Source organism: Dendrobates tinctorius, unplaced genomic scaffold, assembly GCF_039654945.1.
Source record: "Dendrobates tinctorius isolate UK_male_01 unplaced genomic scaffold, ASM3965494v1 ptg000228l, whole genome shotgun sequence".
Lineage (NCBI taxonomy): Eukaryota > Metazoa > Chordata > Amphibia > Anura > Dendrobatidae > Dendrobates > Dendrobates tinctorius.
Genome location: NW_027361895.1, coordinates 1,400,897 through 1,545,075, shown reverse-complemented (window position 1 = coordinate 1,545,075; position 144,179 = coordinate 1,400,897). Strand labels below are relative to the sequence as shown.

The 144,179-nt window shown below is 46.5% G+C and overlaps 1 protein-coding gene and 2 non-coding genes across 5 annotated transcripts; all 3 read right to left on the bottom strand.

The window, feature by feature from the left end:
* Positions 1 to 7,829: 7,829 nt before the first annotated feature.
* On the bottom strand, positions 7,830 to 7,901 carry TRNAE-CUC (transfer RNA glutamic acid (anticodon CUC)). Its single transcript has one exon. It is a non-coding gene; the product is annotated as a tRNA-Glu (tRNA).
* A 347-nt stretch (positions 7,902 to 8,248) lies between these two features.
* TRNAV-CAC (transfer RNA valine (anticodon CAC)) lies at positions 8,249 to 8,321 on the bottom strand. The gene has a single exon. It is a non-coding gene; the product is annotated as a tRNA-Val (tRNA).
* Positions 8,322 to 77,829: 69,508 nt separating this feature from the next.
* Positions 77,830 to 142,257, bottom strand: LOC141059514 (hepatic lectin-like). 3 transcript variants are annotated; one of them, XM_073555683.1, is made up of 7 exons: positions 142,174 to 142,257; positions 136,173 to 136,280; positions 120,731 to 120,793; positions 119,743 to 119,790; positions 103,514 to 103,659; positions 81,382 to 81,494; positions 77,830 to 78,286 (listed from the first exon to the last, which is right to left on the bottom strand). In XM_073555683.1, exons 1-7 carry the CDS (start codon positions 142,193 to 142,195, stop codon positions 78,154 to 78,156), a joined length of 633 nt encoding a protein of 210 aa, XP_073411784.1. In that variant the 5' UTR covers positions 142,196 to 142,257; the 3' UTR covers positions 77,830 to 78,153. The 3 variants fall into 3 exon arrangements, with proteins under 3 accessions (XP_073411784.1, XP_073411783.1, XP_073411785.1); XM_073555682.1 differs by lacking the exons at positions 77,830 to 78,286; positions 81,382 to 81,494 and adding exons at positions 88,491 to 88,949; positions 91,606 to 91,718; XM_073555684.1 differs by lacking the exons at positions 77,830 to 78,286; positions 81,382 to 81,494; positions 120,731 to 120,793 and adding exons at positions 88,491 to 88,949; positions 91,606 to 91,718.
* Between the last annotated feature and the right edge of the window lie 1,922 nt (positions 142,258 to 144,179).

Below are 144,179 nucleotides of genomic sequence, written 5' to 3'. Positions count from 1 at the left end.
CTCTGTCCTCACTATAGTTCATAATGCGTAAAAATAAGGTAGTACGAGGCATCTATCTGCTTTGAAACATCAGAGGTGAGGGGCCAGATGTTATACACTGGACTGATGGGCGCGGGGTTGGGTGTCATACACCAGGATGACGGGTGAGAGGCCGCATGTCTTACATCAGTCAGACGGGCGAGGGGCCAGATGTTATACACCGAGTGGACAGGCAATGGGCTAGATGTTATACATCGGGCGGACAGGCGATGGGCCAGATGTTATACACCGAGTGGACGGGCGAGGGGCCGGATGTTATACACCAGGCTGATGGGTGAGGGGCCATATTTTATACACCAAGCGGACGGGTGAGGGGCTGAATGTTAAACACCGAGTGGACGGGCGTGGTGCCCGATATTAATCACGGAGCGGACAGGCGAGGTGCCGGATGTTATACACCAGGCTGACAGGTGAGGGGCCGGATGTTATACACCAGGCTGACGAGCGAGGGGCCGGATGTTATACACCGAGGGAACGGGTGAGGTGCCAGATGTTATACACCAGGCTGACGAGCGAGGGGTCGGATGTTATACAGCGGGCTGACGGGCGAGGGGCCGGATGTTATACGCAGCATTTGGGCCAGCAAAGTTTTCACCTCTTGATAGAGTTGTGGCGGAATCTGTCGATATCATTCCCGGATAGGGGCCGCTCCTGCTGTGGGGATTTCATGAGTGATGGCGGTGGTACACCCAAAATCGTCCTCATGACTAGCAAATACTTCATGGTACTGTCCCAGCAATGTTTTTATCTGTGAGAGTTGGGCTGCAGTTAATCCAGAAAGCTCAGCCTGCATCTGCTCCAAAATCTTTCGGCCCTTCTCTTGTGCCGAGACTTCGTGGGCCTGTAAGGTTCGTATTGTTATTTCCCAAGGATGCTCGGGGTGTACTTGTAATTGAACTGCAGGAGCTGGCAGCACTTCTTCTAAAGGCCTTACTAGTTTGGCCAGCACAGTCCATGCTTTCAGAACGGTGTCTTGGTCTTCAAGGTTAACGCAGCGCACCAGGACGGCTCCATTTTGCACGGTAGCCAGAGAACGGGCCACCAGTATGCCAGGAGGTAAGCGCTCCGAGTGACACGGCTCCACCTGCACCTCCACGCCCTCCAAGGGTATCGGGGCTCGAATGGGCAGGGCCACCACAGTCTGTCCAGGAGGTAAGGGGAGTTGCTGGCGTGATGACCTTACCCAGAGCCTTACCTTCCTGGCGGTCCTGATGTACCCGTGCTCCCTGCACCAGCTGCTGGAATACCTGTCCCTGGGCTGTGCGAGAACCCCACTGCTTCAGAATCCTCTGTGTAAGGTCATTTAGAAGTAGGTTGCTGAACTCTCATAGAGCATTCATGCCTAGGGTGATGGGGTGTTGCTTATCAGCTTCTCCTTGAGTCAGTACTACCCCTCTGTGACCAAGGGATTTACCGCACAGCGTCACTTGCACCCACACCACCCCGGCAACTGGGACCGGCAGTTGGTTGGCAGCTACTAGTCTGATCACGGGCCACCACTGAGGCCTTGCTGCTTCCAGGAAGTTCTGTTGAAAATACGTTGCGGGCATAGTGGTTACTTGTGACCACGTGTCCACCAGGCACCGGACGGCCCGGCCCTCCACTTCTGCCCAAACCACCAGGCATTTTGTTACCAAATCTTCGGGACTACCACCACCCCAGTTGTGGTTTTCGGCTCCGAGCGGCGTCCCCCCAGCCCGGAGCCCTTTAGTTTAATGGCGGCTGGGGTGGGTATCTCCCACGCCGCGGACACTCTCTGGCAAAGTGGCCTGGTTCTCCACACTCAAAACACCAGGCCTGTGTAGGTTGACCACCCCGCGGGGAGCGTGATCCCCAGAAGCCGGGGTTAAAGCCAGGTCGTCCAGTCCAGGTCTCGGTTCTTCTCTTTACTTCGGCCAACTTGCCCTTAATACTTTTCAGTTCTTGCTTCATCTCTTCCACCCACTGAGGCTCCTTGACTACATTCGCGGAGGCCTCCACACCTCAGACTTTCCCCACGGGGACCGCCATCCCCTGCTCCTGCTCTCGAGCACGTGTCTGACTTCCCACCTCTGAAAAATCTATTCGGGGATTCATCCTGATCTGTTCCAGCAGTGCCTGTATGACTAATGGATCTCGCAAACCAGTCACCAGTAGGTCACGTAGGGTAATGTCAACAGGTCCTGCCCCTTCCCCGTCCTTTCTTTCTATAGCCGTATGCAATTCTTGCAGGACGTTCATATACTCTGTGATCGTCTCCCCCTCTACTTGCATCCGACTAAACAAACGGGTTCTTAACTCTCCCACATCAGTAGGGTCCCCATGGGTCTGTTCTACTATCTGTAACACTTTTTCAAAACTGTTGCGGTGACCTGGAGGTTTCAACATTACTGACCTCCGCGCATCCCTGTCCAGTGCCATGAGTGCCACCTCAGCCTCAAGATCAGGGGTCATTTGGTGCATCCGAAAGAGCCCCCGCATCCGCTCTGTCCAGCTCCATAACATAGTATTGGAGCCGGAAAATCTAGGCAGGTTGTTCAGCATAGCCCTCAATGATATGCTGTTATGGCGACCCTCATCATTTGTAGAGTTTACAGCTCTACCCAGATATAGGGCACCACTGTCTGTGTTCGGAGACTGCATCCTGCCGACTACGCCAAGTCTAGGGTTCTAGCAGGTTCTCAGGATGCAGTGACGAGACACGAGACAGGGTATGACTTGTATAATTAAATTTTAGAAATTGAAGCCACTAGGGCTATACTGAACAGACAAAACGGGGGAACAAGCAATCTGTCCTCGCAGGGACTCAATGAACTAAACAGAACTTTTTGTGTAACTGTGAGTAACCCGGCTAGTCCGGATGGCGGAAATCAGACTATGGCCAAACTATAACACTTATTTTCTAGAGTCCACTTATCCTTCCATGCGTCGCTCGGAATTGCAGATGCGGCCGCTTAGAGGTCATTGATGCGGCTACCTTGATGCCTCGATCTTCCGGGAAGGTTTGGGCTCGTCGGGCCCTGAAGAAACTATACCGGTGGGGCGCAACAGGCCCTTAAGAAACAATGCCGGTGGGGCACAACAGGCCCTGAGGAAACGGTGCCAACGGGGTGCAACAGGCCCTGGAGAAACAAGGCCGGTGGGGCGCAACAGGCCCTGAAGAAACGGTGCTGATGGTTCGTGGTGATGACGCAGTCTCTAAATATAACCATTCACCAACCTCTGCTTAGGGTCCCTTAGCAAACCGGACGGGGGCCTCTAATACCGCCTGTAACGAGGTGGCGCCCCCTGGAGCCGGTGATGACAGGGCCGCAGCTGTGGGAGAAGGCAGGGGGGCAGCATCCTGACCGCTGTAAAGGAATGGTCTGTCATCGCAGCGGTCGCCTGAGGTAGCAGCCTTGTCACAACAGGGTGGGAAGCAGCGGGAGTCGCTGTATGGGACCGTATGCGGGGAGCGGCCACCGGTGCAAGTCTCTCACGTGTCACTAGTCGGTGAGTCCGCAGCTTTCCTTTCACAGGCCCCTGTCGGTCTCTCCACAACACACCGTCTGCTCCCTCGGTCCTCTCTGTCTCACACGGCTTCCTGCCTGTTATCCTGCTCTCTGTCAACTGCCACTTCACCGTGCCAAGGAAAAAGAAAAAAGGTCCAGCTTTGCAAATTCATGTCCAATTTATTGTTAAAAACAAGTCCAAAACAGAGCAAAAAATGGTGTGTTCACATGAGTAACAAGTAGTAGATTACGCATTTCGAACAATAGCTTGTTCTTTCTCAAAAAAGCTCACTTCAGCGCGCCCCCTGCTCCTTTTAAGCTTGCCCCGCCCCCTGTTTCCCTGACAGCTTCAGTCAAGTCTTTCCTTTTACTGTCCTCCCAGTATCGTTCCCTCAGGAATCCTGATGGCGGTCCCCTGGGTACCTGTCCTTTCACTGTCTGGGAGTCCTCCTCCCCACATGTATATGCACCCCATAGCCATCCTCTGTATATACACCCCCATAGCCATCCTCTGTATATACACCCCCATAGCAACCCTCTGTATATACACCCCCATAGCAACCCTCTGTATATGGAGCCCCATAGCAACCCTCTGTATATGCACCCCCATAGCAACCCTCTGTATATGGAGCCCCATAGCCACCCTCTGTATATGCACCCCCATAGCCATCCTCTGTATATGCACCCCCATAGCAACCCTCTGTATATGCACCCCCATAGCAACCCTCTGTATATGCACCCCCATAGCAACCCTCTGTATATGCAGCCCCATAGCCATCCTCTGTATATGCAGCCCCATAGCCATCCTCTGTATATGCAGCCCCAAAGCAACCCTCTGTATATGCACCCCCATAGCAACCCTCTGTATATGCACCCCCATAGCAACCCTCTGTATATGCAGCCCCATAGCAACCCTCTGTATATGCACCCCCATAGCCACCCTCTGTATATGCACCCCCATAGCCACCCTCTGTATATGCACCCCCATAGCAACCCTCTGTATATGCACCCCCATAGCCACCCTCTGTATATGCACCCCCATAGCAACCCTCTGTATATGCAGCCCCATAGCAACCCTCTGTATATGCACCCCCATAGCCATCCTCTGTATATGCAGCCCCATAGCCATCCTCTGTATATGCACCCCATAGCCATCCTCTGTATATGCACCCCATAGCCATCCTCTGTATATGCACCCCATAGCCATCCTCTGTATATGCACCCCCATAGCAACCCTCTGTCTATGCACCCCCATTGCAACCCTCTGTCTATGCACCCCCATAGCCATCCTCTGTATATGGAGCCCCATAGCAACCCTCTGTCTATGCACCCCCATAGCCATCCTCTGTATATGGAGCCCCATAGCAACCCTCTGTCTATGCACCCCCATAGCCATCCTCTGTATATGCAACCCATAGCCATCCTCTGTATATGCACCCCCATAGCAACCCTCTGTCTATGCACCCCCATTGCAACCCTCTGTCTATACACCCCCATAGCAACCCTCTGTATATGGAGCCCCATAGCAACCCTCTGTCTATGCACCCCCATAGCCATCCTCTGTATATGCACCCCATAGCCATCCTCTGTATATGCACCCCCATAGCCATCCTCTGTATATGCACCCCCATAGCAACCCTCTGTATATGCACCCTCATAGCCATCCTCTGTATATGCACCCCCATAGCCACCCTCTTTATATGCACCCCCATAGCCACCCTCTGTATATGCACCCCCATAGCAACCCTCTGTATATGCACCCCCATAGCCATCCTCTGTATATGCACCCCCATAGCAACCCTCTGTATATGCACCCCATAGCCATCCTCTGTATATGCACCCCCATAGCCACCCTCTGTATATGCACCCCCATAGCAACCCTCTGTACTGTATATGCACCCCCATAGCCATCCTCTGTCTATGCACCCCCATAGCCACCCTCTGTATATGCACCCCCATAGCCATCCTCTGTATATGCACCCCATAGCCATCCTATGTATATGTTTAGGTACGTGGGCCGACTGCGGGGTGGTCCCTTTTTCGCCGCAAACAGACTGGAGACAGAAACCGCTATGCGTTCAATAGGTCCTCTTTATTTGCTTTTCTTTCTGTGCATTTTGAAGTCCGCTTGCCCCCTGCTTGGTCCTGCATCCTTCAGATAAGTTATTTGTTTGCTGGAATCTTTTTGCATTTGATCCAGTTTTGCCTTTATCTGCTTTCTGCTTTGCTGTGTGGGTTCAGCATTGTTCCCTGCTGAGACCAGTGCTGGACCCCGTTCCATATGCCACAGCTTATGTCAGTCTGTTCAGTATTTCTAATCCCCAGTTATATCAGTATCTTTTGCTTGCTTTCAGTTCACACCAGAATGCTGATCTAGTGGGGGAGAGGTCGTGTGGCCTCAGTATTTTTGCATATCAGACGTGTTGGAATCTTTGTTAGGGTTTTTTGCGTGTTTACAGACAGTATCTTTCCTGTCCTGTTCTCTCTAGACAGTTTGGGTCCCACCATTTGCTTATTCTACTCTCTGCCTGTGTTTGTGTTTCAGCTTGACTCACCAGCAATATATGTTCGGGGGCTATCTATTCCTTTGCGGTTCTACTCCGGGGCAGTTTAGCTTTCCCCTTTCTTGTTTTAGGCTTAGTTAACTCTTTGTCTGTGCCGAGGCGTCTAGGGCATCGTAGGTACGTTCCACGGCTAATTCTAGTTGTGTTGTTGGGTTTAGGGGTCTGCAATCCGCTTAGTTACCAACCTCTCTGGTTATTTGGTTGCCTAGCTTATTCCCCGGCTTTCCTCCTCGGTTACCTAATTATGACAGTTGACAGCCTCGATAGTTCCGGCTCCAGAGCGCTTTTCTGTTTGATGACGTTATTCCTGTTCACCCCCTTACACCAGGAAAAGGGACATGGGGCCAGCAAAAGGGGCACGGGGCCAGGATATGAGGCCAGGACAAGAGACAAAGGTCCAGCACAAGGGCATGGGGCCAGGACAAGGTACATGGGGCCTGACAAGGTACTTGGGGCCAGTACAAGGGACATGGGGCCTGCACAAGAGACACGGGGCCAGAATAAGGGACATGGGGCCAGCACAAGAGACTTGGGACTAGGATATGGGGCCAGGTCAAGGGGCATGGTGCCAGAACAATGGACATATTGGCCAGGACAATGGACATAGGGGCCCAATATGGGGGAACATGGGGTCTGATCAGTGTCGTTTTGGTCAGACCTAAGCGATCAATAAATTATCACCTATCCTGTGGTGCCCATGGATAGAGTGTGTTTTAACCAAGGAAGCCCATTAATGCAAACTACCGTAATTGTACATCCCAGTTATGGTGGCGCACAGCAGATGTGCAGGAGCCGCCTGTGTTTTACAGTCGACACTCCACTATATCGGGGATAACGGCTAACAAATACTTGCATGTAGCTGTATGGTGGGCCCGTAGGGTCAATTCCTCCTGTGGGCCTCAGACAGTCCAGCCCTGTTCTCAATAGAAATCTATGAGACTCAGAACAAAACTAGAGGGTCTCTTTCAAAGTCTCATAGACGTACATTGAGAACAGTGTAATAAGCGGTCTCCATGCACGCTGCAGTCACTGTGTGATTCGACAGGTCACACAGGTGGTAATGTGACGCTGGAGCGCCGCTGAAAATGGCAGTGTAAGTATTTCACCACACTGTCCGCATACACATTGGATTAGAAAATGAAAAATATCCCCGGAGTGCGCCTTTAACCATTTAGAGTCGTCTCAGAAGGGCGACCCCTGACCATGAGCACCTTTCCATGATAACATCTGGTTGAGATTCTTGCTCCGCACCGCCGTTGATCAGCTGCCGGACGCACACACTGTGTAGTGGCCGTTCCCAGGTACTGCAGCTCCTCTGCTATTCACTTCAATAAGTTCTGACTTTTGAGCTGAGTAGCTGGGAGCGGCCAGTAGTGCTGCTCCAGCTCTTACACTGTTCACATCCAGCCGCTGATGATAATCAGTCGCTTTTATTGGTTTTCCAGGTGTTTGACCCCCTCCCCGCCAATCTTGAGGCTGATGATTGATGCTAACAATTAATAGTACAAGTCACATAGTAAAAGTAGGTCCTCTAAAAAGGAGCAAATGTCTTCTGCACCCATGAGTCACTTACTTGTAGCATCTTCTCTTTTGCAGCCACAAGTAAAAATAAAGTTGCAGAACAAAAAAAATGACCAAACAATCTTATTAAATGTGAGATATGTAAAATTTAACAAACAGGCTATAAGTCTAAGTCTATAAAAGCTCATAAACTAAAGTTCAGGATAAAAAATTATAATACCATTTAAAAAAATCTTTCCCTGACCGGGAATCGAACCCGGGCCGCGGCGGTGAGAGCGCCGAATCCTAACCACTAGACCACCAGGGAAACTGTTACAGCTTGTTGTACTGTCCCAAAAGGTAGTGACATCATCAGAATATGCACTGTAATGTTACTTAGAAAGGAAGGCAAGAGAAGACTCTGCATTCAGGAGATTTTATTATGCTGTCAGATCCTGGCACTTTTATTTTCTTTGTTTCTGCATTGCCCTGTGTCACTCTGGCTTCATAAGATCAAAATAGCTTAAACATTGCTGCTATAACATTTTAAAAACTTCCATACGTCCTAAAAAGTTACACTCACGATTCCTAAGGATGACAGAAAAAGATTACTAATTAGGAGCAATAAAGTCTTTCACTTTAGAAAGTTTTAGAAAAAAAAAAAAATTAAAGAAATGTTTCCGCCCGGTTTCGAACCGGGGACCTTTCGCGTGTGAGGCGAACGTGATAACCACTACACTACGGAAACTCAACTGCTTGTCTGTCATCACTCTGTACTGACAGCATGAGCTCACACTGCTGTCTGTCACACACGGATTGTCATGGAGAATTTTGAACATTATAATCAAAATCCACCATAAAATGCAAAGATGGTCTGTGTTCACAAAGCTGAAGTTTTACCCTTGACACAAGATTCCACTTTTATCAGTCATCCAGTAAGTCAGTCATCAAGTTTGTCATCCACTCAGACATCCAGTCAGTCATTCTGACAGTTATTCAGTCAATTATCTTGTCAGAGATCCTGTCAGTCACTCAGTCATCCTGTCGGGTGTTCTGTCAGACATCCTGTCAGTCATCCTGTCGGGTGTTCTGCTGAACATCCTGCTGGTTATCCAGTCGATCATCCTGTCCGGTGCTCTGTCGGTCATCCAGATGGTCGTCCTGTTAGTCATCCTGTCGGACATCCTTCTGGTCATCCAGTTTATCATCCTATCGGGTGTTCTCTCAGTCATCCTGTTGGACATCCTGACGGTCATCCAGTCGGTGATCCTGTCAGTCAGTAGCACAGGCTCTTCATTTTGCCGTGATATGGGACATGTTGTATTTCCTATATATACATATTGAAATCCTACATACCCAAATTTTCTTTTCATCCGAATATTTTGAGAGCGTTAGACGATCCCCATATACATAACATGGTCGTTCCCATAATGTTTATGGGAACTTTATATTCAAACTTTATGATTCAGATTAATGAGGAGTGATATTTTCTAAGTCAGTTTTAAAGGGAATCTGACAGCTAATACATGTTGACCGATCAATGGGCAGCATGTATCAGACATTGCCTGCACGATTCCAGACAGGCATGTCTAACTCTGAAACACTGTGGCGTTGCCGAAAAAAAAAAAATTTAATAGCGACCGGGGTCCCAGACGCATTGGAGACTTGTTGGACCTGCAGGTGCCTCGTGTCTTCTGCTCGTCTGCTGCTCTGAAGGGCCAGGTCTCGTCATGCCTGCATGTATAGGTAGAGCCGTGTCAGTGACAGACAGCGGGTGGGGAGAAGAGCGGGGGGACCCCACTGTCCTGCTAGTTTCACTTGCAGCTCATTCCCTTGCTGGTGACGAGGAAGAGACAGTGACCCATGAAGATGGCATTCCGGAATTGGGGGTTTCTGTGGTGAATTTTGCAACTCCCAAAATGCAAGATCTTACACAGAAAGGGGCTTTTGATAATGTGACTGTAATAAATGGGGTTGCTCAAGAGCCGGGGGCCAACACCAGGTTTACTTTAAACTAGGAGCTGCTCTATCAGGTCACTGCTCTGCATCCAAAATGCTGCCAGTTCTGGATCATCTGCACATACCCTCCAGAGGTTCTACTTGCCTGGGTGTCACTGGCACATTGTTAATTTCTGCCGATCCCGCTCTATCTGTCAGCTAACAACTCCCATATCCCACTTCCGCAGTCCCCAAGTGCCATTGCAACCTGATACCCGGAGGCAGTACCACTGAGAAACTACTTTAGTAGTATAGCACGAGAGCTAGTACATACTTTCTACCGCACGAGCCTGCCTAAGGAGATCCTGACGGACCAAGACCTCCTTTTTATGTCCAAAGAGATGAGGGAGTTGTGTAAGGCCATCCAGATTACTGTCACGATCCATTTTTGGACTTGTGTCAGCTGTGGTTCCACTCAATTAAAACTTTTTTCCTTTTGGACCATCGGAGGTTAGCTGGGTCAGCTGATATGGGTGGCGACCACTATCCTCATCCTTTAAAAGGTCACCTGATGCATCAGATGTTGGTGATACAGTTCCTTTCTGGAGACAGTTCAAGCAGGAGCAGTTCTCTGGCATCAGCCACGTCTGGCGTTTGGAGTACAGGGCCTTCTCCCTGCCGACCGATTCACCATCTTTGCGGTTGGTGGACGAGTTTTTTGCGCATTGGCGCTTGTGTATGGGGATCCTGATGGCGTCTCCCTTGCTGAGTCTCGTATCCGTAAGATCAAGCAGGGGGGCCAGCTCAGAGTTCAGGAGGTGAGCCACTGATGTGAAGTGGAACTGTAGGGAAGGTGGATTGACGGGCGGACCTGTTTGCAGTGGAGAGGTAGAGGTGTAGTGTATTGTGGGTGGACTGTTAGAGTGAAAGATGGGAAACAGCTGGAGATAAAGAGAAAGAGTGTAGTATTGTAGTTTGACCATTAGAGGGCAGTGGAGAGTGTAGGAATGGGACTGAATAACTGCCATTGGTTGAAGAAACTGTCAAGTCATGGTGGTCGGGGTTACCAGAACGGGACGGATAAAAGGCTGAGGGAAGGTTCTGGAAGGGTCAGTCAGTGAGGGGAGCGCAAGAGATAGGAGGATCTGCTGAGGAGAGAGGACAGAGAAGAGGCTCCGTAGGGGACTGACAGTTGAGACAGTCACGGGGGGTGGCCCAAAGGTCAGAAGCCACAGACGGAGACGGCCTGGGGGTACCAAACGGACTTCGCACTCAGATTGATGAAGTGCTGTGGTAAATAGACCTAGGGCAGCCACGGTAAAAAGAACCACGGGGGACGCCACGACTACAGGAAAAGAGAGTGAAGGTACCCGGGCCTGTGTTCGAAGAAGTGTGAAGCTGCTGTGGGGTATTGCTGTGGTCGTCAGGAGGACGGCCAATAAAAGCGGACCTGTTGAACACAAATTCTGTCTCCGTCTCGTGTCTGTCTGCAGCAAGAAGCGGGTCACCCCCCCCTGTCGGTTACCCTGCCTACAGAACGACCCTGCCCTTAGGAGCCATTTTTGTCAGGGTCTGTCTCCTAGGTTGCAGGATACTCTGGTGCAGTACGCTGCTCCAAGGTCATTGGAGGCCACCTTGTCCCTTGCTATCTGGGTGGATAGATGCCTCAGGGAGAGGCATACACCAAATCTGCCCCCTGCTGTCCTTGCTAGGGAGGAGGACACACCGGTGCTGACTGACAAACCCAAGCAGGTGGGAGGAGTTTCTTCTCAAACAGGGTTGCCTGCAGTTTGCCGTGGTGTGGAGGCATGTTTTTACTCTGGGCAGACCGGTCATTTTATCAATGTCTTCCCAGCTTTCGCCAAAATACCTGCAAGGAAAAGCGTTCAGCTCAACCAATTAGTGAAAACCAAATTTTATTCACTCTTCTTACATAGAGGATAAAATCTTCTGCACAGTCAAAGACAGGTGATGATATCGACCTGTTTCAGGAAACTAAGCTCCCTTAATCATGATATCCAATGCAAAGAATGTGCCTCACTTTTAAACTGTGGTCCAGTGAACACACCAGTAGAATGAACAATTAGCATAATTATCCTAAAGTGTTGGCACAAAATATTCACAAATAGACAGACATAAAAAACATATAAAATAATCACAATGTTAAACACATTGGTTAATACATGAAAAGATGACAGCATAGTTACAATAAAAGACTTTAACTAACAATATCATGCAAAATGCAAAAAAGAGATACGAACAAAAGAGTGATAGCCCATAGAATTGCTGTATTTAATTAACACAGGCACTTATCTGTATATAAATGAAACCTACAGAGAATGCTGAGTTAAATGCCTTAAAGAAAAAATACAGTAATTAATGTATATTCAATAGTTACCATCTCAATAAAAAGAACAGACACTGTCTGTATAGATCAATGTATCCAAAAAGTTTATTAACAACATACACATATGACATAGACATGTAAAAAATGATTGATATAGATGAGAAAATATTGTGACAACAACACAGGACAACTGAGCAGCAGCATATATCAGATGGCATGCACAAAAGACACACTACAGGGCAGTAACATTATATCCCAAAAAAAGTGTAAATGGATCCTATACATGATTGCCCTTCAACAAATGTGGGGGAAACCAAACCCAGGAACATTAATCCTCATAACCCTGTCAAGCTGGGAGAGAAAACGGACCCAAAGAGTCACAAATTCACAAAGTGCCGCAAATAGTGCTGCCAATGGAGTTCTTACCCATGTGGGAAGCTCAGTGTTTTCCTGCTGTAGCCCCGATGCGCGTTTCGCATGGTGGGCTTCCTCGGGAACACAGACGTCTAAGGTCTCTTTCACACATCAGTGATTTTTCTTATAAGAGAAAAAACAGTTTCATCAGTGTTTTTGATCAGTTTTTGATCAGAGTTTCATCAAAGTTGGGTCAGTGTCAATTTTTACCTTCAAAGTTTTTCTCAGATAGAAAAAAAATCCTGATATATGTTTCTGCAATTTCTGAAATCAGAAAATGAATACAGACTAGAAAAAATGAGGAGCTGCTGAGAGGTCCGCTCCAGGATACAAAGGTCCCCTAGTTAGAGACATCAGGTACAAGTGGGGTGAAGAGCTCCGATAACCAAATGTCTAGTAAGAATGCTGCACTGTCACCCACTGTCTAATTTAGTTGCCAACTGCCCTGGATTTCCCTGGGGTCCTGGGCCATAATGGGTCTGGGTTTACGTTTAGGTTGGAGGAATTTTCAAGAGGGTTGGGGACATTTTGGTAAGTGCTGGGGTGGGACTGGAGGAGGTACTCAAACATCCAAAGAATGGTTGGATACTATGGTCCAGTAAGAAGGGTTTTATATCCAATGACATCCAGTGGGAGAGAATCCTATCACTTAATGTCCACCAAGGAGGGAAACTTATCACACAACCAGTAGAAATGGGGCCTTATCACACAACGTCTCTTGAAGGGGGTTATAATACATAGGTTTGACTGTAAGGACACTAGAAACTAGTGTTGAGGTGAGGAGGAAACCACTCACGAAATCTTTACTTTGGGACCATCAGTGTATGTTTAAAAACAATTAGCTCAGGAAGGCAAGGATATCTTACCGGTGATGTTCACGCTGGGAATGTCATCCTTGCCATCAAGCGCCTTCCTTTTTTACATGAAATCTAAAAGTAAAGATAATTTCAATAATAAATTATTGTTGAGTTTCTCTACAATCAAATTAGAGCTTTCATTTTGAACCCGCTGAAGAAAAACTAGACTGTAATGACTGCTGTGTGCATCTCTCCTGCTATTCTTCACGTTTCCTACATAGTTACAAAATGAGTATGGTTAGAAAAATAGATAATGTTTATGTCCACCAAGGTCAAAAAGGTAGAATTGAGGATGTTAAAATAAAAAAAATCCTGACCCCAAGTGATAACCAACATGTTAAAGAATTTCTGACATATTGATGCAAATAAAGCGAGTTACAATTGAAATCCAGGCCTTTCGAGGCCATTATTTGAAAATGTTATGATTCCGCCTAATTTATGGTGTCACTCGGCTTCATTTCAACTTTCTAGTCCATTGCTAATAACCTACAGCTCACAAGAAGTAGATTTGCTTCTGTTTAATTAAAGTTATAGCCACCTAATCTGAGAGCAGATGTAGGAACAGAAACCCTAATTCCATCTGCGTAGCCTGCGCCATGCCGCACATGACATCGTGACGTGAACTCATAATTTTATGTTCAATCTAAATTTTTTGTCAGGCTTATGACCAATTTGATCTTTTTCTTTGCTCTTTCAGTTTCTCCATTATTACATCTTATATTTTATTTTATCTATGACCTTTTGAGGTTAGGTCACCCTTTTGAAAGATGTTGGTCTCGTATGAAGCCCAGCCCATGAAATATCTTGGAAACATCACTGGATGTAAGGCTCACCTAATGAGGTGGATCCACTAAAGCTTATGGTCCTGGTGAGCACACGACCCCTCACATTGATGCAGACACATGGAACCTTGAGGACTTGGACTATCTGGAATCTCAGTGACAGATAAAGTGGAACCAGGCAAGGATGGATGCAAATTAAAACACAACACATACAGTTGGTGGAGCACACCAAACATGGAACTCTAGAGTCTCAATCCTAAGATACGAGTGTGTGTCTTAGATGGCTTTAAGTAGGATTAAGGAGATGACATCACTGAACCATGCTGGGCAACCTACAAAACCCAATGTGGAGCACAACAGAGGGCAGTGGACCGAGGTGAAGGAAACAGAGCTCGGTAAACTCAGGACAGGTGCGTAACATTGTTTTTTGGCATAAAAAAGGACAACCCACACATTTCCAAATGAATAAATGCTGTTGTCACAATTGACAGAGGTATCAAAGAGGGTAACCTTCTAGTCTCAATAACAGCAGTTAGACTATGGTGTAACGCTCGCGCCCAGACTGGATGGCGCGAGCGAGGATTGTGGCCCCACTGTGCCACAAACCAGACTACCCTGAAGGGGCATGACTAAGCAGCTACTTTGGTTTTCACTGGAGCCTCTAGTGGTGAGGTCAGGCTTGTGCAGCAGGTAGCTGCCAGGTACCACTTCAGGGCTGTGTCTGGCAGTAGCAGTTGATTCCACTGGGGAACTAAACACTAGTGACAGATACGGGCAAGTACAGACGAGCAAGTTGGGTACGTGGGTCGCACCCGCTGGCTTCACCCAGGGCTGTGGGGTACTCGGTACCAGGCCGGTGTCAGGTGGAAGATGTGTCACAGCAGCGGTGACCCGGTCCGTGGCCCTGGGCCCCAATATCAATGGCAGTGGTGTTTGTTTGTAATGTAAAGTTCGTGACGCCACCCGTGGTATTTTGGCAAGTAAGATGGTAAGTCAACGCTGCTTGCAGATCCACTGGGACTGATGGTGTAATGCAGCAAAGATGGTATAGCTCCCCACAGGTGAAGCTGTAGTCCCAGGGCAGTGAATAAGTGCGATGGAGGAATGGGAGGCACTGAAGGGTGAAGGTGTTGATACCCCAATGTGGAGGTGCTGATGCTGGAATGAATGGAGGACACCAGGGCTTGCAGTTTCAAAGCTTTACTCACAGTTCGTAGTGCACACAGATGCCCGCTTCGGTACCGTGTCCTCCGGGGCAGAGGCCCAGCCAACCTCCAGGCAAGATAGGACTCTCCCCGCCAACATGTGCCTACCTGAACGACTCCTCTATTGCGCCTATTAGTGTGAAGAGCTCCAGTACCGTGGTTCTCTGAAGTTCCTCCTATCAGATGTTCCTAACAACTCTCTCACTTGTATGACAGACAGCTGTAGCCTGCTTCGGGGACTCCCTTCTCCTGAATCCCGGCTCTCTATCCGTTTCGCTGTTGTGTCCCATGTCTTGGTTGGGAGTAGTGCATGTACAGCCAACTACTCCACCGGTGTCTGCTGCAGAACCATATGTCCAACCTCAGGGACTGGGCCCCAGCCTTGCGCTGAGAACCTATAGGCAGGGTTCCTATCCAACCCACTCCTCCTCTCTGTTCTCTCTCCACTTCGTTCCGTACTTATCTTTCTCTCTCTTATGGAAATGCAGGTTACAGTTCTACATCTCTCTTTCTCTTTCCTTTCCCGTGCCAGCTGGCTCAGGTCACTGAGGCAGCTGCAGCACTCCTTCTTCCATCCCTTCCTCCAGGGACCCTCCACTCCTCACTGAGTGGCATCCTTTCTCTCCTCTCCTCTCAGACTACTCTGAGACTGACCTCTCGGACTGCCCTCCCGGACTGACCTGTCCGGGACTGACCCCCGTCAGACTGACTTGTAATTCTATCTTTCCCCTTTCTTTTATACTAACTCCACCCACCTCCCTGCACATCTCGTGTTGCGAAGCAGGGTTCCACGAAAGGTGCTCCTTCTACACCCCGAGCCTAAAGCTGCAATGTGTCCCTGCTGAACTATCCTGTGTGTGGGATGCATGTGTTGGAGCGTGGCAGGGAGTTCCCACCTTACCTGGATGGTGGGGCACTACACCTTAGGAGAAGGTGCAGTACCTCTGTGGCGACTGAGCCTCAGGGGCGCCACATACGGCTGGCACACTGGCAGGCAGGCGGGCACGGCTGGCACTGTGGCAGGCAGGCGAGCAGGAGTAGGATAAGTGAGCAGTTAGGAACCAGTTCAGACTGGAAGGACAGGAACTGTTAGCAACCAGTTCAGACTAGAAGGACAAGGGCACGGGATGGGAGCAGAGCAGAACTGCAAGGTTCAGAATGGAGAGCAGAGAGAAGCCGCAGGGTGCGGAGCGGAGAGGAGAGCAGAGCCACAGGGTGTGGAGTGGAGAGCAGAGAAGAGTCACAGGGTGTGGAGTGGAGAGCTGTGCAGAGCCACAGGGCGTGGAACGGAGAGCAGAGCCGCAGGGCCGAAGCGGAGAGCAGAACAGAGCCACAGAAAAGGGAGCAGAGAGCAGTGCAGAGCACGAAGCAGAGAGCAGAGCAGAAGGAGTAGACACAAGGCTACCCACAGCTAAGTAGGGAAGGAAACAGGCAAGGATATGAACAGGTACATGAAACGGACTTAGTACATGCAAGGTTGGACACGGGAACAGATTCAGGATGAATAATTCGGGCCTGGGTATGCAGCCCCCAGGAAGGCAGAAACAAGATACTAAAAACACAGAAACGGGCCTGGGTTTGCAACCCCCAGGAAGGCAGAAACAGGACAGGCCCTGGCAACTCAGTAGCAAAGTACAGACTGACAGAGTTTGTTGCTCAGGCATCTCCCTATGGGTGGAGATGCTTTAAGTACCCGATACCTCTTGGCAATAGACTGGGGCCAAATTAGGGGTGTGCACACTGTCTCTATAAGACTCAGGTAGTGCCGGCGCCGCCGCCCTAAGCATACAGCCAGGAAGTATGCAGCAAGCAAGGACATGAGGTTCACAGCATGTAGCAGTCAGAGGACAGAACTCACAGCATGGCCCAGAGTGGTGAGTAAAATGGGAGATGGTAAGCCATGCAGGGATGTTGGCAGGGATGTTACATATGGTAATTCTGTTGCCATCTGTACTATACAGACAGGAGCTTTCCTGTATGCAGTGGGGCTCTGGTGGATATTGCCAAGGGCAAGCTAAAATGGAAAAATGGGTGGTATCCCTCCCAGCTACAGAGGATTACAATGTATGGGCCAGATATCAAAGCTGTAGTAAAATACATGGAAACAATCAACAATACCGTCACAACCGATTTGTCACAAATACCGCTCGCAATACACAAGCCGTGAATACTACTGTAAAGGGGGATTCTGCTTCTCACACTCACCCACTCACCAATCACAATAAACTGACAATGAGCAAAGCCCACCCCACAGCCAGTTCTCATATCCACACCACACTTTTCACTGCTACCACTGACCGTTTTGATAGTCCAGCGATACGCCAGCACTGGATCACACATCATGACACACGCCACGCAACTTTACCGAGCACCTGATAGGTACTCTTCTTGCACTCTGTCATACGCAGAGTTACACAACCAAGCTTAGCTGTTTAGGGTTTGTGGGGACATTTTAGATTTAATAAACAAAAAGTTTACAGAAGATGGAACAATAAAAAGACATACACACTGGCAAAAACAGTACACACTAAATGGAGCAAAATACAGAAAAGTCTTGTAGATTGGAACTGTGAGAGCTTATCGTGGAGGAGAACGCTGCAGGAAATAAGGACAGATCTGCAATACTCCTTTCTTCTCCTGGAGTCTGTCATGAATATTCAGTAGATGAGATGTTATAAAGGGGGTTACCAGACCCATCACTTGTCCCTCAGCTGAGGTCAGAGGAGGACGGTTGATTAGATTTGCTTCAAATCCAGATGTAGATGCCATTTTTACGCGGTTGGACATGTTTTCCCCCAAGGACCTTCTAGAGAAAAATTATAGTTGTCATCTTACCAAACATCCTTCTAAACCTTTTATACATACCATAAATAAATATGATATATCCATAATTCAGGGAGATATTGCATACCTGTGGGTTGCCAACTACCAAAACTACCAATACCTTCTGGATCATAGAACCTCTTTTTACATCAGGCCGTACATAGTCACTGTTTGCCATGTCAACAACTGTTGGTTATTTGCTAATTACTTTGTATACACCCTCCATGTCTGCTGTCTATCAGATAACCTGATTCCATTACCTGTTCATAGCGGGAGGGTGCAGGCACTGATTCAAGCCCCCTAGCCTTGGATCTGTATTTTTATACCTCCATTTACACAGACTGCACATGTAAAACTTATACATTGATATAAAGCGGCTAAGAAAAATTTACAAAACTGAATATGAGGTTCTTAGTTTAACTTCCTGATCATACTGTATGAAACCCCTTGCCATGTCACGGCAAACCTCTTAGTGTGTCGCTGAGCTTAGAGGTGTGATGCCATGCGCCAACCACCTTCTCTGATGTATAGGCAGTGAGCAATATAGTACGAGCCTCCTTTATTGGGACTTGACAACCATTTTGAACTGTAGTATTTCTACTGGCTTGTGACTCGCATGATTGGACATTAATTAAATAAAACATTCAGAACCGCATACTCTAACTCCTCTGTAACTGTTGATTCCCATGGCATCAGTTTTTTTTATTGTACAACCAAATACATCTGTAAGCGGCATCCATATTGAAAAAGAAAATATACACATGTATGCTGTATATGAACCTGTTATATATTTTGCACTGTGGACCATGAGCTTACAGTTACATCTATCATATAATCTAATGTCGAGGGGTACGCGAACAACGAGCTTAGGATATAGGTAAGTACTGTATATTACACCACTATAGATACTTTACTAATCATATATGAAGAAAAGTTACTAACGGTGAGAATGGACCGAGCTGAAGAGGATAATAATGAGGAGAAATGAAAGTGCTAGCAGTCCATATGTGATGATCACTGATTTTTGGACCAAAAAAGTGAAAGGACAAAGTAGACTTTGCCAAATGTAACCGCAGTCTCAGCGTAGTTTGAAAAGCAATCACAAATTGTCCAGTGTGATCAAGTTGTAGAAGCCTTGCAAGGCAAATCTTAGTCCAGCCATATGCTAAGGATTTTTGACAGCAAGAAAAGCCTGATTCGGGCAACTTTCCATCTACCGTGGGTGACTTTTTATTATGCCAACAATGGACAGTTGTAGATACATCAAAGAACTGATCTGCCTTGGTGAGATTTTTCTTTTTGCAGGGTGCGGTAGATGAAAAATAGTTCATACCAAATGACAGATCTGAATCTAACTGATGGAAGCCCAGACCAAGCCACAGATCACAGTGAAGATCGATCTGTAATTTGTTGTTTTAATAATAGTGTTACATTATTCCTGCACAGCCTGCTTGGGAACTCTGCAGCTCCTCCAGGGTTACCTTTGGTTTCTGTGCTGCCTCTCTGATTAATGCCCTCCTTACCCAGGCTGAGAGTTTTGGTGGACGGCCCTCACTTTGCATGTTTGTTGCTGTAAGAGGGTGAGATAGAATTACCTCCTTGCGCCCCTTCCTCTAGGGCTGAGTTCACACGTAACTTTTTTTTGCATTTTAGCGGTGTTTTTAAACGCGCAATTTTGCCATGAAGATGGAAAAAAAAAGCATCCCATGCAATCTTATGGCATTCCGCACATGCTGTGCTAATGCTGCGTATTTTTCCCCAGCGGAATTGCATCGCAGAAAAATACGCAGCATGTTCATTCTTTGTGCGGAATTGTGAGAAAATCTGCAAACATAGGATTGCATTGTTCAGCTTACTTTGCATGTGGCTATGCCCACCATGCGAAAAGTAAGCAGAACATTTTCGGATGGTACCCACGGTCTGGAGGAGAGGAGACTGTCCTCTGGGCTCTGGGTACCATATCCCTGTTAAAAAAAAGAATTAAAATAAAAAAACATGTTATTCTCACCTTCCGGCGTCCCTCGCAGCGTCACCAGGCCTCAGAGATGCTTCCGGCAAGACCCGTTCCCAGGGATGTCTTGCGACAATGACCTTTGATTACGTTGCGGTCTCGCGACACCGTAGCGGTCTTCTGAGACCGCAACGTCATCAAAGGTCATTGTTGGAAGGATTCCTTGGGAACGGGACTTGCCTGGAGCATCGAGATGATCGGGAAGGCTGCGCGGGGACACCGAAAGGTGAGAAAAACACGATTTTTATTTTTTTATTATTTTTATCATTATATCTTTTTATTGTTGATACCGCATAGGCAGCCTCATAGTAAAAAGTTGGTCACACTCGTCAAATACTATGTTTGACGAGTGTGACCAACCTGTCAATCAGTTTTCCAGGTGATGATACAGATCGCTTGGAAAACTCTAGCATTCTGCAAGCTAATTACGCTTGCAAATCGCTAGTTTTTCCACGGGAAATACGTGGGAATTTAAAATGCGGATTTCTCACATATTTCCCACGGAATGGAATTCCAGAATTCCCGCGGAAATTACGTCAAGAATTCCACACGTGTGCACATAGCTTAATTGTTCTCAGTGTGTTGATGTTTACATGTGCTAATATTGGTAATATCTATGTTAATACAGTTGTGGCCAAAAGTATTGACACCCCTGCAATTCTGTCAGATAATATTCGGTTTCTTACTGAAAATGATTGCAAACACAAATTCTTTGGTATTATTAGCTTCATTTAATTTGCCTTAAATGAAAAACACAAAAGAGAATGAAGCAAACAGCAAAACATTGATCATTTCACACAAAACTCCAAAAATGGGCCAGACAAAAGTATTGGCACCCTCAGCCTAATACTTGGTTGCACAACCTTTAGCCAAAATAAGTGCGACCAACCGCTTCCGGTAACCATCAATGAGTTTCTTACAATGCTCTGCTGGAATTTTAGACCATTCTTCTTTGGCAAACTGCTCCAGGTCCCTGATATTTGAAGGGTGCCTTCTCCAAACTGCCATTTTTAGATCTCTCCACAGGTGTTCTATGGGATTCAGGTCTGGACTCATTGCTGGCCACCTTAGAAGTCTCCAGGGCTTTCTTTCAAACCATTTTCTAGTGCTTTTTGAAGTGTGTTTTGGGTCATTGTCCTGCTGGAAGACCCATGACCTCTGAGGGAGACCCAGCTTTCTCACACTGGGCCCTACATTATGCTGCAAAATTTGTTGGTAGTCTTCAGACTTCATAATGCCATGCACACGGTCAAGCAGTCCAGTGCCAGAGGCAGCAAAGCAACCCCAAAACATCAGGGAACCTCCTCCATGTTTGACTGTAGGGACCGTGTTCTTTTCTTTGAATGCCTCTTTTTTTCTCCTGTAAACTATGTTGATGCCTTTGCCCAAAAAGCTCTACTTTTGTCTCATCTGACCAGAGAACATTCTTCCAAAACGTTTTAGGCTTTTTCAGGTAAGTTTTGGCAAACTCCAGCCTGGCTTTTTTATGTCTCGGGGTAAGAAGTGGGGTCTTCCTGGGTCTCCTACCATACAGTCCCTTTTCATTCAGACGCCGACGGATAGTACGTGTTGACACTGTTGTACCCTCGGACTGCAGGGCAGCTTGAACTTGTTTGGATGTTAGTCGAGGATCTTTGTCCAACATCCGCACAATCTTGCGCTGAAATCTCTTGTCAAATTTTCTTTTCCGTCCACATCTAGGGAGGTTAGCCACAGTGCCATGGGCTTTAAACTTCTTGAGGACACTGCGCACGGAAGACACAGGAAGATTCAGGTCTTTGGAGATGGACTTGTAGCCTTGAGATTGCTCATGCTTCCTCACAATTTGGTTTCTTAAGTCCTCAGACAGTTCTTTGGTCTTCTTACTTTTCTCCATGCTCAATGTGGTACACACAAGGACACAGGGCAGAGGTTGAGTCAACTTTAATCCATGTCAACTGGCTGCAAGTGTGATTTGGTTATTGCCAACACCTGTTAGGTGCCACAGGTAAGTTACAGGTGCTGTTAATTACACAAATTAGAGAAGCATCACATGATTTTTTGAACAGTGCCAATACTTTTGTCCACCCTCTTTTTTATTTTTGGTGTGGAATTATATCCAATTTGGCTTTAGGACAATTCTTTTTGTGTTTTTTCATTTAAGACAAATTAAATGAAGATAATAATACCAAAGAATTTGTGTTTGCAATCATTTTCAGGAAGAAACTGAGTATTATCTGACAGAATTGCAGGGGTGTCAATACTTTTGGCCACAACTGTAGTTGTGGTACTGCTACATAGTAATATGTATTACTGCCCACATTTATGGTGCTGCCACATTCATGAATGTGTTACCATTCTTTGTAAAACTATGTATATTATGTTGTGTTCCTTTAGTGAGATATGATGTAATAATGTTTATTAGGGCTCATGCACAGTTTAGGGAAAGTGTAGTGCACCCTTCAGACATTAGAGGGGGGCACCTTAGTATTATAGTTGTCATAGACAGGGGTAAGTGTAGTTTCTTTGTGGGCCACTAGATGGGGGCATACTAGTGTGCATGGTTAGAACAGGTTATAGTTAGTGTATAGAGGGTTAAGTGTAAGAGGGTCTGCCGGGAGTTAAAGAGGGAAGAAAGGAAGTTTAGCCAGATGGAGCCAGGGTGCCCAAAGTATCCACATGGGCTATGGGCCCAGAGAGTTTTGCAGCCACGTAATGTTAAATTGCTGCAGCTGACGTTATCCTTGGCCACTGAGGAGATGAAGGAAGATGGAGCTTCGTCGAGATCGGTACACATGGGCCGGATGCTTTACCAGAGGCAACCGAACCGGGTGACTGATGATTTCAAGTCTGGGGTGAAACAGGCAGAAAGAATTGTCATTGTGGCAAGGTTAGGCCAGGAAGGAACTGGGGAGCAGTCTAAGACGGTGCGGTCCGGGCATGTACTGCACAGAAGCGACAGCCAAGCAGGGAAAGATGAGGAAACAAGTGACTATCATGATGTGCCAACTGTGGATGTAACGTGTGAAGTGTTCAGTAAAGAGAATGTTAAAGTTGTCCTGGACTGTGTCTCCATTGCTGGGGGTCACCTGGAAGAGGGACTGTCGCTGCCTGGGAAGTACCCGGGGGGACCTGAAACTGGAGATGCAGGTACACTGAGAAGAACGCAGTTTTCTGTGGGGGAAGGTCGGGACACAGATGCTTCAGTGTCTCTGGTCACGACTACAGTCCTGGCCTCCCCTTTCATTGCGGTACAATGTTCTTTTCATTTGATGATAATGGATTTGATGGTGCTCCGGGGGATAATCAGAGATTAGGTTTTGCTTTATAACGCAACCCTCACTTATACTTCTCAACAACTTTGTCCCTGACTTGTTTGGAGATCTAATAGGTCTTCATGGTGGTGTTTGGTTAGTGGTGCCTCTTGTAAATGGTGTTGTTTGGTTAGTGGGGCCTCTTAATGGTGTTGTAGCCTCTGTGGCCTTTCAGAAATGGTGTATATTTACTGACAGACATGTGTCACTTAGATTGCACACAGGTGGGCTTGAAAAAGTCTTGAGAAAGACTCTGTGGAGCGAAACGTTTCCCGTTGCACATCTGGCTTATTAAAAGTTTGAGAAAGGTTCGTTTGTTTTGACCGAAACGTCGCCATCATTGGCTAAATAAAATAGCTCCCTTTTTTCACAAGAAATGGTGTGCTGTTCCTATTTTTGGATTCCTAGATAGATAGATAAATAATAGATAGAAAGATAGATAATAGATGATACAATAGATAGATATTAGATAGATAGTTAAAGATAGATAATACATAATAGATAGATAAACGACATCGACATCTTTACCTGGTTGCATCTTGTCCATCAGTCTTTCCTGTTTAGTAAAACGAAAAAAGTGGTTTGGTACCGTGTTAGCCAGTAGAAAAAAATATACAAAGTGCTCTCAGTGAGAGAAACAAAATAGGAGTGTTGTGGGTATGATACCTTTTAATGGCTAACAAATAATAGTGAATGTTGTTACAAAGCAAGCTTTCGGGACTGCTTACATCCCTTCATATCATATCAGCCTGATGAAGGGACGTAAGCAGTTCCGAAAGCTTGCTTTGTAACAACATTCACTATTATTTTTTAGCTATTAAAAGGTATCATACCCACAGCATTCCTATTTTGTTTCTCTCACTGAGAGCACTTTATATATTTCTTTCCTGTTTTGCACTGTGCTCAGTCTGCGCGTTTAGATAAAAATTGAACTGTATTCATTTCCTATTTTTGTACTTTTAATTTGCTGAATCAGTGGGAAATGATGAGCTACACTGTAGTTACTGAAGGAATAAAAAATAATGTGTATAACTTCTTTGAAGGTTACACATTTCCACAAAACCTACCACACTGACCCATTCGTGGCCACCAGTATTTGATTGGGAGTTTAGCTGCATTCTTCATCGCTGCATCACAAAATTTAGCACAATGAGGATTATGAAATACTAGAAGTGTGCCCGATGCTATCGCATCGGGAGGGCAGTAACATCATGATGGGGGCAGCTTTGTGGTGCTGGGGGTGGCAGCCCACTCACTTCCATGTAGTCACAATCGGCAGGAAAGACGGTGTTTTGCGGCCTGTGCTGGTGACGGTGTGCGGTGCCACCCGAGGGTGACAGCACCCAATCTCCAGCACAGGCCTCAAGCCGTGGTCTTTCCTGCCGGCTGTGACTGTGTGGAGGTGGGTGGGCAGGCAGCGGTGGGATCCGGCGCGTGTAGTCAGGTGGTGGGTCCTGGCGGGGGTCCAGTGGCAGCATACCTCTCAATACTACCCCCTCATTACACCCCTCTTGTTATACCCCTTTCACAGCCTTGTGATCACAGCGGCGGCCTGGATCCGAGCGGCAACTGGGATCCGAGCGGTGGCTGGGATCCAAGCAACGGCTGGGATCCCAGTAGCGGTCGAGATCGCAGCGGCGTTCGGGACCGCAGCAGAGGCCTGGATCCGAGCGGCAGCTGGGATCCCTGCGGCGGTTGGGATCGCAGCTCTGCATCCTGCATCCGAGCGGCATCACTTGGGTGTTCCAAAATAGTGGTCGGCGTACTTCCGGTGCAGCACGGTGGATTGTGGGATTCGGAGACATCCAGATGGAAGTGGATGACGGACAATTTAAGGCAATTATATATATAGATTGCTTTTTGTAACTTCAGATACCCTCGAAAAGAAGGTCTAAAGTTAGCCCCAAACTTGATTGTCAGAGACATGTGTAATATCAGCACATAGCAGCGACTACAGTAGAACTATAGCCCATCTTAGGCGAGGTTCAGTGCGTATCGTATGTTTCTGATTACAAATATCTGTATTCAGACATACATGGACACCTACCCAGAGACTAAAATGAGCAAACCATAAAAAAATGAAATTTTGACCATATTTTGTCCATTTTACATACAGTGTACATATTTTTCTCTATTATTTTCAATGAGAGATGTATTACGGCATAAAGCAACACAGAGTGAGTGCCAAAATTTAAAGGAAGTATACTACAACGCAACTATTTTCTTACTGTACCTGTAAAAGCTAGTTGAGACAAGAATAAAGGAATTAAACTAGAAATGAGAGAATCAGGCAAAATTCGAATTTGCCTGTTGTCGATGATTTCCTGCTATTATGGTGTGTTGTCTCTCCAAGGCCCTAGGACCTTTGGGCCTCTTGAGCTCCGGGGCCCAGGTGCAATTGCAACCCCTGCACCCACTGTAGTTACCCCCTGATAATAAATGTAAGATGTACAAAAGAAAAACCATACTTATACTCACCATCCGCTCACCTCTACTGCCCCTCTACTCCTCACTGTCATCCATCCAATCCTCATCACATCTTTTTATCATCACCGTGAGCACTGAATAACTGGGCCTCTGCATACTAGTCCAGGACATCCAGCTCTGATGAGGTAAGGTCACCACGTGCGCCATGACCTTGTGTGTGCATATGTGGTAACATCCTGGGTCTCATCAAAACTGTAACTTCCAGGCTGGTGTGGAGATATTTAAGCGCTTGCATTGGTGTTAAGAATATGGACCGGACAGCTGACGGTGAGGAGCGGAGGATCCGGAGAAGTGAACGGTGAGTTGAGTATAAGGATTTTTTTTTATTTTAAATCTTTTGCTTGCCCTTTATGATTCAGCAAAATGACTTCCAGAGATTGCCATTTGGCTGAATCTTCAAATTATAAAAAATCCATATTTGTAATATGCCAGTAGAATTCATTGTCACTTGAATAGCTTTGCTCATCTCCAGATATGTCACGTGTCTTGTCTCAAGATAATACATTCTTTCTAGACTATTGAGAATTTATTTTAGGGTTGGGATTATTCATCCCTTTAAACTGGTTGTCAAAATATAGGGTGGTCGAAGTGGGATACCCAACAGATATTGATTAACCATGGAGGAGCTGGTGACAGCAATGGAGCATTGATAGGCTTTCACAATGTTCTGCTGGAGCGAGACTTGGTGTGAAGAGGTTACAGTTGGCCAGTGTTGCATCATGACAGCATGGGATGAGGACCAGGTGAAGCACTTATTTTCTGGGGCTACTATTTCTGACTAGAGATGAGTGGAACTTTTGAAATTCAAAGTCCACAACTTTGTAAATTTTGTCCCCTAAAATTTGATTTGCAGTGAATCAATTTTCAACAAATTACAAGCACTGTACAGCCTCCAATTGCCCAGAAAACACGAGTGTGACACTATGAGGTTTCTTACGGCTGTATTCAACTTTTTTCACAATCTTTAAGAGGAACCGGTCACCAGAAAAAATGCTATTAACCTGCAGATATGGGGGTTGTTCTGCAGGTTAATAGTGTTACTAATCTGCCTGGCCCCTGCATGTAGCCAAATATTGCAGGGAGAAAATGGCCTTTATTTTCATGCGGCAGGATTTGGTTTCAGCCGTGGAGGAGGCGCCAGCGCTTGTTCAGACGACGCTCTGAGAATATAGGGAGGTGGCTGCAACCACGCCGCCGACCCTGACTGAGAGCCGGCCCCAAAACAGAGAGAGTGGCAGTCAGGGCGTGGTTACAGCCACCTACCTGCATTTTCAGAGCGATGACTGAACCGGCATCGGTGCTGCCCTCATGACCAGAGGTGTATCTAGGTTTTCTGGCACCCGGGGCATGACCGCATATGGCGACTTCAGTTTTACCTTCTCCTCGATACCTCACCGCCTCCTATCATCCCCCTCTTTCCCTTCTCCTGAGAATAAGTCACGGTACAATTTAAATTCTTTGGATAATTTTGGCCACAGCGGCCAATTTTATTAACAAACATTAACAATAAACATTAAATAATTCAAAATTATGAGGGGAGGCTTCTTGGAGCTAGAAAGATCTGGCTATAAACTTATTTCCACCATGTTACCCCCAGCCGTCCAGCCCAGCTCGAGGGCACCGTAACTCCCCTTCTGGGAGACCAACCACCATAGCTCCCGAGGTAAAACCCCGTCCAGAGCCCATACCCAAAAGCCAGATCCCCCATACCATTTTAAACTGTCGGGAATGTTACTTCCGAATCCTTCCCCGTCCAATCACCGTCAACTCCAAGAACCCCACCCCCCGCCCCACAGCCACTGTGACAAGAGCAACAACAACGCCTCGTATAAACCCTGACAAGAATCTATATCCCGATCACCTTTTTTTTTTTTTTTTTTTAAACGTACATCCCCTAGCAGCCCCCAACATGCTACCCAAAACAGGGAGGGTGGGTGGGACTTCTCTCCTCTGCTCCTGGCTGGTGAGTGCGGTTTTTCCCGCACTTTTTCCCTAATACAGGCTGTCCCCACCTTAAACCCCTCCCCCGGCCCCGTCCCGGCCAACCATTTCAAACTGGCACAACACCAGTTCAAAACTTCCCGCCCATAGCAGTCATGGGGGGCTTCCCCTAGGCTGTGCCCTTCCCCAGCCCCCTTCTTGACCGCATATGGTGACTTCAGTTTTACCTTCTCCTCGATACCTCACCGCCTCCTATCATCCCCCTCTTTCCCTTCTCCTGAGAATAAGACACGGTACAATTTAAATTCTTTGGATAATTTTGGCCACAGCGGCCAATTTTATTAACAAACATTAACAATAAACATTAAATAATTCAAAATTATGAGGGGAGGGTTCTTGGAGCTAGAAAGATCTGGCTATAAACTTATTTCCACCATGTTACCCCCAGCCGTCCAGCCCAGCTCGAGGGCACCGTAACTCCCCTTCTGGGAGACCAACCACCATAGCTCCTGAGGTAAAACCCCGTCCAGAGCCCATACCCAAAAGCCAGATCCCCCATACCATTTTAAACTGTCGGGAATGTTACTTCCGAATCCTTCCCCGACCAATCACCGTCAACTCCAAGAACCCCACCCCCCGCCAACCACGAACAGCCCTGACCACCTCAGGCTCGTGAGTGCCCCAAAACCACCAAGGCCCTCTCGATCCCCTCCTGTATTGACAGTGCCCATAAATCAATACCAATAGAATTTAAATGAACCCCATCGGCCAACCAAAAATTACCGGCACCCGTCTCCAATTCAAAGTGACGAACACTAATGCCCCCATTCCTGGACACAAACGCCGACACCGCGCGATTCAATTTCCCCCCTGCCCTGTTAATCCCTTTCAACGATCTCGCTTGCCTCCACCTCTGTCTGGGTACCACATCTGACCATACCATCACCACGTTCGGGAACGATGTCCACAACCTCAAAAAATCGGAACGTATGTCCCTAATTAGTTCTCTCACCGGCCTGACCCCTAAATCATTGCCCCCCACATGGAAAACAATAATGTCGGGGGTTCTATCCAAGCGAGCGGACTTGGTTAACTCCAGGAGCACCCTGCTCCATACCATTCCTCGGAAACCCAACCAACGGACCAGCACCTGCTCCCTCCCAAAGCCCAATTGCCTACCATCTGGCCTCGCGTCGGCTCGTAGCGCACCCCAATAAACGTAAGAGTGTCCGAATATCCAGGAAAGAAAGGGGGCGCCACCTGAAAAAACAACAGAATATAGAAAAAAACACATCCAGGACATGCAAACCACACAGCTAACGCCGAACATACAGTAAATACCGATCCGACTGCCACCTGCCAATTCTCCTAATCGCATCAGCCCCCAACCCAAGGCTGTCCGCTTCGGTCGCAGCACCAATTCTAAATGAATGAGACCCATACATGTCCTGGGGAAGGCCCAACTCTACCAATCCCTTCTTCAAAACCGCAATGAACTGGAACCAAGACAAATAGGTGCCGTCCGCATGGCACAAGAGAGGACCCGTCCTACCCGCCCATACGCCCCAATACGCTTCCAAACAGCCACGAGGGCACATTAATGCCCCATCAACTCGCCCCAAAACTACCCGTCTGCCCCTACCCTGTTGATCAGTTTTTGAACGCCGAATCCAAAAAACAATGCCCCCTGCCCAAAATTCCACATCTTCTGCCAACACCCCTCCCGCCGAAACCCTGCTGCCTGACACCACCTCGCCAATGCGCATTGCCCCAAAAAAGGCCAAAGAAAAAGCCATCCGAAACAGGGCCAACTCAAAAACTGACGTGCAAATACCCCCAAGGACTCTGCCTAAGCCTTCCAACGTACTAAACGAAATAGGCCTTCGTTTGTCGCCGGCTTTGTTACCCCTACGAAACCCTTTTAACGCCTGACTCACTAAGAAGCTCTTCGTAACGTCCCCCACCCCTTGCAACTTGAAACCGAAAGCTAAACCAGCTACAAACTTGTTTACCTTAGCAGCAGACCAACCGCAGTCAGCTGCCTTCCCAATTAAAAACAATACCGCCAACATCCTATCCTCATCACTTTCGACCCCACCCCACTCTGCCAACCAACTCTGCCATACTCGCCACGAAGAATCGTAGGCCGACCATGTCTGCTGCGATAAGGATTCCCGAATCAGTCTTCCTGCTCTTCCGTAATCACCTTCCACAGAAAGGAAGGGCATTCCACGCCCGTGGCATCCGCTCCTGGCGCCAATTCTCGAAAACGGCCCCACTGAAAACGAGACAAAGAGTCTGCTATTGAATTCGTAACCCTGGGCACATGCACTGCAGAAATCCCTGCGTTCAAATCCAGACAGCGAAGAACCAAAACCCTAACCAATCTAACTACGGGGGGAGAGGAGGCCGACAAACTGTTAATGACCGCTACAACACTCGTGTTGTCGCAATGAAAGCGCACTCTCCTATTTTCGAACATGGGACCCCACACCAAAACAGCTACCACGATAGGAAACAGCTCCAATAGTGCCAAGTTTTTGGTAAGGCCCAACAACTTCCACGCCTGAGGCCACCGCCCCACACTCCACCTTCCCTTACAGTAGGCGCCGTAACCAGAGCCGCCTGCTGCATCCGTAAATATTTCAAAATCAAAATTGCTCAATGTCTCCTCTTGCATCAGCGACCGCCCATTGTAATTCCGCAAAAACTGCTGCCACACCATCAAATCGTCCCTATGCTCCTTCGTCAAGCGAACGTAATGGTGCGGAGCCTTCACTCCCGCCGTCGCGCTAGCCAAACGACGAGAAAAAATTCGACCCATAGGCATGATCCTGCAGGCAAAGTTCAATCTCCCCAATAGGGATTGTAATTCCTTGAGGGTCACTTTGCGCAACTTCGAAATCCTGTCCACCTCCTGTTTCAACAATGCCAACTTGTCCTCTGGTAACCGACACTCCATCCTCTCCGAATCGACAACTATGCCCAAAAAACTTATAACGGCCTTAGGGCCTTCCGTCTTCTCAGATGCCAGCGGCACCCCAAAATGCTCCGCCACCCAAGCCATGCCTGCCAACGCGTTCCTACACAACGGCGAATCCGGGGAGCCAATAAAAAGAAAATCATCCAGATAATGAATGATCGACTGCATTCCCGTAACATCCCTTACCACCCACTCCAGGAAAGTGCTAAACGTCTCAAACAAGGCACAAGAAATTGCGCAACCCATCGGCAAACACCTATCGAGGTAGAAATTCCCCCTCCAAAAACATCCCAGCAGCGGGATACTATCTGCATGAACCGGTAGCAACCGAAAAGCGGACTCAATGTCTGTCTTTGCCAACAAAGCCCCTGACCCATAACGTCGCACCCACTTAACCGCCGTATCAAAAGAGGTATACTCCACAGAACACAACTCCCTATCGATACCATCATTAACTGACAAGCCTTTTGGATAAGACAAATGCTGAATCAAACGAAACTTATTCGGCTCCCTCTTAGGCACAACCCCCAACGGGGAAACAATCACGCCCGCAACAGGAGCCGTGGGGAACGGACCGGCCATCCTGCCCAAATCCACTTCCTTTTTCAACTTCTCATCTACTACCTCCGCATGCAGTATTGCCGACCGCAAATTTTTAACAGAAAAAGGAACCACATGGCCAGGAGGCGGAATCCTGAAACCGTCAACAAAACCATTCAAAAGCACGCTGGCCTCTGCCCGAGCCGGGTACCTACTTAGAAAGGGGGCCATCTCTTGAACCCTCACCGGGCTCTCCCCCTTGACCGGCACCCACATTTGGCTTTCCTTTCCCTTTCTTAAAACATTTGGAAGCGCCGTGTGAGCTACCGTTGCAGTGGGAGCACACGTGCTTGAACTTGCAGCCCGCCCCGTACTTGCACTGCCCGTCATTAAATTGCCAACACGCTCCCGACTTCTCTCTTCCTCCCTGGGTTGCCTGAGCACTGCTCGCCTGACCTGCTTGCTGACTGCTGCTGCCCCCGCTCCCGTGAAAGGACTGCCCATACCTCACTGGGGCCATCACCTTCAGCCACAGCCCGATATCTTTTTGATCCCACTTTATCTCTGGCCGTACCGCCTTCCTCTGCCTAAACTGCTCGTCGTATCGCAGCCACGCCTGGCCCCCATAAATACGATACGCCTCCCCGATAGCATCTAAATAACAAAAAAGGCCAGAACAATTATCCGGAGACTTCTCCCCTATGACACTAGCCAAAATAGCGAATGCCTGCATCCAATTCACAAAAGTCTGCGGGATCAGACGCCACCTCCTCTTTTCTTCCTCCTCCTTTTTACTATCGTCCTTCTTCCCCTTATCCAGGTTAAACTTTTCCAACGGCAGCAATGAAAATATCTCCACATACTCGTCCCGCCAAATCTTCTCCTTCACTTCTTTCTTTAAATGGGCCCCCAGCGGCCCCTCAAAGCACACATAAACCTCTCCCTTAGCCCTATCGTCCAGTTTTATCCTATCCCCCTTATCCGTTTCCGTCTGCACTGAAACAGATACTCCTGCCGCAGCTCCTTCATCGCATACTACCGCGCGTAACACGTCACCACCCGACTCTGTGCCCGAACCGCGACCCACTAACCATGCCCCCGCTGGGGACGGAGCTGCCTCCCCAATTACCCCCCCCTCCAGTCTCCTCAATATTTGCGACATGTTCGCCAAAATGTCCCTTAGCCCCGGTACCTCAGCCCCGCTGGGCCCACTACTCCCCATCCACTCCCTACCATCTCCCTGCCTGCCCCCATCATCCTGCAATACAGCCCCTGCGGGCGACAAACACAACATGGAGCCATACTCACATAGCTGCGCGGTTGCTGTGTCCCCACCAGCTGGAAATCCGGAATCCTGACGTCCTCGATGATCCTGATGCAGGCACCGCTGCTCCAGGCCCGCGCCCCTGGCCTCCTCGTCACCAGGGGGGACCCGAGCATGCGATACCCGCCGCTCCCGAGAACTCCCCCTTAAACGGGACCCATGACAGTCCATGGACCCGTGCCCGACTGGCCGGTCCATAGCACCCTCCGGGCGACTCCCGGATAAATGCCCCCAGGTGCCTGGTGCCCCGTCTGCTGGATAGGGGCCAGGCAGGGTGACCACGCTAAGTCGCCTCCCGCCCGTCGATCGGCCGGGACTCCACGTGCTGCTGGGACCAGGCAGGGCGTCCTCGTGCTGCCCCCTCCCAACCGCCGCCCTCACGCTATGGGCTGCAATGGGGGAAGGCAGGGCGGCAGCATCCGGCACCCTCCCGCCCGCCTCACCTCCGGTCCTTCTGCTGCCTGTGGGGCCAGGCAGGGCGCTGCCGCAACGCCCCCTCCTGCCCGCCGCACCACGTCTGGCGCCCTGGCTGGCAGACGCCCCCGAGCGGTCCTCATCCCCGGGGGCGCCCTCGATCCTGCCTCCGGCCGCTGTGTTGCCCGGCGCCGGCCGCCGCCGGCCTCGCCGCTCTGAGGGCCTGCCGCGGCCTTCACACTCCCCTCTGCTGCTGCGCGACTCTTCGGCTCCTGCCCGCGACGTCACTTCCGGTCCGGCCTGCTGTTCCTGTCCTGCTCCTCCACGCTTGCCGCCCGTGCTGACCGGCCGGCTGGGCGGATTCCTGCCGGGACGGGCGCGGGGAGGGGATGCAGCCCCATCAGTCGCGCCGCCCGCAGGGTCCCTAGAGGGGCTCCGCAGCCGCCGCCTGCTGCGGGCTGACACCTCCGGTGACAGCCTTTCGGGGGGACGGGTCCTCCTTCCACGCCGGCTGGTTCCTTGCTCCGCAGCGCTGAGGAGAGAGGAAAGCTGGGACTGAAGCCATCCTCCCCTCCTGGACCTGGCCACATCCTGCAGCCTGGCGAAAAGTTGCTGCTCGTCGTCCATCGATTCAGGTACTTCTCTCCTCTGCTCCTGGCTGGTGAGTGCGGTTTTTCCCGCACTTTTTCCCTAATACAGGCTGTCCCCACCTTAAACCCCTCCCCCGGCCCCGTCCCGGCCAACCATTTCAAACTGGCACAACACCAGTTCAAAACTTCCCGCCCATAGCAGTCATGGGGGGCTTCCCCTAGGCTGTGCCCTTCCCCAGCCCCCTTCTAGAATCCAGTTCGGCGTCCCCCCCAAGCACATATGTGATTTACACACTTAGTCATGTACCGACAAGATGCTCTCCCTAATGCTCTCAATGTTCAGTGAAAAACTGAGAGAAGCAGGAAGAGAAGCTCGTTGTCACAGGACCATAAGTATGAAAATCGCATATGAAGGGAAGTGTCCATGTGATGACTACTGGAACCTGCAAGGCTAAATTCTGACATTGCAGCTTCTGAATTCTCACAACGAATGCACTGCACACTTTTAGGATTCTCCGTTGCTGGTGGACGGTCATGTCAGTACAAGTATGTGATTTGTACACAGTATTTCTGGCCACATTCCGACTAGACGTGCTTGGCCTCGCTTAGTTCATTTTCATTGAGAGAGGCCACGTATGTCTAGTCAGCATGTGACTGCATGTGTGTAAATCGCCAGCATGAGAGAATCCTGATAGCGTGCAGTGCGCACTGTGAGAATTCAGAAGTCTGCAGTCACACAGAATGACTGTAGACTAGTGTTGAGCATTCCGATACCGCAAGTATCGGGTATCGGCCGATACTTGCTGTATCGGAATTCCGATACCGACTTCCGATATTTTTTCAATATCGGAATTCGGCATCGGAATCGGAAGTTCAGTTGATTGACGGCCTGACGTCATCATGATGCGCGGTGTGTGCGCATCATGATGCGCCGTCATTTCGGGCCTTCCGGGGGTCTCTGCCGGCCTGCCGGGGGGCTGTGCCGGCCTGCCGGGGGCTGTGTGGACTGCCCGGGGTCTGTACCGGCCTGCCGGGGGGCTGTGCCGGCCTGCCGGTGGTCTGTGCACCCTGTGGGGGTCTGTACCGGCCTGCCGGGGGGCTGTGCCGGCCTGCCGGGGGGCTGTGCTGATGTCCGGGGGTCTGTGCAAGCATCGTCCGATGGGACTACAAGTCCCATCGGGCGATGCCTGCTACCATGACAGTGATTGACACATTAGCCAATGATGGGACAGTAGTAGTCCCATCATCCGGCTAATGTGTTAAATGTTAAAAAAAAAAAAAAAAAATACTACATACATACTACATGCATGCTACATACATACTACATGCTACATACATACTACATATATACTACATACATACTACATACATGCTACATACATACTACATGCATGCTACATACATACTACATGCTACATACATACTACATGCATGCTACATACATACTACATATATACTACATACATGCTACATACATACTGCATGCTACATACATACTACATACATACTACATACATACTACATGCATGCTACATACATACTACATATATACTACATGCATGCTACATACATACTACATGCTACATACATACTACATATATACTACATACATACTACATACATGCTACATACATACTGCATGCTACATACATACTACATACATACTACATACATACTACATGCATGCTACATACATACTACATGCATGCTACATACATACTACATGCATGCTACATGCATGCTACATACATACTACATGCTACATACATACCACATACATACTACATACATACTACATACTACATATATACTACATGCATGCTACATACATACTACATGCTACATACATACCACATACATACTACATACATACTACATACATGCTACATGCTACATACATACTACATATATACTACATGCATGCTACATACATACTACATGCTACATACATACCACATACATACTACATACATACTACATACATGCTACATACATACTACATATATACTACATACATGCTACATACATACTACATGCTACATACATACCACATACATACTACATACATGCTACATATATACTACATGCATGCTACATACATACTACATATATACTACATGCATGCTACATACATACTACATGCTACATGCATGCTACATACATACTACATACATACTACATGCTACATACATACCACATATATACTACATACATACAATACATTCATACAATACATACATAGACATACAGTACATATAACATAGAGTAACATACTTACCAATACTTGTCACATTGTTCCCCGAAGCCATTGTCTTTTCCGGAATAAATATTAACATAACAAACCACAAAAATACTCACCCACGATCCGAAGCAGTCCACGAGTGTGTCCCACGACGATCTTGGGTAGAGAACTGCAGCATCAGATGATGCTGCCGTTCTCTACGGGCTGCAGGAATCCAATGACGGAAGGTAGGTATCCTTCCGCACTGTATTCCTCCGCCACTTAAAAAAAAAAAAGTCCCTAGTCTCACTTTATGCCATTGCTGCGTGGGAATTTCCCACACAGCAATGGCATAAAGTGAGACTAGGGACTTTTTTTTTTTTTAAGTGGCGGAGGAATACAGTGCGGAAGGATACCTACCTTCCATCATTGGATTCCTGCAGCCCGTAGAGAACGGCAGCAACAGCTGATGCTGCAGTTCTCTACCCAAGATCGTCGTGGGACACACTCGTGGACTGCTTCGGATCGTGGGTGAGTATTTTTGTGGTTTGTTATGTTAATATTTATTCCGGAAAAGACAATGGCTTCGGGGAACAATGTGACAAGTATTGGTAAGTATGTTACTCTATGTTATATGTACTGTATGTCTATGTATGTATTGTATGAATGTATTGTATGTATGTAGTATATATGTGGTATGTATGTAGCATGTAGTATGTATGTAGTATGTATGTAGCATGCATGTAGCATGTAGTATGTATGTAGCATGCATGTAGTATATATGTAGTATGTATGTAGCATGCATGTAGTATATATGTAGCATGTATGTAGTATGTATGTGGTATGTATGTAGCATGTAGTATGTATGTAGCATGTATGTAGTATATATGTAGTATGTATGTAGCATGTAGTATGTATGTAGTATGTATGTAGTATGTATGTGGTATGTATGTAGCATGTAGTATGTATGTAGCATGCATGTAGTATATATGTAGTATGTATGTAGCATGTAGTATGTATGTAGTATGTATGTAGTATGTATGTGGTATGTATGTAGCATGTAGTATGTATGTAGCATGCATGTAGTATATATGTAGCATGTAGTATGTATGTAGTATGTATGTGGTATGTATGTAGCATGTAGTATGTATGTAGCATGCATGTAGCATGCATGTAGTATGTATGTAGCATGCATGTAGTATGTATGTAGCATGCATGTAGTATGTATGTAGTATGTATGTAGTATGTATGTAGCATGCAGTATGTATGTAGCATGTATGTAGTATGTATGTAGTATATATGTAGCATGTATGTAGCATGTAGTATGTATGTAGCATGCATGTAGTATATATGTAGTATGTATGTAGCATGCATGTAGTATGTATGTAGTATGTATGTAGTATGTATGTAGCATGCAGTATGTATGTAGCATGTATGTAGTATATATGTAGTATGTATGTAGCATGGAGTATGTATGTAGCATGCATGTAGTATGTATGTAGTATTTTTTTTTTTTTTTTTTAACATTTAACACATTAGCCGGATGATGGGACTACTACTGTCCCATCATTGGCTAATGTGTCAATCACTGTCATGGTAGCAGGCATCGCCCGATGGGACTTGTAGTCCCATCGGACGATGCCTGCACAGACCCCCGGAGCCTGCACAGCCCCCCGGCAGGCCGGCACAGCCCCCCGGCAGGCCGGCACAGCCCCCCCGGAGCCTGCACAGCCCCCCGGCAGGCCGGCACAGCCCCCCGGCAGGCCGGCACAGCCCCCCGGAGCCTGCACAGACCACCGGCAGGCCGGCACAGACCACCGGAGCCTGCACAGACCCCCTGGCAGGCCGGCACAGCCCCCCGAAAGGCCCGTACAGACCCCAGAGAGGCTGTACAAGGGCAGGAAAGGGTTTTTCTTATTCCGATACCGGAAGTCCCATAGACTTGAATGGGACTTCCGGTATCGGAATCGGCGATACCGATACTTTTTTTAAAGATCGGCCGATACCATCCGATACGATACTTTGAAGTATCGGACGGTATCGCTCAACTCTACTGTAGACTCATCAAAAACCTTGACAACCCCTTTAATGCTCCTAACATAAATAAAAACATGACAATTAGTCAGTGTCACAATAACATTTACTTCCAGGTACCTTATAGATGACGTCCTCTCTGCAGTCGTTCTGCTTCTTTTCTTCATCTTGTCTAGACCCCATGATGAGATTTCTCATCCACAGCTCGTCTCTGGAGACTTTCATCTTCTCCACTCTTTTGCAGAAAATCTCCACATGATGCCCTTAAAGAGAGCAGTGTTATTATAATGCTCCTGAATACAAAATTGCCCCTCACTATACTGTCTGCACAAAATATGTCCCCCACACTGTCCCTCTTATGGTACATGCTCTTTACAATGACCTCTCCTCTGCATACCGGCCCCCCTCTTCACACTGTCCTCTCACACTGTGTCCCCCTATAGGGCCCAGTCTTTATACTGTACTGTCTCATCACACTCACCCTCCTTGGTATACTGTCCCCTGCTGGCTGTGCCCTTACACTGTCCCCCATGCTACGACCCCAATTCTCAGTCTCTTTTCTGTGCCCACTCACTTTTCTCCCCCCATACTGTCTCCTGACACTATTCCCCTCCCTCCTCATACTGTTACCTCTCACATCCCCTTGTTCACCATACTGTGTCCTCGTATATTTACCCCCTCACTTTCTATACTGCCTGCTCACACATACTCCTCACACATAACCCCACTCTGTCTGCACACATCCCATAACCCTCACTCCCTGTACTCTGTCCACATACATTTTTCCCATTGCTACTCATACTGTGAACACATACGTTCCCCTCTTCGCTCTCTATACTGTCTGCACCCATCCCCCACTCACCATACTGTATCTGCACCCATCCCCACAACAATACTGTGTCTGCACCCATCCCCCATACTATTCCCTCATACATGCCCCTCATTCCCCTGTACAGTTTCCTCATACATGTCGCCCATTCCCCTTATCGTTTCCTCATACATGCCCCCCTTTCCACCATACTGTTTCCTCATACATGCCCCCCATTCCCCTATACTGTTTCCTCATACATGCCCCCCATACTGTTTCCTCATACATGCCTATCGACAGACAAGAGAAAGTAGCAAGAACTGCATCAGCAGGAACTGCAAAACGATATACATTACATGGTTCCTGGGGGGAAGAGATTGGAGGAGACTCAAAATTAGTTGACAGCTGTGGCGCAGTTAATAATTAGAAAAGTCCCATGAGGGCAGTCAAGTGGAGGCGTTGACACCTGAATCTGTAGCAGGACAGACATATGAGGCAATGGAGTTGATTTATACCCGCCATTGTGAGTAACCAGGTCTAAACAAAAGGAAGGAGATGTAAGAGTAAGTGATAGTATTTCTGACAAGTTGCTACTTGATGTGACATTAGTGAGGAAAGACTGCCATCTGCTAGCTGGAGGAAATCAGGCTGAACCAACTGGCACCAGAAAAGTTGAAGGGTGAACCAGTTCATGTGCGGGACCTGGTCTGGTGCCTTGGATGACAAAATTCTTGGATATAAAAGCCCTGTGCACCAAACATCAGCGGTCTTAGTTGCCAAGGAAAGGGGTGGTGCAGTTGTCAAACAGGGATGCTGCGGAAACCAGTGTGACAGGCTGCAGTGGAAAGCATATGCCATCAGTCAATGTCCGATGAAACCCAGGGACCTGACCTACGTGAGTCAAGACCCAAAATCCAGGCTGTGCTGGTCAAGACGAGAACCTCTGTCTAACACTGGTCAAATTTCAAAGACCAGACAACGCCCCTTGAGAAATGAGACCCAGTCATCTCTGCAACAGACCTAGTAGACACCCTCCCACGGTCAAGCACCGATCTGCAAGGAGACGTCGACCAGAGGAGAACGCCTACGGTTACAGGAGGACAACACAAGTGAGCGGGGCCACCACTTCCAGCCATAACGTACGGTACAGGGGTTTTCCTGTGTTAGGACAACAGGTGTGGTGGGGACACATGAGGCTCATCACTCCTTAATAGACTTTATCAGGAGAACTTGCAGTCTTGCGTGAAAACTCGGTGACCCCAGCTAGGGCCAGAATTGCCAGAAGAGCTAACGTGGTAGCTTCCAGGAAAAGTCATAAAACTCTTGTATAAAATATATTTGTCTAACTCCTAAGAGACTCTCCCCATTATCATAGTTGTATTTTTTTTTATAGTTTATTGTTGTTTTGCACTGTTTGTTATCAACAAATGTCCAACATCAACAATAACTATTATAGTAATTACATTCTGCTACATAGGGGTTGTATTATAGTCGTTGTATTCTTGTAGATAGGAGCAATATTATAGTAGATAAATTCTTGTACACAGGAGCAGTATAATAGTAGTTATATTCTTGTACATATGAGCTATATTATAGTAGATAAATTCTTCTACATAGGGGCAGTATTATAGTAGTTATATTCTTGTACCAAGGGGGCAGTATTATAGTAGTTATTTTCTTGTACCTAGGGGGCAGTATTATAGTAGTTATATTGTTGCACATAGGGGCAGTATTATAGTAGTTATATTGTTGCACATAGGGGCAGTATTATAGTAGTTATATTCTTGTACATAGAGGCAGTATTATAGTAGTTATATTCTTGTACATAGGGGCAGTATTATACTAGTTATAGTCTTGCACATAAGAAGCAGTATTATAGTAGTTATATTCTTGAAGATAGGTACAATATTATAGTAGTTATATTCTTGTACATAGGGGCAGTATTATAGTAGTTATATTCTTGTACATAGGGGGCAGTATTATAGTAGTTATATTCTTGTACATAGGAGCAGTATTATAGTGGTTATATTCTTGTACATAGGGGCAGTATTATAGTAGTTATACTCTTGCACATAGGGAGCAGTATTACAGTAGTTATATTCTTGAAGATAGGTGCAGTATTATAGTAGTTATACTCTTGTACATTGGGGTTGTATTATAGTAGTTATATTCTTGTACATAGAAGCAGAATATTAGTAGTTAAATTCTTGCACATAGGGGCAGTATTATAGTAGTTATATTCTTGTACATAGGGGCAGTATTATAGTAGCTATATTCTTGTACATAGGAAGCAGTATTATAGTAGTTATATTCTTGTACATAGGAGCAGAATATTAGTAGTTAAATTCTTGCACATAGGGGCAGTATTATAGTAGTTATATTCTTGTACGTAGGGGCAGTATTATAGTAGTTATATTCTTGTACATAGGAAGCAGTATCTTAGTAGTTATATTCTTGAAGATAGGAGCAGTATTATAGTAGTTATATTCTTGTACATAGGGGCAGTATTATAGTAGTTATACTCTTGCACATAGGGAGCAGTATTATAGTAGTTATATTCTTGTACATAGGAGCAGTTTTATAGTAGCTATACTCTTGTACATAGGAGGCAGTATTAGAGTAGTTATATTCTTGTACATAGGAAGCAGTATTATAGTAGTTATATTCTTGTACATAGGGGCAGTATTATAGTATTTATATTCTTGTACATAGGGGGCAGTATTATCTATATACATAAACGCCTTATCGTGTCTGTCTGTAACTGAAATCGCAGGCCGTTGATTTGTCGCGCTCGCCAGGCCCCCGCCAGGCCACAACCAATCAGCGACAGGCGCAGCTGTTTGTAACGGTAAGCTGCACGGCCGCGACCAATCAGCAGCCAGCGCTGTCGGGGACAGCGCTCAATCAGCCGCAGAGATTATTCCATTAAAAAGATTAAAAAAAAATTAGTATCACCGACGGCCTCCAATGTCCTTTCCACCCGCCCGGCCTCGTGGTCCCAGTAAGGCTTTGCGACTTAGACCCGCGATGACGTCACTCTCGCGAGAGCGCGACGTTATCAGCGGTATAAGCCGCAAAGCCTTACTAGGACCGCGAGGCCGGGCGGGTGAAAAGGACATTGGAGGCCGTCGGAAGGTGGCCATGGGTAACAAAAACAAAAAAACAAACATACTCACCTTCCGGCAACCCTCAGACTATTTTACTTCTCTCTCCAATGCGCCCGGCATCGCGGTCCCAGTAATGCTTTGCGGCTTATACCGCTGATGACGTCCCCTCTCGAGAGTTACGTCATCTGCGGTCTTTAGCGCTAAACATTACTGACACCGCGATGCCGGCCGCGTGGAGAGGAGGGCGGGGGGGCGCACCCGCATTGCTGATTGGTCGCAGACAGAGGGCCACACGGAAAGGGGGGTGAGGGGACCATGCATACCAGGAAAGGAGGGTGAAGGGACCATGCATACAGGAAAGGGGGGTGAGGGGACCATGCATACCAGGATTGGGGGGTGAGGGGACCATGCATACCAGGATTGGGGGGGTGAGGGGACCATGCATACCAGGATTGGGGGGTGAGGGGACCATGCATACCAGGATGGGGGGTTGAGGGGACCATGCATACCAGGATTGGGGGGTGAGGGGACCATGCATACCAGGATTGGGGGGGTGAGGGGACCATGCATACCAGGATTGGGGGGTGAGGGGACCAGGCTTCGGCAAAGAAGTCTCAAAACAACATACTCTGAAGGGAGGTAAAAAAATTTTGAAAACAACCCAGGGAGGAGATTGGAACAAAACAAAATCCTCTAAACTGCATGCTCGCAAATGCCAGAAGCCTGAAAAACAAGATGGAAGAACTAGAAGCAGAAATATCTACAGGTAACTATGACATAGTGGGAATAACCGAGACATGGCTAGAGGAAAGCTATGACTGGGCAGTTAACTTACAGAGATACAGTTTGTTTAGAAAGGATCATAAAAGTCAAAGAGGAGAAGGGGCTTGTTTTTATATAAAGTCTTGTCTAAAGTCCACTTTGAGGGAATGTGGTACTAGCAGGTACGCAGGATACAGTGACGAGGTGCAAGACGGTTTGAGCTTTAAGGTGTAACTTTTATATCTATAGATGCCTTTCGGGCTGTTTTGAGCAACCGCACAAGCTAACAATAACTGCCCACGCAGGGGATCAATACAAGAAACACACGGTAATGCGAACACGACTAAGGCTACTTTCACACATCAGTTTTTGTGCATCAGGCGCGATGCGGCGAAAAGTGTAAAAACCGGATCCGGCGCCTGTTGCCACCGGATCCGTTTTTTTCCCCATAGAGTTTCATTATCGCCGCATCGCGCCTGATGCCTATGCGGCGTATCCGGTTTTTGCCAGATCCGGCAAAAACAACCGGTCCGGCGTCTGGAAAAAACGTTCTCTGCAACGTTTTTTCTCAGCGCCGGACCGGCTTTTTCCACAGCGCATGCCCGGACTCTGTGAATGTTAACCCCACAAGTGCCCGGTGAGAGAGAGAGAGATCTCTCTCTGTCACCCAGACACTTGTGAGAGATATCTCTCGCCGGGCACTTGTGGGGTTAACACTCACAGTGTCTGGGTGAGAGAGAGAGATCTCTCTGTGGGGTTAACCCCACAAGTGCCCGGCAAGAGAGAGATTCTCTCGCCCGGACACTGAGTGTTAACCCCATATGTCTCTCTCTCTCTCCAACCCCCTCTCCTCTCCACTCCCCTCTCCTATCCCCTCCCCTCTCCTCTCCTACCCTCCCCTCACCTCCCTTTCAGCAGCTGTCTCTCTCAGCGGCTGTCTCTGTCCACCTCCTGCTGCGGCTCCTTTAAATCACGTCCGAGCCGTATCAGACGCCGCACACACATCCGGTGTCACGGCTGCAGGCCGGATCCGGCGGCCCGGCTTTTCGCCGCACGCCGCCGGACCCCACACACCGGATGTGTGAAAGTAGCCTAACCCGGCAAAGGCCGGTCACTATTGGGCCGCGGTATGGCTGACTACGGGTCCTTAGTTATAAAAGTGTCACTTATCCTCTCTGACATCCGGCAGGGTCCTGAACGATGATGCTTCGGCGTTGCAGCCGCTGGGCCCAGCCAACGAGAATCTGATGAAGGCTTCGGGCGTTCCTGTGCCCAGGCAAGGTGGGGGCACAACAGGCCCCAGAAGGGTTCCCCAAGGCAGCGCCCCCTGGTGGAGGCAGTGCAGTGCCGCTTGGGGGCTGGAGAATGGAGGCCTCAGCCCCGAACGGTGCTGCAGGGACCGCGACTGGTAGTGGACAGGCCGCAGCCGCGAACTGGAGTGAGGCGGCGTCGGCCATGGGTGGCAGCAGGTAGGCCGCAGCCGTGAACTGGAGCTGGGCGTCGTCTGCTGCGGGTGGGAGTGGACGGACCGCACCCGTGGGGCGGAGTCAGGCGGCGGCTGCCGCGGTCGGGACCGGACGGGCCTCACCCGTGGGGTGGAGTCGGCCGGCGGCTGGCGCGGGTGGGAGCGAACAGACCACACCCGCGGGGTGGAGTTGGGCAGCTATGTGCCGTCTCCCTTCTGCCTGTGGTGAGTCTCCCTGCGGTCCCTCTGGTCGCTGCTCTCCCTGCTCTGCTCTGGGCTTTTGCTCTGGCTCTCTGGCGCTTCCTGGCTTCCTTCCTCCACCTCTCCTGTTCTGCTGACTCACTGTGACTAGCGTTTTTCTTCCCTCTTATATTGGCTCCTCCCCCAGCCCACCTGTCAGTCTCCATGGTCAGTCCCTGAACTCTGTCCCCCGGAAACAGTTTCCCCCGGAACCCAGGTGACGGTCCCCTTGGTTCCGACCAGGACACTCGGCGGAGGAGACCCTCTCTCCCACACTCCCCCACCCTGTATGCTCGCCAGTCCCCGGGTGAGGGCTTTAGTAGACTCGAGTTAGTCTTTGGAGACGACAGTTCTTGTCGCCATACGAACTGGTCCTGTTCGTAGCGTTCAGGGGGTTTGCCAGCTGTTGACCGCTCGGAGCGTCTAAGTTCGACTGTGGTGGAGCATTCTGGGGTGGTGGATGGTGGTAGGTTTGTCGATTCTGGCGGGCTAACTGGATCTGCTGCAATGTCACTACTTGGAGGTCCTGCAGATGCGGCTGGGAAGTCCTCTTCATCATATAGGTCCCAGACCGATGACAGGGGGTCGGGGACCTGAGGGATCGGCTCGGTTTGCATGGGATCTTTGAACGCACAGGGGTGTAACATATTTCGGTGCACAGTACGAGTGAGAGGTGCATCGTTTCCTTCGGATTGTATTTCATACACAGGCCCGTCGGGGCTTATCCGGCGCAACACTCAGTACGGGTTCTCCTCCCACCGTGGTTCTAACTTGTTTTGGGGGTGTTGATCTAGTACGAGTACCTGATCCCCAGTCTGGAAGTCAATTGGTGGGGGCAGTGCTCCCCCCGGGTCTTCTAGATCCTGGAGCTTTGTATGGATGATTCGGTGGAGGGTCTGCAGCCGGTGCCGGAGGTTTAGGACCCACAAGGATACTCCAGTCCATGGTTGGGGTTCCTCCGGGTTTAACTCCACTTCCGTGATTCCTTTGCCTTCCCGTCCAAACAGCAATGAGTAGGGGGTATAACCAGTCACCCGGTGCACCCGGTTATTATATACCCACACCAGCTTAGGGATGTATTCAGGCCAGCGGGCCTTTCGGTCACTCTCCAGGGTACGCAGCATTTAGATTAGTGTCTGATTGAATCATTCGCAGGCTCCGTTTCCCTGCGGGTGGTATGGTGTATTCCGAGACTTATCGATACCGTACAGATGATGTAGTTCTTCCATGACTTTTCCTAGGAAGCACGCTCCTTGGTCCGAATGTATTCTTTGCGGGCAGCTGTACACTTGGATAAAGTTTTTACAAATCGCATAGGCGGCCGACTCCGCTGTCTGGTCTCGGGTGGGGGTGACCACTGTGAACTTGGTGAAATGATCCACCATAACGAGACAATATTCATACCCCTGGTAGGCAGGATCTATGGTCAGATAGTCCACCATGAGGAGCTCGAGGGGAGCTGATGTTACAATTGTCTACACCGGGGCTCGCTGCGCGGGAGGTTTAGCGAGTTCGCACGGCCGGCAGGTTTGGCAAACTTCTTCCACAGCAGCGTGCAAGCGTGGATGGTACACTATCTGCTGCAACCATTGCAAAGTCTTTTGAGCACCAAAGTGAGCCCCCTTTTCGTGGGCTTCCCAAGCCAGTTGGCTGAGATGGGTTCCGGGCACGATCACCTGCCATATTGTAGCAGACGTTGTTCGTGACATGGCTCTCCGATATAAAAGTCTATTTTTGATGACTACTTTCTCCCACTGGCGCAACATCAGCAACATATCGTGAGTCAAAGTCTGTCTCTGTGAGCCAGTGGACAATTTGCTGGTGGCCACCCATCGGCGCAGGAGTCCAATTTCTCCATCTTCCTGCTGCTGCTGGATCAACTTGTCGTGTGGCTGTTACAGCATTCCCCCTAAGGGTCCCAGATGAGGCGCTTCTTGCGCGGTGGCTGTATGCACGGCGGTGGTAGGAGCAAACGGCGTCTCTTCTCCTTCTAATTCGTCGTCTTGATTCCTCCCTGGGGTGGTGTGTTGGATTCTGGAGAGTGCGTCAGCGTGCACGTTTTCAGCCCCTCTTTTGTAGATGATCTTGTAGTTGAACTTGGCCATCCGAGCCACCCACTGTTGCTCCAGGGCCCCCAGTTTGGCATTCTCCAAATGGGCTAGTGAGTTGTTGCCAGTGCGAACCACCACCTCGGAGCCCGCCAGGTACTCTGCGAACCGCTCCGTCATTGCCCACACTACCGCGAGGAGCTCGAGCTTAAAGGAGCTGTAATTATCCGGGTTGCGTTCGGCGTCATGCAGCGACCGGCTACCATAGGTGATCACTTTCTCTCGGCCGTTCTGCACCTGTGACAAGACAGCTCCTAGTCCCTGGAGGCTCCCGTCGGTATGCAGGATGAACGGTTGTGAGAAATCCGCATACGCCAATACCGGGGCTTCCGAGAGTGCAGCTTTGAGATCTTGAAATGCATCCTTTAGCGGTACCTGCCACTGGACCTTCCGTCCATTCGCCCCGGCTGGAGTCCCCTTCAGCAGGTCCTGCAGGGTTCGGGCTTGGCGTGCAAAATTCTTCACGAACCGACGGTAGTAGTCGACCAACCCCTTGAAGGCACGCACGTCTTACACCGTCTCGGGGGTAGGCCACCCCTGGATGGCAGCAACCTTTTCCAGGGATGGTCTGACACCCTCCGCCGAGACGGTATGCCCCAGATATTCGATCTGGGTGCGGAACAGGTGGCATTTCTGGGGCTTTACCTTCAACCCGTACTTCTGCAGCTGGCCGAGCACCTGGCCCAACCGCCGCAGGTGGTCCTTGAACGTGGCGGAATAGATGATGATATCGTCCAGGTATATCAACGTGGCTTCAAAGTTGAGGTCTCACAGACACTGCTCCATCAACCGCTGGAAGGTTCCTGGGGCGTTGGCCAGCCTGAACGGCATCCGATTAAACTTGAACAGTCCCATGGGAAGGATAAATGCCGTCTTGGCTCTGTCTTCCTCTGACATCGGCACCTGCCAGTACCCACTGGCCAGGTCTAGAGTTGAGAAGTACGTTGCGTACCCCAAGGCGGACAGAGACTCGTCTATGCGGGGCAGTGGATATGAGTCATTAATGGTGCAGGCATTCAACTTTCGGTAATCCACATAAAAATACAGAGCACCATCTTTTTTGCGAACTAGTACAATGGGGGCCGCCCAGGGGCTCTGGCTTTCTCGTATGACCCCCTTCCGAAGCATTTAAGCTAATAGGGCTTTCACTTCCTGGTATAGCTGCGGTGGAATTTGCTGATATCGCTCCCGGATGGGAGTCACTCCTGCCATGGGGATCCCATGCGTGATGGCCGTGGTACATCCAAAGTCATCCTCATGACTGGCAAAGACACTGTAATATTGTCCGAGAAGTGTCTCTACCTGGAGAAGTTCGGCCCGCATTCTCTCCAGTATGGCTCGACCTTTCTCCTGGGTCGAGGATATGGCAGTCTGTAGGGTCCATATCATTACTGCCCACGGATCCTCGGACTGCTCCTTCAACTGGACCATAGGGTCCGGCAGCATCTCCTCCAAAGGCCTTACTAGTTTAGCCATTTCGGCCCAGGGCTTCAAGGCGATATCTTGGTCTTCCAGGTTGACACAATGCACCAGGACGGTCCCTTCCCGCACCGTGGCCAGGGAGCGGGCTACCAGTATGCCAGGGTGCAGACGCTCTGAGTAGCATGGTTCCACCTGCACCTCCACGCCCTCCAGTGGCATCAGGGCGTGGATCGGCAGTGCCACCACCATCTGCCCTGGAGGAAGCACGAGTGGGGGAGCTGCCGGCGCGATGATTTTGCCCAGCGCCTCACCCTCCTGGCACTCCTGGAGCACTCGCGCCTCCCGCACCAACCGCTGGAAGACCTGCCCTTGGGCCGTGTGAGAACCCCAGTGGCTCAGAGTCTCTTGTGTGGGCTCATTGAGGAGGAGGTTGCCGATCTCTCGTAGTATGTTCATACCCAGAGTAACCGGATGTTTGCTGTTTGTGTCTCCCTGGATCAGGACCACTCCCCGGCGGCCAAGTGATTTGCCGCTTATCGAAATCTGCATCCAGGCTACTCCGATGACAGGAACTGGTAGCTGGTTGGCGGCTACCAACTTTATCACGGTCCCCCACTGAGGTCTCACTGCTTCGGGAAAATGCTGCCGAAAATAAGTCTCTGGCATGGTCGTTACTTGCGATCCCGTATCTACTAGGCATCGTACGGCATGGCCTTCGACCTCTGCCCATACCACTGGGCACCGTGCGACCAGGCCTTTGTGATTTCCACCACCCCATGTGGTGGGCTCCAGCTCCGGCTCCGGGCCACGTCTCCACAGCTCAGGGTCCTCTGCTCTTCTTGGCCAGCGGGGCGAGTGTCCCCTGGAACGTGGACACTCTCGGGCGGAGTGTCCCAATTCTCCACAATCGCAACAGGCAAATGATCATGGGGACCGACTTGGGTGATGGCCGCGATGGTTCACGCCTACTTTACCCGGCACTGGCCGACTCCTTGTGGCCGCTTTCTTGGCTTTGGCCAATTCGCCTTTAATACTCTGTATCTCTTGCTTCACCTCTTGTACCCAGTGGGGTTCGCCCAGGGCGCTTACGGATACTTCGATACTCCAAGCCATCCCCACGGGGACTGTCACCTCTTGCTCCTGTTCCCGAACACTTGCCTCCTTCCCTATCTCTGAAAAGGTCAGATGTGGGTCCACTCACACCCGCTCTCGCAAAGCCTGTCTCGTCAGGGTGTCTCGTAACCTGGTCACTAACAGGTCACGTAATGTTACGTCCACGGTCCCCACGCCGACTCAATCCTTCCTTTCAATGGCTAAAAACAGTTCCTGCAAAACATTCATATACTGGGTCACTGTTTCCCCCTCTTTCTGCATGCGACTAAACATCCGGGTTCTCAGTTCCCCCACATCAGTCGGGTCCCCATAGGTCTCTTCTAAGATCTGTAACACCCTGACGAAGGTGTTTCGCTGCCTCCGGGGCCTCAACATTTCAGAATCCCGGGCTTCCCCATCCAACGCCATCAGGGCCACTCCTGCCTCTAGGTCAGGGATAAGCGGATGCATCTTAAATAACCCACGCATTCGCTCCGTCCAGTTCCAGAGCATAGTATTGCTGCCGGAGAACCTGGGTAGGTTGCTTAGCATAGCCCCCAAAGAAATGCAGGGCCGGGGGCCCTTGTTGTCCGATTCGGAGACTGCATCCTGCCGATTATGCCAAATGTGGTACTAGCAGGTACGCAGGATGCAGTGACGAGGCGCAAGACGGTTTGAGCTTTAAGGTGTAACTTTTATATCTATACATGCCAAAGGCCGGTCACTATAGGGCCGCGGTATGGCTGACTACGGGTCATTAGTTATAAAAGTGTCACTTATCCTCTCTGACGTCCGGCAGGGTCCTGAACGATGATGCTTCGGCGTTGCAGCCGCTGGGCCCAGCCGACGAGGATCTGACGAAGGCTTTGGGCATTCCTGTGCCCAGGCGAGATGGGGGCACAACAGGCCCTGGAAGAGTTCTGCAAGGCGGCGCCCCCCGGCGGAGGCAGTGCAGTGCCGCTTGGGGGCTGGAGAATGGAGGCCTTAGCCCCGATCGGTGCTGCGGGGACCGTGGCTGGCAGCAGACAGGCCGCAGCCACGAACTGGAGTGATGCGGCGTCGGCCACGGGTGGCAGCAGTTAGGCCGCAGCCGTGAACTGGAACAGGGCATCGTCTGCTTCGGGAGGGAGCAGACAGACTGCACCCGTGGGGAGGAGTCGGGCAGCAGCTGCTGCGTGCGGACAGAACGCACCCGCGGGGCGGAGTCGGGTGGCGGCTGCCGCAGGCGGGAGCAGACGGGCTGCACCCGCGGGGCGGAGTCGGGCGGCTGCTGCTCCGGTGGGAGCGGACGGCCAAACACCCGCGGGGTGGAGTCGGGTGGTGGCGGCCACTAGGAGCATGGCTGAACGGTCGGCGTCTCCCTCCTGGACGGCTAGGTGCCGTCTCCCTTCTGCCTGTGCTGAGTCTCCCTGCGGTCTCTCTGGTTGCTGCTCTCCCCGCTCTGCTCTGGCTTTTGCTCTGGCTCTCTGGTGCTTCCTGGCTTCCTTACTCCACCTCTCCTGTTCTGCTGACTCACTGTGACTAGCACTCTCCTCCCCTCTTATATTGGCTCCTCTCCCAGCCCACCTGTCAGTCTCCACGATCCATCCCTGAACTCTGTCCCCCGAAAACAGTTTCCCCCGGAACCCAGGTGATGGTCCCCTTGGTTCCGACCCAGACACTCGGCAGGGACCCTCTCTCCCACAGGAGGATATTAGCGAAGGGAATGAGGATATCGAGTCAATATGGGTTAATATGGGTCGAAATACATGGAGGGGAAAATAGTAACAAAATTCTCATTGGGGTCTGTTACAAACCCCCAAATATAACAGAAATCATGGAAAGTCTACTACTTCATCTATCTACTACTCAGGGGCGGACACTGACAGCTTGGGGCCCCTGTGCAAGAAATTTGTCTGGGCCCCCCTCCTTTTATGGTGACAAAGCTATATATATATATATATATACTGTATATACATATAGCCACACACACATACATGTATATATTACATAGTCTCCTTTATTATGTATTTTGCTGTCCCTTATACAGTGCCCTCTCTTGCTATGTACAGCACTGTCCCTTATATATTGTATTATATGGAGCCCTCATTTTTATTACATACCGTCCTCTCTTGTTAGTTATATAATGCAATGATGGCTGATGGAGCATGGGAAATCTTCATTTCTAATGGAGGAGATGATGGACTGGTAGTCTGTTCACCGGCTCCTCCATCAGCAGTCATTTTATATCTAACAAGAGAGAAGACTATGGAGGGCACTGTGAATAACAAAAATAACAAGAAAACACTATGTACTGTAAGAGACAGCATTGTATATAACAGCAGAGGAAGCTACATAATAAGGGACGGCACCATATAACTAGCGAGGATGGTATGCAATAAGGAACGGTGTTATACATAACAAAAGAGGAAACTATGTAACTAAGGATGGTGTTATACATAATAAGTGAGTACTCTATATACTAAGGGACTGTGCTATACATAAAAAGTGACTACACTATATACTGAGGGATGGCGCTACACATAATCAGCTAGTACACTATATACTAAGGGCCTGTGCTATGTTTAATAAGTGAGTACACTATATACTAAGGGACTGTATTAAAGGGAACCTGTCACCTGTTTTGGCCACTATAAGATGTGGCCACTGCCTTTCAGGGCTAATCTACAGCATTCTATAATGCTGTAGATAAGCCCCCTATCCATCCTGAAAGATAAGAAAAATAAGTTTTATTATGCTCACCTGGGGAGCGGTCTGGTCCGGTGGGTGTCGCAGGTCTGGGTCCGGCGCCTACCATCTTCTTGCGATGTCGCCCTCCTGGTGGCTTCATGGCTCCCTGGCATCGCGCTTCTGCGCAGGCACACTTATCTGCACTGTTGAGGGCAGAGTCAAGTAATGCAGTGAGCAGACGCTGGGAAAGGTCAGAGAGGCCCAGCGCCTGTGCATTGCAGTACTCATCCAGCCGCACCGCTGACTGCTGTGACAGAGACAGGAAGCGCGGGCTGTGAGCAGGAAGAATCGCTGCAGCTCCGTTGCCATTTTCTCTTGTAGGCAGCAGAGCTGCAGGGATCTTGGGTCGCCCTCCCAGGGCTGTGGGGTACTTGGTACCGGGCCGGTCTCTCAGAGGGAGGTGTCACAGCAGCGGTGACCCAGTCCGTGGCCCTGGGCACCCATGTAAAAGGGAGTTGAGAGATGGAAATAAAGTTTGTGACTGGATGATTCATGACGCCACCTGTGGTGTTCGGCAATGAAGATGTTAAGCCGACGCTGCAGACAGATCCTCTCGGACAGATGGTGTGGTGCAGCAATGATGGTGTAGCCCTCCACAGGCAGGGCTGGAGTCCCAGGGCAGTGAGGATAAGTGAGATGTAGCAGTGCTGAAGATGTTGCAGGAAGGAGGCAAGGACACAACAGAGTGCAGTTTCTTTACCTTTACTTTGTAAGTGCAGTCCAGGGTCCAGATTACAGATGGTGCAGGAGCTGGTTAGCCTGGAAGCAACTCAGGGATCTCTCTATCAGATGGGTTGTGTAGTCTCCTTCCTAGCGCTTACTTGAGGGACATGCAGTACTGTGTTACACTGAAGTTCCTCCTTGTTTCCTTTTAGATCTACCTGATATGGCAGACAGCTGTAGCCCTCTATCTCTTCTTTTGGCTCACCCGTCGCTGTTGTGCCTCCGAGTCTTATGTGGGAATAGAGCATTTACAGCTTCCTATTCATCTGGTTTCTGTTGCAGGAACATCAGTATCCATACAACCTTGGAGACCAGGTTCCAGATCATGCGATTTAGCTGGGAATGAGCCCTCTATTCTCCGCTCAACCTCCAGCTTCTCTCTCCACGTCTACACACGTTGCCCTCCTCACACAACTGAGCAATTTTCCCTCCTGGCCTTCAGAGAGAACTCCTCCCCCAATTCTGGTTCAGAGCTCCCTCTGCTGGCCTGGAGTGGGAACTGTGTTGCATGTTATGGTTAACTGCTAGAGAGACCCTTCATTGCTTCCAAGCCTGACATCACCCTCCCTGGAGGAAGACAATGCCAGTATGGCGACCATACTCATGGGGTGCCACAATCTCTCCCTGCCCGTCGCACATGAGGGCAATCGGCCCTCATTATTAGCCGCCCTACAGGGGCCCCCTAGAGCCTCTAGAACCCTGTGCAGCCACATCAACTGCACATGTGGTGTGTCCGCCCAAGCTACTACTACAGATAGATGAAGCTGCAACCCATAATGAGGTCCTTGTTATGGGGGACTTCAGCTACCCGGATATTAACTGGGAAACAGAGACCTGCCAAACCCATAAAGGCAACAGGTTTTTGCTAATAGCCAAGAAAATTTATCTTTCAAAATTGGTGCAGAATCCAACCAGAGGAGCAGCACTTTTAGACCTAATACTATCTAACAGACCTGACAGAATAACAAATCTGCAGGTCATCGGGCATCTAGGAAATAACGACCACCATATTGTACAGTTTCACTTGTCTTTCGCTAGGGGGACATGTCAGGGAGTCACAAAAACACTGACCTTTCGGAAGGTAAAGTTTGACCAGCTGAGGCTGGTTTCACATTAGCGCTTTTTAAGCACACGCACGGCCGGGGGTAGCTCCGCCCCTGAGCCGGCTCTCTGCCCGGCGTGCCCGCCCCTTGCTTGTAGCGCCGCCTCCTAGCGCACAGCGGCGCCTGCGATCGGCGCACCCTATCTTTAGCATAGGGTGCGCAGATCGTGCGCAGGCCGTGCGCTAGTTGACCGAAAAGTTGGATTTTGGCTCGCACGGCGCACCGTCAAAAGTGGGCAGCGCAGGTCAAAGCGCAACTAGCTTAAAAAGCGCTAATTTGAAACCAGCCTTAGAGATGCCCTTAATCTGGGTGACTGGGACAATGTCCTCAGAAATAAGAATACAGAAAATAAATGGGAAATGTTTAAGAACATCCTTAATAGGCACTGTTTATACCTTGTGGGAATAAAAGGACAAGAAATAGGAAAAACCCAAAGTGGCTTAACAAAGAAGTAAGAGGGGCAATTAACAGTAAAAAGAAAGCATTTAGTCTGTGTTCACACACAGTGTTTTTTTTCTCGTTTTGCCAGCAGATTTACCAAAAAATCTGCTCAAAAACCGCTTAAAAAAAGCTTCCCATTCATTTTAATGCATTTTGCACTTTTTGTGCATATTGATGCGCTTTTTCCCGTGAAAAAAACGCTTTGCGGTAAAAAGCGCAGCATGCTCATTAATTTCACGGAAAATTCCGCATTTCTGGCTATTTTCTATGTGCCTGGGGATGCACGGAAAAAATTGCGGCAAAAACGCGCAAAAATCGCTGCAAAAACCCGCGTTTTCTGGGAAGGAGTCCGGTTTTTATGCAGAAATTTTCTGCATACGTGTGCACATAGCCTTAAACTACTAAAGCAGGATGGCACCATTGAAGCTCTAAAAAATTTTAGGGAGAAAAATACTTTATCTAAAATACTAATTAAATAAAATAGTTTTTCAATCACCACATTTTGAGTGCTGTAATTTTTCCATATTTTGGCCCAGCGAGTCATGTGAGGTCTTATTTTTTGCGAGACGAGTTAACGTTTTTATTGGCACCATTTTCGGGCACGTGACTTTTTTTTATCGCTTTTTATTACGATTTTTGAGAGGCAGAATGAACAAAAACCAGCAGTTCATGAATTTCTTTTGGGGGGGTGCGTTTACACCGTTCTGTGTGTGGTAAAATTGATAAAGCAGTTTTATTTTTCAGGTCAGTACAATTACAGCGATACCTCATTTATATCTTTTTTTTATGTTTTGGCACTTTTATACAATAAAAACAATTTTATATAAATAATAACTATTGTGCATTGCTTTATTCTGCGAGCTATATCTTTTTTATTTGTTCGCTGATGACACTGTATGGCGGCTTGTTTTTTCTGGGACAAGATGATGTTTCAGCGGTACCATGTTTATTTATGTGCGAGTGGCGCCCCTGAGTGTTCGGTCGCCACAGAGGTACTGCACCTCCTCCTGAGGTGAAGTATCCCACTCTCCAGGTAAGAGAGTAACACCTGACCAGCCTCTAACACCTGCATCCCACACAACATAGTAGTGTAGCAAAGCACCTTTGGTGGCTCCCTGCTTGGAACACAAAGAGTGCTGGGAGGTGGGTGGAGCTTAGACTGCACAAGAGAGCCGGAGAATATTAGGAAAAGGTCAGTCTGTGAGAGAAGATCCCCTGAGAGGGGTGGAGTGAAGGAGGTGCTGCAGCAGACTTCTGTGACCTGAAGCTGATGGCACGGGAAAGAGAAATAGAAAGCCTGATTCTCCAGAAGGAAGATTAGTGCGGAATGTAAGGAGAAGAGAACTAAGGATTAGGGTCGGAGTGGAGCCCTTCCTCAAGTTCTAAGCGCATGGCCGGGGTCCGGTCCCCAAGGTTGTATGGATACTGATGGTCCTGCAGCAGACACCGGAGGAAAATAAGTTGTCACCACTTTATTCCCACCTAAGGCTTGGGGGCACAACAGCAACGAGAGTGAGCCGGGACTTGATAGCAAGGAGTCCCCAAAGCAGGCTACAGCTGTCTGCCGTACAAGTAGAGTTCTAAGTAACATTAAGAAGGAGGAACTTGGGTTTAACACACAACCACAAGTACTTCAGTACAACCGCTAGAAAGGAGACGGTCAGAACAGGCACACGAAAGGGAGAACTGGAAAGGTTATTTCCATCTGCCTGGGAGTTGGCTGAGCCCCTGATCTGGACACCGCAGCATTGAAGCGGGCACCTGTCTGTGCCAAGAACGTGAGTAAAAGAACGGGAACTGCTTTCATCTGTCCTTGCCTTATTCCTGCGCCAACCCACTCAGCACTGCTACATCTCTGTGCCTAACACTGCACCATCTACTTCTCCCCACTATCTCCTCATTTGCCAACCTCATCTACTCTGCCCTGGCACTACAGCCCTACCTGTGGAGGGCTACAACATCATTACTGCACCACACCATCTGTCCCAGAGAAGCAACCCTGCAGCGCTGGTCAAACTGACCAGAAACCACAGGTGGTGTTTTGAATCATCTCAATGACTTTATCCCCATCACTAGAGTTGAGCGAAACGGGTCGAACAATTTCAAAAGTCGCCGACTTTTGGCAAAGTCGGGTTTCATGAAACGAAACCCGACCCTAGGATGAGGTCGGCCACGAGGTCGGCGACTTACGCGCCAAAGTCGCGTTTCAAAAGTTTGTTTAGCGCTCTTTTTCAGCCAATCAGGATCCACGGACACTGTGGGCAACGTGATGACATAGGCAGGGGTCGCCACCATCTTTCAGAAGGGCATGCAAGTGATTGGCTTGCTTTGGTGGGCGTCACAGGGGTTATAAAAGGGCGTGCACGCCGACCGCCATCTTACTTCTGCCGATCTTAGCATAGGGAGAGGTTGCTGATTCTGTAGGGAGAGCGTTAGGCAGGGAAGAAGACAAAAAAACTGCTTCTGCTGCTAGCGATTTTGCGTGTACAACACACCAGTCACTGTGCAGTGCAAGGGGAGGCTATATTGTGGTGGATCAGCGGTGTTGGTTGTTAGGCTGCCTTCTAAGGCTTCCTGACAGCTGCATTGCTGTTTCCCCACTGCTCTGCAAACTGCTTTTTTAAAAGCAATCCCAATTTTTTTTCGTCCTGCTAAGGTACTGAGCGTGCATTTATTCACACCATACAGCGGTGTACGCTCCTCACACAGTACCGTGTAACGGCTGTTATCACAGCCACAGTGAAGCTATCTGTGTGTCACTGTGGAAGGATAAGTGGAGGACTTGTTCCGTTCTTACAGACCTACACTCTAGGGAGATTCCTATTCTGCCCAATTCTACAATTCACTTTTTTCACACCTGTGACATAGCGCTCTGATATTCAGTGGGCCTCACACAATCCAAAAGTGTCCAGTGTCCACAAGTGTCTGCAGAAATTCAAAATCTTCCTTATCCTGTAGTCACTTTTTTCACACCTGCTGCATCGAGCCTGTGACATAGCGCTCTGATATTCATTGGGCCTCACACAATCCAAAAGTGTCCAGTGTCTGCAGAAATTCAAAATCTCCCTTATCCTGTAGTCACTTTTTTCACACCTGCTGCATCGAGCCTGTGACATAGCGCTCTGATATTCATTGGGCCTCACACAATCCAAAAGTGTCCAGTGTCCACAAATGTCTGCAGAAATTTAAAATCTCCCTTATCCTGTAGTCACTTTTTTCACACCTGTGCCATCGAGCCTGTGACATAGCGCTGTGATATTCATTGGGCCTCACACAATCCAAGTGTCCAGTGTCCACAAGTGTCTGCAGAAATTCAAAATCTCCCAGAAATTCAAAATCTCCCTTATCCTGTAGTCACTTTTTTCACACCTGTGCCATCGAGCCTGTGACATAGCACTGTGATATTCAGTGGGCCTCACACAATCCAAGTGTCCAGTGTCCACAAGTGTCTGCAGAAATTCAAAATCTCCCTTATCCTGTAGTCACTTTTTTCACACCTGTGCCATCGAGCCTGTGACATAGCGCTGTGATATTCAGTGGGCCTCACACAATCCAAGTGTCCAGTGTCCACAAGTGAAATTTAAAATCTCCCTTATCCTGTAGTCACTTTTTTCACACCTGTGCCATCGAGCCTGTGACATAGCGCTGTGATATTCAGTGGGCCTCACACAATCCAAGTGTCCAGTGTCCACAAGTGTCTGCAGAAATTCAAAATCTCCCTTATCCTGTAGTCACTTTTTTCACACCTGTGCCATCGAGCCTGTGACATAGCGTTGTGATATTCAGTGGGCCTCACACAATCCAAGTGTCCAGTGTCCACAAGTGTCTGCAGAAAATCTAAATCTCCCCTGTCCTATAGACACCTTGTACCTTGTTTTACATTACTATATAGTTTGCAGGATTTTGTCTACATTTCTACCAAAAAGGAGGAAGGCTGGTGGAAGAGGCCGTGGAATTGGGCGGGGGTTGGCAGCTGGTAATGATGGTGTTGGTGGTGGATCTGATGGTAGTGGCAAAATAGGACCGAATGCAGGAGGTGTTGAGCCTGCGTCATCATCTGGCTCCATAAGGCTTCGAAGGCTTAGTTTTCTAGGAGTTGGCAAACCGCTTTTAACGCCAGAGCATCAGGAAAAAGTTTTGTCTTACATTGCTGACTCAGCCTCCAGCTCTATCACCTCCTCTTCTGAAGTTGTAAAAAGTAAAAGCACTGAGTCGTCATTGGAGGCTCATGTTCATGAACCACACCTTTCCTTGTGTCCTTCACCCCAACCAAGATTGAAGGATGACGCAGGCCATACTACTGATTACTCCATGGAGCTGTTTTCACATACCATGCCTGGATTATCAAGTGAAATGGTGAATTACCCAGGCCAAGATGAATCTGACATGGAGTGCACTGATGCACAGCCGCTGATAAATGATTCTGCTGGTACATTCACTCAGAGCACTACATTGTCCTCGCAGTGTACAGAGCCAGATTCTGACCCTGATGAGACTCAGGTGCCCCTTCCCGCACACTATACCACCATACACGGTGACACAGAGGAAGGTGCACATGACATTGAAGAGGAGGTGATGGATGACTCAGTTGTTGACCCAGATTGGCATCCATTGGGGGAAGAGGGTGCTGCTTCCAATAGCTCAGATGAGGAGCATCCACAGCAGACATCAACATCGCAACAGCTGTTATCTGGCAGGCCCGGAGCGCTCCAAAGACAGGTTCCAAAAATCAAAAGAGTTGCTGGACAGCTTGTCCAGAGGGTCAAAACATCACAGCGTGCTAGGCCGCAAAATGTCTGCCAAAGTAGGAAGAGTGCAGTGTGGCACTTTTTTGAACAAAATCCTCATGATCAGGCCAAGTTTATCTGTAAGAAGTGCGCAAAGACCTTTAGCCGAGGGAAAAATCTGAAAAATTTGAATACCAGTTGCATGCTTAGACATTTAAACACCATGCACTTGCAAGCGTGGACACAACACCAAACCTCAAGTGCCACATGTGCAACTGATCACAAAGAAGGTAGTCAGCAACGCTACATTGTTTCCCCCACTGTAAGCCCACCGGTTAGCACAGCAGCAAATGTTGAGGTGTCGTTGCAAGGCCACAGCAGTCAGGGAATCCCACTGTTATATCAACGAAATACTGAATCTAGGCCATCAGAAAGAACACCAACTCCATCACCATCATCAACCCTCTCTCAGTCCGCCCTGTCCACCGCTACTTCCACCATATGCAGCTCTCAAGTCCAGCTCACCCTCCCAGACACTATGAGTAGGTCAAGAAAGTACTCAGTCTCTCATCCGCGTACACTGGGTTTGAACGCCCACATTGCCAAACTAATCTCGTTTGAGATGATGCCCTATCGGTTGGTGGAAAGCGCAGCTTTCCGCGAACTCATGGCCTATGCAGTACCACGCTATGACCTACCCAGTCGCCACTTCTTCTCTCGCAAAGCCATCCCAGCCCTCCACCATCATGTGAAAGACCGCATTGTCCATGCACTCAAGCAGTCAGTGAGTGGAAAGGTGCACCTCACAACTGATGCATGGTCCAGTCGGCATGGCCAGGGCCGTTACGTGTCCATCACTGCGCACTGGGTTAATGTGGTGGATGCAGGGTCCACAGGGGACAGAGGTGGTGGGACAGTGCTGCCTAGTCCACGGTATAGGAAACAGTTGGCTGTAGGCGTTCCACCCTCCTCCTCCTCCTCCTCCTCCTGAAGCGAAAGCTCGCCCACAGAGCGCAGTCGTACGAGCACTCCATCTGCAGCTGCCACTGTTGCACACGAGGTGTCCCCCTATCGAGCAGCTATTGGAAAGCGTCAGCAGGCTGTGTTGCAGATGATGTGTTTGGGCGACAGACACACCGCCGAGGTGCTGGCCGAGTACTTGAAGCGACAAACTGAGTCATGGCTGGGCAGTGTACATCTTGAGGCAGGCAAGGTAGTTAGTGATAACGGCCGTAATTTTGTGGCAGCCATAGCCCTTTCAAAACTCAGCCACATACCTTGCTTGGCTCACACCTTGAACCTGGCGGTGCAGTGCTTCCTCAAAAATTATCCGGAGTTAACAGCCCTGCTCCATAAGGTGCGAAGACAGTGCGCGCACATCCGCCGGTCGCCTGTACACTCCGTTCGTATGCAGAAGCTGCAGCGATTGCTCCACCTTCCCAACCACCGCCTCATTATCGACATTGCAACAAGGTGGAACTCCACCCTGCACATGGTGGAGCGGCTGTGCAAGCAGAGGCAGGCCATAATGCATTTGTGGGAGGATACACGGCCAGGCACTTTGAGAGCAGACATGGAGTTGACAGGTGTGCAGTGGTCAAAGCTGAAAGACCTCTGTAAAGTCCTTCAGTGTTTTGAGGAATGCACACGGCTGGTAAGCGCAGACGACGCCATCCTAAGCATGAGCATCCCACTTATGCGTCTGCTCATGCAAACTTTGACGCACCTTAAGGAGCAGGCGTCTGCAGCCAATGTTGATGAGGAGGAAGAGGTGGAGGGAATCCTTGATGACATTCAGCCATTGTCTGCTCAGGGACCTCTCCTGGACCTCTCCTTCATTTCTAATGGAGGAGATGATGGACTGGTAGTCTGTTCACCGGCTCCTCCATCAGCAGTCATTTTATATCTAACAAGAGAGAAGACTATGGAGGGCACTGTGAATAACAAAAATAACAAGAAAACACTATGTACTGTAAGAGACAGCATTGTATATAACAGCAGAGGAAGCTACATAATAAGGGACGGCACCATATAACTAGCGAGGATGGTATGCAATAAGGAACGGTGTTATACATAACAAAAGAGGAAACTATGTAACTAAGGATGGTGTTATACATAATAAGTGAGTACTCTATATACTAAGGGACTGTGCTATACATAAAAAGTGACTACACTATATACTGAGGGATGGCGCTACACATAATCAGCTAGTACACTATATACTAAGGGCCTGTGCTATGTTTAATAAGTGAGTACACTATATACTAAGGGACTGTATTAAAGGGAACCTGTCACCTGTTTTGGCCACTATAAGATGTGGCCACTGCCTTTCAGGGCTAATCTACAGCATTCTATAATGCTGTAGATAAGCCCCCTATCCATCCTGAAAGATAAGAAAAATAAGTTTTATTATGCTCACCTGGGGAGCGGTCTGGTCCGGTGGGTGTCGCAGGTCTGGGTCCGGCGCCTACCATCTTCTTGCGATGTCGCCCTCCTGGTGGCTTCATGGCTCCCTGGCATCGCGCTTCTGCGCAGGCACACTTATCTGCACTGTTGAGGGCAGAGTCAAGTAATGCAGTGAGCAGACGCTGGGAAAGGTCAGAGAGGCCCAGCGCCTGTGCATTGCAGTACTCATCCAGCCGCACCGCTGACTGCTGTGACAGAGACAGGAAGCGCGGGCTGTGAGCAGGAAGAATCGCTGCAGCTCCGTTGCCATTTTCTCTTGTAGGCAGCAGAGCTGCAGGGATCTTGGGTCGCCCTCCCAGGGCTGTGGGGTACTTGGTACCGGGCCGGTCTCTCAGAGGGAGGTGTCACAGCAGCGGTGACCCAGTCCGTGACCCTGGGCACCCATGTAAAAGGGAGTTGAGAGATGGAAATAAAGTTTGTGACTGGATGATTCATGACGCCACCTGTGGTGTTCGGCAATGAAGATGTTAAGCCGACGCTGCAGACAGATCCTCTCGGACAGATGGTGTGGTGCAGCAATGATGGTGTAGCCCTCCACAGGCAGGGCTGGAGTCCCAGGGCAGTGAGGATAAGTGAGATGTAGCAGTGCTGAAGATGTTGCAGGAAGGAGGCAAGGACACAACAGAGTGCAGTTTCTTTACCTTTACTTTGTAAGTGCAGTCCAGGGTCCAGATTACAGATGGTGCAGGAGCTGGTTAGCCTGGAAGCAACTCAGGGATCTCTCTATCAGATGGGTTGTGTAGTCTCCTTCCTAGCGCTTACTTGAGGGACATGCAGTACTGTGTTACACTGAAGTTCCTCCTTGTTTCCTTTTAGATCTACCTGATATGGCAGACAGCTGTAGCCCTCTATCTCTTCTTTTGGCTCACCCGTCGCTGTTGTGCCTCCGAGTCTTATGTGGGAATAGAGCATTTACAGCTTCCTATTCATCTGGTTTCTGTTGCAGGAACATCAGTATCCATACAACCTTGGAGACCAGGTTCCAGATCATGCGATTTAGCTGGGAATGAGCCCTCTATTCTCCGCTCAACCTCCAGCTTCTCTCTCCACGTCTACACACGTTGCCCTCCTCACACAACTGAGCAATTTTCCCTCCTGGCCTTCAGAGAGAACTCCTCCCCCAATTCTGGTTCAGAGCTCCCTCTGCTGGCCTGGAGTGGGAACTGTGTTGCATGTTATGGTTAACTGCTAGAGAGACCCTTCATTGCTTCCAAGCCTGACATCACCCTCCCTGGAGGAAGACAATGCCAGTATGGCGACCATACTCATGGGGTGCCACAATCTCTCCCTGCCCGTCGCACATGAGGGCAATCGGCCCTCATTATTAGCCGCCCTACAGGGGCCCCCTAGAGCCTCTAGAACCCTGTGCAGCCACATGAACTGCACATGTGGTGTGTCCGCCCAAGCTACTACTACAGATAGATGAAGCTGCAACCCATAATGAGGTCCTTGTTATGGGGGACTTCAGCTACCCGGATATTAACTGGGAAACAGAGACCTGCCAAACCCATAAAGGCAACAGGTTTTTGCTAATAGCCAAGAAAATTTATCTTACAAAATTGGTGCAGAATCCAACCAGAGGAGCAGCACTTTTAGACCTAATACTATCTAACAGACCTGACAGAATAACAAATCTGCAGGTCATCGGGCATCTAGGAAATAACGACCACCATATTGTACAGTTTCACTTGTCTTTCGCTAGGGGGACATGTCAGGGAGTCACAAAAACACTGACCTTTCGGAAGGTAAAGTTTGACCAGCTGAGGCTGGTTTCACATTAGCGCTTGTTAAGCGCACGCACGGCCGGGGGTAGCTCCGCCCCCGAGCTGGCTCTCTGCCCGGCGTGCCCGCCCCTTGCTTGTAGCGCCGCCTCCTAGCGCACAGCGGCGCCTGCGATCGGCGCACCCTATCTTTAGCATAGGGTGCGCAGATCGTGCGCAGGCCGTGCGCTAGTTGCGCTTTGACCTGTGCTGCGCACTTTTGACGGTGCGCCGTGCGCGCCAAAATCCGAAAAGTTGGATTTTGGCGCGCACGGCGCACCGTCAAAAGTGGGCAGCGCAGGTCAAAGCGCAACTAGCGCACGGCCTGCGCACGATCTGCGCACCCTATGCTAAAGATAGGGTGCGCCGATCGCAGGCGCCGCTGTGCGCTAGGAGGCGGCGCTACAAGCAAGGGGCGGGCACGCCGGGCAGAGAGCCGGCTCGGGGGCGGAGCTACCCCCGGCCGTGCGTGAGCTTAAAAAGCGCTAATTTGAAACCAGCCTTAGAGATGCCCTTAATCTGGGTGACTGGGACAATGTCCTCAGAAATAAGAATACAGAAAATAAATGGGAAATGTTTAAGAACATCCTTAATAGGCACTGTTTATACCTTGTGGGAATAAAAGGACAAGAAATAGGAAAAACCCAAAGTGGCTTAACAAAGAAGTAAGAGGGGCAATTAACAGTAAAAAGAAAGCATTTAGTCTGTGTTCACACACAGTGTTTTTTTTCTCGTTTTGCCAGCAGATTTACCAAAAAATCCGCTCAAAAACCGCTTAAAAAAAGCTTCCCATTCATTTTAATGCATTTTGCACTTTTTGTGCATATTGATGCGCTTTTTCCCGTGAAAAAAACGCTTTGCGGTAAAAAGCGCAGCATGCTCATTAATTTCACGGAAAATTCCGCATTTCTTGCTATTTTCTATGTGCCTGGGGATGCACGGAAAAAATTGCGGCAAAAACGCGCAAAAATCGCTGCAAAAACCCGCGTTTTCTGGGAAGGAGTCCGGTTTTTATGCAGAAATTTTCTGCATACGTGTGCACATAGCCTTAAACTACTAAAGCAGGATGGCACCATTGAAGCTCTAAAAAATTTTAGGGAGAAAAATACTTTATCTAAAATACTAATTAAATAAAATAGTTTTTCAATCACCACATTTTGAGTGCTGTAATTTTTCCATATTTTGGCCCAGCGAGTCATGTGAGGTCTTATTTTTTGCGAGACGAGTTAACGTTTTTATTGGCACCATTTTCGGGCACGTGACTTTTTTTATCGCTTTTTATTACGATTTTTGAGAGGCAGAATGAACAAAAACCAGCAGTTCATGAATTTCTTTTGGGGGGGTGCGTTTACACCGTTCTGTGTGTGGTAAAATTGATAAAGCAGTTTTATTTTTCAGGTCAGTACAATTACAGCGATACCTCATTTATATCTTTTTTTTATGTTTTGGCACTTTTATACAATAAAAACAATTTTATATAAATAATAACTATTGTGCATTGCTTTATTCTGCGAGCTATAACTTTTTTATTTGTTCGCTGATGACACTGTATGGCGGCTTGTTTTTTCTGGGACAAGATGATGTTTCAGCGGTACCATGTTTATTTATGTGCGAGTGGCGCCCCTGAGTGTTCGGTCGCCACAGAGGTACTGCACCTCCTCCTGAGGTGAAGTATCCCACTCTCCAGGTAAGAGAGTAACACCTGACCAGCCTCTAACACCTGCATCCCACACAACATAGTAGTGTAGCAAAGCACCTTTGGTGGCTCCCTGCTTGGAACACAAAGAGTGCTGGGAGGTGGGTGGAGCTTAGACTGCACAAGAGAGCCGGAGAATATTAGGAAAAGGTCAGTCTGTGAGAGAAGATCCCCTGAGAGGGGTGGAGTGAAGGAGGTGCTGCAGCAGACTTCTGTGACCTGAAGCTGATGGCACGGGAAAGAGAAATAGAAAGCCTGATTCTCCAGAAGGAAGATTAGTGCGGAATGTAAGGAGAAGAGAACTAAGGATTAGGGTCGGAGTGGAGCCCTTCCTCAAGTTCTAAGCGCATGGCCGGGGTCCGGTCCCCAAGGTTGTATGGATACTGATGGTCCTGCAGCAGACACTGGAGGAAAATAAGTTGTCACCACTTTATTCCCACCTAAGGCTTGGGGGCACAACAGCAACGAGAGTGAGCCGGGACTTGATAGCAAGGAGTCCCCAAAGCAGGCTACAGCTGTCTGCCATACAAGTAGAGTTCTAAGTAACATTAAGAAGGAGGAACTTGGGTTTAACACACAACCACAAGTACTTCAGTACAACCGCTAGAAAGGAGACGGTCAGAACAGGCACACGAAAGGGAGAACTGGAAAGGTTATTTCCATCTGCCTGGGAGTTGGCTGAGCCCCTGATCTGGACACCGCAGCATTGAAGCGGGCACCTGTCTGTGCCAAGAACGTGAGTAAAAGAACGGGAACTGCTTTCATCTGTCCTTGCCTTATTCCTGCGCCAACCCACTCAGCACTGCTACATCTCTGTGCCTAACACTGCACCATCTACTTCTCCCCACTATCTCCTCATTTGCCAACCTCATCTACTCTGCCCTGGCACTACAGCCCTACCTGTGGAGGGCTACAACATCATTACTGCACCACACCATCTGTCCCAGAGAAGCAACCCTGCAGCGCTGGTCAAACTGACCAGAAACCACAGGTGGTGTTTTGAATCATCTCAATGACTTTATCCCCATCACTAGAGTTGAGCGAAACGGGTCGAACAATTTCAAAAGTCGCCGACTTTTGGCAAAGTCGGGTTTCATGAAACGAAACCCGACCCTAGGATGAGGTCGGCCACGAGGTCGGCGACTTACGCGCCAAAGTCGCGTTTCAAAAGTTTGTTTAGCGCTCTTTTTCAGCCAATCAGGATCCACGGACACTGTGGGCAACGTGATGACATAGGCAGGGGTCGCCACCATCTTTCAGAAGGGCATGCAAGTGATTGGCTTGCTTTGGTGGGCGTCACAGGGGTTATAAAAGGGCGTGCACGCCGACCGCCATCTTACTTCTGCCGATCTTAGCATAGGGAGAGGTTGCTGATTCTGTAGGGAGAGCGTTAGGCAGGGAAGAAGACAAAAAAACTGCTTCTGCTGCTAGCGATTTTGCGTGTACAACACACCAGTCACTGTGCAGTGCAAGGGGAGGCTATATTGTGGTGGATCAGCGGTGTTGGTTGTTAGGCTGCCTTCTAAGGCTTCCTGACAGCTGCATTGCTGTTTCCCCACTGCTCTGCAAACTGCTTTTTTAAAAGCAATCCCAATTTTTTTTCGTCCTGCTAAGGTACTGAGCGTGCATTTATTCACACCATACAGCGGTGTACGCTCCTCACACAGTACCGTGTAACGGCTGTTATCACAGCCACAGTGAAGCTATCTGTGTGTCACTGTGGAAGGATAAGTGGAGGACTTGTTCCGTTCTTACAGACCTACACTCTAGGGAGATTCCTATTCTGCCCAATTCTACAATTCACTTTTTTCACACCTGTGACATAGCGCTCTGATATTCAGTGGGCCTCACACAATCCAAAAGTGTCCAGTGTCCACAAGTGTCTGCAGAAATTCAAAATCTCCCTTATCCTGTAGTCACTTTTTTCACACCTGCTGCATCGAGCCTGTGACATAGCGCTCTGATATTCATTGGGCCTCACACAATCCAAAAGTGTCCAGTGTCTGCAGAAATTCAAAATCTCCCTTATCCTGTAGTCACTTTTTTCATACCTGCTGCATCGAGCCTGTGACATAGCGCTCTGATATTCATTGGGCCTCACACAATCCAAAAGTGTCCAGTGTCCACAAATGTCTGCAGAAATTTAAAATCTCCCTTATCCTGTAGTCACTTTTTTCACACCTGTGCCATCGAGCCTGTGACATAGCGCTGTGATATTCATTGGGCCTCACACAATCCAAGTGTCCAGTGTCCACAAGTGTCTGCAGAAATTCAAAATCTCCCAGAAATTCAAAATCTCCCTTATCCTGTAGTCACTTTTTTCACACCTGTGCCATCGAGCCTGTGACATAGCACTGTGATATTCAGTGGGCCTCACACAATCCAAGTGTCCAGTGTCCACAAGTGTCTGCAGAAATTCAAAATCTCCCTTATCCTGTAGTCACTTTTTTCACACCTGTGCCATCGAGCCTGTGACATAGCGCTGTGATATTCAGTGGGCCTCACACAATCCAAGTGTCCAGTGTCCACAAGTGAAATTTAAAATCTCCCTTATCCTGTAGTCACTTTTTTCACACCTGTGCCATCGAGCCTGTGACATAGCACTGTGATATTCAGTGGGCCTCACACAATCCAAGTGTCCAGTGTCCACAAGTGTCTGCAGAAATTCAAAATCTCCCTTATCCTGTAGTCACTTTTTTCACACCTGTGCCATCGAGCCTGTGACATAGCGTTGTGATATTCAGTGGGCCTCACACAATCCAAGTGTCCAGTGTCCACAAGTGTCTGCAGAAAATCTAAATCTCCCCTGTCCTATAGACACCTTGTACCTTGTTTTACATTACTATATAGTTTGCAGGATTTTGTCTACATTTCTACCAAAAAGGAGGAATGCTGGTGGAAGAGGCCGTGGAATTGGGCGGGGGTTGGCAGCTGGTAATGATGGTGTTGGTGGTGGATCTGATGGTAGTGGCAAAAGCAAAATAGGACCGAATGCAGGAGGTGTTGAGCCTGCGTCATCGTCTGGCTCCATAAGGCTTCGAAGGCTTAGTTTTCTAGGAGTTGGCAAACCACTTTTAACGCCAGAGCATCAGGAAAAAGTTTTGTCTTACATTGCTGACTCAGCCTCCAGCTCTATCACCTCCTCTTCTGAAGTTGTAAAAAGTAAAAGCACTGAGTCGTCATTGGAGGCTCATGTTCATGAACCACACCTTTCCTTGTGTCCTTCACCCCAACCAAGATTGAAGGATGACGCAGGCCATACTACTGATTACTCCATGGAGCTGTTTTCACATACCATGCCTGGATTATCAAGTGAAATGGTGAATTACCCAGGCCAAGATGAATCTGACATGGAGTGCACTGATGCACAGCCGCTGATAAATGATTCTGCTGGTACATTCACTCAGAGCACTACATTGTCCTCGCAGTGTACAGAGCCAGATTCTGACCCTGATGAGACTCAGGTGCCCCTTCCCGCACACTATACCACCATACACGGTGACACAGAGGAAGGTGCACATGACATTGAAGAGGAGGTGATGGATGACCCAGTTGTTGACCCAGATTGGCATCCATTGGGGGAAGAGGGTGCTGCTTCCAATAGCTCAGATGAGGAGCATCCACAGCAGACATCAACATCGCAACAGCTGTTATCTGGCAGGCCCGGAGCACTCCAAAGACAGGTTCCAAAAATCAAAAGAGTTGCTGGACAGCTTGTCCAGAGGGTCAAAACATCACAGCGTGCTAGGCCGCAAAATGTCTGCCAAAGTAGGAAGAGTGCAGTGTGGCACTTTTTTGAACAAAATCCTCATGATCAGGCCAAGGTTATCTGTAAGAAGTGCGCAAAGACCTTTAGCCGAGGGAAAAATCTGAAAAATTTGAATACCAGTTGCATGCTTAGACATTTAAACACCATGCACTTGCAAGCGTGGACACAACACCAAACCTCAAGTGCCACATGTGCAACTGATCACAAAGAAGGTAGTCAGCAACGCTACATTGTTTCCCCCACTGTAAGCCCACCAGTTAGCACAGCAGCAAATGTTGAGGTGTCGTTGCAAGGCCACAGCAGTCAGGGAATCCCACTGTTATATCAACGAAATACTGAATCTAGGCCATCAGAAAGAACACCAACTCCATCACCATCATCAACCCTCTCTCAGTCCGCCCTGTCCACCGCTACTTCCACCATATGCAGCTCTCAAGTCCAGCTCACCCTCCCAGACACTATGAGTAGGTCAAGAAAGTACTCAGTCTCTCATCCGCGTACACTGGGTTTGAACGCCCACATTGCCAAACTAATCTCGTTTGAGATGATGCCCTATCGGTTGGTGGAAAGCGCAGCTTTCCGCGAACTCATGGCCTATGCAGTACCACGCTATGACCTACCCAGTCGCCACTTCATCTCTCGCAAAGCCATCCCAGCCCTCCACCATCATGTGAAAGACCGCATTGTCCATGCACTCAAGCAGTCAGTGAGTGGAAAGGTGCACCTCACAACTGATGCATGGTCCAGTCGGCATGGCCAGGGCCGTTACGTGTCCATCACTGCGCACTGGGTTAATGTGGTGGATGCAGGGTCCACAGGGGACAGAGGTGGTGGGACAGTGCTGCCTAGTCCACGGTATAGGAAACAGTTGGCTGTAGGCGTTCCACCCTCCTCCTCCTCCTCCTGAAGCGAAAGCTCGCCCACAGAGCGCAGTCGTACGAGCACTCCATCTGCAGCTGCCACTGTTGCACACGAGGTGTCCCCCTATCGAGCAGCTATTGGAAAGCATCAGCAGGCTGTGTTGCAGATGATGTGTTTGGGCGACAGACACACCGCCGAGGTGCTGGCCGAGTACTTGAAGCGACAAACTGAGTCATGGCTGGGCAGTGTACATCTTGAGGCAGGCAAGGTAGTTAGTGATAACGGCCGTAATTTTGTGGCAGCCATAGCCCTTTCAAAACTCAGCCACATACCTTGCTTGGCTCACACCTTGAACCTGGCGGTGCAGTGCTTCCTCAAAAATTATCCGGAGTTAACAGCCCTGCTCCATAAGGTGCGAAGACTGTGCGCGCACATCCGCCGGTCACCTGTACACTCCGTTCGTATGCAGAAGCTGCAGCGATTGCTCCACCTTCCCAACCACCGCCTCATTATCGACATTGCAACAAGGTGGAACTCCACCCTGCACATGGTGGAGCGGCTGTGCAAGCAGAGGCAGGCCATAATGCATTTGTGGGAGGATACACGGCCAGGCACTTTGAGAGCAGACATGGAGTTGACAGGTGTGCAGTGGTCAAAGCTGAAAGACATCTGTAAAGTCCTTCAGTGTTTTGAGGAATGCACACGGCTGGTAAGCGCAGACGACGCCATCCTAAGCATGAGCATCCCATTTATGCGTCTGCTCATGCAAACTTTGACGCACCTTAAGGAGCAGGCGTCTGCAGCCAATGTTGATGAGGAGGAAGAGGTGGAGGGAATCCTTGATGACATTCAGCCATTGTCTGCTCAGGGACCTCTCCTGGACGAGTTGGAGGAAGAAGAGGAGGAGGATGATGATGGGGATGATTACTTAGGGGAGGAGGATGCATCTCGTGGGGCAAGTGAAAATGTTGGCGTGGCAAGGTCTGGTACAGGGTTTGTGCGTGACTGGAGGGATGTGGATTTGCCAGAAAGTGCTCCTCCAACCAGCACTCGCAGTGCATCATTGACACCGGGAACATTGGCCCACATGTCAGATTATGCCTTGCGGATCCTAAAAAGGGACCCCCGCATTGCCAAAATGATGAACGATGACGACTACTGGTTGGCCAGCATCCTGGATCCATGCTATAAAGGCAAATTACAAAACATCATGCCACAGGAGAACCTTGACCTAATATTGGCTAATAAACAAGCAACTCTGGTAAATCGGTTGCTTGAGGCATTCCCAGCACACAGCAGCGGTGATGGTTCTCACACGAGCCGTACGGACCGGGGGCAGCTTGGCAGAGGTGTTCATGGTGCACACAGCAGAAGTGGCGTTGGAGACAGGGGTTTCATGACAATGTTGTGGACTGATTTTTCAAGTACCGCTCACACAACTGGTAATACTGCATCGATGGAAAGTGACAGGAGACAGCAGTTGTCAACTATGGTTACAAACTACTTTTCCTCCCATATCGATGTTCTCCCACACAGGTCATTCCCCTTTGACTATTGGGCTGCTAAACTGGACACCTGGCCTGAATTGGCACAATATGCCTTACAGGAGCTCGCTTGCCCAGCTGCAAGCGTGCTATCGGAAAGAGTCTTTAGTGCAGCTGGATCAATCCTGACAGAAAAAAGGACCCGTCTGTCAACCCAAAATGTGGATGATCTAACCTTCATTAAAATTAACCATGCATGGGTTTCCAAGGATTTTGTCCCACCTTCCCCTGATGACACATAGGGTGACAGAAAAATGGCTTGCTTTGGTCCACCTCTTCCTTTTGCATCATCTGAATGTCCAACATCAACATATGCCACTTTCTAAAACTCCCTAACTGTGCTGCCTCTCCCCCCATGGCCGGGGTCACCACCTAGCGCACGACACCGTGCGAGTGCCGTTGCCCTGGACAGGTGGGTAGGCCGACTCTTGGGCGCGGGCACTGGCACAGGGTCCCTCATAGTGCAATCAAGTGTCTCTGACGGTGGTGGTGCACACCCGCCGTCAGACACACCGCCGTACTACGAGGGGCCCAGTGCCAGTACCGACGCCCACGAGTGGGCCCCCCTTGCTTGGGCAGGGCCCCAGCATTTGCAATCTTTACCTCTCCCTGCTCCTCCGCTGTGTAGTCTGGGCCGTCAAATCCATACTGTGCCTGACACCGTCTGAGCCTGCCTCCTGATGTATAGACATATCTTTTGAATGTGTACGCTATCCATACATGTTATCCGGGGATACGGTACCCTTTCTCACCTTTGTGCAATCACTTGCACGCCATACTGGGCCTAACACCATCTGAGCCTGCCTCCTGATGTATAGACATATCTTTTGAATGTGTACGCTATCCATACATGTTATCCGGGGATACGGTACCCTTTCTCACCTTTGTGCAATCACGTGCAAGCCATACTGGGCCTAACACCGTCTGAGCCTGCCTCCTGATGTATAGACATATCTTTTGAATGTGTACGCTATCCATACATGTTATCCGGGGATACGGTACCCTTTCTCACCTTTGTGCAATCACGTGTAACCCATACTGGGCGTGAGAACGGCTGGCGAGCTGTTAAGCAAGCTACAGCACCTGTGGTTTGCACACGTAAGTTTTTCATTTTTTTCAGGAATGACGGTTAGGCCTAATTCCGGAACTGCGGTTGACCTGCACTTACTGGGAAATCATCGTTCGCGAGTAATAATTGTAATCAGTGATCCCCGTCACTAACGTTGTTCAGCGGGTTATCTGCACCTGTAAGCGACAAACGCTGGCCTTTTCAGTGTAGCGCACATGCAGCCACGAACATGTAAGGGCATGACACACCAGTTATTGGCCAATCTCATGTGCCAGAGCCTCACGTGTCCCTCTAGTAAGCCGGACTCGGACCGCGGGGCATGGCGGAGTCTCGTTCGTTAACGGAATTAAGCTTGCAATGTGTGCATCTGTTCTGTAGCTGGCATGGTTGAGGTTGCCCGTGTTGAGTCAAATTACGCCGTAGGCTCCACTCCTGGTGGTGCCCTTCTGGACATTCCTTTAAGGTTCAGCTTTGCAACCATACTGCCCACGTAAAACAAACACTTTGCCTTCATGAACGCTGTTTGGAGGGTCATGACTCATGGGAATAACGCCGCCCAATCAGTTAACCTGCTAGAGAGATCCTTCGTTGCTCCCAAGCATGACATCACACTCCCTAGGAGGAAGGTAATGCCACTGTGGCGACCGTACTCCTGGGGGCGACACAAGTGTACTGATGCCCAGCCACTGCTCGATGAATCTGCTGGTACATTGACCCAGACCACTACATTCCCCTCGCACACTACCCGGCCTGAATCTAACCCTGATGAAACTCAGGTTACCCTTCCCATATACAGTTCCATCTTACCCCATTTTTCAGTGCGTAACTTGTATTATGAAGTTAATTAAGGTTGACCAGCTTAAGTAAGAAGAATTGATGCTTTTGGCATTCAAATGAGCACTGTAGTGTGTTTCCTGTCCTCCTCTCACTGCCGACTTTTATTCCCCATTGACTTACATTGGGTTTCGTGTTTCGGGACGACCCCGACTTTTCCCTATAATCGGCCGATCTTGCTCGACCCGACTTTTGGAAAAGTCGGGTTTCACGAAACGAAACTCGACCATAAAAAAACAAAAGTCGCTCAACTCTACCCATCACTCTATCCCCTTTTACATGGACGCCCAGGGCCACGGACCGGGTCACTGCCACTGCCACTGTGACATCTCCCATTGAAATCAACGGGCCGGGCACCGAGTACTCCACGGCCCTGGCGGGCGATCCATTTGTCTTTTTGATTGCACGTTATTCCACTTTTTGGGCGGGTCGTTACCGATGCGGTGATACTAAATATGTGTACTTTTATTGTTTTTTTTACTTAAAGAAATGTTTGTTGGAGAATTTTTTTTTCTTTATTTAGGAATTTTTTAAAATATTTGTACACGCTTTTTTTTTTCACTTTTTTCCATTGTCTCAAGGTCGGACATCTCTGTATTATATCAGATCGCTGATCTGACATTTTGCAGAGCCCTGTGTCAGATCAGCGATCTGACAGGCAGTACAGGAGGCTTCTCAGCCCCTGCTCTCAACAGGCACTGACAAGCCACCTCCCTGCAGGACCCGGAAGTAACCCGCGGCCATCTTGAATCCAGGGTCCTGCAGGAAGGAGACCCTCTGAATAACGCAATCACATTGCGTTATTCTGAGGGTCTCAGGGAAGCACGCAGGGAGCCCCCTCCCTTCCCTATGCCACCCGAACACTGCGATCGTGTTTGATTGCAGTGCATCAGGGGTTAAATTGTACATAGTGCTGGGTGTCAGCTGATTATCACAGCTGCGATCAGCTGCGCTGCCCCCGTGAGTGCAACTGATCGCGATGACGTACTATCCCGTCCAGGGTCATAGGAGCCTGAGTCACCTGACGGGATAGTACATAATATGTCAGAAGGAGGTTAAAAACATTTTTTAAACTCAAACAAGAAGGCAAAATGTCAACCCACAATAAGGATGAAAATGACCTCACAAGTGACACACCCAGTAATAAACGGGTTCTGCATATAATAACGTGTCACAATTGGCAGATAGCCAAAGAAACTAACTATATATGATATCTCAGGTTCAATAAGAACTGTACAACCTATGTAGCTAGTTAGATATATAAGATGTAGCGCCGGTGTCCCTGCACACTGCTCCTCTTCTCCGGCAGGGATGCTGACTCACCGCTGAGGCCCCCAGTCCCGCACATCCTCCTCCCTCCCATGGCACACAGATCAACTCACACTGTGCTCAGTGCTCCCACTCATCGCTGTGATCTCTGCGCACATGGCATTTTTTTTCTCTTCTAGCTCTTGTCTCTGTTTGACATGGCACAGGCTGATCCCAGCTATTTGGTGATGCCCTCTGTTTCCTTCTGTCTACCGTCAGTACAGTTATGGCAATACCAAATTTATATTTTTTCACCCCTTTAAATTTTTCATTCTTTGTTTCATTGCAGCCATTTGGTAAATTCAAAAAGTTCATTTTTTCCTCATTAATGTACACTCTGCACCCCATTTTGACTTAAAAAACTGAAATGTAGAAATTTTTGCAAATTTATTAAAAAAGAAAAACTGAAATATCACATGGTCATAAGTATTCGGATCCTTTGCTTAATATTGAGGAGACGCAACTTTTGAGCTAGTACAGCCATGAGTCTTCTTGGGAATGATGCAACAAGTTTTTCACACCAGGATTTGGGGATCCTCTGCCATTCTTCCTTGCAAATCCTCTCCAGTTCCGTCAGGTTGGATGGTGAACGGTTGGTGGGCAGCCATTTTCAAGTCTCTCCAGAGATGCTCAATTGGGTTTAGGTCAGGGCTGTGGCTGAGCCAGTCAAGAATGGTCACAGATTTGTTCTGAAGCCACTCCTTTGTTATTTTAGCTGCGTGCTTAGAGTCATTGTCTTGTTGGAATGTGAAACTTTGGCCAAGTCTAAGGTCCAGAGCACTCTGGATGAGGTTTTCACCCAGGATAAATCTGTACTTGGCCGCATTCATGTTTCCTTCAATTGCAACCAGTTGTCCTGTCCCTGCAGCTGAAAAACACCCCCATAGCATGATGCTGCCACCACCATGTTTCACTGTTGGGATTGTATTGGGCAAGTGATGAGCAGTGACTGCTTTTCTCTACATATACCACTTAGAATTATCACCGAAAAGGTCTATCTTTGTCTCATCAGACCAGAGAATCTTATTTTTCATAGTCTGGGAGTGATCTTGGGGTTATTCTTTACCTCTCTCACCAAGGCTCTTCTCCCACGATTGCTCAGTTTGGCTGGATGATCAGGTCTAGGAAGATTTCTGGTGGTCAAAAAATTCTCCCATTTATGGACTATGGAAGCCACTGTGCTTTTAGGAACCTTGAGTACTGCAGAAATTCTTTTGTAACCTTGGCCAGATGTGTGCCTTGTCACAATTCTGTCACTGAACTCCTTGGAGCTCCTTGGCCAGTTCCTTTGACCTCATGATTCTCATTTGGTCTGACATGCACTGCGAGCTGTGAGGTCTTATATAGATAGGTGTGCGCCTTTACAAATCAAGTCCTATCAATTTAATTAAACACAGCCTTGACTCCAATGAAGGAGTAGAACCATCTCAAGGAGGATCACAAGGAAATGGACAGCATGTGACTTAAATATGAGTGTCTGAGCAAAGGGTCTGAATACTTATGACCATATGATATTTAAGTTTTTATTTGTTAATAAATTTGCAAAAATTTCTACATTTCTATTTTTTTCAGTCGAGATGCGGTGCAGAGTGCACATTAATGAGAAAAAATGAACTTTTGTTAATTTACCAAATGGCTGCAATGAAACAAAGAGTGAAAAATGTAAAAGGGTCTGAATACTTTCCGCACCCACTGTAACTTTTTTATTACTCTTTCAAATGATCTGATAGTTTTACAGATCAAGCTAATGTTTTTTAATTATGTAATTTTGGGGTGCATGGGCCTTTTTTTTCATCATTGATTTTGAGGATGTGCAGCCTTCATAAAAGTCAATCCTGTCATGTATTTTTTTTTTCCGCTTTAAAGCGTTTACCATATGAGTTAATTTTGATGGACCAGGCATTTACAAATTCAGCGATACTAAATATGTTTATTTATTTTTTAGTAAATATCGTTAATTTAATATGGAGAAGGAGGTTAGATTGAAAATCTGTATTTTTCTACATGTCTTTTCAGTCCACCTAGAGGAGTTGAAGCTGCCATCATCTGATTGATTTTTCTATACACCACAGTATACATACATATATACCTATGACGCAGTTAGCTCTGGGTGGGAGACCTACTGGTTAGGGCAGGTTTTCCGATGCAAGAACAGTTCGTGTTTTACGGATGTGTGAAACCGACCTTCCTACTGGATCATCATCTAGCAGGTGATTATTCAGGCACATGAACACATATGTTGGCATTTGGGCAGGTGACTCTTACTATTAAGTATAATTATGTGGTTCTGTGGTTAATCAAATGCTGCATGTCTTCTCTAGTGTTAGCTATCCCCCTAGCTTTGCATCATTGGCAAATTTGATTAGTTTACCTTCATTTCCCTTATCTAGATGTCACGGTTCAACCCCTCAGTATGTCTGGGATGCAGTTACTGACAACTCAGCCATCCAATCCGGTACAGGGGTGTGCTGAAGCTGTCAGTACTTTGATTGACAGCTTCGCCATTCAATCTGGTACAAGGGCATGCTGATCTGTCAGTGTGTTGATTGACAGCTCAACTATCCAATCTATGACTGGGAGGCGTCGGCTGTCTCAGGTGCTCACTATCCCGGGTAATTGCCATGCTACTTAACTGAGCTTCTCCCAGACCTCTGCCAGATGTACATCCAGCTTGTGAGGTTTGTGCTCCCTGTGCCTTGAACTCTGTATGCTTGATCATATGCCGCCTGACCTTGGACTTTGTTCTGACCATCCAATTGTTTAACCCGTTCTGCTCTGATCTGTTATCCTCCTGGTATACTGACCTCGGAATGTTACCTCACTATGCTTTTGTCTTTTCCTTATGTTTATCATGTACTCTCCTGGCTTCTGACCTTGGACTCCTTGACCATTCTGACTCACGGCTTGGCCATGAGAAGTGACTAGCATCACACTAGATAATTTATAAAAATGTTGAACAAAACTGGGGCCAGGACAAAGCCTTGAGGTACCTCACTTGAAACACTCTTCCAATTGGATGTGCAACCATTTATTACCACTTTCTGAATACGATCACTGAGCCAGTTATGAATCCACCGAACCGTAGCCTTGTCAATCCCATACTTGGTAATTTTTTCAATAAAAATAGTATGATATACTTTGTGAGATACTTTTTCAAATGCTTTTTTCGAAGAACCATTGACCCAACTATACATAACTGAGTAGTCTAGATCATCGTACCTTTACAAAATGCCAACATTGTGTTAGAAGTCTATCATGGCCAATCTGGAAATTTTGGTTGCCAGAACAAAGACTCTGGAAAACCTACGGCGCTCATCCCATCAAATAAAATCCAAATTCCCCCCTCCTTCTGAGACCCATTGTACCTAAACCACAGTAAGTGGCCACATGTTTGGCATGTGCTTATTGCCAGAAGTGGGTAATGACCATGATCTCTCAGTAGTCTGTCGCGAAAGAGTCCAAAGTATGTGCGCTACTGCACCCACCTTTGGCATGAAGGTTCAGCAACAGGCACAAAATCGCGGTCTCTCAATAACATCTGCTGCTTGTTTATGGCATGTGCAGTAGCGCACAAACTTTGGACTCTTTCACCCTCACCGAGTGGATCAGCTGAACCCCCAGCAACCCCGCACCAGGATCAGTACTGCACAGCACACCTTCTTATCCCTGCCAAAACCAAGGTATTGCGGTAGTGCACGCCGTGCTTCCACCACACAGGAACAGGAGCAGCTAATACCCCCGTACACTATTTTTAGTTATCTGCAATATAGGGAGTGCACCGCAGTCTACCTCTTTATTTTGCTACCACGTCTTCATACAGATCACTAACCTTTTTTTTGCAGGCATTGGCACATTTATAGTACTGTACAACTACACCATACTGCCATACAATTTCACACAGGTTATTGCACATTCCTAACTCCCTTGGTCCTAAGCGCTGTTTGGACACATCTTTTAAATTATTAACCCCTTTAACATCCTAACAACATAAATTACATTTTAAAAATGATGCAGATGTAAAGTAGACATATGTAAAATTGTATTTATTAATTATTTTGTACAGCAAGACTAACTGGTATAAGATATAAAAATATAATGTTTGAAAATTACAAATTTTTAAAAAATTTCTCTAAAATTCCAATATTTTTACAAAAAAAAGCAAAAAACATATCAACCTATGTTTACCCCTAACATAAAGTAGAATATGTTGCTAAATAACTGTCTCAGAATCACTGGAATATGTTGAATTGTTCCAAAGTTATTACCATATGAAGTGACACTGGTCAGATTTTAAAAATTTAGCAAATGTTTATAACGTTTGTCCATGAGGACAATGAAAATTCAGAGTTTTTTCTCGCAGATGGCAAATGAGGTGCTATCATGGCAGTTTTTGTCATTCCATTTCGCTTCCTTCCAAACATGGCCACAATCTTCATCACCTCCAGAACTGTTGGGTTCGTTGGGCATCCAGTTCCTGCAACAGAGAGGAGATGATACGAGATAATGACAATAACGTAAGAGAAATTAGTCTTTGTGCAGCAGACTACATCCAAGCCCTACCTTTGGTGGATAAAATAGGACATGGATTCAGTCGCCCCTCTCACGCATGGCAAAGTGCGACGAATCAATAGGCAACCTTGGCACAACAACCTCACCAAAAAACTTCGACAAGCATCCAGGGTCGCGGAGCAGTGTTGGAAGAAAGCACACCTGACAGATGACTTCAGTGCTTTCAAACAAACTACACTTGCCTTCAAATCAGCCCTCACCTCTGCTAAACAGATCTATTTCACAAACCTTGTATCTTCATTATCCCACAACCCAAAACAATTGTTCATCACATTTAACTCTCTCCTCCGCCTACCACTGCCACCTCCAACTCCCCTCATCTCTGCCAAGGACTTTGCCACCTACTTCAAAAACAAGATCGACCAAACAAGGCAAGCCTTCACTGTTCCACCATCCCAACCACTCCACATACCAGACCTCTGCCCTTCCCTAATAACCTCCCTCTCCATCATCACTGAAGGAGAGCTTACTCATCTCCTTTCCAAATCACACCTCACCACCTGTGCACTTGACCCCATCCCTTCCCACCTGCTCCCCAACCTCACTAACCCGCTCATCCCAGCCCTAACCCATCTCTTCAACCTACTGCTATCTTCTAGTACCTTCCCCTCTGCCTTCAAACATGCCACCAACACACCCATCCTCAAAAAACAAGCCTTGACCCAACTGCTATGCCCAGCTATCGCCCCATATCACTGCTTCTGTTTGCTTCCAAACTCCTTAAACAGCATGTCCATGCTCAACTTTCCTCCCACCTCTCATCTAACTCCCTCCTTGACATCCTCCAAGCTGGCTTCTGTCCTACCACTCCACTGAAACTGCCCTGACCAAAATTAGTAATGACTTACTCACAGCCAAAGCTAACAGACAGTTCTCCATCCTCCTCCTTCTCGACCTGTCCTCAGCCTTCAACACAGTCGACCACTGCCTACTGCTACAGATTCTTTTTTCCCTTGGCATCAAAGACCTTGCCCTGTCCTGGATTGCCTCATACCTTTCTGACTGCACATTAAGCATTTCCCACTCCCACACTACCTTCTCATCCCACCCTCTCTCTGTTGGAGTCCCCCAAGGCTCTGTCCTGTGACCCCTACTTTTTTCCATCTATACCCTTGGCCTAGGACAACTCATAAAGTCCCATGGCTTCCAGTACCACCTGTATGCGGATGACACTCAGATCTACCTCTCTAGCCCAGATGTCACCTCTCTGCTGTCCAGAATCCCAGAGTGTCTACCAGCCATATCCTCCTATCGCCTCTAGCTTCCTAAAACTCAATGTAGACAAAACTAAACTCATTATATTTCCTCCATCTCACATATCTACCCTATCTGATCTATCTATTATGGTAAATGGCATCACGCTCTTTCCCGCACCTGAAATCCACTGCCTCGGAGTAAAGGGGGTTTTACACTAAGCAATATCGCTAGCAATATCGCTAAAACGTCACTGGTTTTGTGACGTTATAGCGATATTGCTAGCGATATCGCTATGTGTGATACTTACCAGCGACCGGCTCCCCCGCTGCTCATCGCTGATCGCGCGAGAATGTCCAGCTCCATTTCTCGTCGGGCGCTTCCTGCTGAGACTTCCTGCTGTGACGTCCAGCGACGCGTGGAGGCGGGCGGGAGGACGCAGGATCGCTGTGTGTGAAAGGTAAGTATCGTGCGCTGCGTCGCTGCTGCATCGCTGCTGCATCGCTGTGAGATCTTTCTGTGTGAAAGCTCACTAGCGATCATTTAGCGATGCACCAGCGATCCTGACCAGGTCGGATCGCTGGTGCATCGCTAAATGTAAAAGGGCCTTTACTCTCGACTCTGCCCTGTCCTTCAAACCAAATGTCCAAACTCTTGCCACCTCCTGTCACCTCCAACTCAAAAATATTTCCAGAATCTGTCCCTTCCTCAGCCCTCAATCTACTAAAACTCTTTTACATGCCCTCATCATCTCCCGCCTTGACTACTGCAACACTCTCCTCTGTGGCCTCCCTGCTAACTCTCTTGCACTACTCCAGTCTGTCCTCAACTCTGCTGCCTGACTAATCCACCTCTCTCCTCGCTACTCCCCTGTTTCTCCCATCTGCAAATGCCTCCACTGGCTCCCAATTCCGCAACGAATCCAGTTCAAACTACTAACACTGACCTTCAAAGCCATCCATAACCTGTCCCCTTCCTATATCTCTGAACTAATCTCCCAATATCTTCCCTCACGTAATCTCCGATCCTCCCAAGACCCTACTCTCCTTGACACTTATTCGTTTCTCACACAACCGCCTCCAAGATTTCTCACGAATATGCCCCATCCTCTGGAATTCCATGCTTCAACACGTCCGATTATCCACCACCCTCGGATCCTTCAAATGGAACCTGAAAAACCATCTTTTCAGGAAACCCTACAGCCTGCAATAACAATTTTGCTGCCTCACCACCGCCCGAGCTGCCGCCTCATCACCACCAGAGCTGCTGCACCCCCGACCTTCTGTCTCTTCCCCACTATCCCGTAGAATGTAAGTTCGCAAGGACAGGGTCTTCTCCCCTCTGCACCAGTCTGTCATTGTAAATTTGTTTACTGTTGATGATATCTAAAACTTTGTATGTAACCCCCTTCTCATGTACAGCACCATGGAATTAATGGTGCTTTATAAATGAATAATAATAATAATAATAATAATATGGCTTCTAGAAAATATTTCAAACATATCTCTAGGCCTTGATTTACCTATTGTTGGCCCAAAGAGTGTCCTTTTCATTTTGGCCTTAGTTGGGCTGGTATACACTGGTATATCTTTACTTTACATGAATAGAAAGGTGAAGTGAATTGTGCAGGTGCTATGTGGATCTGAAAATTGATGACCTTTGCCAAGTAAATAGTAGACAACCTTAGCCATATATTTGACATTGCACCTGCAGCTGAAATCATTCTTCTTGTTGGTGGAGTTTACACAGGTTAAATCCCCACTTATCCATATAATCATAGATAATCATGGGTTTTACAAAGCTTACTTATATGATGATTTGTAGTCCGTTCCATCGACCCATGTCCAGTTTCCTTCCTCCTCAGTGTCAGTTAGACCAATCCAATAAGCTCTAGCACCTGTTTTTGCACCAATAAATCTCTGTGGGGGCAAATAAAGAAATTAAAAGATGAACTTTTGTTCATAGACGCCCTAGGGGAGACTGACTGTATTTATGAACCAAAAACAGTTTTGCAAAATCTGGATATTATAAAAAGTTCAGGGATGCTACAAAAGTTGTCAATCTATGTATTTTTATGTTGAGATACAGCAGCATTATGGGCTGGTCTCTCCATCTGTTAGGTTAGCATGTAAATCACTATATCATTCAATAACTAATGGTTCCAAGTAGAGTAAGAACACTGCCATTCAATGGACACAAATAACACTGTTCTAAATAGCAATGCTATACAATGGTACCACCACTATAACCTGCAGGAAATTCCACCGTAACATTGTATACAAGCAAATTTCAAAAGAGTGAGCCACATGCTAAAGATCTACATGGGCCTCCAATTATGGTGTTGATTTTTGTCACTCGGGGCAAATATCGTGGCGTTTTACTACCTCCTATCTACCGCTTGAAAAAGGAGACATCTAGAAGTAAAGAGGAAGGGTTCATCCATCATTGATCCTCCCGTATCATTGTCCTATATAAAAGTGTGTCTGAGTAGAGGACAAATGAAATGGGCGTTTGTTGCTTGACCACGTCTTTTATGTGGGCATTGAAGTAATCGTTGTCTGCAGCTCATCATCCAGTTTCAAAGAGGATGTGCTACCGAGAATGTTGAAACTGCATGGGAATTTCCACCGCACATACTGCCAATGATATCTTTATGAAAATGGAAGCAAACAAGGGTGTGATCCTGTTATATTTGATAATTGTATATGGAAAACAGCCGCACTCAAAATAGTGATTTTCTTGAATGCAAGTGAAAATATTTATTAAAGTCACCACAGAAAGGCTTGACGAGATAATGAGGTAGCGTTTTGACCCGATCACGGATCTTTAGCAAACCTCACTTAGGGTCCCGTTACACATAGCGACGCTCCAGCGATCCCGACAACGATACGACCTGGTAAGGATCGCTGGTACGTCGCTACATGGTCGCTAGTAAGCTGTCAAACAGACAGATCTACTCAACGACGCAGCAATGATACGGCGATCCGTATAACAACCTCGTCACACAGCAGCTATTCTGACGACTCAGACCTTGATAGGCGTGCTTCAGCGTTGCCTTTTCCACGCCCCTCTGCTCCGATTGGTGGCCACTACTGCGCTATCACTACGCGGCTTGCTTCAGCGTCCCTGTCTGAGTCGCTAGTGCGTTATTATTCGTGGATTTCACTACGCGGTTTGCTTCAGCGTCCCTGTCTGAAAACCATATAATACGATCCACGGCGCTCAGGAACAAAGGATGGAAGCGCTACTACATTGTCTTCTTTTATGATGAGGTCGCCCAATCAGAGAATGATAGCGCAGTAGTGGCCACCGGAGCTGAGGGGGAGTTGAAAAGACAAAGCAAAATCACGCCTGCGTCCCTGAGTTCTGAGTCGCCAACGAGGTCGCTCGTCATTATTATGGCGTCAAACACAGCGATGTATGCTGGCCAGCGGGACACCAACGATCAAAAAATAGCCCAGGACATTTGAGCATGATCAGTGATATCGCAGTGGGGGGCCGGTCGCCGCTATGTGTCACACGTAGCGGGATCGCTGGCAAGGTCGCTGTTGTGTCACAAAACCTGTGATGCTTCAGCGATCTCGCTAACGATCTCGCTATGTGTGAAGTACCCTTTAGGCAAAAGTAAGGATGACTAAGATGAGCCAGGAGTGAACCAAAGCAAAGTGAATAGAAGCCCCAGCTGGGACTTCCATTCACTCTGCTTTGGTTCACTCCTGGCTCATCTTAGTCATCCTTACTTTTGCCTAAGTGAGGTTTGATAATGATCCGGAACATTACCTCATTATCTCGTCATGCCTTTCTGTGGTGAATTTAATAAATGTTTTCACTTGCATTCAAGAAAATCACTATTTTGAGTGTGGGTGTTTTCCTTGTATGATTATTTTCTGGACTTGATCCAGGTTCAGCCAGCACCTCACGTACCAGACAGAGTGCGCGTCATTTCTTAAATTTGCTATATTTGATAATTGAACTTTGGTAAATGGGCAGATATCTGCCTCTGTATGTGGACTGTTACCCTAATCTAGAAATGAATTAATAAGAGCAACAATAAGAACTTTTGCTGAATCCACAGGAACAAAAGTGCAGAATTTGGAGTCATGGCACTAGCACACACTGAAATGGAATTATAGGGTTTACTTAGTAGATGATGGATGCAGATACTTTTATGCCCAAAGATGACAAAAGTATTCTCGATGTGATACTATTGTTGGCTAACCAGAAAAAAATGTATTTTCAGCTTTCAGAGTACAGGGGCTCATTCTTTAGGCAGAAATGAATTAATAAGACAGTGGCACAAAATTTAACCCCTTAACGACCAGAGGTATTTTTGGTTTGCATTTTCATTTTTCGCTCCCCTTCTTCCCAGAGCCATAACTTTTTTCTTTTTGGTCAAAATGGCCATGTGAGGGTTTGTTTTTTGCGGGACAAGTTGTACTTTTGAACTACACCCTTGGTGAAATTGCAAAAAAAGTGCAATTCCACACTTGTTTTTTGTTTGCTTTTTTTTACTAGGTTCATTAAATGATAAAACTGACTTGCCATTACAGTATGATTCTCCAGATCATTAAGAGTTCATAGACACCAAACATGTCTAGGTTCTTTTTTATCTAAGTGGTGAAAAAAAAATCCAAACTTTGTTAAAAAAAAAAAATTATGCCATTTTCCAATACCTGTAGCGCAGGGGTCCCCAACCTGTAGCTCGGGAGCCACATGTGACTTGTGGTCCCATGAATTGTGGCTCGTGACTGTCTGCCAGCTTTGTGTATTAGGTCCAGGTCTAGCAAACAGGTATGAAGAGTACATCTCAAACTGGTGAATTTTGTGAGTAGCCCTGCACAGAAGAGCAGATCAGGATGCACATATACTGGTCTTAGGGGTTTAGAGATGTTTTAGGTATGGTACGATGGAGGATGAGACTACCTGTTAGAGGAGGTGCTCAGATCTGGATGTGACAGTGTGTTGGGAGTCCTTGATGGGAGAATACTGAATGGGGGCATTGTGGGAACCCCCGGATCTCAGTGTTCTGCTTTGGAGTGATTTCTGTGGAAAAGCTTTGGTTATCATTAGTGTTGAGCATTCCGATACCGCAAGTATCGGGTATCGTCCGATATTTGCCGTATCGGAATTCCGATACCGAGTACCGATACTTTTTTTGTATCGGATACCGGAATCGGAAGTCCAAAATGCAATGAGCCACTTTTGTGGCTCTGATTGGCTGCCGAAATGACGTCATCATGATGCGCTGTCTGTGCGCATCATGATGCGCCGTCAGTTTGGGCCTTCGGGGGGGCTGTGCCGACTGTCCGGGGGTCTGTGCCGGCCTGCCGGTGGTCTGTGCAGGCTCCGGGGGTCTGTGCCCGCCTGCCGGGGGGCTGTGCCGGCCTGCCGGTGGTCTGTGCAGGCTCCGGGGGTCTGTGCCGGCCTGCCGGGGGGGCTGTGCCGGCCTGTCGGTGGTCTGTGCAGGCTCCGGGGGGCTGTGCTGGCCTGCCGGGGGGCTGTGCCGGCCTGCCGCTGGTCTGTGCAGGCTCCGGTGGTCTGTGCCGGCCTGCCGGGGGGCTGTGCCGGCCTGCCGGTGGTCTGTGCAGGCTCCGGGGGTCTGTGCAGGATCGTGTGATGGGACTACAAGTCCCATCGGGCGATGCCTGCTACCATGACAGTGATTGACACATTAGCCAATGATGGGACAGTAGTAGTCCCATCATCCGGCTAATGTGTTGAATGTGAAAAAAAAAAAAAAAAAAAAAAATTTACATGCTACATACATGCTGCATACATGCTACATACATACAACATGCATACTACATATATACTACATGTAACATACATACTACATGCAACATGCATACTACATACATGCTACATACTACATGCATGCTACATACTACATACATGCTACATACATACTACATACATAATACATATATACTACATGCATGCAACATACATACAACATATATACTACATGCATGCAAAATGCATACTACATATATACTATATATACTACATGTAACATACATACTACATATATACTACATGCTACATACATGCTACATACTACATACATAATACATATATACTACATGCATGCAACATACATACAACATATATACTACATGCATACTACATATATACTACATATACTACATGTAACATACATGCTACATATATACTACATGCTACATACATGCTACATACTACATACATAATACATATATACTACATGCATGCAACATACATACAACATATATACTACATGCATACTACATATATACTAGATATACTACATGTAACATACATGCTACATATATACTACATGCTACATACATGCAACATACATACTACATACATGCTACATACATACTACATACAACACTACTCAACACTAGTCGGAATACTTATGACCATATGATATTTAAGTTTTTATTTTTTAATAAATTTGCAAAAATTTCTACATTTCTATTTTTTTCAGTCAAGATGGGGTGCAAACTACATTAATGAGAAAAAAAATGAACTTTTGTTAATTTACCAAATGGCTGCAATGAAACAAAGAGTGAAAAATGTAAAAGGCTCTGAATACTTTCCGCACCCACTGTAACTTTTTTATTACTCTTTCAAATGATCTGATAGTTTTACAGATCAAGCTAATGTTTTTTAATTATATAATTTTGGGGTGCATGGGACATTTTTTTCATCATTGATTTTGAGGAGGTGCAGCCTTCATAAAAGGCAATCCTGTCATGTATTTTTTTTTCCGCTTTAAAGCGTTTACCATATGGGTTAATTTTGATGAACCAGACATTTACAAATTCAGCGATACTAAATATGCTTATTTATTTTTTAGCAAATATCGTTAATTTAATATGGAGAAGGAGGGCAGATTGAATTTTTTTATCGTAATTTGAAAATCTGTATTTTTCTACGTGTCTTTTCAGTCCACCTAGAGGAGTTGAAGCTTCTATACACCACAGTATACCTACATATATACCTATGACGCAGTTAGCTCTGGGTGGGAGACCTACTGGTTAGGGCAGGTTTTCCGATGCAAGAACAGTCCGTGTTTTACGGATGTGTGAAACCGACCATCCTACTGGATCATCATCTAGCAGGTGATTATTCAGGCACATGCACACATATGTTGGCATTTGGGCAGGTGACTCTTACTATTAAGTATAATTATGTGGTTCTGTGGTTAATCAAATGCTGCATGTCTTCTCTAGTGTTAGCTATCCCCCCTAGCTTTGCATCATTGGCAAATTTGATTAGTTTACCTTCATTTCCCTTATCTAGATGTCACGGTTCAACCCCTCAGTATGTCTGGGATGCAGTTACTGACAACTCAGCCATCCAATCCGGTACAGGGGCGTGCTGAAGCTGTCAGTACTTTGATTGACAGCTTCGCCATTCAATCTGGTACAGGGGCATGCTGATCTGTCAGTGTGTTGATTGACAGCTCAGCTATCCAATCTGTGACTGGGAGGCGTCGGCTGTCTCAGGTGCTCACTATCCAGGGTAATTGCGATGCTACTTAACTGAGCTTCTCCCAGACCTCTGCCAGATGTACATTCAGCTTGTGAGCTTTGTGCTCCCTGTGCCTTGAGCTCTGTATGCTTGATCATTTGCTGCCTGACCTTGGACTTCGTTCTGACCATCCAATTGTTTAACCCATTCTGCTCTGATCTGTTATCCTCCTGGTATACTGACCTCGGAATGTTACCTGACTATGCTTTTGTCTTTTCCTTCTGTTTATCATGTACTCTCCTGGCTTCTGACCTTGGACTCCTTGACCATTCTGACTCATGGCTTGGCCATGAGAAGTGACTAGCATCACACTAGATAATTTATAAAAATGTTGAACAAAACTGGGGCCAGGACAAAGCCTTGAGGTACCTCACTTGAAACACTCTTCCAATTGGATGTGCAACCATTTATTACCACTTTCTGAATACGATCACTGAGCCAGTTATGAATCCACCTAACCGTAGCCTTGTCAATCCCATACTTGGTAATTTTTTCAATAAAAATAGTATGATATACTTTGTGAGATACTTTTTCAAATGCTTTTTTCGAAGAACCATTGACCCAACTATACATAACTGAGTAGTCTAGATCATCGTACCTTTACAAAATGTCAACATTGTGTTAGAAGTCTATCATGACCAATCTGGAAATTTTGGTTGCCAGAACAAAGACTCTGGAAAACCTACGGCGCTCATCCCATCAAATAAAATCCAAATTCCCCCCTCCTTCTGAGACCCATTGTACCTAAACCACAGTAAGTGGCCACATGTTTTGGCATGTGCTTATTGCCAGAAGTGGGTAATGACCATGATCTCTCAGTAGTCTGTCGCAAGAGTCCAAAGTATGTGCGCTACTGCACCCACCTTTGGCATGAAGGTTCAGCAACAGGCACAAAATCGCGATCTCTCACCAATGTCTGCTGCTTGTTTATGGCATGTGCAGTAGCGCACAAACTTTGGACTCTTTCACCCTCACCGAGTGGATTAGCTGAACCCCCAGCACCCCGCACCAGGATCAATACTGCATGGCACACCTTCTTATCCCTGCCAAAACCAAGGTATTGCGGTAGCGCACGCTGTGCTTCCACCACACAGGAACAGGAGCAGCTAATACCCCCGTACACTATTTTTAGTTATCTGCAATATAGGGAGTGCACCGCAGTCTACCTCTTTATTTTGTTACCACGTCTTCATACAGATCACTAACCTTTTTTTTGCAGGCATTGGCACATTTATAGCACTGTACAACTGCACCATACTGCCATACAATTTCACACGGGTTATTGCATATTCATTACTCCCTTGGTCCTAAGCGCTGCTTGGACACATCTTTTAAATTATTAACCCCTTTAACATCCTAACAAAATAAATTACATTTTAAAAATGATGCAGATGTAAAGTAGACATATGTGAAATTTTATTTATTAATTATTTTGTACAGCATGACTATCTGGTATAAGAAGATATAAAAATAGAATGTTTGAAAATTATGAATTTTTAAAAAATTTCTCCAAAATTCCAATATTTTTACAAAAAAAAAACAAAACATATCAACCTAGGTTTACCCCTAACATAAAGTACAATATGTTGCTAAATAACTGTCTCAGAATCACTGGAATATGTTGAATTGTTCCAAAGTTATTACCATATGAAGTGACACTGGTCAGATTTTAAAAATTTAGCAAATGTTTATAACGATTGTCCATGAGGACAATGAAAATTCAGAGTTTTTTCTCGCAGATGGCAAATGAGGTGCTATCATGGCAGTTTTTGTCATTCCATTTCGCTTCCTTCCAAACATGGCCACAATCTTCATCACCTCCAGAACTGTTGGGTTCGTTGGGCATCCAGTTCCTGCAACAGAGAGGAGATGATACGAGATAATGACAATAACGTAAGAAAAATTAGTCTTTGTGCAGCAGACTACATCCGAGCCCTACCTTTGGCGGATAAAATAGGATATGGACTCAGTCGCCCCTCTCACGCATGGCAAAGTGCGACGAATCAATAGGCAACCCTGGCACAACAACCTCACCAAAAAACTTCGACAAGGATCCAGGGTCGCGGAGCAGTGTTGGAAGAAAACACACCTGACAGACAACTTCAGTGCTTTCAAACAAACTACACTTGCCTTCAAATCAGCCCTCACCTCTGCTAAACAGACCTATTTCACAAACCTTGTATCTTCATTATCCCACAACCCAAAACAATTGTTCAGCACATTTAACTCTCTCCTCCGCCCACCACTGCCACCTCCAGCTCCCCTCATCTCTGCCGAGGACTTTGCCACCTACTTCAAAAACAAGATCGACCAAACAAGGCAAACCTTCACTGTTCCACCATCCCAACCACTCCACATACCAGACCTCTGCCCTTCCCTAATAACCTCCCTCTCCATCATCACTGAAGGAGAGCTTACTCATCTCCTTTCCAAATCACACCTCACCACCTGTGCACTTGACCCCATCTCTTCCCACCTGCTCCCCATCCTCACTAACCCGCTCATCCCAGCCCTAACCCATCTCTTCAACCTACTGCTATCTTCTGGTACCTTCCCCTCTGCCTTCAAACATAGCACCAACACATCCTCAAAAAACAAGCCTTGACCCAACTGCTATGCCCAGCTATCGCCCCATATCACTGCTCCTGTTTGCTTCCAAACTCCTTAAACAGCATGTCCATGCTCAACTTTCCTCCCACCTCTCATCTAACTCCCTCCTTGACATCCTCCAAGCTGGCTTCTGTCCCACCACTCCACTGAAACTGCCCTGACCAAAATTACTAATGACTGACTCACAGCCAAAGCTAACAGACAGTTCTCCATCCTCCTCCTTCTCGACCTGTCCTCTGCCTTCAACACAGTCGACCACTGCCTACTGCTACAGATTCTTTTTCCCCTTGGCATCAAAGACCTTGCCCTGTCCTGGATTGCCTCATTCCTTTCTGACTGCACATTAAGCATTTCCCACTCACATACTACCTTCTCATCCCACCCTCTCTCTGTCGGAGTACCCAAGGCTCTGTCCTGGGGCCCCTACTTTTTTCCATCTATACCCTTGGCCTAGGACAACTCATAAAGTCCCATGGCTTCCAGTACCACCTGTATGCGGATGACACTCAGATCTACCTCTCTGGCCCAGATGTCACCTCTCTGCTGACCAGAATCCCAGAGTGTCTACCAGCCATATCCTCCTTTCGCCTCTAGCTTCCTAAAACTCAATGTAGACAAAACTGAACTCATTATCTTTCCTCCATCTCATATATCTTCCCTTCCCGATCTATCTATTATGGTAAATGGCATCACGCTCTTTCCCGCACCTGAAATCCACTGCCTCGGAGTAACTCTCGACTCTGCCCTGTCCTTCAAACCACATGTCCATACTCTTGCCACCTCCTGTCACCTCCAACTCAAAAATATTTCCAGAATCCGTCCCTTCCTCAGCCCTCAATCTACTAAAACTCTTTTACATGTCCTCATCATCTCTCGTATGACTACTGCAACACTCTCCTCTGTGGCCTCCATGCTAACTCTCTTGCACCACTTCAGTCTGTCCTCAACTCTGCTGCCTGACTAATCCACCTCTCTCCTCACTACTCCCATGTTTCTCCCATCTGCAAATGCCTCCATTGGCTCCCAATTCCCCAACGAATCTAGTTCAAACTACTAACACTGACCTTCAAAGCCATCCATAACCTGTCCCCTCCCTATATCTCTGAACTAATCTCCCAATATCTTCCCTCACGTAATCTCCGATCCTCCCAAGACCTCCTACTCTCCTTGACACTTATTCGTTCCTCACACAACCGCCTCCAAGATTTCTCCCGAATATGCCCCATCCTCTGGAATTCCATGCTTCAACACGTCCGATTATCCACCACCCTCGGATCCTTCAAATGGAACCTGAAAACCCATCTTTTCAGGAAAGCCTACAGCCAGCAATAACAATTCTGCTGCCGCCTCATCACCACCAGAGCTGCTGAACCCCCGACCTTCTGTCTCTTCCCCACTATCCAGTAGAATGTAAGTCCGCAAGGACAGGGTCCTCTCCCCTATGCACCAGTCTGTCATTGTAAATTTGTTTACTGTTAATGATATCTATAACTTTGCATGTAACCCCCCTTCTCATGTACAGCACCATGGAATTAATGGTGCTATATAAATAAATAATAATAAATAATATGGCTTATAGAAGATATTTCAAACATATCTCTAGGCCTCGATTTTACCTAATGTTGGCCCAAAGAGTGTCCTTTTCATTTTGGCCTTAGTTGGGCTGTTATACACTAGTATATCTTTACTTTACATGAATAGAAAGGTGAAGTGAATTGTGTAGGTGCTATATGGATCTGAAAATTGATGACCTTTGCCAAGTAAATAGTAGCCAACCAAAGCCATATATTTGACATTGAACCTGCAGCTGAAATCATTCTTCTTGGTGGTGGAGTTTACAGAGGTTAATTCCCCACTTATCCATATAACCATAGATAATCATGGGATTACAAAGCTTACTTATATGATGATTTGTAGTCCGTTCCATCGACCCATGTCCAGTTTCCTTCCACCTCGGTGTCAGTTAGACCAATCCAATAAGCTCTAGCACCTGTTTTTGTACCAATAAATCTCTGTGGGGGCAAATAAAGAAATTAAAAGATGAACTTTTGTTCATAGACGTCCTAGGGGAGACTGACTGTATTTATGAACCAAAAACAGTTTTGCAAAATCTGGATATTATGGAAAGTTCAGGGATGCTACAAAAGTTATCAATCTATGTATTTTTATGTTGAGATACAGCAGCATTATGGGCTGGTCTCTCCATCTGTTAGGTTAGCATGTAAATCACCATATCATTCAGTAACTAATGGTTCCAAGTACAGTAAGAACACTGCCATTCAATGGACATAAATAGCACTGTTCTAAATAGCAATGCTATACAATGGTACCACCACTATAACCTGCAGGAAATACCACCGTAACATTGTATACAAGCAAATTTCAAAAGAGTGAGCCACATGCTAAAGATCTACATGGGCCTCCAATTATGGTGTTGATTTTTGTCACTCAGGGCAAATATCGTGGCGTTTTACTACCTCCTATCTACCGCTTGAAAAAGGAGACATCTAGAAGTAAAGAGGAAGGGTTCATCCATCATTGATCCTCCCGTATCATTGTCCTATATAAAAGTGTGTCTCAGAGAAAACCAAAAGCAAAACACAAAACAAATATCCTGGAATAAAAAAGTAAAAAAATATATTGCAAAAATTGCATGAAGGTAGTAATAATAGTAATAATAAGGGTATTTAGTTAACATAATTTTGATCAAAATAATGTAGAAGCCATCCCGCCACGTCACGGCAACCCTTGTGGGACAGTCCTAACTCTTGTATTTAAAACCTTTCCACTTGTCAAGTGACGTAAATGTGAACAAGGACAGAGGGACTGAACCACCAGTAATAGTATAGGCCAGACAGGATGGATTTTCCAACTCAGAAACAGGGCGGTCACACCCTTATATGCACAGAATGCACAATGAAACAAATGAGAAACTGGGTCTGAGCAGAAAAAGTAAATTAATGTGCATGCAAAATGTAATTGCATATGAACACATGACCTTTACACAGAGAAAACCAAAAGCAAAACACAAAACAAATATCCTGGAATAAAAAAGTAAAAAAATATATTGCAAAAATTGCATGAAGGTAGTAATAATAGTAAGGGTATTTAGTTAACATAATTTTGATCAAAATAATGTAGAAGCCATCCCGCCACGTCACGGCAACCCTTGTGGGACAGTCCTAACTCTTGTATTTAAAACCTTTCCACTTGTCAAGTGACGTAAATGTGAACAAGGACAGAGGGACTGAACCACCAGTAATAGTATAGGCCAGACAGGATGGATTTTCCAACTCAGAAACAGGGCGGTCACACCCTTATATGCACAGAATGCACAATGAAACAAATGAGAAACTGGGTCTGAGCAGAAAAAGTAAATTAATGTGCATGCAAAATGTAATTGCATATGAACACATGACCTTTACACAGAGAAAACCAAAAGCAAAACACAAAACAAATATCCTGGAATAAAAAAGTAAAAAAATATATTGCAAAAATTGCATGAAGGTAGTAATAATAGTAATAATAAGGGTATTTAGTTAACATAATTTTGATCAAAATAATGTAGAAGCCATCCCGCCACGTCACGGCAACCCTTGTGGGACAGTCCTAACTCTTGTATTTAAAACCTTTCCACTTGTCAAGTGACGTAAATGTGAACAAGGACAGAGGGACTGAACCACCAGTAATAGTATAGGCCAGACAGGATGGATTTTCCAACTCAGAAACAGGGCGGTCACACCCTTATATGCACAGAATGCACAATGAAACAAATGAGAAACTGGGTCTGAGCAGAAAAAGTAAATTAATGTGCATGCAAAATGTAATTGCATATGAACACATGACCTTTACACAGAGAAAACCAAAAGCAAAACACAAAACAAATATCCTGGAATAAAAAAGTAAAAAAATATATTGCAAAAATTGCATGAAGGTAGTAATAATAGTAATAATAAGGGTATTTAGTTAACATAATTTTGATCAAAATAATGTAGAAGCCATCCCGCCACGTCACGGCAACCCTTGTGGGACAGTCCTAACTCTTGTATTTAAAACCTTTCCACTTGTCAAGTGACGTAAATGTGAACAAGGACAGAGGGACTGAACCACCAGTAATAGTATAGGCCAGAAAAATTTTATTACTACCTTCATGCAATTTTTGCAATATATTTTTTTACTTTTTTATTCCAGGATATTTGTTTTGTGTTTTGCTTTTGGTTTTCTCTGTGTAAAGGTCATGTGTTCATATGCAATTACATTTTGCATGCACATTAATTTACTTTTTCTGCTCAGACCCAGTTTCTCATTTGTTTCATTGTGCATTCTGTGCATATAAGGGTGTGACCGCCCTGTTTCTGAGTTGGAAAATCCATCCTGTCTGGCCTATACTATTACTGGTGGTTCAGTCCCTCTGTCCTTGTTCACATTTACGTCACTTGACAAGTGGAAAGGTTTTAAATACAAGAGTTAGGACTGTCCCACAAGGGTTGCCGTGACGTGGCGGGATGGCTTCTACATTATTTTGATCAAAATTATGTTAACTAAATACCCTTATTATTACTATTATTACTACCTTCATGCAATTTTTGCAATATATTTTTTTACTTTTTTATTCCAGGATATTTGTTTTGTGTTTTGCTTTTGGTTTTCTCTGTGTAAAGGTCATGTGTTCATATGCAATTACATTTTGCATGCACATTAATTTACTTTTTCTGCTCAGACCCAGTTTCTCATTTGTTTCATTGTGCATTCTGTGCATATAAGGGTGTGACCGCCCTGTTTCTGAGTTGGAAAATCCATCCTGTCTGGCCTATACTATTACTGGTGGTTCAGTCCCTCTGTCCTTGTTCACATTTACGTCACTTGACAAGTGGAAAGGTTTTAAATACAAGAGTTAGGACTGTCCCACAAGGGTTGCCGTGACGTGGCGGGATGGCTTCTACATTATTTTGATCAAAATTATGTTAACTAAATACCCTTATTATTACTATTATTACTACCTTCATGCAATTTTTGCAATATATTTTTTTACTTTTTTATTCCAGGATATTTGTTTTGTGTTTTGCTTTTGGTTTTCTCTGTGTAAAGGTCATGTGTTCATATGCAATTACATTTTGCATGCACATTAATTTACTTTTTCTGCTCAGACCCAGTTTCTCATTTGTTTCATTGTGCATTCTGTGCATATAAGGGTGTGACCGCCCTGTTTCTGAGTTGGAAAATCCATCCTGTCTGGCCTATACTATTACTGGTGGTTCAGTCCCTCTGTCCTTGTTCACATTTACGTCACTTGACAAGTGGAAAGGTTTTAAATACAAGAGTTAGGACTGTCCCACAAGGGTTGCCGTGACGTGGCGGGATGGCTTCTACATTATTTTGATCAAAATTATGTTAACTAAATACCCTTATTATTACTATTATTACTACCTTCATGCAATTTTTGCAATATATTTTTTTACTTTTTTATTCCAGGATATTTGTTTTGTGTTTTGCTTTTGGTTTTCTCTGTGTAAAGGTCATGTGTTCATATGCAATTACATTTTGCATGCACATTAATTTACTTTTTCTGCTCAGACCCAGTTTCTCAAAAGTGTGTCTCAGTAGAGGACAAATGAAATGGGCGTTTGTTGCTTGACCACGTCTTTTATGTGGGCATTGAAGTAATCGTTGTCTGCAGCTCATCATCCAGTTTCAAAGAGGATGTGCTACCGAGAATGTTGAAACTGCATGGGAATTTCCACCGCACATACTGCCAATGATATCTTTATGAAAATGGAAGCAAACAAGGATGTGATCCTGTTATATTTGATAATTGTATATGGAAAACAGCCGCACTCAAAATAGTGATTTTCTTGAATGCAAGTGAAAATATTTATTAAAGTCACCACAGAAAGGCTTGACGAGATAATGAGGTAGCGTTTTGACCCGATCACGGATCTTTAGCAAACCTCACTTAGGGTCCCGTTACACATAGCGACGCTCCAGCGATCCCGACAACGATACGACCTGGTAAGGATCGCTGGTACGTCGCTACATGGTCGCTAGTAAGCTGTCAAACAGACAGATCTACTCAACGACGCAGCAATGATACGGCGATCCGTATAACAACCTCGTCACACTGCAGCTATTCTGACGACTCAGACCTTGATAGGCGTGCTTCAGCGTTGCCTTTTCCATGCCCCTCTGCTCCGATTGGTGGCCACTACTGCGCTCTCACTACGCGGTTTGCTTCAGCGTCCCTGTCTGAGTCGCTAGTGCGCTATTTATTCGTGGATCCACAGTCACTGAACCGGTGTCGCTAGTGCGTTATTATTCGTGGATTTCACTACGCGGTTTGCTTCAGCGTCCCTGTCTGAAAACCATATAATACGATCCACGGCGCTCAGGAACAAAGGATGGAAGCGCTACTACATTGTCTTCTTTTATGACGAGGTCGCCCAATCAGAGAATGATAGCGCAGTAGTGGCCACCGGAGCTGAGGGGGCGTTGAAAAGACAAAGCAAAATCACGCCTGCGTCCCTGAGTTCTGAGTCGCCAACGAGGTCGCTCGTCATTATTATGGCGTCAAACACAGCGATGTATGCTGGCCAGCGGGACACCAACGATCAAAAAATGGCCCAGGACATTTGAGCATGATCAGTGATATCGCAGTGGGGGGCCGGTCGCCGCTATGTGTCACACGTAGCGGGATCGCTGGCAAGGTCGCTGTTGTGTCACAAAACCTGTGATGCTTCAGCGATCTCGCTAACGATCTCGCTATGTGTGAAGTACCCTTTAGGCAAAAGTAAGGATGACTAAGATGAGCCAGGAGTGAACCAAAGCAAAGTGAATAGAAGCCCCAGCTGGGACTTCCATTCACTCTGCTTTGGTCCACTCCTGGCTCATCTTAGTCATCCTTACTTTTGCCTAAGTGAGGTTTGAAAAAGATCCGGAACATTACCTCATTATCTCGTCATGCCTTTCTGTGGTGAATTTAATAAATGTTTTCACTTGCATTCAAGAAAATCACTATTTTGAGTGTGGCTGTTTTCCTTGTATGATTATTTTCTGGACTTGATCCAGGTTCAGCCAGCACCTCACGTACCAGACAGAGTGCGCGTCATTTCTTAAATTTGCTATATTTGATAATTGAACTTCGGTAAATGGGCAGATATCTGCCTCTGTATGTGGACTGTTACCCTAATCTAGAAATGAATTAATAAGAGCAACAATAAGAACTTTTGCTGAATCCACAGGAACAAAAGTGCAGAATTTGGAGTCATGGCACTAGCACACACTGAAATGGAATCATAGGGTTTACTTAGTAGATGATGGATGCAGATACTTTTATGCCCAAAGATGACAAAAGTATTCTCGAAGTGATACCATTGTTGGCTAACCTGAAAAAAATGTATTTTCTGCTTTTAGAGTACAGGGGCTCCTTCTTTAGGCAGAAATGAATTAATAAGACAGTAGCACAAAATTTAACCCCTTAACGACCAGAGGTATTTTTGGTTTGCATTTTCGTTTTTCGCTCCCCTTCTTCCCAGAGCCATAACTTTTTTCTTTTTGGTCAAAAAGGCCATGTGAGGGTTTGTTTTTTGCGGGACAAGTTGTACTTTTGAACTACACCCTTGGTGAAATTGCAAAAAAAGTGCAATTCCAGACTTGTCTTTTGTTTGCTTTTTTTTACTAGGTTCATTAAATGATAAAACTGACTTGCCATTACAGTATGATTCTCCAGATCATTAAGAGTTCATAGACACCAAACATGTCTAGGTTCTTTTTTATCTAAGTGGTGAAAAAAAAATCCAAACTTTGTTAAAAAAAAAAAATATGCCATTTTCCAATACCTGTAGCGCAGGGGTCCCCAACCTGTAGCTCGGGAGCCACATGTGACTTGTGGTCCCATGAATTGTGGCTCGTGACTGTCTGCCAGCTTTGTGTATTAGGTCCAGGTCTAGCAAACAGGTATGAAGAGTACATCTCAAACTGGTGAATTTTGTGAGTAGCCCTGCACAGAAGAGCAGATCAGGATGCACATATACTGGTCTTAGGGGTTTAGAGATGTTTTATGTATGGTACGATGGAGGATGAGACTACCTGTTAGAGGAGGTGCTCAGATCTGGATGTGACAGTGTGTTGGGAGTCCTTGATGGGAGAATGCTGAATGGGGGCATTGTGGGAACCCCTGGATCTCAGTGTTCTGCTTTGGAGTGATTTCTGTGGAAAAGCTTTGGTTATCATTATACCTGTAATGGGGGCTTTGGTTGACACTACTTTGAAGGGGGTGGGAGCTGGATGTGGCTAGTGACCCTCTCTCAGTGCTAATTATGGCTCGCGACCCTCTCTCTAAGCTGAATGTGGCTCTCAACTGTCAGATAGGTTGGGGACCACTGCTGTAGTGTCTCCATTTTTCATGATCTCGAGTTGGGTGAAGGCTTATTTTTTGTGTGCTGAGCTATCATTTTTAATGATACCATTTTGGTGCAGATACAATCTTTTGATCGCCCGTTATTGCATGTTATTGCAATGTCGCAGTGTCCAAAAAAATGTAATTCTGGCATTTTTACTTTTTTCTCGCTATGCCGTTTAGCAATCAGGTTAATCTTTTTTTATATTGATAGATCGGGCGATTATGAACGAGGCGATACCAAATATGTGTATGTTTGGCTTTTTATTGTTTTATTTTGAATGGGGCGAAAGAGGGGTGATTTGAACTTTTATATTTTTTTATTTTTTATATTTTTAAAAACTTTTTTTTACTTTTGGCAAGCTTCAATTGTCTCCATAGAAGGCTAGAAGCTGCCTCACCCAATCGGCTCCGCTACATACAGGTGATGATCAGACTGCCTCTATGTAGTAGAATTACTTGCTATGAGCGCCGACAACCGGGTGGCACTCATAGCAATCCAGCAGTGACAACCATAGAGGTCTCCAAGAGACCTCTGGTTGTCATGTCAATGAACCGGTGACCCACGATCATGTGACGGGGTCACCGGTGGGAAAATTTCCAGCCCAATGGCCGGAAACGCAAGTTAAATGCCTCTGTCAGCATTTGACAGCAGCATTTAAGGGGTTAATAGCAAAAAAGCTGACATATGACGGGAAAGATATGGGCTCACCGCTGGAGCCCACATCAAAGGGAGGGAGTACGAATTGGGCATATATTATGCTCAATGTCGGAAAGGGGTAAGAGATATTAAAACAGGACATTTGTTCATAAGGTGGAAGAGGGTGATGCCTCCTGAAGATAAGCTAAGGAAAACAAATGAGGGTTTTTGTTACAAATGGAGAAATGGAGAGGTGGTGGGAATGTTCCTTTCATTATCTGAAGTTCGTCTGGAGGAGGTGTGAATTGTGTCCATATAGTGAGTCATAAATCCAGGTGTTAAATTAAGTCCTATTGTCAAAGAATTGAACATCCTTCTCAGTTTGAATTCCAAAATTCTAAAATGACCTTTTAGTTTTAAGACTCTTAAGCCTGTCATATAGTCTCCAGGTCCAGAGAAATGTTTTCCCCATAGCGTGTCCAGTTCATTACTGGTTGGGTGTCTGTGTCATCCTCGGTTGTAGTTTTTGCATCGTTTCCTCAATATAGATACCTCCAGAGCACCTTGTACATTTTATAATTTATACCATGTTGGAGGTTGTACATCAAAAGTAATCCATGATCTTATCGTCCTAATTTGTGTTTGATATCAGACTGTATTTGTTGGTAATATGTGGGTACAAGTTTTGCATTTTTTACTGTTACATGAGAATGTGCCCATCTATAATTGTGATGAGAGGTCAAAAGTGTCTTTGTAGATGATGAAAACACAAGAAGTTCAGTTTTTGGAAGGTTCAGGCAGAGAAAGGATATGATGCTAGAGATAAAAGATAGACAATCACTGGTGTTTTGTAGTGCTGTGAAGGTGATGCTAAGAGAAAGATATAGTAATGTATAATAGGTTGTCCTCACTAAAGAGATGGCACTGAAAGCCAAATGGGCTGATAATTTTTCCATGGGGGCAATTTTAAACAAAAGAGAAGAAGAGCTGTGAAAAATCTCTTTGAAAGCTCAAAACTAAGGACAAGTTCACATGACAAGTTGCTGGACCGTAGTGCTCAGACTGAAAGCGGATCTCCCATCTCAAACTAAGAAACACATATATGGCTTTAAGTCCGGGTCAGGAGATCAGTGGTCAATACAAGCATTGAAATGCGCTCATTTGAACTCAGCCTATGGGGAAGAGGAGAGGAAGAATAGCCAGTTAATGATACACTAAATAAGTGTACTTAGTCCATTCATAAAATATGCACATGTACAAAAAGACAAACAATCATAATTACAGACTGTATATTATGCCATTCTTTAATTTTAGGTGATTATTGTAATTAGGCTGTTACTATGAAATTTGTCTAGGATCATTGTCAGTGATAATGATGTATGTTACACAGTAGTGGCACATAAATTTAGAACAATGGATCTGTAAAAGACATTCTTTAGCACCATGAGAGTGTGCTTTTTCAAAAGAAATTTACACTAAGCGGATACTCTGAGGGGGTGTCTATGTATAGTTGGATAACGACACTAAGGGTATACCGGAAAGGTGTTTGAAAGTTTGGTCTTACCGCATCTGACTGAGCGGTTTTTTCTTGTAAGTGTTTGTCTTTTTGTACATGTGCATATTTTATGAATGGACTAAGTCCCTTTTAAATCTAATTTTGAATAAAGTAGATTAGTTTTATTTCAAGTATTTTATTTCAAGTATTTTTCTAGCTTGCTGGTGTAGATATAGTCTTCTAGCTAGTGGATCACTCGCTGTAATCGTACACTAAATAAGTGGTCAGAAAGGTAGGAAAGGAACCAAAAGAGAGCAGTATCCTTAAGGCATATAGAAATTAGCTCTATTCCAGGAGGAAGAAAGCCATTTGATGTCTTAATGGAGGTAACTACCCTTTAAATCATTGTCCAAACCATTAACGAGCCTTTTAACACAACTAAAGGTCTATTTCGACTTCCTGATGTGTTAATGAGGCCAATCGACTATATACAACATCTGCGCTAATATATTGACCCGTTTGCACATGAACAAAATGATTGCTGAGACAACTCTTTTAAACACTTAAGGTACTGTCACACTTAGCGATGCACCAGCGATCCCGACCAGCGATATGACGCGGTCAGGATCGTTGGTGCATCGCTAAGTGGTCGCTAGTGAGCTGCCACACAGCAGATCTCACCAGCGACATCACAGGGGACGGGGGTCACTACTTACTTGTCACACTAGGCGATCCTGCGTCCTTCCACCCGGCTCCACGCTTGTCGCTCGTCTCTCCACAGGAAGCGCTGCAGGAAGCTGATGACGAGAAACAGTCCAGGACGTTCTTGCGCGATCAGCGATAACCAGCGGGAGAGCGGGTCGTTGGTAAGTATCAGACACAGCGATATCGCTAGCAATATCACTATAACGTCACAAGTTATAGCGTTATTGCTAGCGATATCGCTTAGTGTGACAGTACCTATACAGCATCACGTTATCAGCAGAACATTCCCTGGTTGATGTGCTGTTGATAAATGTTCAAATCAGCCAATGATCCAATCGCACCAGTACGTTTACATATGTTGATTAATGTTAACTAGAGTTTAGCAAGTATTGGCTTTTAACTAAATGAGCCTTTAGGACTTGAAGTAAAACCAGAGGGATATAGCCCTTCTGCTGGACTACATAGAGTTTAACATTGCCCACTAGCCCTAAAAACTACAGAGCGAGGCAAAATGAGTAGGAGAAGGCAGTCTACAATATGAAACACTACTGACAAATTAAGAAGACTCAGTAGAGAAAAGTTGCTGCTAGATTGACTTCGTAGGGGCCAATATGTGAGATAGCAGAGACATAGGAGATTGGGTGACAGTAGACAAGTCTAGAGCCTCCCTTACATATTAGACTAATGTCATCCGGACCCAATAATATCGATAGGTTCGGCTGCTTATGTGTATAGTCGTCCCGGGCAACTGATTCTCAGGAAAGATGTTAATTGAGCATGGCCAATTTTGGACTGCCAATCGCTTTGTTTTCCTAAAGATAAGCCACCACCAGATATGTCTTGCAGCTCCATCATCGAGAACACAGGAACACTAGACCAAATAACTGCTCTTGTGTACTGGAGAGCCAGCCAAGATGTATGCTGGCCGGACAATTGGTCGAACCATTTTATATCCCACAGTTATCTAATGTGTATGTGTAATGTAAGATATGTATGTTAAGTAACATTTGATTTTGCTGGAACCTTCCAGAATCCTCCATTCTATGAGAAAATCTCCTTGTCACATAGCTGCAGCATTCCCCCTTGCCTTCCCTCCTCTGCCTGCTGGTAATAGGACACTTCCTGTTAAAAGCATTTGGACCCTCTCCACAGAAAGGAATGTTGATTAGTTAAGAGAAAGCATTTCTTTGTTTGAGACATGTGGGTGAAAAAAAAACTATGAGAGATATTAAACTAAGCTAGCACGGGCTCCGGTCGCGGCAGAAAAATGAAACGGACATTTCTGTGATCTGAGCGGACCTGGCTTCCCTACGGTGGCTCTTGCAAAGTTCTCGGACCTTCAGAAACTGAGATATGGGTTGCTCCCAAATGGAGTGCCTTAATTATGGCATGCTTGGTTTTGTTTTATTGTATTCGATAAATTGGGAAACATGATACCATCGGCGTGTTTATACGAGCTTCCCTCGTCTAGATATAGTTAGTATAAGTATTTTAGTTAAATTGCAACTTAGAGAAAGGGGGACTGACCCTCCCCAGATTGCCCCTTTCGTGATGTAACCGACCTTAGGCTATAAGGTATCCCTCCCTTAAGATTCTTCAGTTGGAGCTGCAGAGTCTGTGCTGACAAGAACACCAGATGAGTGGAGACGTGTGGCTCTGCCTTCTTTCCCCACATGGCTTGCCTAAAGACCATTAAGCAACTGTAAGTGTTGATCTACGCTAATCCCCTTTATTTTATATTTGCATTGTACATATTTAATGTCTCAACTTTGTAACAACTTTTATCCGTGTAATCACTGCCCACCTTTTGGGAATAAATGATAAATTTATTAGTTTGTCTTCATGCTCTAAGAAATGAACTTTACCGCCTTTAGATAATCGCTACTAATTTGGGGGTTTGCTATGACCCCTCTTAATTAATTCTTTGATTGAGTGAATCGTGGCTGGTGGCAGCGTGGTGTGTTCGGTTGGTTGGGCTAGTTGGCAGTACGGAAGGGTCTTATATGCTGAATGAGTGGCTGCGGCCAAAGCATTGATAATTCCCTTACTGCAGTAGTTTAATTGCCTGCGCACAACAAGCAGCCCATCCGGTGACTAATTATCCTAGGTGCAGTTCCCTGACTGACCTGAGGGTAAAGGGGGGCACCTGAAAGCTGCGAGTTCCAAAGTGGAACTGAGAAAGTGGGATATTCATAAATCCCCGCAGTTCTTGGAAGGTTGTTAGCAGTTGTGGGGCATCCAAAATAACCTCCCTGCGATAAATTGTTAGGGCAAGATTAGCTTGCTGTATATTTTTGTCACATGGTGCCAGTGGCGGGATAACTAAGATAAGCCCTCACTGTGCCTGTGATAGCCGTGTGCTGGCAGTGCGTCACGTCCCTCCGTCCGCTGACATACCAGTGTCAGCGGTGGGATCGTGACATATTGGTGGCAGCGGTGGGATTCGTCACAGTATGGCCCTGCATTGAGAGCTGCACATAAGCAAGATGGGGTAGATGGTGGAAAAATCGAGACAACTGGATTCCACCTTCAGCTTTATAACAACTGTTAATCAGATACATATGTAGCATCTCACCTGCTCATTTTCGTTGTTGATCACAGCTAAATCAGAGTTCTTGAGTACACACATGGACCGGGCTTTAAACCAGTTTGATTTAGTGTTTGAAAAAAAGTAGCATTTGCTGTCAAACAGATTCCAACCGGTACCACAGGTGTATTTCTCTGAAATTAAAAAAAAATGTGATATTGTGAGGGATTGTACAGAGTTAGTAAAAATAGAGGCTTCCTTTCAAAAGCAGTGTCACACCTGTTAGTGGGTTGTTTCTGGTCTTACAGCACAACTCCATTCAAGCGCATAGGGGTGATCTGCAATACCAGACACGACCTGTGAACAAAAGCTGTGCTGTTTTTGGAAGAAAAAAGTAATAAATTGTCTATATTTAAGACAAGTTGGTACCATTCTGATTTTTTTAGTATTGGGTAAGTCATCAAAAATATGCTGAAAATTAGGATAAGCCATTGATATTAGATCGGTGATAGTCCCAATTTCAGCATAACTGACTAACAGTTTGAAAGGGTCATGGTGATCCAGCAAGTGGTGCAACTCTGAATGGTGAGGTTGCCAAAAGTCAAAAGTCAGATCTAATTTTGATGGGCTATGATGAGGATGGCTTTCCATTTTTCTACTGCTTTCACCACTTTATATGCATCTTAATGAATGTCCCTACAACCCCTTTATACACTGACGAGGAATAGGGTAACAATGTTTTGAACTTTTGACTTTCTCCATATCTCACCATCCACTACAGCTTTGGACATGAGACTATCATCATTTTTATAGACAATCATCTTGGCTATTTCATGCATACATTTGACTTGCAACTATTCAGCATATGATTAGTTATGTAGATTCTTGTCACTGCATTGTTACTATTTTGCTCCTAAAAATCTAAATGTTAATTTTTATTATTTTGTTGATCCCCTTTTGGCTTTCAACTAGAGATGAGCGAATTTGAGCATGTCCCTGCTTATTCGGCAAGTTATAGTGCTTACTGAATAAGCTGCAGAGGGAAGCTGGATACATGAAGGCTCTCCATGCATGTGTTGTGACTGTGACACAGCCATGATACATGCAGCTGTGGAGCCAAACAGCTGATGAGCCACCGCGCTCCATGTATCCGGGTTCCATCTGCAGCTTATTTGGAAATCACTATAGCTTGCCGAATAAGCAGGGACCCGATCAAATTTGTTCATCTCTACTTTCAACACTGCTTGAATCCTTTTGGGCATGCTCTCCATCAGTTTCAAACATGTCTCAACCAAAATCTGATCCCAGGTCTCTTCTATACGTTCCCAGATACATTTGACCCTAGTCTGTATTTTCTTCTGAAAATTCACAAGAATGCCATCACACCTCCAGGTACGCCTATAGCGTCTGGGATGGGTGCTTTAATGGAGGATATATTTAAACACATTGACATTAGTAGCTTGTGACGTCGAGTCCTCGTATACATGTATAAAAACATCAACATGGCCTACAAGCAGTCTCTTATTTTCTACAGATAGTAAATCTTGATCAAACACATGCAGATTTTCTGGTTCAATTGTTGGAGTTTACCCTGTGCCATAACTTTTTTAACTTTCAATGGTGCCTATTTCCTACAGCTACAGGGTACAATGATGGGGGCAACATGTGCTCCGGCATATGCCAACCTGTCTCTGGGGCTGTGGGAAACAGACCTTTTTCTTTCAGAATCACTGTGTGTCATATTTTGGGCATGCTACATTGATGATATTTTTTAGATTTGGCATTGTACTTCAATGGTTGGAACTACAATCTTTTTGTGATCTACTTAATGACACTGATCTCAATCTTTGCTGTTGTGAGCTCATCTGTTCATTCACCTTTTGTGTCCGAGAATCTCCCTCTTCTGATGAAGAAAGGTAGTGAGGATGATTAGGATGAAAGAAACCAAACACCTGATCAGGTGGATTGTGACTGGGTAACGGGAACTTCAGACTGGATATAAGGCAGCTGATGCCCTTCTGAGTGGCTGGTGATTTCTCTGCTGGATTCTTGGAGACCAGTCTGATTCCTGCTTCCCAAAGATAAGTTTTTGCTCTGCTATTGAACTTATTAGTTTTGGTTTTATTTACCTTGTTTTCTGAGTTCAGCCATCCCCGGCTGGGGGTGTGCTGGATTCTTTTTCTTGATCAGTGCTCTCTTTTGCTCTGCTTTCAGCATATTCTGAGTGCTGATATAGGGTTTGAAGTCTAGTGACTTCAGGGTCCTTTTTGCTTATCTGTTGTGTTGGTAATATTTTTAGCAGGGTTTTCTCGGATTGCAGACAGCAGCTTTTCTGTCCTGTCCTTTTTAGTTAGCTTGGGCCCCATCGTTTGCTCAACCTATCTTTCTATCTGTGTTAGTGTTTTCATCTTGCTTCACCGTCATTATATGTTGGGGGCTGCCTATTGCTTTGGGGTCTGCTCTGGGACAGTCAGTTTTTCCCTTTTCACTCTTTAGGCTTATTTAGATCTCCGGCTGTGACGAGGTGTCTAGGATCACAGTAGGAACACTCCACGGCTACTGCTAGCTGTGTGATAGGATTAGGGGTCTGCAATCCGCTAGTTTCCAACCTCTCTGATTTTCTGGGCTGAGCTTGTGTTTTGTTTTTTCCTCCTCGGTGATGCAATCATAACAGAATCACCAGCCATACCACAGATTCTAGGGTACTCAAAAGCAGGAAGGAATTGTTTAAAAAAAAAAGAGTGTCAGAATTTTTTTTTTTGTGTGTGTATATTTTTTTCCTCTTTTTCTCTGAGGCCGTAGGAGGAATTTTTTTTTTTCTGGTGGAGTTTAAGCAATTGTCTGATCGTGTGGAGCAGCTTGCTGCTGAAGTGTGAGGAATTTCCGCCTATCTGGCTCATTCACACGCTGCTGAACCAAAAATCCCCACTCCTGATGTGTTTTTTGGGGATCGGTCTAAATTTTTGAATTTTAGGAATAATTGTAAATTATTTCTTGCCTTGAAGCCTAACTCATCGGGGAACTCTGCGCAGAAGGTTAAAATTGTCATCTCCTTGCTGCGCGGCGATTCCCAGGATTGGGCGTTTTCTTTAGTACCAGATGATCCTATTCTAACAAATGTGGACACATTTTTTCAGGCCTTGGGGTTGTTGTATGATGAACCTAATGCGATTGATCAAGCTGAAAAGACCCTGTTGGCATTGAACCAGGGTCAAGATTCTGCAGAACTGTACTGTCAAAAATTCCGAAAGTGGGCAGTCCTGACTACTTGGAATGATGGTGCCTTGGCAGCTCTCTTTCGGAAGGGTTTGTCAGAAACCGTAAAAGATACTATGGTGGGATTTCCTGTTCCCTCTGGTCTTGACGATTCTGTCATTAGCCATTCAGGTTGATCGGCATTTACGTGAACGTAAAATTACACGGGAAATGCTGCCACCTGTTGAACAAATGTCTGAACCTATGCAATGTGATAGAGTTTTGTCTAGGGTGCAACATCAGGAGTTTAGAAGATGTAATAAGCTGTGTTTTTTCTGTGGAGATGCCTCTCATTTTATTTCTGTCTGCCCTAAACGAGAGAAACGCTTTGCACACATACTGTATTTGCTGTAGGTGGTGTACAACCTAAGTTTCTTCTGGCAATTACTCTGATCTGCTCCCTGTCTACATTTTACGCTAAAGCCTTTGTGGATTCAGGAGCGGCCTTGAACCTAATGGATTTGGATTTTGCTAAACGTTGTGGTTTCCCTATGACGCCCCTGCGGGCGCCTATTCCTTTGAGGGGTATTGATGCTACTCCGTTGGCGAAGAATAAACCTCAGTTTTGGACCCAGGTGGTAATGCGGGTCGCCCCAGACCATCAAGAAAATTGCAGATGTTTGGTGTTGCATAATTTGCATGATACCATCGTTCTGGGGTTCCCCTGGTTGCAAATCCATAATCCAGTTTGGGATTGGAAATCTGTGTCTGTGGTGAGTTGAGGTTGTCGGTGTGCTCTTGGTGACACTCCTGTTTTCTCCACCTCTCCCCAGTCGCATGAGGTTCCTGACTATTTGGCTGATTTTTATGATGTGTTTAGTGAGAGTAAGTCTGCGTCTTTGCCTCCTCATAGGAGTTATGACTGTGCAATTGAGCTGAGTCAAGGGGTGTAAATTTCCCAAGGGTCGACTTTTTAATTTATCTGTACCTGAACATGAGGCTATGCATTCTTATATTAAGGAGTCATTGGAGAAGGGTCATATTAGACCATCCTCTTCACCCTTGGGTGCTGGGTTTTTTTTTGTGGCCAAGAAGGATGGTTCATAAAGGCCCTGTATTGACTATCGCTCCCTTAACAAAATTACTGTTAAATATCAGTATCCGTTACCCCTGATTTCTGACCTATTTTCTAGAGTTGAAGGTGCTTGCTGGTTTACTAAGCTTGACCTCAGGGGGCGTATAATCTTATTCGCATTAAGCATGGGGATGAATGGAAGACAGCGTTTAATACTCCGGAGGGACATTTTGAGTACCTGGTGATGCCTTTTGGGCTCACTAACGCCCCTTCTGTCTTCCAGTGCTTCATGAATGATATTTTCCGGGACTTTGTGGATAAGTTTCTGATCATCTATTTGGATGATATTTTGATCTTTTCCAGGGATTGGGACTGTCATGTGGAACATGTTTGGACTGTGTTCCGAATTTTGAGGGAAAACTCCTAGTATGTTAAGGGATCGAAATGTCTTTTTGGTGTACAGAGGATTTCATTTTTGGGATTTATTTTGTCTTCGTCAACCATTGAAATGGACCCGGCCAAGGTACAGGCCATTTATGATTGGGTTCAGCCCACTTCTTTGAAGGCTCTCCAGAAGTTTTTGGGGTTTGCTAATTTTTATCGTAAGTTTATAGCCAATTTTTCTGTTATTGCCAAACCATTGACTGATTTGACTAAGAAGGGCGCTGATTTGCTGAATTGGTCTCCAGAGGCTGTTTCTTCCTTTCAGGAGCTGAAGCGGAGGTTCACTTCTCCGGTTTTGCAACAACCCGATGTCTCACTTCCATTTCAGGTGGAGGTGGATGCTTCAGAGACTGGTGCGGGAGCTGTTTTGTCCCAAAAGGATCCTGTAACATCTAAAATGAACCCCTGTGCCTTCTTTTCCCGAAAGTTCTCTCCATCGGAACGCAACTATGATGTGGGGAATCGAGAACTGTTGGCCATGAAGTGGGCATTTGAGGAGTGGAGACATTGGTTGGAGGGAGCTAGACATCAAGTTGTGGTCCTCACTGACCTGTTGTGAGTTCATTTTTTCTTCACTATTGAGGTCTGATGAACTCCCTCCTCTAGTGAAGGAAGGTAGTGAGACTGATTACCAAACACCTGGGCAGCTAGATGATGACTGGGTGGCTGGAATTGAGGACTGGATATAAGGCTGCCGACGAACTTCTTCCTGGCTGGTGATTTTCCTGCTGGATTCTTGGAGACCAGTCTGATTCCTGCATCTCAAAGCTAAGTTTTTCTGCTCTGCTTTGTACTCTTCAGTTTTGTTTTTGTTTTGCCTTGTTTTTTGGGAGTTCTGCCATCCCCGGCCGGGGGTGAGCTGAATCCCATTTTTGTCTCTGATCTGTTGTTCTTTTGCTCTGTCTTCAGAATATACCTGAGTGCTGATATAGTCTTTTGAAGCCTAGCGACTTCAGGGCCTGTTTTTCCTATCAGTCGGTTGGCTCATTTTGATAGGGTTTTTGCGGATGGCAGACAGCAGCTTTCCTATCCTGTCCTATGTAGTTAGCTTGGGCCCCATCATTTGCTCAACCTATCTTTCTATCTGTGTTAGTGTTTTCATCTTGCTTCACCGTCATTATATGTTGGGGGCTGCCTATTGCTTTGGGGTCTGCTCTGGGGCAGTTTAGTTTTTCCCCTTTCTGTCTTTAGGCTATGTAGTTCTCCGGCTGTGATCGAGGGGTCTAGGGCACCGTAGGAACCCCCCACGGCTACTGCTAGTTGTTGTGGATAGGTTCAGGGGTCTGCAATCCGATAGCTGCCAACCTCTCTGTTTTTTCTGGGCTTAGCTGGTATTTTGTTTTTTCCTCCTTCGGTGACTCATCATAACAGAATCACCAGCCATACCGCAGATCCTAGGGTACTCAATAGCAGGAGAGAATTGTAAAAAAAAAAAAAAAAAAGTGTCAGAATTTTTTTTTTTGTGTGCATATTTTTTCCTCTATATCTCTGAGGCCGTAGGGGGAATTTTTCTCTCAATGGAGATGAAGCAACTGTCTGATCGTGTGGAGCAGCTCGCTGCTGAAGTGCGGGGAATTTCCGCCTATCTTGCTCATTCACATGCTGCTGAACCAAAGATTCCTACTCCTGATGTGATTTTTGGGGATCAGTCTAAATTCTTGAATTTCAAGAATAATTGTAAATTATTTTTTGCCTTGAAGCCTAACTCGTCGGGAAACTCCGCGCAGCAGGTTAAAATTGTCATCTCTTTGCTGCGCGGCGATCCCCAGGATTGGGCGTTTTCTTTGAAACCTGAGGATCCTATTCTGAATAATGTGAACGCATTTTTTCAAGCCTTGGGGTTGTTGTATGATGAACCTAATGCTATTGATCAGGCTGAAAAGACCCTGTTGGCATTAAGCCAGGGTCGGGATTCGGCAGAGTGGTACTATCAAAAATTCCGAAAGTGGCCGGTCCTTACTACCTGGAATGATGGTGCCTTGGCAGCCCTCTTTCGGAAGGGTTTCTCAGAAACTGTAAAAGATACTATGGTGGGATTTCCTGTTCCCTCTGGTCTTGATGATTCTATGTCATTAGCCATTCAGGTGGATCGGCGCTTACGTGAACGCAAAACTACACGAGAGATGTTGCCACCTGTTGAACAAATGTCTGAACCTATGCAATGTGATAGAGTTTTGTCTAGGGCGCAACATCAGGAGTTCGGAAGGCTTAATAAGCTGTGTTTTTTTTTTTGTGGAGATGCCTCGCATATTATTTCTGTCTGCCCTAAACGAGAGAAACGTTGTGCACACACGTTTTCTGTGGGTGGTGTTCAACCTAAGTTTCTTCTGGCAATTACTCTGATCTGCTCCCTGTCCACATTTTCCGCCAAGGCTTTTGTGGATTCAGGAGCAGCTCTGAACCTGATGGACTTGGATTTTGCTAAACGTTGTGGATTTCCTATGACACCTCTACGGACGCCTATCCCTTTGAGGGGTATTGATGCTACTCCCTTGGCGAAGAATAAACTTCAGTTTTGGACCCAGGTGGTAATGCGGGTCGCCCCAGACCAAGAAATTGCAGATTTTTGGTGTTGCATAATTTGCATGATACCGTTGTTCTGGGGTTTCCCTGGTTGCAAATCCATAATCCAGTTCTGGATTGGAAATCTTTGTCTGTGGTGAGTTGGGGTTGTCGGTGTGCCCTTAGTGACGCTCCTGTTTTCTCCACCTCTTCCAAGTCACATGATGTTCCTGACTATTTGGCTGATTTTTATGATGTATTTAGTGAGAATGAGCCTGCGTCTTTGCCTCCTCATAGGAGTTTTGACTGTGCAATTGAGCTGAGCCCTGGGTGTAAATTCCCCAAGGGTCGGCTTTTCAATTTATCTGTACCCGAGCACGAGGCTATGCGATCCTACATTATGGAGGCTTTGGAGAAGGGTCATATTAGACCATCCTCTTCACCCTTAGGTGCTGGGTTTTTTTTTGTGGCTAAAAAGGATGGTTCATTAAGGCCTTGTATTGACTATCGTGCCCTCAACAAAATTACTGTTAAAAATCAGTATCCATTACCCCTGAATTCTGATGTATTCTCCAGAGTTAAAGGTGCTTGCTGGTTTACCAAGCTTGACCTCAGGGGGGCGTATAATCTTATTCGCATTAAGCATGGGGATGAATGGAAGACGGCGTTTAATACTCCCGAGGGACATTTTGAGTACCTGGTGATGCCTTTTGGGCTCACTAATGCCCCTTCTGTCTTCCAGTGTTTCATGAACGATATATTCCGAGACTTTGTGGATAAATTTTTGATTATCTATCTGGATGATATTTTGATCTTCTCCAAGAATTGGGACTCTCATGTGGAACATGTTCGGACTGTGTTCCGGATTTTGAGGGAGAATTCCCTTTATGTCAAGGGATCGAAATGCCTTTTTGGGGTACAGATGATTTCATTTTTGGGATTTATTTTGTCTCCGTCAACTATTGAAATGGACCCGGCCAAGGTACAGGCCATTTATGATTGGGTTCAGCCCACTTCTTTGAAGGCCCTCCAGAAGTTTTTGGGTTTTGCTAATTTTTATCGGAAATTTATAGCTAATTTTTCTGGTATTGCCAAGCCATTGACGGATTTGACTAGGAAGGGTGCTGATGTGCTGAATTGGTCTCCGGAGGCTGTTTCTTCCTTTCAGGAGCTGAAGCGAAGATTCACTTCTGCTCAGGTTTTGCGGCAACCTGATGTCTCACTCCCGTTTCAGGTGGAGGTGGACGCTTCTGAGATTGGTGCAGGAGCGGTGTTGTCCCAAAAAGATCCTGTGACATCTAAAATGAATCCTTGTGCTTTCTTTTCCCGAAAGTTCTCCCCATCCGAACGTAACTATGATGTGGGGAATCGGGAACTTTTGGCCATGAAATGGGCATTTGAGGAGTGGAGACATTGGTTGGAGGGAGCCAAACACCAAGTCGTGGTCCTTACTGACCACAAGAATTTGATTTACCTGGAGTCGGCCAAGCGCTTGAATCCTAGACAGGCTAGGTGGGCCTTGTTTTTCACACGTTTTGATTTTGTGGTCTCTTTTCTTCCGGGCACTAAGAATGTCAAGGCAGACACCCTCTCTAGGAGTTTCCTTGCTGATTCTCCTGTTGTGACTAAGCCTGCTACCATCTTAGGCGAGGGGGTAGTTCTTTCTGCCATCTGGCCCGATTTGAGACGTGCTCTGGAAGAGTTTCAGGAGGACAAACCTGAGCGTTGTCCTAGTGGAAAGTTGTATGTTCCTGACCAGTGGAGGAAGAGAGTGATGTCTGAAGTTCATTGCTCTGCATTGGCTGGTCATCCAGGTATTTTTGGTACTAGAGATTTGGTGAGTCGGTCTTTTTGGTGGCCTGCCTTGTCTCGTGATGTCAGAAATTTTGTGCAGTCCTGGGGGACTTGCTCCCGATCTCAGCCTTGTTCTCGTTCTAGTGGGTTGTTGATGCCCTTGCCGGTGCGCAGGAGGCCATGGACCCATATTTCAATGGATTTTATCTCTGATATGCCTGTCTCTCAGAGAATGACTGTCATTTGGGTGATTTGTGATAGATTCTCTAAGATGATCCATCTTGTACCACTCCCTAAGTTGCCATCTTCCTCTGAGTTGGTGCCCTTGTTTTTGCAACAGGTGGTTCGCTTGCACGGGATTCCTGAGAACATTGTATCTGACAGAGGAGTTCAGTTTGTGTCTAGATTTTGGAGGACTTTCTGTTCTAAGCTGGGAATTCAGTTGTCCTTCTCCTCTGCGTTTCACCCTCAGACCAATGGGCAGACGGAGAGAACAAACCAGACTTTGGAGTCGTATTTGAGATGTTTTATTTCTGCCGATCAGGATGATTGGGTTTCATTTTTGCCCTTTGGCCGAATTTGCTTTAAATAATAGAGCTAGTTCTGCCACTTTGATGTCACTTTTTTTTGTAACTTTGGTTTTCACCCTCGATTTTCTTCAGGGCAGGTGGAGCCTTCTGCCTGCCCAGGTGTTGACACTGTGGTGGAGAGAATGCACCAGATCTGGGACCAAGTAGTGGATAAGTTGTCTCTCTCCCAGGAAAAGGCCCAGCGGTTTTCCAACCGGCGTAGGACCGTTGGTCCCCAGTTTAAGGTGGGTGATATGGTTTGGTTGTCATCAAAAAATATCGCTATGAAGGTGGCTTCTCCTAAGTTTAAGCCTAGATTTATTGGACCTTACAAGATTTTGGAGATTATTAATCCGGTCTCTTTTCGGTTGGCTCTTCCTGTCACATTTAAAATTCATAATGTGTTTCATAAGTCCTTGTTGAAGAGGTTTGTTGAACCAGTAGTTCCTGTGGTGGCACCTCCTGACCCTATATTGGTTGAAGGTAACATGGAATATGAGGTAGAGAAGATACTGGATTCCCATCTGGCTAGACGGAGACTCCAGTATTTGGTTAAGTGGAAGGGTTATGGTCAGGAGGATAATTCCTGGGTCTCTGCCTCTGATATTCATGCCGAAAGATTGGTGCGTGCCTTTCATCGGGCTCACCCGGATCGCCCTGGTGGCATGGATGAGGGCTCGGTGACCCCTCCTCAAGGGGGAGGTACTGTTGTGAGTTCATTTTTCCCTTCACTATTGAGGTCTGATGAACTCCCTCCTCTAGTGAAGGAAGGTAGTGAGACTGATTACCAATCACCTGGGCAGCTAGATGATGACTGGGTGGCTGGAATTGAGGACAGGATATAAGGCTGCCGACGCCCTTCTTCCTTGCTGGTGATTTTCCTGCTGGATTCTTGGAGACCAGTCTGATTCCTGCATCTCAAAGCTAAGTTTTTCTGCTCTGCTTTGTACTCTTCAGTTTTGTTTTTGTTTTGCCTTGTTTTTTGGGAGTTCTGCCATCCCCGGCCGGGGGTGAGCTGAATCCCATTTTTGTCTCTGATCTGTTGTTCTTTTGCTCTGTCTTCAGAATATACCTGAGTGCTGATATAGTCTTTTGAAGCCTAGCGACTTCAGGGCCTGTTTTTCCTATCAGTCGGTTGGCTCATTTTGATAGGGTTTTTGCGGATGGCAGACAGCAGCTTTCCTATCCTGTCCTATGTAGTTAGCTTGGGCCCCATCATTTGCTCAACCTATCTTTCTATCTGTGTTAGTGTTTTAATCTTGCTTCACCGTCATTATATGTTGGGGGCTGCCTATTGCTTTGGGGTCTGCTCTGGGGCAGTTTAGTTTTTCCCCTTTCTGTCTTTAGGCTATGTAGTTCTCCGGCTGTGATCGTGGGGTCTAAGGCACCATAGGAACCCCCCACGGCTACTGCTAGTTGTTGTGGATAGTTTCAGGGGTCTGCAATCCGATAGCTGCCAACCTCTCTGGTTTTTCTGGACTTAGCTGGTATTTTGTTTGTTCCTCCTTCGGTGACTCATCATAACACTGACCACAAGAATTTGATCTACCTTGAGTTGGCTAAACACTTGAATCCGAGACAGGCCAGGTGGGCATTGTTTTTCACACGTTTTGATTTTGTGGTCTCCTTTCTTCCGGGCACTAAGAACGTTAAGGCTGATGCCCTCTCTAGGAGTTTTTTGGCTGATTCTCCCATTGTGACCAAGCCTGCTACCATCTTAGGTGAGGGGGTGGTTCTTTCTGCCATCTCGCCCGATTTGAGACGTGCTCTGGAGAAGTTTCAGGAGGATAAGCCTGAGCGTTGTCCCAGTGGTAGGTTGTATGTTCCTGACCAGTGGAGGAGGAAAGTGATGTCTGAGGTTCATTGCTCCGCGTTGGCTGGTCATCCAGGTATTTTTGGTACTAGAGATTTGGTGAGTCGGTCTTTTTGGTGGCCTGCCTTGTCTCGTGATGTCAGAAATTTTGTGCAGTCCTGGGGGACTTGCTCCCGATCTCAGCCTTGTTCTCGTTCTAGTGGGTTGTTGATGCCCTTGCCGGTGCGCAGGAGGCCATGGACCCATATTTCAATGGATTTTATTTCTGATCTGCCTGTCTCTCAGAGGATGACTGTTATCTGGGTGATTTGTGATAGATTCTCTAAGATGGTCCATCTTGTACCACTCCCTAAGTTGCCATCTTCCTCAGAGTTGGTGCCCTTGTTTTTGCAACAGGTGGTTTGCTTGCACGGGATTCCTGAGAACATTGTATCGGACAGAGGAGTTCAGTTTGTCTCTAGATTCTGGAGGACCTTTTGTTCCAAGTTGGGAATTCAGTTGTCCTTCTCCTCTGCATTTCACCCTCAGACCAATGGGCAGACGGAGAGAACAAACCAGACTTTGGAGGCTTATTTGAGATGTTTTATATCTGCTGATCAGGATGATTGGGTCTCATTTTTACCCTTGGCCGAATTTGCTTTAAATAATAGAGCTAGTTCTGCCACTTTGATGTCACCTTTTTTCTGTAACTTTGGGTTTCATCCTCAATTTTCTTCAGGGCAGGTGGAGTCTTCTGCCTGTCCAGGGGTTGACACTGTGGTGGAGAGAATGCAGCAGATTTGGGACCAAGTGGTGGATAAGTTGTCTCTTTCCCAGGAAAAGGCCCAGTGGTTTTCTAACCGGCATATTACCATTGGTCCCCGGTTTAAGGTGGGTGATATGGTCTGGTTGTCATCAAAGAATATCTCTATGAAAGTGGCTTCTCCAAAGTTTAAACCTAGATTTATTGGACCTTACAAGATTTTGGAGATTATTAATCCGGTCTCTTTTCGGTTGGCTCTTCCTGCTACTTTTAAGATTCATAATGTGTTTCATAAGTCCTTGTTGAAGAGGTTTGTTGAACCAGTGGTTCCTATGGCGGCACCTCCTGACCCTGTGTTGGTTGAAGGTAACATGGAATATGAGGTAGAGAAGATACTGGATTCCCGTCTGGCTAGATGGAGACTCCAGTATTTGGTTAAATGGAAGGGTTAAGGTCAGGAGGATAATTCCTGGGTCTCTGCCTCTGATATTCATGCTGAAAGATTGGTGCGTGCTTTTCATCGGGCTCATCCTGATCGGTCTGGTGGCTTGGATGAGGGTTCGGTGACCCCTCCTCAAGGGGGAGGTACTGTTGTGAGCTCATCTGTTCATTCACCTTTTGTGTCCGAGAATCTCCCTCTTCTGGTGAAGGAAGGTAGTGAGGCTGATTTGGATGAAAGAACCCAAACACCTGATCAGGTGGATTGTGACTGGGTAACGGGAACTTCAGACTGGATATAAGGCAGCCGACGCCCTTCTGAGTGGCTGGTGATTTCTCTGCTGGATTCTTGGAGACCAGTCTGATTCCTGCTTCCCAAAGATAAGTTTTTGCTCTGCTATTGAACTTATTAGTTTTGGTTTTGTTTACCTTGTTTTCTGAGTTCAGCCATCCCCGGCTGGGGGTGTGCTGGATTCTTTTTCCTTGATCAGTGTTCTCTTTTGCTCTGCTTTCAGAATATTCTGAGTGCTGATATAGGGTTTGAAGTCTAGTGACTTCAGGGTCCTTTTTGCTTGTCAGTTGTGTTGGTAATATTTTTAGCAGGGTTTTCTCAGATTGCAGACAGCAGCTTTTCTGTCCTGTCCTTTTTAGCTAGCTTGGACCCCATCGTTTGCTCAACCTATCTTTCTATCTGTCTTAGTGTTTTCATCTTGCTTCACCGTCATTATATGTTGGGGGGCTGTCTATTGCTTTGGGGTCTGCTCTGGGGCAGTCAGTTTTTCCCTTTTCTCTCTTTAGGCTTATTTAGATCTCCGGCTGTGACGAGGTGTCTGGGATCACCCTAGGAACACTCCACGGCTACTGCTAGTTGTGTGATAGGATTAGGGGTCTGCAATCCGCTAGTTTCCAACCTCTCTGATTTTCTGGGCTGAGCTTGTGTTTTGTTTTTTCCTCCTCGGTGACTCAATCATAACACTTTGCCTTACATGTAAATACCATAAAATGCGCATTGATTTTCAAAGTTCCTCCACAACCAGGATGCCAAAGGGCCAGGTTAGTCAGTCTGGACCGGTGACTTGGTCAGAAGCAGCAAGGAAGTGGGCACTACCCGCAGTTGCAGCAACCGTGGCTGCTGTCACATGCACTGGTAGCACCAGGGCCTCTCGAGGGTCAGATGGCTTCCTCCCTTCCAACCAAGTGGCTGCTGGGTCAGATGGAAGCCAGGACAGAGGCCCCGGGAAACTGACCGAAGAAGTGGTGGTTTTATCTATTTTGGCCACACCCAGTCAGTGACTTCAGGCAGCGATGGAAACCAACGGCAGCCTGAAAGCTCTCAAGGAGCAGGCAGCACGCCCTCCCTCTGACTCAGACCTTGAGGGGGTGGTCTGGGACTAACCACAGCTGTGCCGGGTAATGGTTCAACAGGATTCACTGGAGAGATGGCCTAGGGAACACAGGTTAGTGGTACCCTATTCATTCAGAGCAATGTTGTTGAGGATTGTAAATGAGATTTCGAAGTCTGGACATCTAGAGATCACTAATACAAAGACTAGACTAGCCCAGATTTCTAATAGCCCTAGATGGGGGTTGATGTAGCTGCCTACTGCTGTTTATGCAACACATTTCAGAGGGTGGAAAAGGCGGGGTGGTGCCACAAAGCCCCACTGGTAACTCTTCCCATTATTGAAGAGTGGCTACGTGAGATGCTTCATACTGACAGTAGTAGAATATGGACTATGCCATGACTATGCCGACAAGGTGGCCACTGCCTTTCTGGAGATTTGATCCCGAATGGGTTTTCCCCAGAAACTGATCACGAACAGATAACCAGCTCGTACCACCCACAGACTAATGACCGGTGTGAACGGTTCAATGGCACCCTGAAGCAGATGCTTAAGATGTTGATCGACTCCCACAGGTGTGACTGAAAGCAGTACCTCCCAAACCTGCTGTTTGCCTACAGAGAGATTCCAAAGGCATCTACAGGATTCTCCCCCTTTGAGCTCCTATACGGGTGACTTGTGTGGGGGCCCCTGGCTCTGGTGAAGGAAGTCTGGGAAGGAGACGTAGCCACCCCTGGAGTGTCAGTCATCAAGTATGTTATGTGCTTCCGGGAAAAGATGCAGGCCTTGGTGCAGCTGGTGCACGATAATAGGATGTGAGCCCAAACCAACCAGAAGCAATGGTATGACCATAATACTTGTGAGAGGACCTACCATGTGGGTCAAAAGGTGTCGGTACTTGTCCTAGTACCCAAGGACAAGCTTCAAAGTAAACATGATGAAAGCACATCATGAACTAGTCATGCACCCTCCCCGTATGCAACATGCTAGAAGATGGAGAAGCAGAGACCCTCCCGGATATGCTCGCCCAGGATAGGGCGGGTGGGACCATTGAGGATGTGAAGGTTTGCAACCAGCTCTTGTCAGACCAATGGTTCCAGCTGTGAGTAACTTACACCCCTTTGTTCAGCAACAAGCCCAGAAGGACAGAGTCGGCTGTCCATCACGTTGACGCCGGGGATATGGCGTTCAGTATATCGGGTGTCCTTGGAGGTGCAGCAGCACATGCGCCAGGAGATAGATGGTATGCTGAAGCTGGGGGTCATCCAAACATCCAGCAGCACTTGGGCCTCGCCCGTAGTCTTTGCACCAAAGAAGGATCGGACAATATGATTCTGCATGGACTACAGGGGGCTCAACACTGTCATTGTCACAGATGCGTACCCGCTTACATTCAAACTCCTTGCAGATATTGTCGTTGGTGGATTTGAACCCATGACCCTATTTTGACAGCACAGTGGCTCAATGGTTAGCACTGCAGCCTTGCAGATCTGGGGTCCTGAGTTCAAATCCCTCCAAGGACAACATCTGCAAGGAGTTTGTTTGTTCTCTCCATGTTTGCATGGGTTTCCTCCAAGTTCTCTAGTTACCTTCCACATTCCAGAGACATGCTGATAGGGAATGCAGATTATGAGCCCCATTGAGGACAGTGATGATAATGTATGTATGTAAAACACTGTGGAATAGGATAGCGCTAAGTAAGCAAATAATAATAATGATAATAATAAAAAGCGACATCCTGCAGACAGTTTGCCATTAAATGGGGGTTACCTGCCCTTTTAAAAAAAATAGAAACGGCAGCAAATGTTATGAAAAAATACTCTGCTCTTCAATCCCTCTCCGGTTCAGCACACACTCCAGTTGATCGCCGAGTCTCTGATTGCAATCAGCTGACACTGGACCACTGCAGTCAATCAGTGGCCTTTGCAGTCATATGTCCTGCACTAATGAGAGAGAGAGAATTTTTCTTAGCATTTCAGGAATCCTTTATTTTGTTTCAAGTGAAAGTTCGGGTATTGTTTAGGTAACCGTACTGAACTTTTTAAAAATGTGAGGTACCGGAACCCGAACTGCCACCGATCTCTCATCCCTACTAAGCAGTTATGCCGGTCGTAAGCCATATGCCAGCCATTTGTAAAAAGATGGGTTAAGCAACAGAGTAATTGAAGAGGTGAGCATTTTTTTGTTTTTTTACTTTAGCTGTTGTTTTTATGTTTTTTCATAGGTCAGATAACAACTTAAAAAATGGCGCTTTTTCATATATGTTAATGTCTTTTTTACAAAAGTTGTCAGGAACGTCTTTTTCTAGTGTTATATGCCTGACACATTGATAAGTCTCCATTCTGTACATTTTGATTCTTACTTTTTGCATCTTGCTCCAAAGTTTTCAGTTTTTCAATTAACGAATTAACTGCAAAAGACAAAATGAACAAAATCTTGTGGTTAAGTAAAAAAACATGCTGAGTCACTTATTTTACTCATTTTTTGTTTGTGTTTTTGTCTTGTAAAAATAAAAAGGCATTAATCAATGCATTTATGCCAGTCCTTTGGCATATAAAAGATAAATTTTGCCAATAAATTGCAACTTTCTGCTATTTTTTGCACTTTTATTTTCAACACTTTTCAAACGGTGTGCAACCTGTGTGTGGTTCCCTACACAAATAAAGGCCCCGTCTCACATAATGAGATCGTTAGCGAGATCGCTGTTGCGTCACAGATTTTGTGACGCAACAGCGATCTCGCCAGCGATCTTGCTACGTGTGACACATAGCGGTGACTGCCCCCCCTGCTGGATATCGCTGATCATGCTTGAATGTCCCCGGCCATTTTCTGATCATTGGCATCCCGCTGGCAAGCATGCATTGCTGAGTTGGACGCCGATGAGCGACCTCGTTGGTGATGCAGAACTCAGGGACGCAGGCGGGAGTCGTCAGATTAGCTGCTGTGTGACAAGGTCCCAACGACCGCCGAGGTCGTTATATGGATCGCCGGATCGTTGCTGCGTCGCTGAGTAGATCTTTCTGTTTGACAGCTTACTAGCGACCATTTAGCGACGCACCAGCGATCCTTACCAGGTCGTATCATTGTCGGGATCGCTGGTGTGTCACTTAGTGTAACGGCACCCTAAGGTTTAATCAACATATAGAAATTTCAAAAGTCAAACAAAAAGACATAAACTCTCTCCAGTAGAGGAGTGGCATCAAAAATGGAAAAAAAATATCAAGCAAGGGGCATATATACGCACAAATAATCACAATAAAGTCACAAGAAAAAAGATTACTAAAACAAGAAAAAGAAGAAAAAGCCCCAGTATCTGGACACATTGGCACAGGAGGACAATGGCATCTTACCAGTGATGTTCACGCTGACCATGTCGTCCCTACTGGATAGAGATTTCTGTTCTGGTTGGGTATCTAGTAAAGAATATACGGTAATAACATTATAGGCTCCTGACAACTGGTCACACGACTGCTTTAATTTTCTAACCTGTTTATTAACCCCTTCACCCACAAGCCTAATTTTACCTTCCTGACCAGGTCAAATTTTTCATTTTTGACTAGTGGCACTTTATATGGTATTAATTTTGGAATGCTTCAACATATCCCAGTGATTTTAAGGTTGATTATTCCTGATCCTGACACATTTCACGTCATGTTAGAGGTAAATTTTGGTCAATGTGATTTGCATCTTTTTATGAAAATATCAAAAATCTGAAAGAAAATATGAAAATTTAGCAACTTTAAAACAATTTATTTTTATGCCCTTAAACTAGATAGTTGTACCGCACAAAATTGGTAATACACAACATTTACCACATGTCTACTTTACATCAGCATTATTTTGGAAAAATATTTTTTTTCGTTAGAAAGTTAGAAGTGTTTATCAGCAATGTTTCATTTTTCCAACAAAATTGGATTGCTGAGGAGTGCTGCTCAGAGTTTAGGAGGTGGGCCACTGACACTCAGTGGAATGACCCTGCACTTAAGAGTCAATTTGTACAGGGTCTGTCTCCAAAGTTGCAGGATACTCTGGTGCAGTACGCCGCCCCCAGGTCGCTGGAGGCCGCCATGTCCCTTGCCATCTGGGTGGATAGACGCCTTAGGGAGAGACATACACAAAATGTGCCCCCTATTGTCCTTACTAGGGAGGAGGACCCACCAGTGCGGACGGAGGAACCCAGACAGCCCGGTGTTGTTGGTACAAAAAAGGGGGTGTCTGCGGCTCGTCGTGATGGGGGGGTATGCTTTTCCTGTGGGAAGCCGGGTCATTTCATGAGAGACTGCCCAGTGCGTGCCAAGTCTCCAGACGAACCTATGCAAGTAGGAGGAGCTAGTTTGTGTACGGAGCTGCTTACGGTTCGGGGAGTGGTGTCGGCATGCTTTTACTGTGGGCAGACTGGTCAAATCCTGAAGGCTTGCCCAACCGGCATCAAATTATCTGTGCCATCTGAGAATCCACAATTCCCTGGTGGCTTGGAGGGAGGCGACCAGGGAGTGTATATTTCCTTCATTTTGCCCTCCCAAGGTACTATGTCAGCAGAGGTGTTGGCTGGTGGGGTACCGGAGGTGATACCGGTGCTTTTGGACAGCGGACCAGGAGTCAGTCTGGTGGATGCTCGCTTTGTCCAGACTCATGGCCTGAGGTGTAGGACGCTAGCCCAACCTATAAGCGTCCAGGCCATAAACTCTGTTCCACTGAGCCAGGGGAGCTTGACCCAAGTCGTAGAAAATATACATCTGCGTATAGGACATCATGAGGAGTCCTTGTCATGCTACATCTTGGAGGGAATGCCAGTACCTATCGTTTTAGGCCTCCCTTGGCTGAAAAAACACAACCCGGTAATAGATTGGCGGGTGAGGGAAGTGGTCAGCTGGGGGCAGTCGTGTGAGGGCTGCTGCCTCTGGACTACTGTTTCTGCCGTCTCTCTTCAATGGACCCCTTTCTCTCCAGTGAGCGCAGCAGATGTGCTGCAGGAGAGTAGGAGCAATTCTCAAACCTCGCCATTAGCCAACCCTGGGAGGCGCAGACCTCGTGGTGGAAGGGGATGGAGGGTGGTGTACCCCGTGGGGAATTGCGGGGGTGTGAGTGTGGTGACACAGGGGGATGCCTCTGTTGTCAATCCCAGAAAGAGCTTACCAAATTGTGACAAACGAATGAGTGGCAATAAACGATCAGGTCCGGACCTGTGTGTGAACGAGCATGTATGGGTGGTCACCAAAAAACATCCAGTGGAAGTGTGTTGCGGAGTCTTACCAGCTTGAGATACCCCCAAACATACACTACTCGTTCCCCAGGTCGGCGCTTCGGAGATGTGTGGTGCCTCCAGAACATACATTGCCAATACCAGCGGTGCTCGTTTGTCATTAACCTGAGGTACAGGTAGTTGCAGAGGTGAACTCTGGATCTGGGTGTCCCCTCTGTAGGTGGTTCCCTGATGAGGAGCGGTCTTGAGGGTCCGGAGGCCCCTCATTAAGGGGAACGTACTGTCATGATCCAGGTTGGATGATGACAGATAAAAGCACATGTAACCTTTTTTTTTTCCTTAAGCTGTGTGCTTAAGTTTGGTTTTGCCACCGGTGGCCATTAGGGTCATTGCACAGTGGTGTCTGTTGTTCTAGATTGCCCCGGTGGTGGTTAGTGTTATTACACGGGAATCACTATCAGATGTGATTCCTCTGGCTTAACTATAAAGGTATGTCATGTGCTCTCACTCATTGTTGGTGATATTGCTCATATGCTCATATCCAACCTAGTCTGGTGGAGGAAGGAACAACTGAGAGGAGTTCCTTGCAGCTCAGGCAGAGCTCTGATGTAAAGTCTGGTGAAGAAAGGAATTACAGAGAGGTGTTCCTTGCAGCTCTGATAAAGCTTGGAGAAGTAGCAGTTATTCTGGAGGAAAGCTGCATTCTGGTGGTGGACTCTGTTGCTGGGAGCAATAGCAACAGAGCAAAGCTAAGTGGTGTTTCCCTGTTTGTATTTTTCCCTGGTGTGTATTAGTACAGTGGTGGGGCCAGTGCCTGCACCACCCAGCTCCCTAGCAAGGGATAGGTGTAGGGTGTGCTAGGGTTACAGGTTCCAGCTCAGCGACAGGTGAGGAGCCTGTATAGGGAACGTTAGGAGTGTGAGGGACACTGACTAAGGGGAGTGCAGGAGGTCTCCACGTCCCCGTTCCCTATCACAGGGCCCACCATTGTAACTGTTTCCCCTTCCCCGTGTCTTGTTGTGTTAGTTACCGGCCTGTGGGTCGTGTCACACAGGACAGTTACATGTGCCGTGCCTTGTTGTCTTAGTTACCGGCCTGCGGGTCGTGTCACACAGGACGGGTCCACGTCACACCAAGGTGACAAAACAGCAGAAACACCCACAAATGACCCCATTTTGGATACTACACCCCTCCCGAAATTTATCTAGGGATGTGGTGAGCATCTTGAACCCACAGCTGATTCACGGAATTTTAGAAGATTGGCCGGTGAAAATTAAAATTCAATTTTTTACCAAAAAATGTTGCTTTAGCTCCAAATTTTTTTCATTTTTACAAGAGTACCAAGAGAAAATGGACTACGTAATTTGTTGTGTAATTTCTCCCGAGTACGCTGATGCCCATTATGTTGTGGAAAATGATGGTGCTGGCACACAAAAGAGCTCCAAAAGAATGGAGTGCCATTTTTGGAAGAAGACTTTGCTTGTATGGTTTGCAGGGACCATACTTCAGTTATAGAGCTCTTGTACTGCCAGAAGAATAGTAACCCCTCACAAATGACCCCATTTTGGAAACTACGGCCTTCAAGAAATTCATCTTGGGGTGTGGTGAGCAAATTGGACCCACAGGTGCTTTACAAAGTTTTATAACATTGGGATGTGAAAAAGAATGTTTTTTAAACAAAAATGTTGCTCTAGCCCCAATTTTGTAATTTTCACAAAGAATAATAGAGGGAAATGGACCCAAACATTTGTAAAGTAAATTTTTCCAAATTCGACAATACCATATACTGTATGTAGTCATACCTTTCTCTTTGGGCAGGGCCCAGAAGAGAGACAGAGCACTATTTTGCTTTTAGGGAACAGATTTTTCCTGGAGAAATTTATGGGTACAATTTGCAGAACCCCTGTGCTTCCAAAATAATAGAGATCCCCTAAAAGTAACCCCATTTTTCAAATTACCATACACTCAGGGTAATCATCTAGGGGTGTAGTCACTATTTTGACCCTATTGGTGTTTTCCAGAAACTATTGAATGTTGCAGAGTAAAAATTGCAAATATGCCGTTTTAGTGCCCAATATATAGTGTTAGGCTACTTTCACACATCAGGTTTTCGGCGTCAGGCGCGATCCGGCGTCGTGCCGGAATGCCGGATCCGGCAAATGTTTTGTAAAACCTGATGTGCCGGATCCGGTTTTCTGCCGGATCCGTCTTGTTCTTGACAGACAAAACCGGATCCGTCTCATCCGGTTCATCCGTTTTTCTATCCGTTTTTCGACGGATTACGCCGGATCTGGTTTTTAAAATTGACCCTTGTGGCCTTCCGAACGGGATTGGCTACTGGAAAACTATATATAGCATGTTCCTACAGCCCTTCTTTGACAGGTTGTAGAGGAGAAAGTGCAGGTTGGAGAGAAGAGCAAGTTACTGGCGAAGATGGATGTTGTCATTGGAAATATTACCACTAGAAGTTCTGTGACGGTTTCAGTAATGAGGGACAATTTTGCACTATACTTTATGTCACCTCAAGGCAGAGTACACTGGCAGGATGACAGAGTGTGAAAGATTTGTGCCCTAACCAAACTTGTGTACCTTCTGGACCAACAGTATATACCTTTGCCAACCAAAGTTGGCTATCTTGTCATGGTCTTACTATTTTTAGCTTTAGGCCACAGGTGTGTACCTGGTTGTGTCTTATGCAAAGTATTTCACCTTTTAACAAAAGTTGTGTACATTGTTAGGAAATCACCAACAATAAACACAACTTTTCAGGTGAAATACTTTGCTTCAAACACAACCAGGAACACAACTGTGGCAAAAAGCTAAAATTTACCCACAGTTATATACCTGGTTTTGAATACCTTTTTACCTTTTAAATACCCTGTATTTAACCTTTTTTTTAAACATATTTCGCCGCAGAAAGAAATGACAGACAACCAGTGTAAACAATAATTTAACTTTTATTTAAAATATTTTTTTTTGTGTAAACTGTTTTTAAAGTTAAAAAAACTTTTTTAATAAAGGTTTGAAACCAACCAAATGGGCATTTTTATTACAAAAAAAACATTATAACTCGGTGTAGTGTGGAAATACTGCTGGAGGGGCTGCGGGACACTTCAACAATGGGAGTGTGGAGAGAGGACTGGGATCGTGGTGGGGAAGGAACAGTTAGAGGTGAAGGTGTGGAAAAAGCTACAGAATGGGTGGACATGTGGGAGGCAGAAGAGGTGGTGGGCGGTGGAGTGGAGGGTTGGGCAGGGACTGTAGGAGCAGATGATGTTGATGGAAAGTTGTATGGGGAAGGAGTTTGGTACAGGGAAGGAGTTTGGTACGGGGAAGGAGTTTGGTACGGGGCAGGTTGCTGGAAGTGGGAAGATGTCTGGTACTGGGGAGGTTGCTGGTACTGGGAAGGTTGCTGGTACTGGTGAGGTTGCTGGTATGTAATAGGAGGGGGAGGATGGAAAGTGGCTGGAGGGGGTGCAGATGTAATAGGAGGGGAGGATGGAAAGTGGCTGGAGGGGGTGCAGATGTAATAGGAGGGGGAGGATGGAAAGTGGCTGGAGGGGGTGCAGGTGGAGGAACTACAGTGGTGGGAGGTGGAGGTTGGGAGGTAACCTGCTGTAGAGCACCGTGGCACGAATGCATTACATGCATCTGCTGGGTAGGAGATAGTGTTGCCATGCGCTCCACAACAGACCTGAAAAAGGTGTGGTTTGGCGAAGATCTTGCTTCTGAATGCATGGTTTGCAGAAGTATCTTCACCTCCAGAATGCTGGAGTTGATCTGCTGAAAGCCTGCGGAGATTTGCTCTGACAAGACTTTTAGACAGTTCTGGAAAGATGCATTCAGATGCAAGAACTGTGGCGCATAACTCTTTTCCTGACCCCTCTGCCGCTGCCGCCCAGTACCCGCAGGTGTACTAGAGGTGGCAGGGGCAGAAGGGTGGGGTAAAGGGAAAGCGATCTCCTCACCAGCAGCTTCATGTAATGTAGGCGGCCACGATGCTCCTGTGCTGGTGGATGGGACAGATGGGTCGAATGTGTGGGAAGGCTGGGAAGGTGCAGATGTACCGGGGCGGTTGAAGTGTCCCTCGGTGCCGGTCTCCTCAGGGATCGCCTCAGAAGGGTCCAATCGTGCAGGCTCCCGAGTGCTGCTCACCGTGCTGTGTAATAAAGAGAAAAAAAAACAATTAAAATACTGACATGGTATGGCCCTGGCTGAAAAAAAAAAGTTACATCTAACATTTTTTTTCACATGTGGTGTGTAATATTTACCTTCTAGTGACCATTGTTTCCCGGAGGAACGACAGGGCTTCTGCGTACTTGTACTTGCTCCTGCGTCCTCCAGATCCACTCGGGGCCCGCATCTCTTTATTGAACTCCTTCTTGAAACGATCCCTCACAGACCGCCACCGATTCACAATTCTGTTCCCTGAAACGAGAAAGGACAAAGTGGTTAGTATACAACATCAGTGTTTCCCAAACTCCAGTCCTCATGGTCCCCAGGGGTCATGTTTTCAGGATTTCCATAGTAAATAGAAATCCTGAACACATGATCCGTGGGGACCACGAGGACTGGAGTTCGGGAAACACTGGTTTACATCAAGCAACCGGTACTGTATATACTTACGCTCTTTAATCTGGGCCCGAACATCGAGGTCCTCCCAGCGGCCCACAAGGAGCGAACAGATTTCCTCCCAGAGTCGTCGGGTAACGATAAGGTCAGCGTGGCAGCGGTCAGCCATATTCCAGAGCGGCTCCCTTTCTCTGACGAGATCGATGAGGTGGTCCACATCGAGTCCTCCATCCTCACCGTCAGAGTCGGGAGCACGCTGTGAAGGCTGTTAAAGAAAAAGACAAAAATAACATAATTAGCCTCCACAAAAGAAATGAAATAAAAAGTGCAAAAAAACAAAGCAAAAATATTTATACTTACACGCTGGTGACCGCCGCGTTGCTGTCGCCGACGACCCTGGGAGGCACTGCGAGGACCTCTTGGCCGAGCACCAGATTGGGAAGACTAGAGAAGAAAACAAAAAATGTTATGTCTTTGGATGTAGGCATTTGTTTGCTGTGTGTGGTCTGCAGAACATTGTTTTCTATGTGTTGTGTGTAGTGTGATGTTGTGTTTCTGCGTTTGATGCAAAAAACTTACCAATTGTGAGCCCACTCCAAGTGTCTGTTCACCCCTTCCTTCTTCTTCTGGGAGCTCCTCTTCATCTTGTGAATCCTGTTTTGAAATAAAAGGCAATGAATAGACATATACTACAGAGATGATGGATTTTGGAAATAAAAACTTACCGTCAAATGCTGACGATGCGAGGGAGGGCTCCCAGAAGATGATGTGCTGTCTTCCTGGTGGCCACACTCCATGCCTGTGGGTGGTGTTCCACCTGCTGCCATTGCTGCTGCTGCTGCTGCATCTATTGGGTGGCTGTTGAATAAAGAGAAACAAAGGGCCAATGAATATCTTGATATTCAATAGCCCTAGTTTGGAGGAATGGGGGATTTGATAATTACCGTCTCTCATCTGCTGCTGGCCTCCCCTCCTCAGCATGTTCCATTTGCTGCTCCATTTCGGGTGGTGGTGGTGCTGATGGTGCTGCAGTGGTCTCCTGCCTTCTCCTGCTGCGCTTGGTTGCTTTCTTGGGTGGCATGTTGGGTGTGGCTGTGGGTCCCACTGTCTTGCTTTTATATATGTCTTGTGGGCAGAGCTACTGAGCATGCTCAGACTCAAAAAACCGGATCCGGCCACCGGATCCGGCCACCGGATCCGGCTTTCGCCGGATCCGGCGCATTGCGGAGCTCATAGGCTTTCATTGTGTGAAAAAGCCGGACGCGCCGGATCCGGCGTGTCCGGCTTTTTCGCCGGAGACAAAAAACGTTACAGTCTCCGTTTTTTCCAGACGCCGGATCGCGACACATTGCCGGATCCGGCGAAAACCGGATGAAACGCATGGCCATCCGGTGCGATCCGGCGCAAATGCAAGTCAATGGGGGGAAACCGGATCCGGCATTGCATTTCGCCGGATCCGGTTTCTGTCAAAAGCGCCGGATCGCGCCTGACGGCGAAAACCTGATGTGTGAAAGAGGCCTTAAAAGGGTTGTCAAAGACCTAACGATTCACGAATCATCTCAATATAAGATTGGTGGGGGTTCGATGCTCAAGCGAAACTACTTCAGCAGGGGCACAGACTAAGGTTAGTTCCACACTGTGCTTTGCGGAAACTGTAAGGAACAAAAGGTCAGGTGTCCATCAGTGTGCACATTGGGACCTATTCATTGATCATAGGGACCTAATGCAAAGAGACATATATTGCACACTATATATCTCTTGGCAGTGTCCCCCTGTATAGGAAAGTGCTGCACTCTTCTATACAGTTACATAAGTGCATGCCAGCCAGATGGAGGCTGAAAAAACACAGTTTTAGTCTATGTCTGGTGAATGCTCGGCCGTGGTGATCTTACAGTATACTGTATGTCTAGAAAAGTTTGCAACAACACAGTGCAAATAGCCTAAGGGATGTATGGGCTATATACAGCAACCCCCGTAAATTGCTTGGTGGCCACTGCCTGAATGTTGCAGTGCATTCACATCAGTGGGAGATAATGCTCAGTACTTGTTTATTAAGAAATGTTCTGGGCTGTGTATCATCCGTACATTGCTTATATCAGGCCACTGCCAATGCAGTTTTCAGGTTATAGGTCGTGTGCTGGTGTCAAACGTCATTGATCTCATATTGCAGAACTATCCATTGGATATATCATCAATGATCATTCCTGGTGAAGCCTGTTAAGTGCCTTTTCCCATCTGCAGCACTACTGTACATGTTGACATTAAGTGGGGTTTGAGAACCCTGCAGAGCACAAAAAATGGGGTGTGACAGGGTCACTGGTGCCGTACGTGAGGGGATATATGTGTTGCAAAGGTTGCTTTCCTGCATAATGTGAAAGCCATAAGGCTATGCTCCCACGGTCGGTAATTGGCAACGCTTTGGATGCAGCACACGTCCGCTGAGTTCAAAGCACTGCCGGCTTTTGAATGCAGGTAATTCCGCATGTGTTCTGTGGAGAAACGCTGGTCAGTGGGTGCTCTCATCCGCTGGCCCGGCTGTCTTTAACAAGACTGCATCGACCAGGGCTCATACCACTGAACGCTCGCTCTCTTCTCGTGGGCAGAACACTACTCAGATAACACAGGGTGAGGGTAAAACAGTGTGGCAATACTTTATTGAACCACAACAAACAATAGCAAACAGAACTGTCCCAGCACATACCCAAGATGGTGCACATAACAGTTTCACCCTTCGGCCGGGATCACACATGCGAGGAATACGGCCAAGTCTCACATGTTAACAGTCGGCACTCAGGAGCGGAGCCTGCGGCTCCATGAATTGCTATGTGGCTGCACGCTCCGCTCACGAGTCCCGGCGGAAGTGCCAGGTATTAACATGCGCGACTCGGCCATATTCCTTGCATGTGTGATCCCGGCCTTCCGCTGACTCACCGGGATAATGGCAGATGTTATGTCAGATCTCCCAGGGTCGCTACCCCACCTGTGATACACACACAGAGAGGCGGTAACGACAAGTGTAGGGAGATGACAATCCATAGCATCCATAAAAGGTCTAAAGCCAGTTGAGACAAGAGTCACCACCTGGCTTATCCGAACATCTCCATGGAACCAGGAGACCAGCGGGTCCCAAACCTGGTTTTCTCTTAATGAATCTGTGATGGACACCATATCAGACTCACCACCAGAGATTGTATGCGTGCTCAAAGACATGTTGGGGAAACCCGAGGACTCCTGCAGTGGAATGTGAACATGGCTGAAAGTGTGCTGCAGGAGTGAGTGGGGGCGGCGCAAGGTCCCGAACTCCTAGCAGGGATAGTGGGACCCAGAAGAGTCGGGAGAATAGTCAGTAAAGCCGAGGTCAGACCAGAGGGCAGCGCAGTGACAAGTGGAAACACGAATAGAGTGGTAAAAAGCAATCTGGGAGTCAGAAGCCTGAGAGAGCAATGCAGTACCAGGGGAACAGGCAGATGGGAAGTCAGGGACGTAGCCGGGGTCGAACCAAGAGGAACACAGAAAGTACAGAATCAGCAGATGAATATCAAATGGGAAACAGACCGGGTCATACACAGAGCAATCATACAGAAGCAGGCAATATACACAAAATTCCAGGCAGACCATGACAGTATCCATGGTTCAGCGATGGTCAATGGAGCAGATCTGTAGTCTTCCAACCGGAGCTGAAAACCCTTAGGTTGTTTCCCATAGAATCATAGATTCAGGCCTAAGGGAAACAATGGTGATTAGATCAAGTAGCACTTCTTGGCCATTCAATCTGTTTACACAGTCTTTCCCTCTGCTTTTGAAGCCAACAAACTGGCTCCATAATACAATGCACAATTAGCATATCAGAAAACATCAATAGTCAAAGATAAGAACACACTATGTTATATGGTATAGCAGCTTGCAAGTCATCATTACAGATTTACACAAACAAAAGTCTGTTTTCTTGACCAACCAGAAATCAACACTTAAATCCAAAAGCCAACATACAGATAAAAAGTCCATTCTTCTTGGTTTGCTAAGCATAGTCATCTGGGTAACTAAGATATAATCTCGTTTCTTCACATGTTCATTGAACCTTACGGAATCACCGAGTCCAATACAATGGACGGGTGAAATTTATCTTGCAGAGACTTGCGTCTCCGATAGATAAGGTGACATGCTGAGTTCTGGAAAGACACATCACATGTCCATTTATGCAGGTGATCTGCAGGTGTCAGTGGATGCATAGCGGGATTGGGATTTCTTGAAATCCCATCCACTATGCTGTAACATCTGGCCGCTGCGGGTTGGACACTGCGTCCATCCCGCAGTATTTATTGACCGTGGGAAGTGCATGATGTGTGCTGAGTGTCATGATCCCAGTGCAGGTTTTGACCTGCACGTCAGGGGTTAATGTCTGGAGCCCAGTGCAGGCTTTGACCTGCACACCTGGGGTTAATCATTGTGGCCTCTCCTTGGTTCAGGGAGAGCTTCTTATACCTGTCATGATCCAGGATGGGGTTTTGTCTTTGGCCCGTCCTGGTCAAACAGGGGTTAAATGTTTCTGCCTCTCTCTGGCAGAGGGCGGCTATTTAGTGGCCACTCGACCTAGGTCCGGTGTCAGTTATACTCTTGCCCTCGGCTGAGTTAGTTGACCTCTTGCGTACGTGTGCCTTGTGCCTGATAACTTGTTGCTTGTTTGGTTTTGATCCGGTTCCATCCCTGTTACAAGTTCTGCCTGTCCCTCTTATACTGCGCTATCCTCTCTGTGTATGACTCTCTGCCTGTGACTTGACTATTCTCTGCTTGTCCCTCTTGTACCGCGCCGCCCTCTCCGTTTTTGACCTCTGTTTGTCTGACCTGCGTTTCCCTCTCCTCTACTACAGTGTCCCTGCAGTAAGTATAGTACATCATCTGCAGCAGTAGGACGCTAAGCCCCGCCCCCTGCAGTCACATGATCGTAGGTCCTTGTACTCCTCACTACTTTCAGTGTCGCAGGTCCTGTCTGCTTGAACTTTCACTGCAGTATCGGACCCCGGGCCCTCCCGTAGTGTGGGTAAGTCACCCTGCTCAGCCGTGGCAGTTTGCCGATGCTGAAAGGATCCTGACAATACCCCTGAGAAACTCCCATCCCCGTCAGTTATACTTTTGCCTTTGGCCGAGTGTGTTGACCCCTGTGTGCCTGTGCCTGTTCGTTGTCTTATAGCTTGCTTATTTGGTTCTGACCCGGTTCTGTTCCCCGTTGTGAGTTTACTTGTTGATTCTGTACTGCGCTACCCTCTCTGTGTATGACTCATTGCCTGTGACCTGACTACTCTCTGCTCGCCCCTCTTGTACTTTGCAGCTATCTCTGTGTATGACTCATTGGCTACGTCCTGACTATCCTTCCTGTATAATCCTCTGGTTTTGTCTTGCTATCTCATGCTTTGACCCCGGCTTGATCTGTTTTCATCCTTGTCTATGCCCCTTGGTTACTTTGTCCCGTAGTTACCCTGCTAAGTGTTTTCCTGCAGCTCCTAACTCTCTGAGGTTTAGGCCATGCCCCCAGCAGTCACGTGCTTCAGGTCCTGCTGTTTTGAAGTACGCACCTTCTCTGCTGCTGCCCGCTCCACAGATATCTCTGAGCACAGTTTGTTTTACTCAGGACACGTGCACTGACTCAGTGAGCAAGTTCAGTGCAGTGTTCCTGACACTGAGAGCAGTCAAGTTGCTATATGGGCCTGGCTTTCATGGTGGGTAGGTCAGAGATGGGCGGGACGCCTACCCACCATATCTCTACCACCAGGGTGTGGCTGGAGGAAGTTAAATGCCCAGCCAGTTTTATGTTGGTTTGTGTTGTGTGGAGAAAAGGAAGCCTCCATACTGAAACTCTTGGGAGTGCTACCATATGTGATGTCCCAGAAGTACTGGGAAGGACTGTCTATGAACTGTTTATTTTTTATTTTGAGCCAGAAAGCCTGGTGTTCTGTTTACCACTTTGGGTTTTTGGATTATGATGCAATAAACCACCCAGAGCCATTAACCAAAGTCCTGTGTCTACCTCAAGGAGAAGCTTAGTGAGCCAACCTGCCACAGGGGCCATTTTTTTGCTTTCCAAGCATGAGTTTTATTGGATTGTATTTTTTGGGAGTCATGTTTCTTTTCCAACACCTCTGAATTACTAGGAGCATGAACAACTACTATTATTCCATTGGTCAGTTCTGATTAGAGGCTTGTTTTCTTGTGAGATGAGATGAAGTTTTTTGGGGGGCCATTTGGGGGTACATAATATTTTGTATCTGCCTTATAAATTTTTGAGAAACAGAATGAACAAATGAAATGAAATTCAGTATTTTTTTTCGCCTTCCTGACCAGGCCAATTTTTACAATTCTGACCACCTACAATTTATGAGGTCATAATTCTGGAACGCTTCAAAAAAATCCCACTGATTCTGATATTGCTTTCTTGTGACATATTGTACTTCAAGATAGTGGTAAAATATCTTTGACATGACTTGCATTTATTTGTGAAAAAATCAGACATTTGGAGAAAATTTCGCAATTTTCAAACTTTTAATTTTTATGCCCTTAAATCAGAGAATCCTATAACACAAAATAGTTAATAAATAACATTTACCACATGTTTAACATGTTTACTTTACATCAGCACATTTTTTTAAATCATATTTTTTTGTTAGGAAGTTATAAGGGTTAAAAGCTGACCAGCCATTTCTCATTTTTATAACAACATATGCAAAACCGTTTTTTATGGACTACTCACAGTTGAAGTGACTTTGAGGGGCTTATATGACAGAAATTGCCCAAAAGTGACATCATTCTAAAAGTTGCACCCCTTAAGGTGCTCAAAATCACATTCAAGAAGATTATTAACCCTTCAGGTGCCTCATAGGAATTAATGGAATATGGAAGGAAAAAATAAGCATTTAACTTTCGTTCACAAACATTTTCCTTAAGACCTAATTTTTTTCACTTTCGCAAGGGTAACAGGAGAAAATAGACCATACATTTTGTTGTGTAATTTCTCCTGGGAATGCTGATACCCCATATGTGGGGGAAAACCACTGTTTGGGCACACAGCAGGGCTCAGAAGGGAAGGAACGCCATTTCACTTTTTGAATGTAAAATTTGCTGGCAAAATTAGCAGATGCCATGTCATGTTTGGAGAACCCCTAATGTGACTAAACAGTGGAAACCCCACACAAGTTACCCCATTTTGGAAACTACGCACCTTAGGGAACATATCTAGATGTGTATTGAGCGCCTTGAACTCACAAGTGCTTCTCAGAAGTTTATAACGTAGAGCCGAGGAAATAAAAAAATCACATTTTTCCCAAATAAATATTTTTTAGCTCCAAATTTTGCTTTTTCATAAGGGTAACAGGAGAAATTTCTTAATGCAGTTGGTTGTGCAATTTCTCTTGAGTACATTGATACCCTATATGTGGGGGAATACTACTGTTTGGATGCAAGACAGGGTTTGAAAGGGAAGGAACACCATTTGACTTTTTGAATGTAAAATTTGCTGGAATAATTTGCGGACGCCATGTTGCGAGAGACTTTGATTTGCCTAAACAGTGGAAACTCCCCACAAGTGACACCATTTTGGAAGCTAGACCCCCTAAGGAACTTATCTAGATGTGTGGTGAGGACCTTGAATCCACAGGTGCTTCACAGAAGTTTATATCGTAGAGCCGTGGAAATACAAAAAAAAAATCACATTTTTCCAAAATAAATCTTTTTTACGCTCCAAATTTTGCATTTTCATAACGGTAACAGGAGAAATTGTTCCATACAATTTGTTGTGCAATTTCTCCTGAGTGCACAGATACCCAATATGTGAAAGAACTGTTTGGATGCACGGCAGGGCTTGGAAGGGAAGGAATGTAATGTAATTGGAAGGGAATAAATGTGCCCCTGCTGTATACTGTGTAATGGCTGTGTCTGACCGCACAGGAACATGGTCTGATTATACCACAGCTCATGGACAGGGGAGAATGCAAAAGAGTATACAGATATTACAGCACGGGGTCACAGCTGATTATTATTTCTGTGCAGTAAAACATTTCGCTGTCTCTTTGTAGGCATTATTTTACCTTAAAGAAAGAATCATCTTTGATCCTGTTCCATAATGTCTGTATACTCTCTATTGCCCCCCCCCAGGAGCTGTGGTATGATCAGACCATGTTCCTGTATGGTCAGACACAGCCATTACACAGTACACAGCAGGGGCACATTTATAAGATTATCTCAGCACAGGAACATTTTATGTAATAGCATCCAATTGTGGAAATTATTATTATTCCAAGATCTATTGATTAGAATGTTGAATAAAATTAAATTTGCTCATGGGAAAACCACTTTAAGGAAATCTGCACCCATTACATTATAGAAGATAGTGGGAAGAGTCAAGGGACTTGACAGTCACACTCTAACTTTTTGGATTTCTGTTTCATCTGAAGATGTCTGTCACCCCATCTTTCTTATGCACTGCAATTAAAGTATAGCTAGCACTGACTGCACACAACTACTTGACCCAGCAACATCCATGCAGGAAAAGGCTTCTTTTTTGTGTTTACAAGACAAGAATCCACTGGCACCCCAATATTTCATTGTAGCAGAGCAAGTGGGTGAGAGAAGGACTCCTCCTCCTTCTGTCTAACTACCTAGAGGCCTCGATCACTAGTGACAATGGCGTCTTAGGGGTTCAACAGCTAAAATAATCAGTAGCACTGGAGGTTTCCTTATCTCCTCAGGATCAAAGTTATCTCTAATCCCAGTTGTTGCAGAAGAGAGACAACTACCATATATGGGCTCTCACTCCCTGAGAATCGTGCAGATGTAGATCATGTACCTACGCAATCCCTGTGTCCATGTTGCATATTTTGCTTTGTGCCCCAGATTTTTAGAGTTACACCTCGGTTATGACCTGAGTGGAAAGGTTCATGCACAAATAGCTTAGTCAGGCATTGGATAGCATACAAACAAATACCGTACATATAATCTATGGCAATGAATGAACAAAAAATGTTACTGACTTTTAGAATGGACAGCTATGAAGAGTACCATAATCAGGATAAATGAAAGTGCTAGCAGTCCGTATGTGATGATCACCGGTTTATCCTTAAAGTATGAACACATTCTTTCTGAAAAAGAAAAGTTACGGGATATGAAAAGTGAAAGGACCAGGTGGATTTTGGCTAATAATAAGGAAAAAATTCAGCTCACCCCCTGAGTAGCTATTCCAATCCGGGAGGAGCACGGTGTCCCCGCTGCTGCACAACACTGTAGTTAAATGAGGAAAATAGGGCGAAACCAGCTCAACACACTGGAAAAATTAAAAAATAACAAAATCTTTATTGAAAATTCTTTAAATATAAAAGTGATGAAAAATGGGCATCTCAGACAACAAAGCAATAAAGAGGGGTGATGGGTGTAACAGAGATCAATCCATACATGTTTTGAGCTACATGGCTCTTGAACATTCAGTGCTCAAGAGCCATGAAGCTCAAAACGCGTATGGATTGATCTTTGTTACACACCACCCCTCTTTATTGCTTTGCTGTCTGAGATGTCCATTTTTCATCACTTTTATATTTAAAGGATTTTCAATAAAGATTTTATTTTTTTGTTTTTCCGGTGTGTCGAGTGGGTTCCACCCCTATTTTTCTCTTTGGTCTTTGACTAATACAACCCCAGTATCAGTGCAGTTCAAACAACAATCACAAAATGGCCTGGATGTGATTGTGAGATAAAGTTGTAAAAGCATCTGGCCGTACACTACTGATTTTATACAGTCAGAAAGGCCATTTAACTCCATTTTCTGTTGAACATCAGTTCTTTTTTGTAACACAAATGCTTGGGACACATGCTGACTTGTGGAAGTTTTTGCTGAAATGGATTTTTGTGGTTATTGTTAGGTGCTACAGTCATTCTGAAGGACATTTCAGCAATGAAATCCCAGATAAGGCCACAGGGAGTGGCAGAGACCGATCAGCGATTTGTTGATATTGTTGCCCCTGAGAAAGCGTCTGAAGAGCTGAAACATACGTTCGCCACTTGTTGTATTCAGTTCTTCATTGGTAACTCGGACTTTGCACTTTATATCAGCATAAAACCAAATCTTTTTCTAGTTAGTGTCTTGGATTTGTCTTGACTTTTTTTTCTTATCCATTGTTTTAACTTATGTAATTGTTGTTCTCCTGAAGTTCTTTAATCTGATTTATGACCACATCAAAGTTCAGCTTCACTTTCATGTGGCCATAAATGAGCCTGGAAAACTACAGGAGAATAAAGATAAAAGTTACAAACATTGTGATACAGGAAAGATGTATATCTTTGTACCGTGTTATCCAGTAGATAGAAGAATATTCAGAATTGCGAGTCCTCAGTGGTTGATACCTTTTAATGGCTAACTGAAAAGATGGTAACACATTGCAAGCTTTCGAGACTACTCAGGTCTCTTCATCAGGTTAGACTAATACAACATCTGAAGAATCACATATTTATACACAAAACGGCACAGAAATAACGGCGATAGACAAGACAAGTGATGTGAAGCAGATCTATCATTATGGGAGAGGGATAAACAGCAATATTGGAACAGTTCATAGATAAGCAGTGTGAAAGTTTTATTGCCCTCTGGGGTCTGTACCCTCAAACATTGTGATAGACAGGATTAGAGACTGTAAAAGCTAAATTATTTAAAATTTGCAATAATTTGAGGTCCAAAATACATAAATTTTTAGCAAGAAAAAACCCACATCCCTGAATGTGTTCATTTCAAATTTCAGAAAACCCTGTACCCCAACTACAGTTTAGTTTAAAAAAACTGAACTCACCTTCCCCAGGTCTGGGGCTAAGTCTCCGCTGCTTCTTCTGAAGTCAATTATAATCTGCAGTGCTGACATGATAACAGCTCTGCAGCCAATCATTGAGTTCAGCTGCTCTGTGCAGCTCACTTATACGCTGCATCCCTGCCATCATGTTGTCAATGCCGTAGACAGTAACAGATGCCAGGAGCAGGAGCAGAGACTCAGCTTTGGACCTGAGGTCGGTAGTTAAGGCCAAGATTTAAAAAAAATAAATAAATAAAGAATTTGCAGCTGCGAAGCGGAAATTATTTTTTTATGAAAAGGGGAGCTAAAGTCTACACAAAAGGGCATGGTTTAAACGTCACAAATTTGATGGCACAGTTCGTCATATTCCCCTTATCTCAAAAATAATTTTATCCCAAATGACATATATTTATGCCAAAAAAATTGCAATGGAATGAGTGAATACCCTTTAGGTCCCATGTTAGGGGGCTTCCTGACTCCCCTCTAAGAGATGATTTGGCAAAAGAGTAGAATGCGCATGTTGAATTACAATGATGTGAGCATGCAAAAGGCATATATTTGGCAGAGTCAGATGGTGTCTCCCATCTCTTATAAAGGAGAAGGACGTGTATTGTGGCACGTACACAGTAATTATGCCTCCATTTAAACCCACTAGGATTCTCACTAGCCCCTTTATAACTATTGTGGAGTATGATGCTCAGAAAAAACTCCCCCACCCACAAACACACTGAGTATAGTATCCCCACAGTGAATCCTCCACCTCACAGTTTCTCCCCACACATACAGTATAGTGTGATAACTCCACAGTGCAGTGCAGTACTTTGCTGCAGATAAGTACACCTGCACAGGAGCACGATGCCAGGGAGCGATGAAGAAGCAGGAGGACGGGCATCACAAGAAGATGGGAGGCACGGACCTGGACCTGCAACACCCATCGGACTGGACCTCCCCCCGGGTGACTATAATAAAACGTATTTTTCTTCACTTGCAGGTCAGATCGGGGCTTATCTACATTCATTATATCAAAATGACTATCAATCGACATCGATCTGGGGCACCATGCAAAATCTCACCTCATGGGGTATCCTTGATCATGAGGAAGGTGAGAGATCAGTATAAAACTACACTTGTTAATTATCTCAAGGCAGCTGGAACCGCAGTCAGCAAAAAAAACATTGGTAACATTACACCGTAAAGATTTAAAATCCTGCATTGCCTGCAAGGTCCCCCTGCTCAAGAAGTCACGTGTGCAGGGCAGTCTGAAGTTTGCCAATGAACATCTGGATGATTCTATGAGTGATTGAGAAAAGGTGCTGTGGTGAGATGAGACAAAAATTTATCTCTTTGGCTATAACTCAACTCGCCGTGTTTGGAGGAAGAGAAATGCTGCCTCTGACCCAAACAACACCTTCCCCACTGTCAAGCATGGCGGTGGAAATATTATGTTTTGGAAGTGTTACTCTGCTAAGAGCACAGGACTACTTCATCGCATCAAGGAAAGAATGGATGGAGCCATGTACCGTAAAATCCTGAGTGACAACCTCCTTCCCTCCACCAGGACATTAAAAATGGGTCATGGCTGGGTCTTCCAGCAAGACAATGACCCAAAACATACAGCCAAGGCAACAAAGTAGTGGCTCAAAAAGAAGCACATTAAAGTCATGGTGTGGCCTAGCCAGTCTCCAGACCTTAATCTGATAGAAAACTTTTGGAGGGAGTTGAAGCTCCGAGTTGCCAAGTGACAGCCTCAAAATATTAATGATTTAGAGATGATCTGCACAGAGGAGTGGACCAAAACTCCTCCTGACATGTTTTCAAACCTCATCATCAGCTACAAAATGTCCGACTGCTGTTCTTGCCAAGAAGGGTTTTGCCACCAAGTTATAAGTCTTGTTTGCCAGAGGGATCAAATACTTATTTCTCACTGCATAATGCAAATCAATTTATATAATTTATACAATTTGATTTTCTGGATTTTATATTTTATATTCTATCTCTCAATGTTAAAATGAACCTACCCTTAAAATTATAGACTGTTCATGTCTTTGTCAATGGGCAAAGTTACAAAATCAGCAAGGGATGAAATACCATATATACTCGTGTATAAGCGGAGTTTATCAGCACATTTTTGTGTGCTGAAAATGCCCCCTCTCGGCTTATACATGAATCAATTGCCCCAGAGGGCTGGCGGGTGAGGGGGAGTGGCGGAGCAGCGGGTCACAGGAGGCTGGAGCCGGCGGCTGAATATTCATTTCTCTTATAGTGTGCACAGTGACACCCGCAGCCGCCGGCTTCCAGAAGACATCCTACTCACCTTTCTGCGTGCTCTCACTGCACCTTGTTGGTTCGGGTGCCAGCATCATTTCTCGCTGAGTGATCAAGTGACCTGACTCATTAAGGTAATGAATATGCATGCCTCTCCACTCCAATAAGAGTGGAGTGAATATTCATTACCTTAACGAGTGGGGCCATGTGATCACTCAGCAGGAAGAGCTACTGGCGCCGGAATGAGAGGCATCAAGGGTGTGCAGGCAAGGTGAATAGGGTGTTTGCTTTTTTTAATAAGAAACATGCATAGAAGGATAGCGGATAAGGAGCCATGCATACAAGGACAGGGACAGGGGAGCCATGCATACCAGGACAACGACTGGGAAGCCATGCATACAAGGATAGGGGATAAGGAGCCATGCATGCCAGGACAGGGATGAGGGGACAATGCATACCCAGCTTGTCCTCGAGTCAATAAGCTTACCCAGTTTTTCGTGGCAAAATTTGATGCCTCTGCTTATACTCGGGTTGGCTTATATATGCGGCATATACACTCACTGGCCACTTTATTAGGTACACCTGTCCAACTGTGTGTTAAGACTTAATTTCTAATCAGCCAATCACATGGCGGCAACTCAGTGCATTTAGGCATGTAGACATGGTCAAGACAATCTCCTGCAGTTCAAACCGAGCATCAGTATGGGGAAGAAAGGTGATTTGAGTGCCTTTGAACGTGGCATGATTGTTGGTGCCAGAAGGGCTGGTCTGAGTATTTCAGAAACTGCTGATCTACTGGGATTTTCACGCACAACCATCTCTAGGGTTTACAGAGAATGGTCCGAAAAAGAAAAAAAATCCAGTGAGCGGCAGTTCTGTGGCCGGAAATGCCTTGTTGATGCCAGAGGTCAGAGGAGAATGGGCAGACTGGTTCGAGCTGATAGAAAGGCAACAGTGACTCAAATTGCCACCCGTTACAACCAAGGTAGGCAGAAGAGCATCTCTGAACGCACAGTGCGTCGAACTTTGAGGCAGATGGGCTACAGCAGCAGAAGACCACACTGGGTACCACTCCTCTCAGCTAAGAACAGGAAACTGAGGCTACAATTTGCACAAGCTCATCGAAATTGGACAGTAGAAGATTGGAAAAACGTTGCCTGGTCTGATGAGTCTCGATTTCTGCTGCGACATTCGGATGGTAGGGTCAGAATTTGGCGTAAACAACATGAAAGCATGGATCCATCCTGCCTTGTATCAACGGTTCAGGCTGGTGGTGGTGGTGTCATGGTGTGGGGAATTTTTTCTTGGCACTCTTTGGGCCCCTTGGTACCAATTGAGCATCGTTGCAACGCCACAGCCTACCTGAGTATTGTTGCTGACCATGTCCATCCCTTTATGACCACAATGTACCCAACATCTGATGGCTACTTTCAGCAGGATAATGCGCCATGTCATAAAGCTCGAATCATCTCAGATTGGTTTCTTGAACATGACAATGAGTTCACTGTACTCAAATGGCCTCCTCAGTCACCAGATCTCAATCCAATAGAGCATCTTTGGGATGTGGTGGAACGGGAGATTCGCATCAGGGATGTGCAGCCGACAAATCTGCGCCAACTGTGTGATGCCATCATGTCAATATGGTCCAAAATCTCTGAGGAATGCTTCCAGCACCTTGTTGAATCTCTGCCACGAAGAATTGAGGCAGTTCTGAAGGCAAAAGGGGGTCCAACCCCTTACTAGCATGGTGTACCTAATAAAGTGGCCAGTGAGTGTATATGTGGTACTTATTTCCCCGACTATATAAAATAATTCCTCTTGTAGGGTAAATGCCATAAATAATTTTAGAAACATAATTGGTGCAAAAATAAATGTGGTAAATGTGATTACTCTCTACATGTATATCATGATGAGGGTGAGGAAATAATAGCCATACCTGATCTCAGCTTGTCCATCATCCCTTCTTGCTGCTCTCTGTTCTCCGAGACTCCGAGTCATGTATCTCAATAAAATGCTGACTACAGGCATTTACTGCTTTTATACTACAAGGAAATTGAATCAATAGGAAGTGATGAGGTACAAAGAATTTGCTGGAACACGAGAAAATAACTTTTTTTTACTTTTCATTGGAAGTCACATATTTTCATAAAACCTGCAAGACTGGCCGATTTCTGGCCAACAGTATTTTATCTGGACCTGCATTGAATTTCTCATTGCTGTGCAGTGTGTACTGTCACTATCACATGATTCATCTGAAAGCGTTACTCCTATCTTTATAAGTGGGTTTTCTCCTATAGTGCTTGTAAATACCAGCAATTCTGCCATTTTCTGTTTATTATAATTTTCAACTTCTTGAGATTTTTTCTTTTGCTTAAACCTTGTTGCTTTGGAGACTTTTACATGGAGAGTGTAGGTAACATGTTTGTGTGTGTACCGTGGAGTATGTGTAACATATGTAAGAGGAGGAAGCAGTTCGTCTGATGCAGTGAGTAACCGGATACAGAGAAAGGGTTAACAAGTGTTACTAACAATTGATAACAGCAATACTCCTTGCAGGGAGGCAATAAAAAGGGTAACAAGAGTATGCAAAATAAACAGTAGACTTATCGGTTCAAGTTCTGGCAGGGGGAAGGCTGGAATATCTCCCGGCGGCGTCACAAATGGTACACAAAGTCTCTGGCTCTGTTCTGTTCCGCAGGAAGGAATAGCACTGCTTCCCGACAGTATTGAAGGATTCAGTCCTCTTTGTCTTTGATCTGCTGTATCGTGGAAGCAATCCTCTGGATGAATGTCCCAGGAATGGTGCCGGGCATGGGTCGCAAGCATGTGCACTAGCCACAACGGTCTGCAGTCTCTCGGAGTAGTCTCCAGGCTGTGGCAATGGTATCCCGGGCGAAGCAACAGTATTCGATGGTCGGCTCGCAGACGGTAGCTCAATAAATTCAGAGGTGATCACTAAGTCAGTACATGGAGGTCTGTAAGCAGGGGTGTCATCAGTGGGAGCTGCGGAGAGTGAGTCAATCGTCTCCTGTCATCTTCCTGACAAGTCTGCTCTGTTCCCGCGCTCAGGCCTCCTTAAGTACCCCACACCCCCAGCTGTCTGACTGGATGGTTTCTCCCTCCCAGTGTGAGTGGCAAAAGGTCACCCAAAGGCAGTGTGAAAGACTGGTGAAAAGCATGCCAAGCTGTGATTAAAAATCATGATTATTCCACAAAATAATGATTTCTGAACTCTTCCTGCGTTAAAACATTAGTATTGTTGTTTCTAAATAATTATGAACTTGTTTTCTGGTGGGCACTGTACTAAGGAGAGTGCCACTGACTGTGGTGCCTTTCCTCCTCTCCCCTTCCCCTTATGGGTTATGGAGTTTGCCCACCCATATCTTGGTGGGGCGGGATTTGAAATTATGGGGCCAATGGGATCAGGAAAGGGTTAGCACAGCCCCTTCCTGTAGGTATAAATCATCATTTCTGAGGCCGCCCTCCCTCTTTCCTCTGGATATCGTAATCCTGGAAGTGCTTGTCACAAGCACTGTCTGGCAGTATGGCAGATCCACTTATTGAGGCTCTGCGCTTGCAGGTACAGCAGGAGGGGGAGCCCTGGCTGCATAGCTTAGTAGCAGGGATCGGTGCTCACCTGGTGGCCTTGTAGGTTCCCACTTCCTTAGGGGTTCTCGGCCCTGTCATGGCTTCCTCGCACTCTGGTCCGGCCACCGCCGAGGTGGTACATCAGGAACAGCCGGCGGCGGTGGGGCTGCAGGGAGGTAGGTGGTCTGCGCATTGATCCTGCCCTCCCTTGCGGCTGCGTGACGCCTCACCGGTATCGGCCAGGGTTTCACGGCAGCGCGCGGCGAGGCGGAAGTCCCCGCCCCCGACTTCCAGTCAGGTGGCTCTGAGCGCGCGGCAGGGTCTGCACGTGGGAGTGGAGCACGCCGGTCCATT

Excerpts from the sequence above, each read along its gene's own strand:
- LOC141059514 (XM_073555683.1), bottom strand. The coding sequence starts at position 142,195 with ATGATGGACAAGCTGAGATCAG. Across the intron at positions 136,281-142,173 it reads GATGGACAAGCTGAGATCAG|AAAGAATGTGTTCATACTTT; the intron begins GTATGGCTATTA and ends TTTCTTTTTCAG. Across the intron at positions 103,660-119,742 it reads TTTGGAGCAAGATGCAAAAA|AGAAATACACCTGTGGTACC; the intron begins GTAAGAATCAAA and ends TTTTAATTTCAG.